The 120927-nt window shown below is 37.9% G+C and overlaps 9 protein-coding genes and 1 pseudogene across 11 annotated transcripts; 5 read left to right on the top strand and 5 right to left on the bottom strand.

Moving 5' to 3' along the window:
* Positions 1–1586: 1586 nt before the first annotated feature.
* LOC145479835 (protein ERGIC-53-like) lies at positions 1587–13016 on the bottom strand. The gene is made up of 14 exons (XM_081458295.1): positions 12735–13016; positions 12566–12622; positions 9762–9859; positions 8893–9000; positions 8536–8597; positions 8033–8132; positions 7061–7184; positions 6699–6757; positions 6170–6258; positions 6035–6080; positions 5379–5449; positions 4336–4515; positions 3568–3706; positions 1587–3009 (listed from the first exon to the last, which is right to left on the bottom strand). The coding sequence occupies exons 1-14, from the start codon at positions 12904–12906 to the stop codon at positions 2845–2847; spliced, it is 1470 nt and encodes a 489-aa protein (XP_081314421.1). The 5' UTR covers positions 12907–13016; the 3' UTR covers positions 1587–2844.
* Positions 13017–15851: 2835 nt separating this feature from the next.
* Positions 15852–23586, bottom strand: LOC145479831 (ropporin-1-like protein). Its single transcript, XM_081458291.1, has 6 exons — positions 23368–23586; positions 22201–22321; positions 19507–19598; positions 18836–18905; positions 17528–17703; positions 15852–17131 (listed from the first exon to the last, which is right to left on the bottom strand). The coding sequence occupies exons 1-6, from the start codon at positions 23499–23501 to the stop codon at positions 17050–17052; spliced, it is 675 nt and encodes a 224-aa protein (XP_081314417.1). The 5' UTR covers positions 23502–23586; the 3' UTR covers positions 15852–17049.
* A 52-nt stretch (positions 23587–23638) lies between these two features.
* On the top strand, positions 23639–32639 carry LOC145479830 (tetratricopeptide repeat protein 23-like). Its single transcript, XM_081458290.1, has 10 exons — positions 23639–23904; positions 24472–24630; positions 25501–25692; positions 26424–26589; positions 27355–27526; positions 27945–28102; positions 30098–30263; positions 30807–30998; positions 31405–31487; positions 32123–32639. Exons 1-10 carry the CDS (start codon positions 23805–23807, stop codon positions 32241–32243), a joined length of 1509 nt encoding a protein of 502 aa, XP_081314416.1. The 5' UTR covers positions 23639–23804; the 3' UTR covers positions 32244–32639.
* Positions 32640–37370: 4731 nt separating this feature from the next.
* Positions 37371–39969, bottom strand: LOC145474115 (uncharacterized; annotated as a pseudogene).
* A 2023-nt stretch (positions 39970–41992) lies between these two features.
* Positions 41993–47269, top strand: LOC145479828 (astacin-like metalloprotease toxin 3). Of its 2 annotated transcripts, XM_081458287.1 has the most exons (9): positions 41993–42206; positions 42709–42882; positions 43404–43530; positions 43744–43835; positions 43933–44016; positions 44386–44528; positions 45182–45290; positions 45938–46047; positions 46952–47269. In XM_081458287.1, the coding sequence occupies exons 1-8, from the start codon at positions 42140–42142 to the stop codon at positions 46045–46047; spliced, it is 906 nt and encodes a 301-aa protein (XP_081314413.1). In that variant the 5' UTR covers positions 41993–42139; the 3' UTR covers positions 46952–47269. The 2 variants fall into 2 exon arrangements, with proteins under 2 accessions (XP_081314413.1, XP_081314414.1); XM_081458288.1 differs by having other exon boundaries at positions 45938–47269.
* Positions 47270–47275: 6 nt separating this feature from the next.
* LOC145479829 (uncharacterized) lies at positions 47276–50614 on the bottom strand. Its single transcript, XM_081458289.1, has 2 exons — positions 50261–50614; positions 47276–48161 (listed from the first exon to the last, which is right to left on the bottom strand). The coding sequence occupies exons 1-2, from the start codon at positions 50489–50491 to the stop codon at positions 48012–48014; spliced, it is 381 nt and encodes a 126-aa protein (XP_081314415.1). The 5' UTR covers positions 50492–50614; the 3' UTR covers positions 47276–48011.
* Positions 50615–50664: 50 nt separating this feature from the next.
* On the top strand, positions 50665–59856 carry LOC145479827 (TELO2-interacting protein 2-like). Its single transcript, XM_081458286.1, has 15 exons — positions 50665–50778; positions 51599–51767; positions 52057–52190; positions 52805–52916; positions 53783–54036; positions 54380–54448; positions 55093–55146; positions 55272–55319; positions 55891–56010; positions 56595–56669; positions 57101–57166; positions 57486–57598; positions 58148–58236; positions 58619–58692; positions 59041–59856. Exons 1-15 carry the CDS (start codon positions 50683–50685, stop codon positions 59164–59166), a joined length of 1599 nt encoding a protein of 532 aa, XP_081314412.1. The 5' UTR covers positions 50665–50682; the 3' UTR covers positions 59167–59856.
* A 690-nt stretch (positions 59857–60546) lies between these two features.
* On the bottom strand, positions 60547–75020 carry LOC145474098 (transmembrane protease serine 9-like). The gene is made up of 18 exons (XM_081455108.1): positions 74873–75020; positions 74451–74558; positions 73882–73950; positions 72398–72590; positions 71757–71989; positions 71335–71646; positions 70017–70160; positions 68385–68495; positions 67448–67519; positions 66676–66871; positions 65922–65998; positions 65097–65328; positions 63433–63572; positions 62645–62761; positions 62176–62253; positions 61521–61713; positions 61191–61420; positions 60547–60968 (listed from the first exon to the last, which is right to left on the bottom strand). Exons 1-18 carry the CDS (start codon positions 74934–74936, stop codon positions 60649–60651), a joined length of 2889 nt encoding a protein of 962 aa, XP_081311234.1. The 5' UTR covers positions 74937–75020; the 3' UTR covers positions 60547–60648.
* Positions 75021–75928: 908 nt separating this feature from the next.
* Positions 75929–93423, top strand: LOC145479834 (endoplasmic reticulum aminopeptidase 1-like). The gene is made up of 18 exons (XM_081458294.1): positions 75929–77331; positions 80102–80255; positions 80635–80760; positions 80965–81085; positions 81664–81818; positions 82695–82943; positions 83240–83389; positions 84153–84304; positions 84645–84730; positions 89097–89227; positions 89701–89756; positions 90106–90274; positions 90771–90850; positions 91039–91164; positions 91412–91579; positions 92122–92262; positions 92627–92708; positions 93014–93423. The coding sequence occupies exons 1-18, from the start codon at positions 76697–76699 to the stop codon at positions 93167–93169; spliced, it is 2937 nt and encodes a 978-aa protein (XP_081314420.1). The 5' UTR covers positions 75929–76696; the 3' UTR covers positions 93170–93423.
* A 4085-nt stretch (positions 93424–97508) lies between these two features.
* LOC145479832 (endoplasmic reticulum aminopeptidase 1-like) lies at positions 97509–118264 on the top strand. Of its 2 annotated transcripts, none has more exons than XM_081458292.1 (18): positions 97509–98320; positions 102064–102217; positions 103035–103160; positions 104920–105040; positions 105684–105838; positions 108846–109094; positions 109568–109717; positions 109869–110035; positions 110244–110329; positions 111133–111263; positions 111751–111806; positions 111980–112148; positions 112719–112798; positions 113553–113675; positions 114142–114309; positions 114717–114857; positions 115043–115124; positions 115630–118264. In XM_081458292.1, exons 1-18 carry the CDS (start codon positions 97524–97526, stop codon positions 115834–115836), a joined length of 3162 nt encoding a protein of 1053 aa, XP_081314418.1. In that variant the 5' UTR covers positions 97509–97523; the 3' UTR covers positions 115837–118264. The 2 variants fall into 2 exon arrangements, with proteins under 2 accessions (XP_081314418.1, XP_081314419.1); XM_081458293.1 differs by lacking the exon at positions 105684–105838 and adding an exon at positions 107601–107755 and having other exon boundaries at positions 97538–98320.
* Positions 118265–120927: the final 2663 nt, after the last annotated feature.

Below are 120927 nucleotides of genomic sequence, written 5' to 3'. Positions count from 1 at the left end.
AAAATGGCTGGTGAAAATTCAGGAAAACTTGCCAGTAAGGGCTAATTTCGCAGTGTTTATTACTACCAATAAGTTTCACGACAAATAAAATAAATGAATTACTTCGAGTGTCAAATGTTTTAGCACTTTTGTGCTAATTGGGGACACTGTAAATAGATAACCAATATAAACTATAAAGAATCCCAAACTGGTAGTGGAAGACGCGCTGACCACAACGCGGTGGAGGAGTTGATCCCGGGACTACCAAGAACAAATCCAGATCACGTTAAGGTGGAGAATTCGAAACCGGGACGTCCAGATTTCAAATCCAGCGCCCTAAACCACTCGGCCACCCCTAAACCACTCGCTTTCCGCGCTTCAGGTTAGACTCGTCTCTGACGGAAAGTTAAAACGTATACAAAGAAAAACCTATCACCGCCTTCAGGCCAAGTGTTTTGATCTCTGGGACGATTACGCCTCCAAGGAAAAACCGCTCAACAGTTACTAAAGGCATGCAGCCATCTTAATGGACCAGTCCGTTCAGTTTAAGTGCTATCAGTCAATATATTTATACCTTCGTGTCGCGATAGATTTAAATGGCTCGATTTGAATAGGTTACGGTTCGGTTAGAAATAATTCATTGTTTGCTATTAGTCAATACATATACCGTACACATCGTTATAGTTTTAAATAGGTTAAGGTTCGGTTACGAATAATTTATTGTTCGCTAGTAGTCAACATATTTATAGCGTACACGTCGTTATAGTTTTAAATAGGTTGAGATTCGGTTAGGAATTATAATATACAATTGTAAATAGGTAAGATTAGGTTTATATAGACTTAGAAGTATTTATCGTAGTATCACGCAAATAGGTCTATTGATCATATTCAATAAATTGTTGCATTACAGTATGTTGAAGTGTTTTTTTTTTTGCCTCAGCTATTGCACCGGGCCGGTTTAATCGGGTTTCTTGCATGCTTAGAAGAAATTTGCATGTTCAGTATTCATTTCTGACAACGTGATGCAGGTCATTATATCGATCGGGAATAGTTTTGATCGCGCTACACCACTCATATTTTATAAATCGACTTACCTATTATGACTTATATCCTCATAGAATATACCGGGCGAATCGACTTCGAGTCCGGGCGAAACGACTTTTTGTTCGGGCGAACGGAATTTCGGGCGAAACGACCGTAACCCACCCCGCCTCCTTCCTAAAATCATGGCGAAACCGTTGTTGGTTGCCACGGCATCTCCCAAAACATAGGTTGTACTCATGACCATTTTGAGACTTAGAGCTCTAAAACCTCCTCCCGGCGACAGTTGCCAGTTCTTAATGATATGCTTCGACCAAATTCAGTTTTAAAAGATATGTTTTAAAAACGCCGGTTTTCGTTTGACAGAAAGGTCTAAACCTTTACTTCAAAATGGCCAAATATCATGGCGGAAGTCCAGCCTACCCTTGGGCTAGAGGCTTGTCATACGCAGATTTTATTGCCAGAATTTTACCAAATCTGGCAATAAAATAGATGCACATAAACAATCATGGAGTACTGAACACTTTCCACTGACAGAAGTGCAATACACAAAGAACCAACAAACATCAAGTCCAAAATTTATTTCAACGATAAAAGAGAATACAGATGCGAGTCATGAGCTGATAGAATATAGTTAAAATAACAAGAACGAAAGAACAAGAGAAGAAATTAAGCTTAGCGCAGATTGTGCTGGAATAACAAAGCTAAGAGTTGACTAGTTTTTTATACGTCTGTCCTGTTATTGATCATGAATCTCGTCATGACATTGTCAAAGTAGCTGTGGATCCACGACGCGATAGCCGAGTGGATCCGCAGACTGACGTTTGCTTTTTTACGATAACAAATTGTCAAAATGCCCGCTCTCACTCTTTGACGCATCGCATAAATTATAAATTCATTTGTCTGTCCGCTTACTGACAATGAAAATTAGCCCATGAGCGCGCGAGAATTTCTGCAGTTATCGTAAAACTGACAATGGTACGTATTATATAATACGATTGTATAGCTGTCCTCTAAAAATTATCTTATTATAACTTTCAAAGCCAATAAGAAATGAGCTTGAAATTTTTTTTAACAGACAGTTCACGTCGTACTCTCTCTTTTCCACTCAATTTGAAAACCAAAAATCTCGAAACAGTTTGGTTATTTTTTCATGACTGCCATGATCTTTTTGGGTCAGTGTTAATTTTATATTGCAAAAACTCTCCGTCTAAACATCTCCCTCGACCAATATATCCATCTCTGAGTTAATTAAGTATATTAAGGCGGTCATTTAGGTTTAATTCGAATAAAAGACGCGAGATTAATAATGAATTAATGATATAAATATACCATGTGGAATACTAAAGAAGTCCCATTCAATGTTGTTCAGAAAACGCTTTTCCTCCTATACACACACGACCACACCTTGATGCATACAACATGTACAAACGACGAGGTATCGTTGGTTTTGTAGCATTTAACAAGAAACTAGATAAAAGCTGCTAACAGCACGGTTTGTAATCAACACTCAGATGATAAGCTGTCAAATCTTTAAAAAGACTAACGTTTTAATATTACGGCTAAATTCCCTATTAAGGAATGTATTGATACCAATCAAAGCCTTAGAGCAGCTCAGTTGTCTTTTCAATATCGCTTGATGTACGTAGTACAAAAGTTTTTAAAACTTTTTAATGAATGTATAAGTTTATTTTAACTGCGCGGCGATCAATTCAAGCCCGCTAACAGCCCTGGGGCAATAATTTCAATTGATTCCAAACATCCCACAAGTGTCTGTGTTATGGAAACAGAGTAGCTTGTAGAAAGGTAATTCAAGATAGAATCCTAAAAGAACTTTTTTGCAGCAGCCTCCTTTTGATTCTTGTATCCAATGTAACCAATCAACATAAATAATTGAGCTACGATTAAAACCACGAAATATCCAGGACCTATACACTGGGGCATGGGAGGGGGTGGGGGACAGTCTTTCTTCTCTTGCCCTCCAATCATCTGGAAAAAAGTCAGAAGTAAAGAGTTAGTCATGAAAATTTTCGAAAAGTTTAGGTGGCAATGAACCCCATGATCATAACTTTTTTCAAACTTTGCCATAAGTTACATCTTATCCTGCTTACCAAAATTCGATAATAAAAGCTGGTTTCACCATGCCCTTTTTAAATTATAAGTACTTACAGCCAAAATTAAGGGTGTTTTAGCAGGTCATGCTACTGCTATGGTAACCTATTGTGTCACCAAAATGATACCGTGTTCAGCAATGATTGGGCAGTTTTTTGACACCATGATTGTAGCATAAACTGATAAAGAAAGGAAATAATGACCCATCAAAATCTACTTCTTGGAAGGTGCTGGAAACTGTTTTCAGCCACCTTAACGGGTTGCTTGCGTACAGCATGTAGCAGGTGCTTTCTGGGGACGGAAAAGGTTAATATGCTTCTTGAGTTCTTTTCCTTTGGGTTTTTGGTTTTTTCCTTTGGACTGTTACTCAAACTGCAAAGTTCAAGCAGAAAGTTGTCCAGACTTGAAAGAAAATCTTAGGATAAGCATTCTTACTTGTTGTTTAGTTGCCACAGTGTTGACTGAATGAGTCAGAGACTCAATAGCATTCTGCATGTCATTGAGTTTAGATGTCACACCAGCAGAGTCACCAACATCTCTTTTGTCCACATTACCTCCTTGATTCACTAAATTACTGTTAAGAAAAGATCAAACCACAATAATAAAGGCCTCAACTATATCTGCAATGTTACTCGGCTCCGTTATTTCACATTATTAACATTGACTAAGGCTGGGTTTTTCATATGAACTCTGCCGATGGTGACTCAACATTAATGAGTATAATTAAATAATGAGTCCTGATCCCCATTGATGATGGACCGGTTGACTAGAGATACGCAACTCCAGTCAGTTATCGGAAGAATCTTTCTGCTTTTTCGACTTTTGCACAGCAATTTTTATCAAGTTCAAAATAAGGAACATTTCAAGAAATGGCGTGGCAGGACTATCACCCGTTTTCTCAAACTAAAACAATATGTCTGTGATTCGTAATTTTCTACTAGGACAGCAATGGTAGTAAATAACCATGGTTTAATCTTCTTGGCTTCTTCATTCAGTATTTAATAATTGCTATTTTTGTTCACCAAAACTTGCTTAGAGTGCTGTCAGGTGACACTGTTGCGGCGTGTGGCTGCGTCAAGGAAGGTCTATTGCACATAATGTTTCATACAGTGTTGCATTTTATAAAAGACACGTGTAGTGATGAGTGCTTGCACAGGAACAAATGAAATAAAATTCACAGCATCATTGTAGAGTGGTTCTTACCTGATCTCCTGTAGTTTTGAACTCAGCTGTTGTTGCATGTTAATCAAAGTGTTCACTTCTTGTCGATTGATTGTTTGGTCGTGTTTAACCACCTGGCCAATTTGATTGTGATCTGAGGTCACCAGAGTGTACAATGTGTTTACTTGTACTGTTAACTCACCCACCTTGGTGTGAAGGTTGCTACAAGACATATCAAGACATAAGTTAAATACATGATTGGAATATCATTATATGTTCCTAAAGGATGCGTGGTTGTTTGGATTATACACATTGAAAAACAGCACCATACCGTAGAATTCCGAAAGTAACACCTCAATAATAACGGCTCCCTGAAAGTAACGTTAAGTTTTTCTTTTCCTATTGAACCCCGAAAGTCACATTCCCCCGAAAGTAGCGGCCCTCCTGAAAGTAGCGGCCCTTTGAAGAAGTCAATAAAAGAGAAAGTGTCTGTTCTTGCCCGCAGGTCATGCGGATGGAACAGCCTGACTGCAGGACTGAACATTTACTTGAAGACCTACATGTACCTGTGATTTTATTTCAAACTTGACTGAATTTTCCTTGAAAGTATGATTTATAAGCTGTACTTGTCTACAGTAGCAACAGAGTCAAATAATGTACTGTAGTAATCAGTTACGTAGCGCCATAATGCAACAATTATTACACTTTCGATTCGCCCCATAGTACCAACCGGTTTAGGGCTACCTTTTTTGTCTATACAGTCTACTTTGTTTATGTTCGATTTCTTCTGTTACACATCTGCTTTGTCTGAAAGGACTGTTACTGAACAAATTAACGTTTTTTAACCATCCGAAAGTAACGGCTACCCGTAAGTAACGGTTACCTGAAAGTAGCAGCCCCTTTTGCCTGCTAAATCCGAAAGTAATGGGGCCTGTTACTTTCGGAATTCTACGGTATAGGACATGTTTCTGCACTAAATAACAAATTTGTCTTGTTTTATAGCCCACTGGTTGCAGGTAAATTGAGATGATAGGGAAGTTAACTGTCAAAACACTTGTTTCATGCTTATTTCAGTTCAACCTCACCTGATCATCTGGTGAATTGCATTTTGACCTTCATAAACCAGACGAACGTCTCGCTCGTAAACATTCTCATACTGAAAACAAAAACTGACAATCAGTGTGCAGACAATGGCTTTTACTCCAAAATGTAAATGGGAATAGAAAAACCTTAGCAGAGTTCATAACTGATTCATTAACTTGATAGGTACATTTTGTTTTGAAGGAGAAAAGGAAAACACTGCTAGCAAATAAACAAAAAAAACAGATAACATTGCCTCAGTGATAATTTCTTCTGGCTATGACCCTTGACATGACGATCTATAGAGTCACGAGGATTACAAGCAGGGCTCGAAAAAAGTGCTGTCCGGTCGTTTTCATTCTTTTCATTCTCACTTGCTCAATGGGCAAGGACCCAGAAAAGTCATCTGCCAACTAAGTAAAAAAAATGTAAACTAAGACTTGCCCAGGGCAAGCAAAATTTGAGAGTTACTTGTCTGAAGGGCAAGATGGATTTTAAGTTTTTTTGCTAGCCCTGTAAAACAAGAATTTTAAGAATTTGAGATGCTTTTAACTTGTGCAGTTAGCAGTTTTTCGGTCAATAACAATAACTGCTCACACAAAGCATCTTATATTATTTCAGCATTTCTGGAGTTCAATCAAACAAGCAACACTTGTGTCACCTCTGTTTCAGGACTCTTTACTTTGTCAGGGTGGGCAGTCTTGTACCTGTAAGAAAAAGACAAAGTGACTTCAATAAGCTCGCAATGTTATTATCCACAATAAAATATTAATCATTTTAGATAATGTGTTCTTACTCTTCTCTTTGTTGTTCTAGTTTCTTTTGATATTCTTCATACTGCTCTGCAAGTTTCTTCTGCTCTTCTTCACTCATTCCAGTTTCAGTCTGAAAAAAATTAAAAAAAAAATTAAAAAATTAATAAATAAATAATTATAATAGTACTTAGTAATAATAACAATAACAATAACAACAACAACAACAACAACAACAATAATAATAATAATAATAATAATAATAATAGTAATAGCAATACTAATAATAAAATGTGCAACAAAACAGTGAACTCCTACAGGGCTCAGACATAGTTCTACAATACAATTCAAGCTTTGTTCCAAACTGTTTTGTTTTTATTAGGTTTCTGGAATCAATGTGACAGGTGAACTCATATCAGAAAAGAAAGGTACTGAAGCTCACACAGATTTTGTCAAATATCTCAGGCAGGTTGATGTGACAAAACACAAAACTGAATTGCCATGGAAACTTGCTGTGTGATTTGATGGTGTTTAAGGTGTATAAGTCACAGTTGTTAGTGGTCGCTATATTACCTGTGAGTCCTTGGGTGGTGTGAGTGAGTGAGTAATGAATGATAACACATCATGATCATCTGCCGACAAAAAATACATTCATTTGTCAACTATAACAAGTATGGCAACGTCATGATTACAGTACTCCACCCCACCCCTGCCAGTCTCCTCTAACAATTTGAACCATAGCATGACCTAAGATTATCCAGTTCTATGTCATTAAATGTTTCTAGTGAGAAGTCATACTTGTTTCAACAATCATTCATATATCAAGCAAAAACAGTTTTCAATGTGTGATATTTGACTGAACATTTACCAGACACAGACAGACATTAAATGGAGACTGCAATAGAATGTATCTCCATTACTTGTGGTTTACTTACCAGCTAAGCCACCTGTCGCTGCCGACACACCAAAGAAGCCATTTTTATTCAAGGTAATGTTTTCCAGTCGAGTGCAAAGCTCAAAGTCTTCTGCTCTTGTGCTCATGCCCATATGAACCCATAACTAAAACGTAATCAGCACACAGGTGAAAAAGTACCAACTACAAATAGAGCTTTTTAAGCTGAAAACATCTACTGCAGGGATTCTCCTAATGTAAAGGTGAAATAATTACTACATACCCTGATGGTGTTTAAAAGATATTTTAGCTGAAAACTTCCACTGTTCAGCAACACTGCAGGGATTTCTATTGCTTTGACTTGATAACTGACTGATCAAAACATGTAATTTGAGGAAACTGCCTCTCTCACTGCCTCTCAAGAAGTATGTACAGTATATGTAAAATAAATCCCTAAATTGCTACTTGTGATCAACACATGAAAAATTTTGCAACGTCTCATAAGTATATGGACCAGCTTCTTATTTTATATAGTAAATGGTTTGAACCCAGGAGTATCAGTAGTTTGTATAGTGTGATCGTTTGGGTGGGTGTAGTTCTGAAAAGAACTGTTGTTGGTGACTAACATTTCGACAATGCGAGCGGAAGTCATCTTCAGAGTCAAGTGAATAGTGTTTGTCAGTCAATGATGTTAGAAGTCTGGTCCATTGAACATGATTGGTCAGTATAGCCGTGATGGTATTGGCTGAAAGACTCATGTAAAGTCAATACCATCATGGCTATACTAACCAATCACGTTCAACGGACCAGACTTATAACATCATCAACTGACAAACACTGTTCACTTGACTCTGAAGGTGACTTCCACTCAGGTTGTCGAAACGTCAGTCACCAACAACAGTTCTTTTCAGAACTACACTCACCTGGATGATCACACTATACGAACTCCTTATTTTACACTTATTTTTAATTACTACAATTGAACAGTGCCAGCAATAACAGTTACTGTACTTACTGTGAGGACATTTTCATAATAGCGAAGTTTTAGTCTAACTGGGTTGGGACGATTTCGGAAATCTCGTAAGCAACCACCACGCTGGAGATCTTGTCCATCTCTAAGAAACAATAAATTGTTGTCAGCGATTATTGTAAATGTACTGTATTATTGCTGGCTTTGACTCGCTGAAGTACAAAAAAAGTTAAAAAAAAAAAGACGCTCTGAAATAATAATTACACTATGACAGAGTTGTGATGACATGGTACATGTAGGCTAGTACTGATACACACATATAAGATATTAAAGACTGGGTCAGCAATGTTGGTTGACTTGCTTGTAATAACAGGAAATTAATAGATATTTACGAAAAACAAATAATGTTAGGATAGATATTTCCACACCATGTAAAAGATGATGTAAAGATTTGCTTAAAAAAACTAAAAAAATATGAACAATTTGGGTAATTAATTAAAACTTGGTACTTTCAAAATAAAGTACAAAATAATGGAATTTGCACATACTTGTTATGGTCATAAATCTGATTTCCATCATTTAGCATCACTGAAATAAATGGATTGTTTCCCTGAAAAATAAAAAAAACAAGAACAGAATTTACAAGCAAGGTTTGTTCAACTTTGTTACATCCAGAGGTTTGTTACACTAGACTAGTTTACACTATATTTCAAGCTTGTGTACTAAGTCTAGTAATAAAAGCAAGCTACGCTTTTTAATGTGAAATACACAGCCTGCCATGGAGCTGTGTGATAAACATATCCATAGCTGTTGCCCACCAGTAACCTTGGTTGACAACTTCTCATTATCTTTCTTATTTTGATATGACTAAATAATTCATGTAAACATCACACCAAGTGACCTACCTGTTGATCATTATCAAATGAGTCACAGAAAACACCAAGACCTTTCCATGTGTTACTATTTCCAAATGCTGGGCCCTCTACACCTGCAGTCTCTGTATACCAAATTGCCTGAGTCACAACAACAAAAAATCAATGTTACCTTAAATAAGCAAGGTAACACATATAAGTATTGTCAAATACATAATGTATAAGAGATAGTACTGACTACAATATAGATAGAGTTACAGTGGACTGTTCGTAAGGAAAGTTCAGACATGTAGCAGAAATGTGCAATCAAAAATAATATTATTGTTAATGGTATTTAAGATTATCTAGTGTTTGTATTTGTTTTAAATTTTACTAATTTAAAACAATTATTCACCTCCATGTCAGTGAAAGTGGTGGATGGGCAACCACTCACTGTGTCACAACATTAAATAATACTAATACTAAAAAAAATAAAATAAGGCCAAATGATAGGCTAAAGGATTTTCTTCTTAAAGGAAGCACTGAATGTATATTTTTAAACTTTTGCTCAGAGGCTATTACAAACTAACTAAAATAACCATTGATAAGCCACAGTACAGGACGGTGTAGTTCTGGTTTTGTACATGATGGGAGGTGAATGATTCGGTAAAAAAAGTATCTCGCAGAACTTTAGCCGGTCCATCTTTTGTGATACTGTCTTTGACTCTCAATTTCTATTATTTTATTTCATTCCTTTTAATTGCACGGCTAGGAAAGTTTTTGAGCTGGCAGCTGAACAGATTTTCACCTTGCCATCCATCCAGTCTGGAATTTATACTTCTCACTCACCCATACATGCAACATCATAACAAGTTAACTGACCTGTTGATAAATACTGTAAAACTGTAACAATATTATCTTACCACACCATCTCCGCCTAATCTTCCTCTGCCAGTTACTTTAATGGCTATCTCTGCTTCCCACCAATCATGGGGGAAAGTACTTTTTGTCCATACATAGCCTGATGAGAGAAAACAATATTTTATAATGTCTTGGTGATAATAAATGTCAGAAAAAAAATCCACGTCATTCATCTGAAAGATTCACATGCCACTAATCACTGACATAAATGAATCAGACTGACCAATGTCTTGCTTTTGTTGTTGAGGATCACAGCAAAGTCCTAAGGATAGGCCATAGTCGTATTCTCCGTATTGGACTGGAATTACTTGCAACTGAGGATAATGTGGGAAGTCTTTTCCAATGCAATTGACATTAATCTCTTTTTAATGATATTCCCCTACATGAGCCTCCATTGCAAGCTAATTCCAGTCCAATACAGAGAGTACAAATATGGCCTATTGTCTGGTGGCAAATGCTACCGGAGTCTTTTTACATCAAACAGTAAATCAGATTACTAACCCAAAACAAATTTTCATTCTTGTCAGGCCACAGTCATGGTCTGACAAGAAAACAAACAAAATCAAACTCGTTCCCAGAGTCTTCTCCCTTCCTCCCTTAATAATAATGGCTACTTGGTTACTAAACTTTGTCATATTGACAGGAAGAATAATTTACTGGGTTCAAAAGGCAAGTTTTATTTGGGAGCTAACTGACTTATGTGGGGGCTAATCAACTTTAGATTGGTGGCTAATCGACTTCTGTTTGGGGACTAACAGGCTAGGGGCTAATTGACTTGGGGACTAAATGACCTAAGTTCTGTGGATGAATTTGTCTCTGGTATTTATCTCTTACTGTAGGCCAAGTTCAGACGCCAACCTTTTCATGAGCTGAGTCTAACACGTTGAATTAAGTACATGAAAAATTTGGCACCTGAATCAGTTAAGAACAGCTATTTGAAATTGGAATGGCTCAGCCATTCTTCCCGCCTAGCTCAGCCAGGAATCTCCGCTTTGGAACGGCTTTGATTCAGATATCAAACTTTCATGTGCCGAACGTAACACATAAATCATTAGAACATATCTTACAACCATTTTTGCGGTATAAATAAAGTCTTTACTTAGTTTACGCTTACCTGAAAATCGCTGACATTTCAATATGATTTAGTTCAAACTAAATAAATTTTGATGAATTAAGTTTGACGTCTGAATCAACAGGTGTACTTTTGATAATTTGGGTTGGTCCAAATTCAAATATTTAAGTTTGGCTCATGAAAAGTTCAGCATCTGAACTGGGCCTTACTGCCAGTACAGTAAAACATAAATATATGTTATTTGCCGGCTGGGAGGTCTGTATGGTGAACAACTGTGACTGAGATCTTGAAAATGCTGCCCTCTGCCTGCGGCCTCGGGCAGCATTTTCAAGCCCAAGGTCACAGTTTTTCACCATACGGACTGACCATAAGCCGGCAAATGACATGTTTAGTTTTTTTGCTGCAGTAAATTGGTTTTACAGATTACAAATGGGTTTGTTTACGCAACTCTTGTCATTGAATCGGCTTGCGCGCCATCTACTAACGATTTGTAAAAAATCTCGGCAACGAGCGAGTAATCAGATAGTAGACAAAAAAAGATGTATTAAAAAACAGATTTTTTTCGAACTACTTTGTGTTAGTTGCATTTATTTCACCAGTTAAGTTCTCCAAAACTGTTTTTGTGGTGTGAAATTTCGTGCAAAGTTTGAAGTTTTACTACAAAAACAATTTCTGTCAGTCGCTGCTTTTAAAATCACTTCGTCACTTTTCTACCATAAATTGAATAGCAGAAAGCGAGGAAATTTGTTAAGTGTATTCCACAGAAATTCTTCTAAATACAGCAACGATCAGGGAGGTAAACTCGACTGAAATTGACTCAAATTTTACGGCGAGAGAAACACAGGATTACGTGCCATTATAGCACCAAGCTACAAACAACCAAGCAAACTCTCACAACTTCAAAACACTCAATTGAATTTACTTACAGTGACTTTCCTTGCCATTTTAAAGTGAACAGAGATAAACTTGCGTTGACTAATCGTCGATGGATGTGTAAAAAAGGCAAAAGATTGATGATTACCGCTAACTTTTAGGAGCGAAATTTAGGCAGTGGGAAAAAAATCTGGCCCATGGGCCGTATCATAAAAAGCTGGACCGGTCGCGTGCGTATGATTAGCCAATCAAATTCGAGGATTTAGGATTCTGGCCCGCTCAGATGCTTGAGAAAAAAATAATACATAAATATTAACTATAACTAAACTGTCCTTTAACTATAAAATTTTGTTTCTATAGACAGTCAAGGTTTGCTTTCAGTAGTACATAAGCAGTGCATGCAGACGCAGTAAGATGTTGATAATTAGCACCTTTTGTTAGGAAAACAAAGGCACTAATAAAAGCACCTTACCGTGCTTATGTATGTTGCTTAGTCCATATGCAAACCAGCATTTATGCAAATCTAGAAAGAGTAAATTGCAGATAGAGGCTTCTGCTTCCCGAAAACAAAGCTGTGTACAAGTTTCACCGTGATCTTCTCTAACTATTAAAATACGTCATAACTTAACCACACTAACGGGGAATATTGTTGTTCACAAATACATCTACAGTTTCAGTCAACATCCTCAACAGATTTCCGTTTCAACATGAGAGACACGAAGATTCGATAATTTAGCGTATATTAAACGTCTTTGCAAGCAGCTGTGACAACATATAAGTCTAAAAGCTTACATTTATTAATCAAGAAACATAAGTCGGCTACTGCTTGCTCAGTAAAATAGAGATATGAAATAAACCAACCTTTTTTATTCGTCATTGAAGGAGTCAATCTAATTTGTTCATCACTAGGTATAGCGCCTAAAGAGAAATCATAAAAAAAGTAATTCACCCAAAAATCCATTAAAAAATTCCACGTACACGTGTACTGTTGAAGTCTAAGAATTCACTTGACAAAACAATGGATACTTACTTCCACCGTGATTCCAAAACGGAATTGCTCCATCTTTATTCACTAGATGTGGCCCTTTAAAACTATGTTTATATTGGAATTTAACATGACGCTCACTGGGTACTGAAGCTAAAGATATACTAGATAAAAACAATAAGGATATTACGCCATACAAAGCTTCTACGGAAGCCATTTTGAAAATTGACTTAGAAATTTGGCGCGTGAGGCATTCTGGGTATTTATTGATTTATACGGATATTTGTCAAATTCTGATTGGTTTTCCCTGTCGTTGCAAAAGGCGGGACTTTTCAAAACGACGAGGGCAAGCGTGATAATTACTAGCGCTAGCGGGATACGATACGATGCGATACGATACTTTATTTAACGCGGAGTTACGCTTAGCTAATCAGCTAGTTTACAAGTAATCCACGGCTCTAGTATATTCTAAAAATATATATAATTTCAAAACATACAAAACATTTGTATGGGTTATTGAGCAAGTGTGAGGTCAAGACGGCTGGATATTGGCCAAGTTCTTTTTTTGCGTGTGTCGAGGTCCATAAACTTGCAAAGAAAGGACGAGGCCAATATCCAACCATCTTGGCCGAACAAGCTTGGTCAATAAAGGATTTATTATATGGCTTTCGGGGACATTTTCTTGCGGGACACGGCGGGTAGTCCCGAACGGGCAAGATAGCTCCATCTTGCCCGCTCGGGTAGCCAATCACAGCGCATGATTTGATTCATCTTGCCCGCTCACGGCGCTGGCCATATAATAACTAAGAATATGACTTCAGGGTAGGTTCACTGATAAATCCAGAATAGTGCTCAGCAATAATGGTGCGGTAATAACAATTTTTTCTTCTCAATGTCGTTTCATATGGACTTTAATACAGGTCTGTTTCTTAAATTCAATCGCATCCTCAAGGACCAATCATAAGCTTACAAATGCACATTACTATTGTTCTTTAAGTTTGAATTTTGTAACGATCATGCTGCTGATGTATATAAACCCTAGCGATGCTACAGTGTATGTGGAATTTAACTGATGAGTGGACCAACTCTTTGTTGGTCTACGAAACAGAACTGTATTTATGTCCATATGAAACGACATTGAGTAGAAAAACATTGTAATTTCTAAGAATATATATAATTTCTTTCCGGGATATACCTTCTCTGCTCTACTCTGACCGACCTTGACCGTTATGCTGGAAGGCAGAAATCCTACCCATCAGGGAAGACTTTAAGGATCTACGACACAGTTTGGGTATCTTGAAACGTTTAGCCTAAATTTTTCAATTCTTCGTCTGTAATCCGTGTTGATTTATTCTCCCCTGTACCATCCTCGGTCCTTTATGGTTTATTATTATTTCTTTGGTGTTTTTCTATCTTAGTAAACTACTATTTTCAGGTTTCTGTCAATTCAACTGACCGCGAGAGCTCACTTTCATGTGTTCAACCATTATTGTTATGGAACATACAATAACATCGACAAATAGTGAAAAACACACATCATTTGGCGTCATGTAGGGGGGAACACAACCCTGCGGTTTGCATGGGAAGTGACTTTGATTTCCGTGAGCTTTAAAAGACGCACTTGTCACCAGCACTGCCCCGCACTGGAAGCGGACAAGTACTGAAGTATGGGCAGGTCAAATTTGAACCCGTGACACTGAGAAAGTCAGTGCCGGGTCGGACAAGACTACTCTCTGTTTTCTAATTCCCCATAATTCACTCTGTTTGCCCCCAATACTTTGCATAAACTATTGTTGTGAAATGCTCTTGGGAATATGCAGACCTCCCAAGAGCAATTTGAAAGTAATAATTTATGGAAATTTCCGGGGGCAAACAGAGTGAATTATGGGGAACTGGGAAATAGAGAATTGGCAGATGCACAAATGAAAGGAGCAAAATGAACCATACACAAAGACTTAACCGCCATAGATACACATGCAAAGCATGTATCCCTTTTTTACGTGGCCAGAGTAACTCAAAATGTCGTGACTGAGATAGAATTCCTTTAAAATGAGAAAACAAATGATCGGTAAGGTGTTGAGGTTGATATTATCGATGATAATGTTTGTAACACTGGTAAACACACCGCTAAATTGGAACTGACTATTTTACGTTATCGGTTATCTTTCTAAACGATACATTAAAACCATTTTACATATCAGAAGCATTGTTTGCATTGTTTTTTTTAGCACATTTTATGCTTTTTATAGAACTTTGTTTTAGTGTGTTAGCTTCTTTTTATATGTAAAGCGCTTTTGAATATTTCATAGTATTAGCGCTATATAAACGTGTAATTATTATTATTATTACTTGTTTACCTGGGTCAGCCACACGGAAAGATAAATTCAAAGCAATAACTTGCCTATAAAGGTACAGAAGGCTCGTTGCTTCAAAAGCAACGCATCAATCAGCCTCATCTGCGGGCGGTGCGGTAGAGACCTTCATTCCCAAGTTTCCACGTAGTGCAGTACTAATCGACTGCGTTGACCCATGGTAGACTCAGATGGACGGAGCTGTAGCTACGTAGTACTACAGGGACCGCGGATGGGCAAGGTCTGGTAGGGCTACAGCCCTGTACCAATTGCTTTTTAGGGTTTCTTTTAGGGCTCGAGATGGCTGGATGACTTGGATAATCCATGCATTTTACCACATGAAAGTAACAAAACGGCGGAGCGGTGATCCTTAGTGTTTGTTTGTCTCAGCCAGATTTTTTAGCCCTACCACTTTAAAATGGTCTTCCCAGTGTGGGCCCTGAAATATATCACATGTTTAATATCATACCTCTGGGGTCATCTACTGATGTTATATATATTGTAAGTCATATATTTACCAGGGACGGCGGAGCCGGGGGCAAAAAATACATAAAATAATAATTTTACAAATGTCTCCGGACCCCCTACAAGTTAGTGCCTCTGGCGCTCGCTTGAAAGCCCCCCCCCCCCCCTCCCCGATTCAAATGCGCTCCACCATCCCTGTTTACTTTTCTTAGGAGTAGATCATTAATTCATGGGAATAGCCGTAGTATGGTGCTTAGGCGCTCTCCATTGTTTCTGCTTTAATTGAGTTGATATACTTGATGTGAAGAAACGTGTAATAAAGAGTGTACAGTCATAAAGTTTTCCCAGATAACCAGAGTTACCTCGGAAAAATGCGTGGCTACCTTCGGTTTTCTTTGTGGATTCCAATAGCCCTTGCTTAGATCTGCTTTTTCCACATTATCGTAATCTGACAAAAAGACCTTTGTATTTTCTAGGCACCGTCTTGAACCGTCCTTAATTTAAAATATACTTTTTTTGTCAATCAAACAACGCACAGAATTCAAACTAACAATAAAGCTCTTTTGAAACCAACTTCTCACAGATGTAAGCTTTAAGACTTAACCATGTTTTGCTATAAATCACACAAGTGGCGAATACTTAATACTCAGCCAGAGACTGCGGCTCGCGTTTCGCCCACTCGTCATTGCGTGCTTTACTCAACAGAACAGGTGATGCCACGCGTTTGCAGTGTCGAGCTTTGCGCGAACAAGTTCTTGCCGAATTAAATCAACGAAATAACAAAGTTAAGTCAAATAAGGGCACTCGCGCTTTCAGTTAGAACGGGAATTTTCAACTGGTTTCTTATTCTTAATGGTTTGAACCCAGGCGTATCAGTAGTTCGTATGGTGTGATCGTCTGGGTAAGGGTAGTTCTGAAAAGAACTCTTGTTGGTGACTGACGTTTCGATAACCTGAGCGGAAAACATCTCCGGGTGTTAGTGTGGTCCGTGGAAAGTGATTGGTCAGTTTGAAAAACACCATCAGCTGACAAATAGCTTTCACTTGACTCTGAAGATGACTTCCACTTGGTTGTCGAAGCGTCAGTCACTTTATTTTTGAATCACCAAAAGTTAGGTTGATTAATAATCAAAGATAAACATACTACAGACCAGAAATACTGTATTTGTTTCTTGATTACAAGGATATATGTACAAGTCATTTTTACAGATTTCTATAAGCTTCCGCTTGAGAAAGTTTCTACCAGGAAGTAGCTAATAACTGAATATCTCTGTTTTATCACCAGGCGGGTTTTGGACTTCACTTTTGTATCTACATATTCCGTTTTTTTTTTTAGCGAGAATACATTGGACGGTAACAAATAGCTGCTATTCCTTCTAATGTGTGTACTTGTAGGAAAGACAATCAGTGTATGGCTTGAACATAAAACATATTTCAGAATTCTCCAGTGAAATGAAACAGACAATTCCTGTTGAACATGATTAGGACGAACAGAGGGATATTCCAGGTGTGATACAAACCAAAACATTTTCATGCCATTTTTTCTCATGAGCCTTCATTTGGTGACAATGGCGGACAACTGTCACTCATAAAGTTCCGTGGGGAAACTTGGCCATCTTGTTTTTCGCTGAAAGAAAAAGTGAAAAACAGTCTAAATGATTTTAAATAGCGCAGTTATCTGCCTAGAGGGATATAATGACTGTGTGTAATCTGTGCACTCATCTGGCTGCCTTCCAAAAAACCTAAAAAACTAACACAGAGGTGAATCAGTGACAATAACTACCCCTTCAAAAAATTTTAACTAGCAAATCCTTGAGATACCACATTTGTGTATAACTTGTAATTTCTAGTACAAGTACTAAGCGGAACAGACAGTTTTGTTGTACTGTTGAAGTAAATAGATATTTTCTCCTCAAGAGAAAAAATTTAGACATTCACTGTATTGTTTGTTCTGGTGTTTGTAGTTAGCTCCTGGTCATATTGTTTATCATGCACTGTGCTCAGTGGCAGAAACACTACTCACACATCATAGTTGAGATGTTCAATGACAGTGTCAACATGTTCCTTAGCTATCTCTCCATCAATCTCTGCCAGGTATGTATACAGCTCCTTAAACAGCGAGAATGGAATTCGTGCAGGACCTCCTTCTAGATCAGTCGTTAAAATCTCACAAACTGTTTTCATTGCCAATGTAAGATTCTGAAAGAAAGAACAGTTGAGGATAATAGCTGAGAGAGCATAATATAATATCTGTCTTGCTAAATTCCTAATATTTTTGTCTCTTCCTCTAACCCACATTTGCAGAACATCCTAGGCTCAAATTTTTCCATCTACATACAACCTTTTCCTTTTTCTTCTTTTCTTTTGCATTTTAAAGTTAAGTGGACATGTCCTCTTTCTATTTGTCAAGAAATGTTTGGCATGACCCACTACTCTTCTCAAAGAGTAATGTAAAAGTGTTGTGTATGAGAAGTGAAGATGGTCATCTTGATAGAAGGATGACACTGCACTCAGTCACAGTTCATAGAACATTAACTCATGATCAATACCTGTTTGAACTTTACCAATTTTGAATTCTGAACTCACCCCTTTTGCCTTAGTACAATGTACATGTTTTGTCCTTGTGCATGATTTCACATGATTTTCTTTTAGCCAAGTGTAACCCAGAATGTGCTTGCACATATGCTTGAACTTGCTGTCATCATTTTCCAGATTTTTCATCTTGTTGTAATTTCTTGCCATGTTTAGGATTGACCTTGCCACTGTTACTGGAGTTTTGGGTCTAGCCTCTTCACCATAAATTCAATTTTTATTTTAGTTTCAGATTATGTGGTTGTTCATTAAATACTGTTAAATTGTTTGCTTTGGAGTTTGAGCCTACAATTTGTCAGATATAATTCCCAACATACCACCAACCAAAAGGTATCGCATTATTCACATCTCTGTGGTGCTATGCTTTATTATCAGAATGAAATATTGTGAGGCAAGTATGCTTTAAGATTATTCCCTTATCCATCAGGTAGAGTATTTATCAAAATATACTCAAGATGGAATCTACACTCATCAGTTATGTTTCCTTTCTGGGAGGAAAGGCCAAACACAGGGCTTTCTGTTAGCACCAAGATCCAATGAAAATTGCTGTATAGAAGCCCTGTATGTGACAGTTACTCAAGATTTTTTCAAGATATGTATCTGACTTTGAATAAGAAAGAATTGCTCTTCTTCTGAGAAAACCCTGTTAAAATGTTCCACATATAATTAAAACCACAAAAAATTAAAGATTCACTGTTTTATAGATCTATGCTTGATGATTGTGCATATAATTGTTCACCTCACTGATTGCACTGCAAGCAAGAGCAAGAAAATGAAGCCACTTGAGCTCTTCAGCAAAACTTCCCATCCTAGAAAAATAATTGAAACCGTGAATTATTACATTTTACATTAAGTACCACAGTAAGATAAGCCAGCTAGACAATTCAGTGGCAGAGCAAAACTTATTTTGTTAAATTTTATTACTATACATCCATCTTTTTTGTTATTTGGCATATGTGACTAATCAATGATCAATGCCATGGATGAGTATTTGATGCGTAATTGATTCTCAGTAATCAACTGATTAGTCATTGATTATTGGTGATGATCAATGAGTAACTGATGTTTAACTGATGACCAAAAATTTTGTGTCCATTTGATTACTTGTCGATGGATTGATTATTCATTGATGATACTGATTATGACTAATGGATGACTGAACATTCAGTGGCCTATCAATAATTATCATTCGATTACTCATTGATCAGCAACAATAATCAATGACTTATCAACTCATCACCCATACAATCATGTAGATTACCCATGGATTACTCATTCAATTCACTGATGTCATCAATTACCGGTAGTTACCTCTGGTATCTGTCATGTTCAACAGTTTAAATTTCCATTAGTTAAACGAAAAATAATAAAACTCAAAGTACATGTCATATTGTAGTATGGTTTTATTACCGCAGAAGTTCATCCAAAGTATCTTTAGGAAGTGACAAATGTTTCCATTTCTCTTCTAAGGAAGACAACTCTATGATAGGCTTTCCACCCAACTGAAAAATATATAAACTTCAATTACGTTTCTTACATAAACAAGTTATCAAAAAAAAAAAACAAAACAAAAAAAAACTGAATGCCGATGAGTACAATAGTGCAAATTAACTCGATCTTCTCTTCATGTTGGAGAACTAGCAGCTAACATGTACATGTACTACTTTTGATAACACTAACACGCCAAAATAAATAAATTGAAGGGGTGCATGGAAAAAGACCCTAAGTGATATCTGATAGACTGTGAGATTCTCTGGGCAAATTCCTTTTTACCTCCTTGAACAGAAAAGGAGAATTTGACATGAGATTAAGAGTCACTTAGGGCCTTTTTCCATGCACCCCTTCAATTGATAAAACGTGTAGCCAGGCCATGGCCAGATTTATTTATTTATTTGCCTACGAGAGTCAGTCACGTGGTCTTGTGTCCCACGGCGCACTAATCTGAGTCAGCCATTTCTGTTGTAAGCGTGGGCTCTATTTTCCCCTGATTTTAGTTTTAAAGGTAAGTCGTTTTTCATTTTGAGCTTGGTCTTGAGTTCTGCATCTTATCATTTCTTTTACGTGTCGAAAATCTAGCTTCGTAATTAAGTACAAATAACGAAACCCATTTTATTGTTGTTTCACTTTCAGGTGTTTATGCAAGTCGACAAATTGAGACAACGGGAGTAAAGTTCCTCGTGTAAGCTAGGACAGACTTGGCATGTGTCCAGTGCAAGTTCTTCAGGAGCCTTTGTACTTTAAAAAGCCAATATTCATTGCTTTGAACCATCAGAAGTTTAAAATGTCTCCATCGGTTACCACAAATTCAAAGACAGTACCACTTGAGTTTGAAAACAATATAAATCACAGACGCCTCCTCAAGACTTTCGGCAACAAGAGGGTATTATATTTCATCGCTTTACATTTGGATGGAATTAGTGGAATTACTTGTTTACAACTGTAAGTCACGGAAGAGGTCATTCAACGATGAGTTGACTGTAAAACTGTTGATTTGCGGAATATATTTTTACCCTTTTGAGTAGGTACGCTTCTTCACGTGACCACAAATTCAAAGACAGTACCACTTGAGTTTGAAAACAATATAAATCACAGACGTCTTCTCAAGACTTTCGGAAACAAGAGGGTATTATATTTCATCACTTTACATTTGGATGGAATTAGTAGAATTACTTGTTTACAAATGTAAGTCACGGAAGAGGTCATTCAACAATCAATTGACTGTAAAGCTGTCGATTTGAGAAATATATTTTTACCTTTTTGAGTGAGTACGCTTCTTTGCCTCAGTTTGAATATGAACTGTGACCTTTTCTCTTTGTCCAAATTAGATATTCAAAAGTGAAATAAATTACCATATTAGAGTTGATTTGCATTTGTTTACTGTAGTTAGAAATCATAATAATACAATCACATTGTCCGAAAAGTAAGCTTATTACATTTGGAGATTTAGAGAATGATTTCTTGGCTATTTTTTTTAAATTAACATTGTTGACCATAAATTAATGTGATGTATGGATTTGTTTTATTTAAATAATTATTTGTTTAGCCATATATACAATCCGTTTTGTTTAAAACTGGATCATTGCATAATACAATTTGAGTTTTCAATGGCTTCTTAGCCGTAATACTAGTATATCATTCAGGAATTATGCCATGCTCTACAAATACATGGTAAGTTTACATGTATATTTCAATTTTGATAAACAATTATTGGATGAGGTTTTTGTGACATCCAGAATAATCAAGGTCAAGGTAAGTGTTATCAGCCGAAGCCAAAGGCTGAGGCTGATAACACTAACTGAGACCTTGATTATTTTGGTTATTACAAAAACCAAATCTCATAATTGTTTTATTAGACATTGTTTTAAAGAAAATAATGACAAATGCATTATCACACCAAACACAGTTTATTTTCAACAAGCCATGTTCTTACACAAATTTGACACTGCTCCTGGAAATCATGCATTGCGGCACAACCTATGGATTATTCCCTAACCCACTAGCAGATTATTGAATAATCTGTAGGTTGTACTGTTTCCCAGAATTAACTGTAGGCTTTTAGCATATGAGAAAACAGATTGTGACTACAGTGTATAATAAAAACAATTATTGCACTCGTGCTTGTTGGATATGAAATGATTATAGTCAACTCAATGTTGCATGCCTCATTGGCTATCTATCGTCTCATATCCAACCTGCACTCATGGAATAACCGTTAATTATTTGTGGGCTTCATGAAAAGATTTAGGCTTTCTCGGGAATCCACTCAATTTAGAGCTGTTGTGGTTATGCTTTGATATGGTGTGAGCTTGTACTTTGTGGTACAATACAGCAGTATCTCATTTACCATATCATAACCTTTGGTACAATAAAACTACGGTGTATAGTTGGAATCTCCACATGAGCACACTTTGTGATTCTCTGTAGTAGCACCTTATTCTCTAAAATACCTCATATTTTCACCTTCTACTATCGATCACTGACCTTTCGAGTTGAAAATCTTAGTAGTGTCTTTCATTTTTTTTTTCATGATAATTCAGTTTTATCCTAATTAAAGGTATAACTTGTAAACCACACATGTACGCACTGCGGACCTATTATTGATACCTGTTTGTGCAACACTGCTAGTAATCCTTGAGTAAGAGGTTTTTCCATGGGCTGCCCTAACTGAAACTCAAGGCGATCTTTAACTGGGGGTGTCTCACCTTTGGAGAGAGCATCAAAGTACCTACAATTCCAAATCAAGACAGCAGAGGTCAATACTGCACATCACCATTTGACTTTAAAATCATGAATTTGTACCCTTTCAAGAAATATTCAGACCCACTCCCAAAGTTTCCAAAGAAAAGCAAGAAGTTACCAGTAAACAGGAATTTCCAGAGGGCAGAGACTTACATGTAAATCCAAAAACCTTCTGTTGGAGCGTATGGATAACAGTAGCCTGTTCCAGGCTCTCGGTCAGTGAGATGATTGAAAAAGGAAGTTGGTGAAAGAAACAATCTGCCTCTTCCTTTTTCTCTCCCAGATTCCCCTCCTGTTTCTTTATTGACCATCCTCACTTACCGAGATTAAAAGGCCTGGCAGAATACTGGTTTCTAGCATTAAGTAACCAGCAGTATCAGGGTTCAAAAAAGCCCCAATTTTCAAGTTTGCCTGAAATTAATCCTACTATGGTGCAATAGCCATTAGCCTGTGTTGTGTATAGACATATTATATTTCCTTTCAAACAGAAAAAGACAGCCCAGTAAACAAAACCAGCCTGCTTGACCTGACAAGCAACATTTTAACCATTGTCTGGCCACTACACCTTCCAGGGTACGCGATGCAAGTTTGGAACGTGTGGCTGGCCTATAGAAAACTAAGCTTCACAGACTTTGGAGTTCTGGTAGAATCGCTATCCTTATAGGCATCAACCTACCTGTCTGCTTCAGAGATTTTAATAGCATTCGATATAAATTTGTTTAAAAAGATATCATACCGAGGATGTATGTTTTGTCCATATCCTCCTAGATGATTCAGTTATTTATAATTTCCATGCCCAGAGACTGGAAATAAGCGAGATCATCGATCATTTACACCATGCACAAGGTTTAACCTTACATTATTGACTCAAGTCTTAGAAGATGAATGAACTGACACCTCAAGCAATATCGGCAAGAGTCGAGGGACTGTTTTAAAACCATCTCTGTAAGGTTATTATTCCAAATCAAGACAAGACAGAACGACAATCGAGATAAACACTTGCAAGAAAACAAGACTGAAGGACTGACTTACGCGTAGGCCCACTGCAAAACATCCTTCGGTTGTGTACGAATTGCAGCCTTAGTGAACTGTTTAAGAATGTCAGGTAATTCGGGAGGAATATTGATTTGCTGCGAACAATAAATCGGCTCCTCTGGTTGAGGCATAACTCTGGGTTTCAAACAAAATTTGGTGAACTTTCTTTCACCAACTGTTGCACGTCAAAATGGCGGGTGCTAGTTACTATGACGACGACGAGCCGTGTTCCCAGAATGCAATTCGCGAACAGAAAACATTGGAAAAATGGCGCGGTTGTGTTTTTCTGTGACAATGTATTAGGCCTTGTAATAAGTAGATTTTCGTGGAGGCAGAACAATTTTGAATTTATCTTGGTGGTCACTATCTTCTGTTTGAATTTTGGGAAGATTTAGATGCGTTTCAAAGTATGACAGACGATCTTGGTCATCTTGATGGAACTTGAGGTGCCTTCAGCTGCTGTTCATGCAGAAAGTGACGCGAGTCTTAGCAGGACCGACACACCAAGTGATAGCGAAGAGCTCGATCTTTCAGGTTTGGTTGTTATTTTATCCTTTTTCTTCAATATTATATTTTTAATAAAGAAAGAAAACTAGGCATTTTCAGTAGTAAATTATGCAATGCAGTTTTAATTTGATCAGAACATTCTTGAATGTGATTGGTTCTTAACATGCACATTAAATATTTTCACGAGTGATCACACAAATGGGAGAACGAGCGGTTTTTGGTTGATTACGAGCTGCTGTAATCGGACAGTAAACTAAAAAGGTTTTCTGTGAGTAACTTTCACATATCATGTTCTGCTTATATCACAACATCCATTTCAAGTTGCACACTTTCCACCCCCCCCCCCCACTCCCACTGTTATGATATTCTTTGACTCCAGTTATTGTACTTTTCCACAAATTTTGTTGTCAAGGTAGAACTGAATAATTTTAGTTAATCTTTTATCTGTTTATTAGCTTAATGCTGGCTGCTTTTACTGAACAAATTTTATGTCCCTTGAAATTTTCAGCTGCCCTACATGGAAGATATGAGCTGTATATAGCTGAGTATATCTTGTTTATAGCTAACAATAACAAATTGCTGACTTTCAAACAGGATGGCAGAAAAATGTCATTCCAGGGGTTATCCATATTCCATCTGCATCAGGCAGCAGACCCAAACAAATGGGAATTTCAGTGAAAAGATACTCTTCTTCAGATGATTCTGATCATGGAGAACATGAAAATGCCAACATGTCTGCAGATTATATTCAAGGTTTGTAGTTATAGTGTTGACAACTGACTCCTGTTTGGCAAGTACAAATTATTCATAGATCGCTTATCTCTAAGCCATGGCTGTGGTCTAAGAAAAATTTTGAAAAATTTCCCAACCATGAAATCCTGGGTGTCCAGCATTTAAGCTTTTATGAAAAAAAGTGAGTATTTCCACTCACCCAAAGTCAAAATTTAGTTGCCTGTGGCACCCGGGCACTTCTAGAGCACAGCCCTACTCCAAGTTGAGTGTTCTTTGTGAGTTGTCTCTGAAAAATATTAACGTGGTGGTTTTGAATACAAAGTGGTATCAAGAGACTTTCAAAGGTAGCTGTGTGATAAAATGAAAATCAGATTACTTTGTCTGCACTGAAATTAAACCAGTCTGATCACAGTTTTTCCCAGGCACCATCTTGAATTAGAAACCAGTCTGTCTCGATCTGTTACTTTGTAACTTGATCTGTTACACTGTTACTTAACTAAAGTTTTACTTTACTTTACTTTGCTTTGTGCAAGGTGTAGTATGTGTTACTAAAGGGAAGCTGTATTTGTCTTTTTCTGAAGCGCAAAGCTGTATTTTAGTGCCAAATTTGTTGGATGCCCTAAAAGATAAAAATATGCAAAGGAGAACTCACCAAGTAAATTATGTTTTGAGAAATTTTCCTGTGAAATGGAAAGTAAAACATAGTGTAAGTTTAATTATTATCTAAATATTAAAAAAATATATATTAACCAAAATGGTGAGTGATTAGTGGTTTGCACTTGCCTCATATAAGTGTTTCCTGTCAGTAATAAACATATAGGGACTGATCCTTATGATCCCTGGGAACAAACTTCACCCTTACCAAGTATGTAATGTGTTCACTTTAATCAGGTTTAGCTCCACCTGAGGTATTGTTAAAAAACTACCGGAGACAAGCAAAGCAATTTGCCACAATGGGAGATGAGAGAGCTGTGTATGATCGTGTTCGTTGTGTAGCTTTGACTAGAATTGTGTACGGAGATAATCACTGGAAGTTGGCAAAAGCTTACTCCAAGCTGTCCCAAGCATATCTTGAACAAAGAGGTGTGTACAGACAAAGTAAATTACAGGACAATTAGGTAGAATCTTGTTAATTCAACCAGTATTAAATGAACAGCTGGTGACTAAAATCTGGCTGGAGTTATTTTGAGGTTACATGCAAAGGGCACTTAAAGGAGCTGTATCATATTATAAGGCATTTTTTGATGATTGTACAAAATTGATTGTAAATAAATAGGGTGAAGCCTAGTTTCATAATGTTACACTTTTGGTTCATTTCATTGCTCAAAGTATCCCGAAAAGATGTTACTTTCTTGTACATTCTAAAGTGTAAATTCTGTAATGCATATAGCAGTACTTTATTACTCCTAAAGGCTAAAAAAAGTGTTTATAAAACATAGTTTAACAGCGCTTTGACATCTATTTAAATAGATTCCAGGTAATTGATCACAGATGATGTCAAAATGTGTTAAGAACAAAATAGTGGAACACGAGTTGATAGCTGAGTTGGCACTGATTTTCTAACCACTTTTTGACGTCTTCTTTGACCGATTACTTAATATGAAGGGAGCCAATTATATGTTAAATGACATCATCTATGCATCCATCCTCCAATTGATCATAATTAAGAACCAATCAAAATGCAAAAGGAATGTGGTGTATTATTTAATGTACATTGTACATAGAAAATAATTTCAAAAACGTTGAATGTACATGATGACAGAAGTAATGAAAGGGGGATTAAATCCCTTTCTACATTTTCTACATATTATCAGGTTTGGCTCAACAAGCCCTACTTCATGCTGGGAATGCCCGTGATGTATTGCTTGCAGCAGATGCTGCCAAACAACAAGGGAGACAGGTTTATGATAAATCTGATGTGTTACCTGTCATGGAGTTAATTTATCTCATTATGGGACAGGCGCATGTTGCCATGAAGAAGTAAGTAAGAATTAAAAAGGTTTTTTAGTTGTTAGAGTCCAATCTTGTGACGTTTTTACATCCTATCAGGGGAACAGGGATGGCATAGTGGTTAGTGAGAGTACTTCCCTCCCATTGATGTCGCCCAGATTCCAATCCTTGACGTAGGTTTAGTTTGTAGTTGGTTCTCGCCTTGCTCTGAGGGTCTTCCTCCTGGTTCTCTGGTTTTCCTCCCTCCACAAAAACTGGCACTTCTAAAATTGTTCCAACTCAATCTGGAAACAGTGGGCAAAGAGTCTCTCCATGGGATGTGCCACTGCAAATTCCTGTTAATTTTTTTATTTATCTATTAATACACCGATTCTTCTTCCCCTGACCATTTGTTTGACTGGTTGTATATTCAACACTGTTCTAAATGTGATACAGTTGGAGGTGTATTGTCTAATGTTTAGTGTGCTTGACTCCTGTTTGAGTAGTCTGGGGAGAGCTCTGGTTGGGTTCATTGTGTTGCATTCTTAGGCAACACACAGTGCCTCTCTCCACCCTGGTATATTAATGGTTACCAGGGTAACCTGGTAATGAAGTAGCATCCCATCCAAAGAGGATTGGAAATACAACCTTTCTAGACTGTTCTTCTACTACATGTTGGTATTGACTGAAACACTGACAGCTGCTCTCAACAGTTAATCCTCTTGATTTAACCTACCCCTCAAGGCATCTGATTTTACAATTCATGGAGCTTACAAAATATAACTTTACTAGTCAGACTCTGTCCATCCTTCACAGCACCCAGAAAGCAGAGCACAGTTTAAAGAAAGCAGAACTAGTATCAAGAGAAAGAGAGGAACTGGGGTTTAAGTATCAAGACCCAGACAGAAGGCTTCAAATATTGATGTCTCTTGGTCGTGTCAGCCTTAAGGCACATAAACCAGGGTATGCTCTGGAGTCTTTTGAAAAGGTATTATTTGACTGTAATTAATTAGTTGATGCATTTTGTAATGATAACTGATTTAAATAAAATTTGAAACACATGAAGAACAGACAGCTCCAGAAATGAACTTGCTTATGCTGATTATTTTGTTTGGTCCCAGACCTCCAATGTTACAGTGTGTGTAAATTTCTAGTGAACAGCAAGTTATGGTTGTGGCATTCAAGACCTCCTTCCTGACTTAAGTGCTGTTGGATTTGGTCTCAATAGTCCTGAGTTCAATTCCTTGACTATGTTTTGTAAATAGCCAACTGGACAACCTTGCAACACAGAATACACAACTACGATTAATTATCCGCCATATATATATATCTCCCTTTTTTGGAGCAAAAAATTTATAAAGCCACTGGCGACATTTTGTCATCATTTGTTTACTGTATATTTGCAGGCACTGGAAGTTGCTCAGAAACATTATGGAGAAGACAGCAAAGAACTGATTCCCATTTATCAATGTCTTGCACGAGCAGAAAGCAGTCAAGGTGATGCATCCAGTCATGAAAGGGCAACAAAACTTTTTTTGCAGGCTCATGACATCAGTAAATTAAGGTAAATCATCAGCATCTCAGAAATAAAGACTTTGAAATTGTTTTCTTATTTTGTGTATTACTGCTTAGAAATGATAAATTAAGCTTAAGAACTCCAGTCTACTGTGATTCACAGTGAAACCTTAGAGAAAACTACGTTCATTGTCTACAATCATGGTCAAAAGTCTTGGGACAAATTTGCACTTGTGGCGCTTTTTCGCACGCGCCAAACAAACAGTCACACGTGAATTGAACTACACTTGCTCAGCCCCTCCCCCACCCCACCTACAATGTTGAACATTTCTCCAGGGTTTCAACATTGTATGGGGTGGGGGGGGGGGGGGGGGCAGAAACGAATTTTGAAAAGGATAAAAGTGCTTTTTCAAACTCCGTTTTTAAAAAACAGATAATTCATGCAATGATGCAAGTGTCCCAAGGAATTTTGTCCACCATTGTAGTTTCTAATGTAATGGGGGTCATTAGTGCAGAGTGCACTATTGGGATGGTTTAGGGGGCTGCTGTTTGCTAAGCTAGTAACACAATGAGGTGTAAACTTTAATGTTTGTTTAATTAATTAATTTCAGTTAATTAATTAACATTGTGATAAGGAGGTGGGGTAGGTACCTCTGTTTACTATGTAAAACATATCATACTTACGTTACTTTGTGACAACGTCACAAACCTATATATGTTTTCGCAAATCTCTTGCTATCCTAGTGGTGCTATTCTCTTAAGAACAAAATCAATTTTCTTGAAACGCATGCGCAGATAACTTAGCCTTCAGTGTCTAGTTCTGGCCCTCTCTCTGTCACGCAACGCCACTGTAGCGTTGCTTGACAGAGAGAGGGCCAGAACTGAACTATTTTGACCAGGGACAGCAGCTGTATTTCAGGTAACGTCAGTTCTCCCTTTTCTAGTGCAAATAACGCTACTGTGACTGCGTATCATCTGGAATCACCCTTAGCTCGATTCAAGAAATGTCGTCAGCTGTTTTATGTATTGCGTGTTTGCCAGGGTTCAAATAAAGAATGCTTCTGCCTAGCGGCTCGTCTATTTCAACTTCTATGAAGGGAGCAAAAAGTTTATATTCAGCCGAAACTTTCCCGCGTTAGTTACATGTAAAACTAATAAATTTGTGACACAAGAACTTCGCAAATATTGCCGCAGACTCCGTGGCACTTAATGAAACCGCCAATTAATATCATCAGTCTCTGAGGTGACTCTCTCACCGATGTAGAATATAATTTCGATCTCTACCTTCAATACTACTCGTTGAAACGCTCCTAGTCTGCTCCTCTGTTGTATTAATCGATAGCATTGTATTTTAGTTTGACGTGAATAAGAACGAACTATTCCGTGACTGGACGTGACTACTTGATAATTAGATTAGTTCTTGTTTTTCTGTGAAATGAAAATTTCCGTTTGGAGTAAAACAAAATCGTCCCTCTTCGATTTTTCATGAGATATTTAGCGTTATTCCATTTATCTCCAGCAGTAAGTAAAAAAATACACATCCTTCTTATATTTTTGAAGAAACAAGGGTATCATGTTACATAGCTCGGCGAGGAAAACAAAAGTATCAAGTTACATACGTTGGAGTGAAAAATAGAATTGTCATATTTGGCACTTCTGCATATTATTGAATTTAAAAGGACTGAAACTCAGCGTAAAACATCACAATAAAATTCAAAGCCGTCTTGACAAACGGTAATTGTAAGTTATTTTTGGGCCTTGAAAGAAAATACAAACATGAAACTTATACAATGCTAAGATTACGTCTTATCAAGTTTTTGTCTGCTCATATTCTGCAAGGGGAAAAGGTCTAGTTGACTACCAAGGGAGAGATCGGCATGGGTAAGGACATATGTGACTACTGCATCAGAGCCGTAATTACACTCTGCACTATCTGAGATTGTCTCACTAGTTTTTATTTTTCGACCAGGATGGAGGACCCACATGAAAAGCAGCATGTGGCTTCCTCTCTAATTTTCGCAATTTATTTTATTTTGTGTGGCAGATTTGGAGAAGATTCAGTGGAAGTTGCTGACTCTTCATTTGTTGTGGCCTCTGGTTACATCACTGACAATGACAATGGTCACAAAGCAAAGAAATACCTTGAAGATGCCATTACTTTATACATGAAACACAAAGGACCTTACCACAACTCAACTATCAAGGCTCAGGTTTGTTTACCAGAACTTTACTCTGTTATTATTGAAACTCTAACCTTAGTGTCCTGCCATCAGTGTTTACTATTACAGGGGATAGAGAGAGCTTTTAAATTGTTGAATAGATCGGTTAAAAAACCCAGGAAAGTAAGTAAGTAAGTAAGTAACTTTATTTAATGAGGGTAAAAACACTTTACAGTCATTGACCGATAAACTCGTGGCCCTCCCAAAACCCAATTTGTCTTTGGAATCTATACGTGATATATGTATTAACCCAAATCAGAAGCATATCATATACAGTCTTTTTTTTCCTCCACTCTCTAATCTTCCCTTCCCTGCTCTTTTTTTCGCTAGGATTCATTTGCACCAAGTAACTTAAATGCACGTACTCCAAGTTTTTGTAGGTCATTTTGTGCAAAGGAACGCATTTTTCATTGACACGGTTTTCACAAATGCAATCATATATGTTTTTCTTGAATGGCAAAGAAATAATAAAGAAATAACATAATTATATATTAAATATGAAATAAATTGTTTCCTAATTCTCAACCCACTCAGGATGAATTGAGCCGTCTGTTAGTCCGTGATGGTGGTCTTGAAGACGCTGTGTCCCTTCAGAGATCAGTGGCAGAAGCTAAAGTAGTGTTGTATGGTGACCCAAGTGAGCAGGCGGCTGCTTCATATCAGATGCTGGGAAGCATTAGACTTAAACAAGGACGTACACAACAAGCTTTGAAATGGCTGACCAAGGTAATTCATTACACCATGTTTGGCTGCATTGTTGTTCATTACTAAGGCTAACATCAGGGTTTTCAATGGAGTGGGATTCTGGGAATTATAATTCTTATTGAAAAGTTTGTGACCACCTGTTTCCCCAGCAGATGTCTTTTGCATCTAATACATTTTCATACTTCAGTTTCCATTGGTGGATCAGTGTAGCCATTCTGATGCTGAATAATCAACGAGATCATAACTCATAAAGTTTCCCGTGATCCCTAGGTTTGAATCTTTTGAAAGTTTCCTCAAATGCCTTGTTGTGAAGGCAGCTAATGACATACCTTTTGAGAACCCGTGTGTCTTATGTTAAAACTTTTCTTTTCCAAGTCGGTTTTTCATGTTAATGTGAGATTTAGAAATGCTTTTGTTCACTCTTTAGGGCTATAACATGTTGAGTTCCACACTAGGAAATAATCATAAGAGGACTAAAGAAATGGCAGATGCCATCAGCCGTGTGAAGATGTAAGTAGATAGATAGATAGATAGATAGATAGTAAATTTACCGTCATTGACCAGTAAATATGATTGACGTAAAATAGCGAGGGAAGCTGCATTTTTCACAATCTGCAAGGGAAATACAATGGTTATCCATTTGTATACCGTTACAAGAGGAATTAAGGACTGGAAAAAAAGGTTAAGGTGTTACAGGCGGTAAGATGTTGATAATTAGCGCCCTTTGTTTGAAACCAAACAAAAGGCACTTCGTTTAGCATGTTTAAACAGCACCTTTCTACGTCTGCGTATGTTTCTTATGCGTAAACTTATTCACAGTGTACAGGGCGATTTTGAACAGTAGTTACGTATTTGCTTGAGGGAACTTAAGCACGCGCGTTTTTTAGACACGGACGGTAGCCGGAAGTGAGCTACTTTCACTTTTAACTTGTCCTCACACAACCATATTCACATTGCTAAGTATCTTTTCTTCATTAGAAATGAGTAGTATCAAAAATCTGGGAGACCATACGGTCCTAGCAAGCGAAATCTTCTCTTCCGGTTGCCGTCCACGTCTCAAAAACGCGCGTGCTCAAGTTCCCTATTATTGTGTACGTTGTTACCCACAAATTTAATTCATCGGAATGTTATGTTTTATTTTGTAGGTCGCCCGATGCTCAAAAATACCTAAGCTCAGAAGAGAAATTGAAGAAGAGACCAAGATTTACCCAGGTGGTTGGGAGATCTAAACCCCTGGGGTGTTCTACAACATCCGTCGGGGATTGACTTAATTTGTAAAGCGCTGAACGCTATTTATAAGGAAATTCTGGCATCGAGACAATTAAGTCTGACTAATTACTAATTTACAAATAAAATTGGCATGGTTCCCATTCACATTTAAAAGTCTCTTCGTAGCAGAGAGGTGTAAATAAATAAGATTCATAAACTAAGTAAAATTACTCAATGTCATTATGGTTTGCTGTAAATGTAATAAAAGTATTAATATTTCGTATTTTAATGCTACAATTATAAACGGTATCCTGTTAGCAGCACAAGTTATGTTTGCATCACGGTACTGAAAATAAACAACAACAACAACATATTTATTGATTCACGATATGATGTATTCCTATCAGTAACAATCTCGTTCCCAGAGCCCACGTGTCTTTTGGTCAGCGCCAAGACGCTGACCAAAAGACACGTAGGCTCTGGGAACGAGATTGGCTATGTAATTCTACTACTCGTTAGCAATCCTCTTCATAGACATTAGGAAAAAGCAAATAAGCGGCCAGCATTTGGTTAACAACCGCACACTACTAGGCTACTCACTATCTACTAAAGAATAGATAGTAGCGTAGCCAATCGGAGAACGGCATTCGTGATAGAACCGGTAGTAGATTTATACGAAAACTTGATAGAAACTCGGAGTAAATGACTTCTATTACATGCAAGAAAAAGAAGGAAACTCGTTTATTTTGATGATCAAAATGTGTGGGTGTTTGCTAAGTTTTCTTTAACGCTATCCAAAGTTGATAACTTTGTAAACGAAGATCAAATCTCCGGTTACGTCTTCTCGTGTGTACAGCATATTTAGGCATGCCCAGGAGCCCTGGTTTACTGAAGGTATTTCAGCGCTTACATGTGGGACCAGTGTCGGTCGCCGGACTCAGGATGACAACATTTGTATGGGTTCAGACCTACTTTGGTTCGGTCGCATGTCTCTTTTACGGAAAATGAAATTGAACCAATCAGAGAACATCGGCATAAGCTCCTGGAGAACATTTATTTCTGGTTTCGTTCATAATCGTAGCTATGACAAAATTCTGGAAGATGATTGATCACGTAATCGATGCGTGATCACGTGGGTGTCCAATTACAGGTTTCCAATTACAACTTTTTGTATTTAGATACCTGTAATTGAATACCTACACCATTTGCACGTCAATTACGCGCTCTTTAATGGCTTCGTCAGTGTTTTCTACAGTTTTTAAAACTTTCGAAAAGTGCTTCTGACTTTTTCGCTCAACGAAGTTCTCAAAAGACATTTAATTTCGTAATTTCAAATCGACCTCGCGCTTCACGCTCGTCCGATTTTAAAATTACTCGCCTGATTACTCCCTTAACCAAAACTATAACAAAATTCTCGAACGTGATTGGCTATCAGCAGCCCGATTTGAACATTAATTAGACAGTGTACGCGTCATGCTTGTAATTGGACAGTACGCGTCATTTTGCGCGCGCTGTTGCGGTACACTTTGTTGAGTAAACTGCTGTGTTTTTCAGCATTCATAACGACGTTTAATCGTTCAGCGATCAATCGATGGTTTGTTCGTTTCTCGAATTTTGTCATAGTTTTGATTAATTGGTAACAGGACATCGTGTCGTCCAATTCAGTCTGTAATCATACTGGTGATTAACAAATCGGACTCCCGCTTCGCGCTCGTGCGATTTTGTTAATCACTCGCATGATTACAGACCGAATTGGACTCCACTCAGTCCTATTACCATTATGAATTGTACTCCACTCGGTCCGATTGTTCTTCAGTAATTAGCACTTCGTATCTAGTAGCAGAGATTCTCGCGCGTTAATATCCTTCCCAAAGAAATATTTATTCCTCAGAGCATAAAGATTAACTTATGACGTAGGGTTCATAAAAGAACTTCCATACCCTGATCTTGCTCTCTCGGATGGCTGGTACAACTCGAGCCGAAAGCGAAGCTTTTGTATGCCATGTCAATAACGAAATGACATGGCTACCTCAGATCCGGCATCCAAAATCTCCTTATTTTGCAGCATACGTTTACTGTGACTCATATATAGTACTTTCATGTTGTCTCTATTTTTGTCAAATTTATGTTGTATCAGGGTTCCATTTACTGTGCTAAATTGGATGTCCCTGAATACATATTGTAAAAAAAATAAAAACTTGGCTTAAACTGAAACTGTTTAGCTGCTTCAGTGGGTAATTGAGTCATTTGGCCAATCATGTAAAGATAACCCTTACCAAGAGTAAACAAAAAACATTGTTGATTTTTTATAGTGGCTAGTGGGCCCCTTGACGAGAAAGAGAAAGTTGTTCCCTCTGCAAAATAGACCAGGGATTCAGTAAAGTGTCTTCACAACGTAATTTAATTTTCCGTGATATTCAAAACAGTCCTTTTCGTTACCGACAGCTGCATGTTATTTCTTTCTTGTTTTTCAACTTTCAGACAATATGCTAAAACGTTTGAATGCTGGAAGCAAATTGGCCCATCGTTATTCAGTGACCCTGCTGTCTTTTCATAAAACAATTCATTGTTATTTTGTAGAATCTTGCAACCTGGTGGATTGTTTGCGAAAATAGCATTAAAATTAGCAAATACAAGTCAAGGACAATTTAATTACTTTATTGTTAAAGAGATTTAAGGCTTCCGCTATGGAAAACAGTGTCCTGACTTGACAAAAGACAAGGCACTGGAGTATTTCAGTTGCGTAAGGACTATTTGCATTTTGTAATTAATGTAAGGATAATAAAATCTGTGTCTTAACTCGTCCTTCCCTATTCCACTTGCGGTATTTCATGTTAAACCAAACACAAAACAAACTTTACCGTCATATATAATTTCTTACAAACAAGTATCACCGCAGTTGACGTTTCAAAGGTCTTTTTACAACAAAAAAGAACGGCGAAGGTTGTTTATAAATCAATTCGCGAAGAAGAGGTAAACAATTGAAACCTTCCCATGAGGTTTGGTTGCTTTGGAAAAAACGTGAAAGGATCCATACTTAGCGCTATTGTTCAAGGTGATAAAGCCAGAAGGGATCCGAAGAGCTCTTACACTCTCTACTTTGATGTTGTGTTGGCTGTGCTTATGACCAAAATTCCGTGTTGCTTTGTACTCAAGCAGGTTTTCGAGGTCGGCTATCCAAGTGATAAACTGATGGGATTTCGTGCGTGGTGTTCAGTTCAGCAAAACTGGAATCAAAAGACCATAATTTTGTCATTGTGAAGTTGGTTGCTATCCGAACTAGAACTGACAACAAGCTTGTACGGAGAAGATGGCGGGATGAGTTCACAAGCATTGTTTAACTGGACACTTCGTAACGGTGCGATGAAGTCAAAATATAGCCGAACCTCAACTTATTTTCGGAACAGAGACAAACCGGATTTTAACAAATCAAAAGTTTACTTCGCGGACAATTTGACAACTGTACACGAAGTTGATAATTACAGTATTTACAAGAAGGCGAACTTTCGCTTCAAACTGCCAGAAATTGACGTGCATAAATACAGACCACTTGTTTGCAGAGATCCTAACGCCAAACCTTCGGCAAGGAAAAAGTACACTGACATGTTTGTAAGTGACACCGTGAAACTTCCTCTTATCAAGTTAAAAACTACGAAAAATGATGCCAAGAAAGCTACTCCAAAGAACAGAGAACTAACAGAGCCTAGTGAGCCACAATTTCCGAAAGCAAGTAGGAAAGCTTCAGACAAGTTTCAAGTCGGTAAAACACTACATTTCAGATATAGCGACTTTATGCTGAGAAAGATGGATGGAAGTGCATCTTCAAAAGACAAAATATTCTTTGTAAAGTAATTATCCACTTATCGACCACGATGTACAAGTAGTAACTCAGTTCGGTACCTCAGTATCGGCAAAGAGTTCAAACCGAACAGACTGTAGCTTAACTCGCACCTGTGGAGATCACAGTAAAAAGGCTAGAAGCTGTGTAATATAAACAGCTAAATTTTATTTGAATTTTTAATATCTCTGGGTTTGCTCTAATAATAAATTTGACAGTTTGTGTTCAAAAAGCGTGCAAAAGCAACCAGGTAGCAACCTGTTCAAATTATCATTAAGCTCTGTTTGGGATTTTATTACATCTGTGAAAAAGACGCATCTAAACAGCCAAGAATTCGTCATTTACGATGAAACGTTTCTGATTGCTGCCAAATTTACACCTGGTCATCATTCCCAGGGGACTGAAAAACGTGTGAACTGCCATTTCGCAGCGACCCGACCAAGGTTCCTGTAGGAGGTGGGGGGGGGGGGGGGGTGTAGTTTGCGTGCATGCGTTCCCTCCTTCTTTTCCCCTTTTTCACACGGAAATGTGACGTTTGCAGATGGGCGTTGTTCCAGTACACTGATGATTGCTTTTTTAATTTCACATAAATCACGGTTGATTAATAGCCGTTATCAAGGTTCGCTTTTTCTACTTTTTCAATTTTCATTTCAAGAACATATGATGCAAATCGTGCTGATTTAAGTTAGCCAATGAGAAAAGCGGACAACGAAATATCTGTAAGGCGATCCATGATCTTAAATTTGTCAGAACAAATGCAGTCCTAGATCCACTTCTAACAAGAGACTATGATCTAGCCTCTTGCTTCTAATGATGAATGTTTCTGATTCACGGAATAAAATTGCTCTAAAATTGCTGTGCTAGTCTGGAAATCAATCCCTTCTTCAGTTAAGAAACTAAGCACATCTAAATTAAGGGCGAGAGGAATGCTCCCCTTGAAATCTTAGTGCTCTTCAAATTGGTACCGTTTTTTCACAATTCGTCGTGCGCGAGATATTTAAGGTCGTAATTAATGTTTCTATAATGTGTCTAGTGACTGAATCGAGTGAGTCTTGTGCTGGGTCAGTAGAGCTAGATCCCTTCCATTCCAAGTTACTACTAACTGAAGGCTTATTTCTCAAATGTTGTGTCCTTGAACATTTTCTTCTCACCTTCTCTCCCACTTGTTGTTATCCGTTTCCTTCACATGACTTTGAAACTTTCTTCGCTTCATATAATTTCCAGCTTTTCTCCATTCAGTATTTTCGCCAACTAAATGAAATTACTGAAATGCAAGGGTCCTGAGCTGGTAGATTGTTAATGGATAAAATCAATCTATCGTTCCTTTTTGCGACTGCAGAATATTCTCACTTTGTTTGGTTTACATCGATCTGAACTTCACGTATTTGTCCGGTTTTAGTCGTTTCACCATCCCTCTTCTTTAACTCGACCCCTTTAACTTTTCGTTTTTCTTCGCGGTTTCTGCGGCTGCGAGGCTTCTCTTTGAAGTCGCTTGATCCGAAAGGATCTTTGAGGAACTGTTTGAAAGCAGAACGAAACCTGTTGGTTCGTAGATAATAGATGAGCGGGTTGACAGCACTTGAGATGTACAGGCAGTACCATGCACTGAACCCAAACCAAATGCTCCGCCTGGTTTTCACTCTGCAGACCCGTCACGGCATACACGATGGAAGGGACATAGCATAGAAAGTACGTTGCTATGGTAATAGCTATAGTTGTGATAGCTTTGATATCACACTTCAGGCGAGCCTCAGCTTGAAGAGGAGGTAGATTCATCTCTGCTCTCTAAGAAAAAAAAACGAAAAGAGAGATTCTCGTTCCTCACAAAAAGGTGTGTGGCATGCAAAGTCCCATTTCTAAGCCCAAATTTGATCGAGATCCCATTTCCCAACCTATTGTTTTGCCCAAATACCAAGCCCATTCCCATTTTTTTCTGTTTCCCAGTCCCAGTGATCCAAATCCCATTTCCCAGGCAGAAAAATAGTTAGAGTTCCATTTTACTCCTGTGAAACTCTTGAAACTTTAGGCTTTGCAATGACTAAACTGTGCTTATTATTTCTTAATTACGCACTAGTCCATGATTTATACTGTTGAACATTACTGTATATAAGAGGCGATGTTTAATTCCTAAACATTTCAAAGGAACGTTTTTAGCATCAATATCGATGTTGTGACTTTTACAAATGCACTTCAGAAATGGTCATGTGGCGATCTTTGCCCACACTCTGCACGCTGTGTAGAATGACAGATATCCAATATAATTCTCACTGCACATCGCTCTCGCCGGTTTATACTGAGGCCTGGATCATTGTTTATGTCGGTGTCGTTTGATTTTTTTTCCTCAAGAAGCTTTTTCCATGTTATGATTATACCGCGCCTTTTCAGTGGTTGTACAAGCCCCTGGCATCTACCCAAGGCTAAGCTAAGTGAGCTTAATACGTTTGCTATAATCCTACTGAGTCCTATTGAGAAGAAGGAAAAACTGCCGAGAAAACACTGCTGGGTGAAGAACTCAATCGGGTCTTTACCATTTTGCAAATTTTCATGTGCCTCCAGTTTAGAATTAGAAAGTTACGTATGACATCTTGGTTTAGTACAAAACCTGTCATGTTCACTTCATCAATCGACTTACATGTAAAACAGGCATTTATAAGGTGACATGGAAGTAAATTCAAATTACGTTTACTATTATCACTTAGATACCCACGAGGAATGCTGTTAAAATTCTATTATAAACTAAGATGCTTAGTAGAAAATAACCGACTTTCTTTTCGCTTATTAACGAATTCGTAACCAGACTGTCGTAAGCCATAAAATAATGGCTTAGATAGACAAAATAACAATTATTCCCACAGCCGGAAGCAAGGCCGGCAACAAAAATGGATTACAAACTCGCAATTCCATTTTTGCTCCGAAACAAAAATATAAGATGCAACTTTCCATATTTTGAAAGCTGCATCTTTTCTTTCTTAGAATCTGATTTGAGTTGTTATAAGGCCCAAAGGCCATTATACATTGACACCATAGTGCTTTTTTCGAAACAACCCTCCTCTGAAGTCAGACGGATGCTTACACGCTGGTGACTAATTTCAAAATGTATTAGATAGCATTTTGACTGAATGTATAATGATGGCCCTTCCTATACCAGCGCCGAAATTCACGTTACTATCGAAAACATTGTGCTTTTTTTAGTTTATGATGTACCACAATTATGGTGTGGCTTTTGAGAATCATGTTTACCTTCTTTTTCTTCTTCCTCATTTTATGGCACGAGCTGTTAGGAAACCCAAACTCCGCAACAAACAATAAATAATGCCACTAACGCTGCAGCAAAATTCTTTCCTTGTTGAAAGATCTCCTCTCTGTATTCATTAACGTGAGAATCATCAAGATTGATATCGAGTAACGGGATGGCAAACAAGAATAACATCAACAAATTGACAAGCCAGATGATACAAACGCAAACTAAGGCTTTCTTCTTCGTCTTCCATGTAAAGTACTTGAGATCAAACGAAATGGCCAGGTACACATTTGCTACCATAGCTAGAACCGAAGTTAGGTTCAAAGTTATGAAGGCTCGGTTAATGAAGGTTGTAATCAGTGCTAAAGTTTTTCCTCTGAACCAGCTGACCTCTGAGATGGACATCATATGGAACGGCAAGTTCGTGGCAGCGTTGAGTAGATCTACCGCAGCCAGGTTACCGACCAAAATTTTCGGAACCGTTCGGAACGATATAACCGCGCAAGAACTCCCAGAATGAAACCATTACCGAACACAGAACACGCTGTTAGAACGCAAGTTAATAAGTTCATGATAACCTTGGTAAAAAGGGGTTTTGTTCGATACATTTTGAGATTGTACCACGAGAGTCAAACTGAACGGAATCATTTGAAATCTGAATATCAATATATCATTCGGCGATGGCGCCTCCAGCTGGTGTGCATTAGTGAAAGTGGAAGCTTTCTTCATAATAAATTCATCATATGCCGATCTTCAACTTCTCACAGGTTAATGAACTATTTCCTGTACTTTTGCGTGTAGACTCGACAGCTCAAAGGCACAACACTCTCATTACTTTGGAAAGCTAAGACGTCAAGGTATTCTTCGCTCTCTTCATTACTTGCGCCACGGTACTTCATGAGAAGTTATACCGCTCTCATTTGTCCAGTTACCACAGTTCACCGTGGAATCCACAGAGAATCTAGAAGGCTATAAATAACTCGCTGAAATCGCTTCAAATCAGCAGACACCGAATCGATCGTAAAAACTTCCCATACAAAGTCTTGTAATTTTGCCATGATGATATAGGCAATATCCTCATTAGAGAGGCTATTGATGACGCTATCTCCCGCATTTTCTCGGTTGTTTGTGCAACCAGTCAGTTTGTCTGTATAATAAAAAGAGAATTACTCAGTGGCTATAAGATATGAATTTTATTTTCTCGTGTTGAAAACAACAATTTACCCCCTTGCTGCGCTCGTTCGTAAAATACTGTTTTTACCACTCCAAAATAAAATTCATCTTCGCCCCACCGTGTAATATCCTCTATTTACATGTATGTACCCGTCTACACCTTCCGTTTAAATGCAAATTTTGTCGTAGAAAACAGCATGGACTATTGACCAAGAGTGTTCGGTCAAGATGGTTGGATGTTGGTGTTATAATATTTTTGTTTTGTTTTGCGTGTGTATATATAGATAGAGACGTGGTATAAACAGTATCTTGTGGGAAAACAGAAGGTAACCCTGAGCGGACAAGATGGCGCTATCTTGCCCACTCGGGTAGCCAATCTCAGCACAAGATTTGCCTCATCTTACAAGCTCGCGAAACCAGCCATATAATAAGTGACGTCATCTCTGACTTAGAGCTTCTCAGCGTAATTCAGTTACTTGCATTTGGAAAATGAGGTTCTTTCAGTGCTTTCGGACACATTTCCCGTAGTTGAAACGACGGCCTTATTTAAAACCTTATTAAACATGTTAAACGTTAATACGTAGATATCTGCTAATTATCCATTTCATCTTTCCTCTTTTTGTAATGATCTTTGCAACCAATTCAAGAGTATGGAACCTCGGTTATGCACGTATCTTTAGTGGAATAAAACTAAAAAATACATATTTTCTGCTTTCAGGTTTGATAGGAAAAAAGAACCGGAAAAGGCGTTTGGCTTCTAATAATGAAGGTCAATAAGAGTCGACATTGCATGAAGAAATCCCTCGCACGCACAGTAGCTTCAGTCGGATTCAGGGAGCTTGCTGGTACGAAAAGTACACGGAATTAAATGCCGAGACATATTACAAAATAAACCTTTTTCTACCTTGCAATAAAAATCCTGTTTGCCAGCCATTACATTGATTGGAACAATCTTACCAAAAAGGATATACACGGGAATTTTGTCCAAAGGACAATTTTAATCAAGTTGAAAAATACTTTAACATAACTTCGTCTCATTCAGATGCACGAGGTTTATTTTCACATGTTTTGTTGAATTGAATTTTTCGTTGAATTTCTGTTTTGTTTGCTATCTTTGTTTAGAAAAGATTCAACAGTTTAATGAGTATGAAACCCTATATAGATAACAATAAAAAAGCAAACTAAGCTTTTAGGATTTCATATATACCGGTGACGGTTGCAATGTTTGATGAGATATTTCCTATGCTAACAATGTTAGTTCATCCGTCACTCTGCAAACTCAAAGTGTTATTACAACAGCAGAAACCACAGAAGAAATAACTCCTAAAAACATGTATGTTTAGACAAGGCAAACAACATATAAACTGTTTAGATGAGGCGAGTTCATAATTAATATTTCAAACCTTAATATAAAATGTAAAATTGTGTCTTATGTCTTACCTAGAGACTATTATGTATTGAAAAGACTCACACACATATTTTATTTCAAAAGTTGTTCCATCTGAGATATAATTTAATTTTGCCAAAGAATTCGGATAGATTGGAATATTGAAATACTGCAGAAAGCTGTGTTTTCACATTCTTCAGCTGTGGAAACAAAAAGCGGCATAAAAGTTGTATTCTAAAGTTAACCATCAATGTTATTCCTTTTCTGCGGAAACTGCAATACAGTGTGAGGCAAAATATAAAGCCTTTAGCAGAATGCAATTAGTTCTGGTACTTGTGTTCCTCGCGGCTCCTTGTCTGTCACGTAAACCCAGTCCTGAAGGTGAGAATAAACAAGTTGTAATAAATTTCTTCTGCGCCTGAAATACGCTTCCTAAGTTTTAAAACGTTTTTGCGGAATTTTTCGATGATATTTTTTTGGTAGTTTTCTATTACAAACGAGAGCTAAAGCCCGAAGGTTAAGATCCTTAGTTGCTCGGCTTGTAACTTTTTTTTCAGTTTGTTGCGATTCAAATTGTAGGAAACACACGCCAACCCCAAATACAAGCTGAACTCCCCCAAAACTAAATGAGTATCCCACCCACCCACCCACAGGCACAAATGCCAAATACCTTTCTCTGTCAGGAAAAAGACAGGAAGCCGCCCAAATCCCTCGGAAATGATAACCTTCCATGCATTAATAACCTTTCCTTAATAACATTTCCCACAAAGATATAGTAAATATTTATGTTGCACATGCAAGACTTTTCTGAGTAAACCTTATGAAAGAGGGAAATATCGTACTGAAACCTTAATAGTAAGCAACACTTACAATTCCTCAAAAGAGAACCTTGGAGCCAACAACCCAAACTTATATGAAGGTGACATGTTACTGACGCCAAAACAGAGAGCTGCAGCGGAGGCAGGCCAGGACGTGGATCAAGTCGTCAGCCGGGGTTCAGCTAGAAGGGGTCGGTGGCGTGACGGAGTGTTTGTTTATTCTATCACCAACAGCTTGAGTGAGTATCGTCAGTAGAAGCTAGTCTTTTTGACAACGCACATTGGCTTGATATCAGCTCAGAAAGATGATACTGAACCTTTTCAGCACAGAAAACGTGCAGTAGCAGCTGCGGCAAAGGCCAGATAAAGGTCGGTAAAGGCCCGATGAATAGGTCCGCATAATGACCCTCAACAGTCCATAACTACCACAGAGTCAAAAACTGTATGGGCATGGTTGTTTCACTCCAGTAATCCTTATTAATGTTCCTCTTGACAAACCTAAGTTCAGTTTGTTACTGAACGTGATCTAAACTCAACCATGACTGGTCTCCTCTAAACAGCCTGTTCATCACACCCATTCCTTAGAGTGGACGAAACAACTCACTGCTTCTATAACTGTTGTCCTTTATCCTTGTAATATTTGCCGTTACTCATATCCTGCTGGTAACTGTATCATTTACAACATTATTGAAATTAGACAAAGGACTTTTGTTTATTAAATTAACACAAAAGTTTAAAGTTTAAACGCGTTCTATTTCAGGACGATATTCCCGCGCCATGGACGCGATACGTAAAGGGATCAACATGTGGGCCTCAACAACATGCATCAAGTTCAGAGAAAGAAGACAGAATGAGAGAAGTTACGCTTATTTCCAAATGGGGCAAGGGTAAGCAAAAAGTGCATACTGCCTTCTGAGTACTTAACTAAGACAAAGTTATTTTCCGGTGTTAGAATTAGCGTAAAGATATCTTTTACTCTGCAGTTCACTTGCCCTACTGCTTTTTGTCATCTTTGCTAATTGTGGGCTACCAAGGACCATGATCTATATCGTATAATGACCTTCTATTTTGTTTCTACACATATTTATAAATCTTTGCAGGTGTTCTTCATGGATTGGACAAACTGGAAATCCTCAGAACATAAATTTGGCCGGTGGTTGTTGGACTCCAGGGATTGTAGCACATGAGATTGGTAAGGTATAAAGTTCATATGTAACGCTTATAGTGAGGGAAAAGATACTTTGAACTTATGTTACTTTTCAAAAGCTACATCTTGTTTATTTTGGTAGGTCACGCTCTCGGGTTGTACCATGAGCAGTCAAGACCAGACAGGGATGATTATGTCGTCATTTACAGACAGAACGTTATACCCAGTAAGACAGTCACACCTCCTTCTAGCATTCACTTAACTTTGAACCTGTCTATTGTTATCGTTATTCCTTTCTCTCTTACAGGACAAAGCCGGCTTCAACTCTCCTACCAGGTCCCTCTTTGATCCTAATATCCCTGTTATGATTTTATTTCGATGTGGAAAAAATGAAATTCGCAAACATGAGTTAATTAATAGTAATTTCATCTGCCACAGCTTATAACTTCAACTTTTTTTGTTAAACGTTGCTAAGTAAGAAGTGTTGGCTCTAATCTTAAGAAAATTGGGATTTTTTGGCGATACGCATTATACTCTTTAAATATCGAATGAACTCAGTTACTTTTGCTGAAGTTTTCATTTTTTTTTATTTCAGATCAATTGTTCAACTTCAATAAATATCCCAGGTCAACAATTGACTCGCTGGGTACACCATATGACTATGACAGCATCATGCACTATGCGCCCAAAGAATTCAGCCGCAACAACAGATATACAATCCAGCCAAGAAGGCAAGGGGTATGGGCACTAACCTCTGGCTCATGTTAATCGTGTTTATGATCAATTGGAGGACAGACGCATTGATGACTTCATTGACATATTTTGTGGTTTCTTTATTATATAAAACAAATAGATTCCATGTTGCCGTGTGTCTGTTCAGTAACAGAAAACAGAAGACGTCAAAATGTGGTAAGAACATCAATGACACACTCGGCTATCGCCTCGTGTGCCACGTTTCTGTGATCTGTTACTGAACAGACGTACGGCAACATGGAATCTATTTGTTAAATTGATGTAATAAGTCGAATTATTCTAGTATTTTATTGGCACGTATTTTATTATCAATTGGAGGACAGATGCATAGATAACGTCATTAACATTTTTTGGTTTCTTTATGATATTTTTTGGTTTCTTTATTGTAATTTTTGGCTTCTTTATATTTATGATCAATTACTCAACAGACGTTCGGCAACATGGATCAATTTGATTGATTGGCACTGGCTACAGCCACATAAAAAGAACAACAATCATCTGCATTTACTTTTTTACCAACTATTTCAACTTTATGTCATAATGATTCTGTGGTAATACCTCTTACTAACTGGTATTCACATCTACTGTTTGATGATTTGAATCTTTGTGAAACTGATTTTTTTTCCCTCCTCAATCAGGTCAGAATCGGTAACCGAAGCTATTTGAGTAAAATAGATATTAAACAAGTAAATATGATGTACAGATGTAATGGAGGAGGGGGCGGGAATCCGGCCCCACCCCCACCAGGTAAGAAAATCAAGACAGACACTAATATAGCCAGTTGTCAGTGATATGGAAGCTTCCACAATCTCTTTGAATGACAGTCCGTCTGCAGAAGTAGTTGTTTTGATTGTTTATACCTGGAATTATTCCCTTCATTTAAACTCTATTATATTTCAGATAACGCCATAGCAACAAAAGACTTGAAGAGTTTTAAAACAAAAACACTGATTCCGCAAGTCCTTGTCTTTTAGGACGTCTACAGTGGAAATTCTTTTCCAGTCTTGAAAGAGGCTAAAACACTGTAAAAAACCAAACGCCATTTATAGGAAGTCATTCTTTCATTCCTTCTTATTAGCAATTTTTTTTTAAATTCTTATTTTGTAATTCTTATTTATTGTTTATTTATACACGACCCCACAAGCTGCAAGCTTAATTACTTATCGTGTTTAAATAAAGGTTACTTACTTACTTACTTACCCCTTTAAATCGCTTACTAAGGAGGTACTCGCATTCGTAGAGAAAAGACATAGGTTCTTCTTAAATGTTGCGCTCGTCAGAAGTTCGGGTTCAGGGAAAATGCGTACTGAAACACAGGGTTGTTTTCTCTTCTCTGAGTGCACCCGGCGTATTTTGTCTTATATCTAGGAAAACGTGTTGATCATGTTTTTCAGGAAACTGCGAGGATACTGGCCGTTACTGCGATTACCATGTTCCTAAAGGCCATTGCAAGACAATGGAAATTGTCAGAGAAAAATGCAGGAAAAGCTGTCGACTTTGCTAGGTAGAATTTGGCTTCCAGTCACTGCTGATTAAGGAACTTTTAAGCAAATATTAGCTGCTTGGGTGAACCCAATGACTGCCAAACCTAACAGTGCCCGGGTTGAAGGAGCGCAGTCCTTGAATCACTAGTTATTTACATGATAGAATATGCTTTTTTTATAATCTGCTGATAATTAGGAAAACGTTTTGCAAAGCAGGCCTGGATGGGAAGAATGGAATGGGTTGAGCCCTTTAGGCCAGGAAGAAACGCAATCGGCCCTTCCCGCCATTGACACGTTTTGTGAAATATTTTCACTTTCCCTGAATCACAGCAAAAACGTTTGCAACGTACAAAAGCCACTAAAACGCAAAAAAAAAAAAAAAACTGCACCAGATCGCGGAAAAATAGCAAAGTTCGCAAAAAGAAATAAGACCCGAGAAGCCCGAGCTACTGGGCTGTTCTGGGATCTTGTGAAAGAGAATTCGAAGTTAAAGTGGTGGGATGGGATTTGTAAACAAAGGTGCCAAATGTTTCACCCTCTAATGGCGCCTGAGGCATGCTCTCACGTAAACTGAAAAGGTAGATTGAAAAATGAGGCACTCTGATCGGTTACCTATCCCCCTTATGACTCTAATAGCTTTGGGAGACATCAGACGCTTTCGCAGCAGCACGAGGGATAGAAAAACGTCAAAAACCAAACAAATAGCAATCAGAAGACACGAATTGCGTTATCTGTTTTTCCGTTATGACGGCTCGTTATTTTAACTAAACGCTAAGCGTTTGTCCACAACACAGTGAGTTTAAGATAAATGAGAAGTGTAGCTATCTTTCCGATTGTATGGCGCCACTCCCACGAGCTCGTTCGTTTTTGTTCACTAGCAATTCACTCAAATCCTAACGTTAATTTTCTTTTGTTTGTTTTCAGTTTGTGAAAACGATTCCCGAAACATTGCTCAAGCGTGCATCTTAAAAATAAAAGTCAACATAGAAAAATGAAAAGTATTGTATTGTCTTTATCTTCCATTTCCAGTTTTTTGATTTCTCAAAGTTGTACCGGCCTCTAGGTTGTGCGGAGAAGAAATCATACAGTCCTGTATGGTTCTATTCCACCCCAATCTCTTTTAATCTGACCACTGTGTGTTTTCCGGCCTTGACGTTTCACTCTATAGCAAAACTTGGACAATAAATCTCCCCCCGTCAAATTCAGTAAAGTTATGGGACATTTTTGATCTGGTATAGGTATGAATTTTTTTAGCATGCTAGTTTTTGGCTCACTGATCATGAACGTACGTGAAATTATTTTTCAGCAGTGATTTCGTGCATGAATTTTTTTGGTACAAGTATACATGCAGGATACTTAATTGTCAAAATCACCCCCTTCACCCTGAATAAGTCAAATGGGCCACCTTTACTGTTGAACAATGAAAGGGCAATTACACCAATTTGGCACAACACCGAAACAACAGATCACGACATTTACCCAAGCTACACTGAAATTCCAGAAAGAAACGTGAGTAGGTATTAGAACACCTTCCCGCAAGTTTTACATTCCAGACAAATCAACAATTCTCCAACGAAGGCAGCAGAAGGTTGTTTTAATGAGGTTTTTATAAGATCAACTCTATTATTTTAGGCCAGTTTCAAAACAGTTTTTTTAAAAGATAATCTATTTATCTTCTTGATCCATTTCAATTTCAGCGGTTGATGAATTCAATTATTGTACAAACTAGCGAGATTTATTCTTGTTTGTGCATTAGTTGCATTTAAATGTTAATCTTCCTATAGAGGGAAAATTGTACTTCAAAACCCTGTCACATTTTGTTTTTATTAAGCCCATTTAAAGTATGTTTCCTTAACAGCATGAAAGTACAAATGAACCAAAACTGTACATAATTTTTTCAGATCTTTTGTCAGCTTTGCGCTCTGCTTCAGTGTCTTTTGAAGAGTTTTAGCATTTCCGGATGCATATCAATTGTAATCCAGCTTTATTTGATTTGCTCTTTGATGAAGTCTTTTGCATTAGAAGCTCCTTTTGCTCCCAGTTCCCAAGCAGTCTGTGGTGCTTGTTCTAATCCACTGAACACCCTCTGTACTCCACTGTTCCAGGAATTTCTTATTTTTGTTTGAGTTGGCATCTGTGGAGAGATAAAATAACATGATGTTTTCAAAAATTGATAAGTGTACACCTCCCATCTAAGGGCAAAACAATATTAAAATAAACAAAAACTCATATAAATACCATCTGATAATATATGCCAGTAAAGCTTTAATTCACTCTAAGTTAAAACACAAAAAGAGCTTTAGGTAATTCTGGTGAACAGAAATTACTCAGAATATTTTCATTCAACCTCTTTACTAGGCTCTATTACCAGCCACTGCTTCGAGAAATGAGACCACGCTCCTCACCCCCCCTCCCCCCAAAAAGTCTCTTCTCAGGGAGGCATGTGAACCTGAGAGAGCGGCAGAAATTGAGCCTTCCCCTTTACCTGGAGAATAAAACGGGTCGAGTCTACATACAAGCCAAGTGGCTTATCAAACCACTGCTTATCCCTGGTTTCTGTATTATATAGCGACTTGGAGTATTTCTACTGCCCCCTTGATGGGATGCTAGTACATCACAGAGTTACCCCCATCATTAATTCGCCAGCTCCCACACCTGGGCGGGGAGAGGCACTGTGAAAGTGAAGTGTCTCGCCCAAGAACACAACACAGGGTGTACAGCACAGAACACTCACTACGACATTAATTTTTCACAACTTTCTAATAACATCACAATCAATAAAGGTGTTGTGATAAAATAGTTATTAAATGGGTTAGGCCTTGCTAGACTGGATTTTGCTGTGACATAAGCACAAGCATAAGCATAATGGAGTGAGAATGTTTTTTTAAAAATAATACTAGTGAGCAGCACTTCAGCAACAGATCTTGTCAACTTGCTTTATTTTCTCCGACCGGTTTCGTCTGATCATACAGACTTCATCAGGGAGTTTGAACAAGATACATAAAGGAACTTATTTTATACCTATTCTTTAGAGTACAAATCACGTTCCGACTAGGGTGTGAACAGCAAAAAACACCTACAAAAATGCGTGCAGGATATGACTAAAATCCTGCGAATGTGCAATGTTTAATTTTGGGGCTCACGGATTTAACGTTAAATCCGTGAGCCCCAAAATTATACATTGCACATTCGCAGGATTTTAGTCATATCCTGCACGCAATTTTGTAGGTGTTTTTTGCGGTTCACACCCTAGTCGGAACGTGATTTGTACTCTAAAGAATAGGTATAAAATAAGTTCCTTTATGTATCTTGTTCAAACTCCCTGATGAAGTCTGTATGATCAGACGAAACCGGTCGGAGAAAATAAAGCAAGTTGACAAGATCTGTTGCTGAAGTGCTGCTCACTAGTATTATTTTAAAAAAAATTACTCAGAATATTTTCATTCAACCTCTTTACTAGGCTCTATTACCAGCCACTGCTTCGAGAAATGAGACCACGCTCCTCACCCCCCCTCCCCCCAAAAAGTCTCTTCTCAGGGAGGCATGTGAACCTGAGAGAGCGGCAGAAATTGAGCCTTCCCCTTTACCTGGAGAATAAAACGGGTCGAGTCTACATACAAGCCAAGTGGCTTATCAAACCACTGCTTATCCCTGGTTTCTGTATTATATAGCAACTTGGAGTATTTCTACTGCCCCCTTGATGGGATGCTAGTACATCACAGAGTTACCCCCATCATTAATTCGCCAGCTCCCACACCTGAGCGGGGAGAGGCACTGTGAAAGTGAAGTGTCTCGCCCAAGAACACAACACAGGGTGTACAGCACAGAACACTCACTACGACATTAATTTTTCACAACTTTCTAATAACATCACAATCAATAAAGGTGTTGTGATAAAATAGTTATTAAATGGGTTAGGCCTTGCTAGACTGGATTTTGCTGCGACATAAGCACAAGCATAAGCATAATGGAGTGAGAATGCCTACAGCACCAGCATAAGCATGTAGGCATGCACAGAATGGATAATTGTCTTATTTTCGGTTCCATACTTCCTTGACGCTGTCAAACAAGATGGTGTACTTTTGCTTATACTTATACTTACAGTAGCATGTTCTCACTTGACATAAGTTCTGAGTTACCTCCTGGAATTTTGTTTGAAAAATGGAAGGGATGTTAAGCTTATATGTTAATCACTACTAGCTAGTACGGGGGAAAATCGCCAATAACACTTACCTCTGGTAGATTGACGGGAATATTCTCACGAGTTTTACTGTTCAGGAACGAAATGTGTTTGATAGCGTTATCTTGTGAGCTTAGCACTTCTGATAAACCATACAACGCAAAACCTCCGATGGTCAACTTGCCTGCGACTTTCACCAGCGTTACCGCCATGTTTTTCGGAATGCAATATTTTGACGGAGGGGAGAGGTGTTGAATGATGAAACACAAATGTGCTATTTGCATTTCATTATAGACCAGAATGCCATTATACTTTCTTGAAAATGATTTAAAAGGTATTCTTTTTAATCCTATCTTACCAAGTAAAAGTTTCGTGGTGAAAATCGGATTTTTGGGACGACTTTCAAATTTAACCCTACTCCTCCCAACACGGGGTAACTCAGCTCCTTAGTGGCCAAGCCTTACAGTATAAAAACATGTCGGACAAAATGACTCAAAACGAGTTTTCTCAAATGTTGAGGACGTTTTTACCTGGAGACAAATTTAGAGAAGTAACAATGCTCCTGAAAAAGGTACGTATCTCAATTTTGTTTTCCGTTTAGTCTCATGTCCCATATAGTTTGTAATATATGCTGTGGTATGCATTTCATGGGTCTCATGATATGCACTTGGGTTGTCAGACAGACAGACAGACAGACAGACGGACAGACAACCTATCTTTAAGCTTCTTAAAGCTTATGGGATTGTACTTAAGAAATTAACTTGAATGAAATTAAAACATCTTACAAAGTGTACACATGATAAATAAGTACAGTTCATCTAAAATTCTATTAACATGAGGTTTTACAAACTGAAAGTGGATAAATTAACTAATTCTGCTATTAAACTATGTATACATCTCTCTTGTCTAGTCACCCCATATCCGCCTTTTTTGTGCCCTTATTGCGCCTTGTTTACTGTTGTGTGGAGACCATTCCTTTAAATATTTCCACACCCTGCTCCCTGTTGACGAGTCACTCAACATGGCCAGTTGCCAACTCCCCTCAGTCCCCAATGCAGCATACTTCTCCAAAGATGTTTTTCCAGTCTGAACATAAAACAGTTTTCATCAACATCAAAAATAAATCCACAGAATTCAGAGGCAATGATCATTCAACAATGACAACACTGTAAATGTCTTACATAAATTCCAGCTTGTTTAGTTTATATGTAAAAGCCAACCAGAGTACTTGATACACATTCTAGGAAATCTCCCAGGCTGGTCAACACAATCGCTAGTACACTGTAAATTTGGTTCACTTCTTGTAAAAAAACATGTTTTTAGGTGGATACTGTACATTTATAGGATTGGACTCTTGTGGCACATGTAAATTTGTCTTATATCATTACCAGGGTAATCTGGAGCTGCTTTTGGATAAGACATACAGGGAATGGTTGAACAGGCAAAGTTATATGATGTCAAATGTTGGCCAAGATAATGATTCTCATGTCAAGGAGAAAATTGCTGCAATTATTGAGAAGTTAGTTCAGTGCGTGGAACCAACCATCTCAGGTGAAGGGGGTAAGTTAGTAAATAGCTTTTAATTTTGATTCAATGTTGTTACATTACAAGCTGTCATTTGAATAATTTAAGTTTTCATTGTGAGTGGTGACTTTATACAGTAGTGGTAAGCCTTTTCTACCAATTGCAAGGGCATTAATCAAAACATTAGCTTTCCAAATGTAATACTTCTGGAGAACAAATTCTTTTACCTTCAGTGCTCCTTAGAGAAGAAATAGTTGATAAATTATTGAATATTTAAAATATATATATATATATTCACCCAACAAATAACTGGTATTATTCTTAGGTTGGGACAGAGAAAAGATGATGAAGTATCAAACACAATCTTCTGCTGTTATGTTGATTTGTCAAGTTTTGTTGTCCACATTATTCTGTGATGATAGTCAAAAGGAAACAGGCAGTGGAGTGACTTTGGATTCAGTAAGAAAATTTTATTTTCCTGGAATGTTTGGTTGTAGTGCCAAACAGTATATTAATATAATGTGTAGTTCTAGAAAATACCCATACCTCTCCCATGGTTTTTTCCAAGAACCCCCCCTCCAGAAATTCCAATTGAGCTTCTTACAGTTCTTTAAATTTTGGTACAGAATCCCCACCCCTAGGAAATTCCAATCTCTTCTGTGAGGTTAGTATGGATATTTTCTGGAACTGCACAATACAAACTCACTAAGAAGAATTCCCCTTGGAAATGTAAATGTTTATTTCATTTAAAACTTATTAAGTTGCTCTCATTTTTTTGTTATTCCTATGAGATTAATACTGATTGTACAATCAGAGTTTTGGCAGCTGTAACTGGCTAGCCTCCTTCAGAAATTAAGAAAATAAAAGTCAGTATAGGAGACTGATTCCCTCGTGAAGTCTTCTTTGTCATAACACTCTCTCCTTAGCTATGACCTTGGTGCTTTCTCAGTTGACATCATTGTGACGTTCCATAGCATGAGAGCAACTTTTAATTTCAAGGATTAGTATTTAGAGATGAAATTTTCAGAAACACACTTTATTTAGCTTGTTTAGAATTCATTGTGGTCCCACAGACTTGTAGGAAGTGTATCATGAAAAAGGTCAGCTGCTGTTTGGTGACGTTATGTGCTGCACACACAACGTCACAGCTGTGGACAAGTACAACATCAAAGACTGCAGCGTATGGTTAGTGCTTGTTTTCTTATTCATATATCTTAACACCTCACCAATCAAGCTAGACTAAATGGACTTGTTTGTCAATTGATAAGTATTCTACATTGTTCCCAAAAGAAACAGTTATTTAATAATTAAATGTAAAAAAAGGTAAAGGTAAAGTCTGCATGTGAACCAAGTGGCCCATCAGGCCGGAGCTTATCCCAGTTTCTGTAGCATGAAGCGACTAGGAGTATTTCTACTTCCCCCTGGATGGGATGCTAGTCCATCGCAGGGTTACCCCCAGCATTAAGTTTGCCGGTACCCATTTATACACCTGGGTGGAGAGAGGCACTTTTTACCTGGGTGGAGGACTAGCAGTCCATCCAGGGGTGAGTCAAAATACTTCTAGTTGCTCCATGCTACAGAAACCGGGACCAGCTCCAGCTGCACGGGCCATTTGGTCTGATGCAGACTTAATCTTTACTTGTACATGACTTGAGTTGTAAATCTACATGATGGCTAACATCTTCTTCATGATTGTGTATTTAAACATACAATTGTTGGTTTGGTTGAAATGTTCATAAATTTTTCTCAAACTTGTTAATAATTCATCAAGTAAAAACAAAGAAAAACTGTGAAGGAGGTTTGGATACCCGGTCTTAATTTGCATAAATTTTGACAATTTTACTGCTCTGTTTACTCCTTAGTTTTTGTTTTGATTGAGAAGATATATCAAACACTCGAGACAGCGTTTCATTGACTATCCAAACATCTCAAATTTCATCAAAAATACTCAACTCTCTTCTAGGTGTTTGGATATCCTGATGAAACACTGTCTCTTGTGTTTGATATATTACGTAACATATCAGCTTAATATACCTATGATCTTGTCTCAGAATTACTGTCACTGATATGCACTCACTGCCAGTGCTCATCAATACCAGAACTGCTCTGTGGATGTGTTGAGGTAGAATCTGGTGTCTTGATGGAAGAAAACAAATTTGAAGACAGCCGGACATTTAACAGAGTGTTTCCTCTAGGATTGTTCAGACATGTACTTGACTATTTAAGACCACAGCTTCTAAAAGATACTTGGAAGAAATCTCCACTTGCTTGTCATGTGTTAGTGTGGTGTACAATGCAAGTTAAGGTAAATTGTATTAATTTAAAAACAAATAAAGAGTTTTCAAAGAAAGCAGATTTTATATGTTCAATAGTGGTTAAATGATCCATTTATATTGTATGTGTAATAAGGCACCTGTCATTTACAGCAATTAACATAATACTTACCTGGAGTTTTTCTCAGTTGAAGTTCTTTAGTCAATTTAATGTACAAATATAACCTCTGGTATCTTACTTGGATTTTTTTTACACTGTATCATGTGTATGTGTGAAAATAAGCAAGGGTTTTTGTTTGGAGAGGGAAGTAAATGGAAAAAAAGTCAAACTTTTTATTTTTTTTTGCCTGTAACTACTGTTTTTGTTGTTGACAGCATCCTTACATTGGAGAACACTTTTTTAAACTGATGTCTCCTTTGCTACTTCTCATAGATGATTATGAGGTACACCGCATTCTTGATGTTCAACTGTAGAACTACTGTATAAAAAAAAAAAGTTATGCTTTTTGTTAGCTTTCTATCTTGTTGCATATATTATTTAAAATTATAGTTATGAGTTACCTGTATTGAACAGTTTTGATCTCTAGCCACTGTTTTACATGTTTGGCACCAATAACCACTTTGATAACAGTGTATAAATATTTGTTATTATTATTATTATTATTATTATTATTATTGTTGTTGTTGCTGTTGTTATTATTATAATTATTATTAATAATAATCTCCTGACCCTCCACATTGCTTGAAGTATTCCTCCAAATCTGAACAGAATTACAATTATTATACTATTGGATGAAACATAGTGCCCATGAAAATTTAAATTCTGAACATTTACTCTTATATTATTGCTAATGTATTGCAGTTACACTGTAGGTGTGCTGTTGCACTTTTGCAATGTGTATCCTAAATAATTTAGATGTTCATGTACCATTAGCCATTGTATGAGGTGCTGTTTGTCAATATATGCTAATATATGTAATGTATGGTAAGCTCTTTGAATTGTTGTGAGTTGTTTAAGACTCACAACAATTAAAAAGCTGACATAAATTTCCTTTTTTTTATTTATTTGTCTTCTTTCCAACAAACAGATGGAGAGCAAAACGTTGGGGTTTAAGTGTTTGAAACACGTTGTTGATAACATGGTATTTTGAATTTTTAAGTAAACTTAATTTGCTTTGACATAGTTCTAAATTCTTTATACTTTAATTAGTAGTGACAATCTTTGAGTACTTTTTTCTGATGTTATTGTAATTGATATTCTTTTTAGAATTCAGCGGAGTTGCAGTGGTATGGAAGAGCTGCTGTTCTTTTTGAGGTAAACTTAATTTAGATATGGCTTGTGGATGTGCAAAAAAATTGAAAGTTCTGAAAAAAGAGTATAGTAATTTATTTATACAGTCGAACCTTCTGTAAGTGACCACCCAAAATGTCAAGCCTAGGTGGTTGCTTACGGGAGGTGGTCGCTTACGAGAGTTTTGAATTTTGCAACTAACATATGCAAAAATGAATTTTTGAATTCAGATAATAACTACATGTATGCACCCTAGCTCCCAGAAACTGTCCAACCAGTGCACAGAGGGTTGTAGTTCTACCTCTGTTGCGAGAACTTGACTTTACGAATAGCTTTTGTTCTCTCTCGAAATCAAGTAATACCTGTGATAATTATGATACCATTGTTTCCTCATTACCTATAGACTGCGAACAGTTTCTCTTTTGCCAGAAAATCCGTGGGGAAGAACGCAAGAAGAACGCAAGATAAGTGAGCAGTCGTAATCGTGGGAGCGTGATCTGCGAAGTCCCTACGCATTTTCTATGAAAAGAGAGACTATTCGCAGTCTACATTGCTTGTAATGAACTGAAGCATTATTTGTAACGCCATTTACCAGGCTGCCCAACGTCACGTGTACACTAGTGACCCGTTCCTGGTCCGTGTTCTTCATCCATGCTTGCTAAGCATCCTGACTGTTGTAGAACCTTCTCCACAGAAATCCACGTTTGGAAGGAAGGTGAAATTCTCCGTTATTTTCTTTGCTCACTTTATTTACAGCCTTGCATTGTTTCAACAATTAAATTTTCGTGTGTGTTTCTACTGAAAAAGCACTAATCGATTTTTTTTTTCGTTGAAAAAGAGATGGTATTGACCCCTTTGACGTGTGATTCCAGGCTTCCCCATGCTAGCATAAGACATTTTTCGTCATTAGAGATGGCTTCCCCTCTTAGCCTTTGGGGCCTTAAGGAAACGATGGCTCTGGAAACTCGCGACTTGATTGGTGTTGTTTCGGACTAAACTGAAAAATCTCCTCGTAAGCCAGTTTGAAATTTCGTAAGGGTCTTTGGGCCCTTTGATAGAGCGGTCTTAGTTGAATATCAACTAGTGATATTTTTGAGATAGATACCAGGGTTCTACTGAACGTCTTAGTCGGAGGATCATTTGTCTTTAGAGCCACCTTCTCCTCGTGTTTGGTACGAGGGACAGCAGGCTCTGGAGATGATCAAAACGTTGTTTGGTTATTGGTTGTGTACAATCTCTGAATGGGAACATTGTTGTGTTTTTCTTTCTCAGCGTAACGTGTTGATTTTTTTTTTGCAGACAACCAAGTGCGACAGCGTGTTTCAGATTATTCTCTCATCCATGGAGTTTGAAAGTAAAATTGCAATGAGAAGGGTCAGTTATGATTGTTTGAAACTTGGCAAATTTTGCTTGCGGCAACTCTAGGATATCTTCCTGGGTGATTGTTGGCAAATATTGAGGCAGGCGCGGTAACGTGAGGGTAACCTGGGAGAGGTTGACTTGATATCTTCAAGTAAGCCCTGTGGTAAAGCAATGCTAACCTGATACTGGGTGATTTTTGTAGGTATCCAAACTTGTACTAAGGGGAAGGGTGTCGGGCAAATCCTGGAATGTTCCAGTGGTGACTTAGTAGGTAAATTTACCAGCCGATTTTGGCGGTAAAACATTACCAAGCGCCATGTCGCTTAATGTAACAGTCCTTGTAAAAGCCAAACGTTCTTTTCACAAAAGCTATATTTTTCTTGCCCTCTTCCAGATCTTAGTCCAAGTGCCATTTTTTTTTACCTTTACCTTCTTTCCTTCAGGCGTATGCAAGCCATCTGAAAGATTTTATTGAGCACATGGGCATCACAATACTTCGTCACTTTAAGGTACACTAGCTATTTGATGTAGGAACCCGCCAACCTTTTTCTCATCGTTGAGGGCCCAGTTTGTTATATTTGGACGAGCCAGCAAGCGATCTTTGATTCTTGTCAACGTGGGCTGTAGCAGAAGGGAGGATGCCGCACTGTGAATCGCGGAGTGTTTGGGTGATGTAGTGTCGCAGTTTTACATTTGAATATGAACGGTTATTATTGGTTATTTCGACAATACATGCACGAGGTTTTTCTGAAAAGAGAAATGCCTGTAGCGAGGGCGAACAGAGAGAGGCTACTGATAAACTTTAGTACATTTTGCGTTATTTTCTAGCGGCTTTTAAGAGTTCTGGTCTCGTTCTTGGAAGTGAGTGATTATCCTGATGAAGAGACGCGACTGAACATCTTGGACTCGTTAAACGCCGCAATGCTACAAGCATGGCCGAGGTACGAACCTTAGTTTCAAGTGTCTCATTTCCTGATGAATTTATAGCTGTATTTTGCCGTCCCTTTTTTGAACTTGCTGTATATTATGAACTTGTTATTGTGACTGGAGTAAAGTCCATCGATGAGCCATAATACACGTTTGCTACTACAACATTTCCTAGCTTCATTGAAATTAGTTTTAAAAGGTTTTTTGTGAAGAGACATTTTTTGCAAATGTTGTATAAAATTTTCGTCGTAGGCCCACGGTTTGTGCAGAATAAATCGTAATCATGACCGCCATATTGGTGTTCTCAAACAATAGGAAATGTTTGTATATTACATTATAAGAAAACATCTCATTGACGTTTCCAAAAGGAGAGAAACGTCACTGTTTTGGAACACCATCTTGGCCGTCCTGACGTCATTTCAAAACGCTTTAAAGTGTCTCCAAGAGGCTGCCCTCCTTTGGATAACCACTGTAATGTTGTCAAGCATGCGTAGTAGGAACTCGGCAGATGATTTACCCGCATGTCACAATATACCCCATCTGACCAATGATTTGTTTTGTAGGATTCCTAATCACAGTTCAACAATCCTCAAGTGTCTTCTAAAGTTGCTTGTTGATGTGACGGACTCTTCTGCTCATCTAACAACTGGAGGTTTGTTCGCTTAATTAGTACAATAGCTGGTAGACTCCCTCAGAAATGTCCTCTTTGAGAATGTAGCCATACATACATGACAGGGCGGTTGTGGTGGAAGAATCTACTATGCATCTAATTTCCGGTGCGCCTGTGAACTTTTGGCGGGAACAGGCTGCGCCGGGGGTCCTCCGTGGATCATGTTGCTACCGGAAAATCTTGTTATGTATTTGGTTATGGTGCAGAGTCTTAGACCCTGAAGTTTTCGTAAGTGTGTGGCAGGCAAGAATGTTGAAGTAGACGGGTGTTGCTCTCTCACCCTTCAGCTTTTGTTTGGCATCTCATATTTACAGGAAGGATTTCAATGTCTAAAGCCGTTTTCGTTCATTTTCATACGTTTCAGCTTATCAGCAGTTGAAAAGTAAAACAGCAGAGTGCTTGCTTACACTGTTGAGGTGTTGTGGCAAAGTCGTTGAGGTATGTCGCGCAAACAACAACGGAGACAACCTTTTTGCTCATATATTAGCAACGTGAAGATAAGTACAGGAGTTACTTTTTAACTTAGAACCCGAATTTCTTTCCTTCCTCTTCTGTGTGTAAGTGAAGTTCATTGTTACGGGTTATGTTGAGAATAATGTTGTCTCACTGAATGTTGGAGTTATCCTGAAGGTCGAAAGTGTTATATGCCATATGTTTATATTCCGGATTTGAGTGCACATTTCTGCTCAAAATACGGCTTTATTTGATTCATAACTTTTCCCATTCTAAATTGTTAAGTTTAGAGCAATGTTCTGAGTCCATCCCTATGTTTTTATTTTTTCGCAGGACCAGTTGAAAGAGTTAAAAGGTGTAGGACACAAAGAAGTTGAAGCCTGCGCGGAGAAAGTACTGAAAGCAAATAACAGAGAAACGGGGGTGCCAGTTTCCCTTCAAGAAAACGAGATCACGTGACAGCTTGTGTGTGGTGAATATCGAAAGATAGCAAACATGCATACTTACGACACCAGTGCGTGTGGCTCTCTGTGACTCACAGGAAGGTTTGTGACCTCTCACGTTACCAGAAGAACCTCTCTGTATTCATTATGGACCTTGCTGTGTGGACCACCTCCCCCTAGATTCAGCAAGGTTTAAGCAATTCATTCGCGTCCAGAATTTAACTCTATAACTTAATTTGTTAGGCCTCTTTTGCCTGAGATGTTTCGCTGGAACGTTTCTTGTAAAAACACTTCGTCCTTATTGCAAGATAAATCCTGTTCTGTTAGATCTAGTTTTGTTTCAAGCAGAACGATTTCCGTTTCAGAGATCTAAGAAACTCCTCTGAAGGAATGGAGATAGCTTAACTTTGCGTCGTTGAGAAGAAGGCGAAAAGTATCAGAATTTGTTGTGTATTGGCCTTGTTCAAAAAAAAGTAACGTAATCGTCGTAACAGGCTCGACGCAACACAACAAAAAAATAATCGGCCACAATAGTGACTTCGTGGATCCGCTTTTATGAAAGTATCTTGGGTTAAAATTGCAACAGATCTTACTTGTAAATTACGTTGTGTCGAATAATTTTATAACTGGTACAATATTTCTGAGCAGCCTTGTAGCTTAGCGGTATGTTTTTATACAGTGAATAAAAATTACTCTTACTGTGTTAGATGTGTGCAATGGCTAATGATACTGAAGCGTTGCAATAGACATTTTGGTACTGTAGCTGCTAAAAGGCTAAAGCTGTATTATTTCAGATGTCTGGTAGGTTTACACGTGTTTTAAGCTTTTCTATTAAGAAAACCTTTCCCTTCTTTTAGTAAAGAAAAGATGTAATTGCTACATTCATGATAGCAATAACGGGAGGACTTCAAGAATCAATCAACATTTCTCCGTATGCTTGTCAATAACTGAGTGCAAAGCGCAAAAACAGTCGGTTGAAATTCTGCGTGCATCCGATCCAAGAAAAATCCCAGGGGATAAGGAAAAAAGTACTTCCATGCATCAATGTACTCTTTAAACTCTTTAAACTTCTTCAATTTCGATCAGCGCATACGTTTGTTTCTGACTTCAGCCAGACTCATTTTCATGTGTTTTAATGTGCATTGTAGAATTGATCTTCAAAAATAGCCTTGGTAAATGCTTCAACGAGATTTGAATCGATCGATAATCTGCGTTCGCGTTACTGATGCAGTGCCCATTTTAAACTCGCAGAAAATAGAAGAAATGAGCACGAGAGCTGGGGTTCTTGTTTTAGAATTCAGTCCCTTTTTTTAACAAAACTAAACAATATAAGCAATATGTCCCAGAAAGCCCGTAATGGAGATTGTAGGTCCACTGAGGTACGCTACATGGATTTAACTCAAGTCAAAAAATACCATTCATGTTATTTATCAGTTGAGGTTTATTTACTTTTGACAATGGCGTAGACACAGGATTGCCTGGTGATGAGATAGTTGTTTCAGTTCGAGGCCATCTTTTCATGAACCCAATCCAACATATATCTGACTTTGGCATAAACACCAAAGTACTGTGGGCGCGCACATCCTTTGCCCCAGCTTGTGGCGCCTTCGACGTGCCACTTGCCGCCATATTTGCACACCAGAGGGCCCCCACTATCCCCTTGACACGCATCAACACCTCCCTCATCATGACCTGCGCACAGCATTGAGGCGTGAATTCTGCCATAGCTTTTAGAGCAGCGCTCATTAGATACCAGTGGTACTTCAGCCTGCATCAGTTCACTTGGTGAAGATCCTCCTGACGACAGACGTCCCCAACCTTAAAACGACAATAAATTAAAAATACAATTTTAAATATCGAGAAAGTTCCCGGTTGACACAGTAAGAACTGCAGTTAATTGAGACTTAAACGAAAAAACATCCGTCATCGAACCAATTGAAGTTGTAAGCCAGCACTGTACGTCCATTTTCCGAATGAGGTAAGGTTCTTATTCGGAAATTTACTGCTGAAACCCTAGTCCTGAAATCTCATCCTGAATACCTGTAATCCAGCATTTCTTGCTCTCGTCATCAATTGGTAGATCCACTGATGTGTCTGGCAGGCAAGCGATACCAACAGCACTGTTGAGTTGTGCTGGGCTGCTGAGCTTCAACAGAGCTATGTCGTGACTCAAGCCGTATGGTTTCTTGTAACTGTAATGCATGATAATTTTTTCAATTTCAAAGTCTTGTGCTGTGGGATCATTTCCTCTTTTCTTATGGGCTCCCATTCTGTGGAAGTTGGAAAATTAATCATTTAAAAAATAAGTCACTTAAGAGTTTGAAATGAGTCTCTACAGTCATAGCTATAAGCTTGTAAGACCAAACTTACCTAACCCTTAGATCTTGCGGTCTCTTTCTATATACACAGTGTGATGCAGTAAGGACCCACTGTTCAGCTATCAAGGTTCCGCCACAGAAACTCGAACCTCGTGGAGATCTCAACATTGCTTGCCAGGGCCAATCACCGGGACGAGCCTTGGTACCACCAACAATTCTGGTCTGCGGTTTTACGCCACACGAGCCTGCGTTTAAAAACAAAGTGGTTATCTTACTCTACTCTTCAAAGCGAGAGCATCATTAACAAAGAATGTAGTTTTGGAATTTTTTTTTTTCAGATTTCTAGAAATTTTAGTTGGGGAAATTGTTTCATATAGGGACTGATCCAATCTTCTGTTCTGTTCTGTTTTGTTCTGTTATCTTAATGTTATCCTGATATCGAGTATGAAATATTCCAAAATGATGACCAAGTTTAAACCTTGATAGTGATCCCTGTAACGTATGTCATTGGTTGGTATTTCAGCGCGAAAATTTAAACTCAAGAAAGAATGATCGATCCAAGACATTTCACTGATGTTCATGGATTTATGGGGACTGGACGAGAATCAATATCAGACTTCTAACGAGTTGGAGAAGGACTGATTTTTGCGTAGCAAGTCTTCTGTTTACTAGGTTGGTGGGGGGGGGGGGAGGGGAAGTACTCTTACCTGGAGGTGGGGGTGGTACTGGTGGTCGTGATGGCTTTGGCGGCTCCGGTGGCTTTTGCGTGACGGGAGGTCTGGGACCTGAAATATACGAAAAGTAAATGCCAGCAGATGTAAGACTCATTTCAACTTGTGCTCTTTTTAAACCCGTTTTGATAACGTCAATCGAAATATTCAAATGTGCACGATGAGAAGAGTATGTGCATGTAGGGCACAGGCCTGACCTGCTCAGTAAATGACAAATCAAAGTCGTTATTTAGTGGCGCAGCGTTTCCCGCTTTTGTCACGGGTTACAGATTCTTCCGTAAAATTTTGATTGATATCATTCTTTGCTCTGGCTGAAATAGTGTTTGAAGCCTGTACATGCAGACTTCCTTTTCTCAAGAATACTAAGTCTGAAATACTGAGACTGACTGACACCTTCTGAGAGGAAGAGCTAAGTTGTAGTTTTAATTGATAATTGCATTCTTACCTCCACATGAACCACAGCTCTTTTCACATTTATATTTGATGAAGGAATTTGTTTCACAAAGATTGCCCGGTCTGTTGACATAATCTTTACAGTTAGGAAATTTGTCGTAGCAGAGAGCTGTTGACGAGACATGTGTTAAAAAATGTTAGTTGACAGTTGAAGTGTTATTTTGTAACTGTAGGAGGATATCTAGGGAAACAGGGATGGCCCAGTTGTGAGATGCGCTCGCCCCCCTCCAGTTCCATTCCGGCCCTGTTTCATATGTGGGTTGAGTTTGTTGCTGGTTCTCGCCTTACTCTGAAGGTTTCTTCCTGGTTCTCCTGTTTTCCTCCCTCCACAAAAGCCAACATCTCCAAATTCCAATTTTACCAGGATAGAAGACCCACATGAAAACCAGCGAAGGTTGGTGTGGCTTCCTTTCTAAATATTGTAACTTTTTTTTTATTTATTTAATGTAGGTTTCTGTGAGATTGGTAGGATTTCTTTTCTCATTTTTTAAGTCAATGGCGATTTTCAGCGCAATGTAAATTTCTGTGTTATGTCAGTCAGTGTGTTTGGTTTTTAATGATGCTCGTTATCAGCGAGGAAACATATTTCGCTCCCTCAATTTACTCACTTTTGAAAAAGTGACAAGCTTCTGTTTGCAACACGGAAAAAGGCCTCCAAAGATCATTTTAACTTTTGTTTTGAATCAATTTTTAAACAATCATTTATGAAGGCCACTAAGAAAGTCCTTACTGGACATAAACTGAGTATTTTCTCTATTACACATTTATGTAGCTTCTTACCGTTAATCTCTGCCACAAAAATTGCAAAAACGACAATTAGCTTCATGTTTACGCTTCCACAAACACCCAAGGCCTCCCTTGCGATTGCAGAAAAAAGTTGACCAAACCTTTTAAGACATTGTAAAACAATTATTCTGCAACTGAAGAAATATTTTTAAGTATTCTAGAGACATGGTGAAAAAAAAAAGTCATTAGGTGAAATAAAAATTTTTTGTCATATTTGCATTTATTCCTAACGCGAAACAAAGCTAACGAAAAAGCAAGCAGCGTTGTTGTATTCAAAGTACGGAAATTTCAAGTGCAGCTAAAGAAATGAGATGTATTTCAGCTTTGCAGCTTAGCAGCTGTGTGAGTACAAACAGATTTCACTTTTAGTTCATGTTTAATATGGAGAGATACACCTCTGCAGTGCAGCTGCTTTTTGGAAAGCTGTGTTTATCTACGTTTTCACAGCTACCTAAATGTTAGGACAAATATGTACATTTTAGTGTTAACTATGAAAAGGAAAAAGTCGCATCATATGAGGAAAGATAGAACTATGCGCCAGTGCTAAGTAGACATGAACATTTCGTTCACGAAAAGACGTTAGTGATTGTCATTCAGAAGGTTAGAGAGATGAAAATTGTGGAAAAAACTTGGTAACTTTGTATACAGAATAAACCTAGAAACGACTATAACGAATACACCAGTTATTAGTTGTTCATCAAGGGTAACTGAGCCATTTGTGTTATCGTGAAAGGATCTTTGTAATGGTGTAAAACACCAGCAATCTATACACTTAAAGCTGATACTGATTCTGCGTTAGTAAATCGTTAAACCACGTGAGAAAGCTATTTTTCGCCAAGCTCAATATACAGTCTGTATCGTCAGTACGCAGATATTTATCTACAGACACACTCGTACGGCCCACTTCTAGTGTCAACATCTGAACGGGGAACCTGTGAAAATGATCCAGTGAAAAATGGGTTTAACAGATAATGAGTGTGCTGATAAATCAGCCAGACTAGTGGAAAATGAACTTCAAGTAGAAAATAGAGTACTTTCCCTTGTTATTAGTTATCAGTCCTCATTCTCATAAAAATAGAGAGCGTCACAACACAATTCTATACTGCAAGTAAGTCACTTTTCATCCGCTAAGCATTATTTTTCGGGGTGTATTTGTTCTGGAGATGGTGCTTGTCCGCTCCGATCGAGGAGTGCTTTATCTCAGGCCAGCCAAGGTTATATAAAAAAATACTAACCAGGTTCCAGGTTCCAGTGGAAATCGGCAATGTAGTTTGCGTAACTTGTTTCATGTCCGGGTAGTTTACTCATTGGGGTAAAATACCGCCAGCTCACGGATTAAATTCATCCTTCGAGACTCGGGAAACGGTAACTTTAGTTAAGCGAGAGGAACTAAAACAAGAAAATTGACTCCCTCTCGCCTTGAGTAATTAGTCTGCCTCCGGAGAGGATGACCAAAGTTTAGGAGATTGGCTAAATAAGTAAGTCAGCTCATCGTTCGGAGTATCCAGTTTTATTTTGTTTCTTAACGTTACACAGTTTCAGTCAGAAACATGCGATGATAACTGGTTTAAAACCTTTTCATGTTTCTATTCACCCATTTCACCAGATATCTTAATTTGGCATAAACACCAAATTTCCCTGCGTCTGCGCATCCATACCCCCAGCTAGTAGCACCTTCCAGGTACCACTTTCCTCCAAATTCACAGACCAGGGGACCCCCACTATCACCCTGACAGGCGTCTACACCCCCCTGATCCAAGCCAGCACAAAGCATAGAGTCGTGGATTAATCCGGGGTAACTGCGTTGACAGCGTTGCTTAGATACCAGTGGCACAGAGGCTTGCATGAGGACAGTTGGTGAAGGACCTCCTGATGATAGACGGCCCCAGCCTGCGGATTAACATGTGCAGGAAAGAAAAGCTTAAATTTTTAGCTTGATCTTGATACTTAAATGATCACATTGCTTGTAATTTTATGCTAGATTGTGTTCCCAGTGTGTTCTCAGTCAGTCAGTCAGTCAGTCAGTCAGTTAGTTAGTCAGTCAGTCAGTCAGTTAGTCAGTCAGTCAATCAGTTAGTCAGTCGTTCGGTCGTTCGGTCGGTAGGGTGCGAAAATGAACATAAATAGGATCATTGCAGACTTGATATACTTAAAGTTCCTCTTTGTTTAGCGAAAGACAATTTCATCTTTTTGGACGCTACAGAAGAAATTTCGAAGATATATTCTTAGTAGCATATTAACTGAATAGAAGTGAACGACGTATAATTCAGAATCAGGTGGATGGTATCATGTGATGTCGAGGTTCAAATGTCATCTTTACCCGTAATCCAACACTTCTTGTTCAAATCATCAATCGGTAGATTTGGCAGAGATCCTTCATCTGGTAGACATCAGTGCTAGTCCCACATAGCGATTCAGAGTGGCCGGTTTCCCCAATTTCAGTAACGCGATATCATGGCTTAAACCAACTGGCCTTTTATAACTTTCATGCATGATGATTGTTTCGATGCTGAAGTCTTGAGCATGACTGTCTTTGCCGCGCTTTCTGTGGGCTCCCATTCTACATGTACAGAGAAAACAGCATACGAATTAGGAAATCATAACAACTGATATTTCTCAAGTTACTCATCTGCTTCTCAAGAAAAGTTGTTCAACAACCAAATTACACGAAAGCAGGTCTGATTGAACGCATAATTGGGTTGATCGTGTACGTGCTTGTTAGTTAAAACCCATTCTGATCGTCTCCAGGTATTCGCATTTAGTGGCCAAGGCTTCGCTTCAAATGACATAGTTTCTTTCCCGGGAGGGGGTAGTCCCATATGAAAAGGACGGGGGTGCTAGTCGTACTTTGTAGGGGTTAAAAAGGCGGTTTTGGTAACTCTTAGGGTGTTCAGCCTCAGAAGGTCCACAGCAGGAGATAATGTGTTGTTTTAGAATTGGTACTTCTTAGGGGTGAAATCAATTTCAAGTCACGACCACAAAACAGGATCTCGATACCTCTTAAGGGTTCTTTTCAAAATTTCTGACGAGCAGCCCAGTCCTTTTTATATGGGACTCTCCTCCGGTTTCTTTTCGCTTTCTTCGCCACTTTTTCTCTATAATTTAGTTTACGTGATCTTTAATTTAGTTTTAGTTATATTGTGTAGGAAATATTTACAAAGCCTAAGAGACTATAAGAGAGCGCTCAAACCAAGAAAGAATTCCCTGGACATATGATATTTTATGCGTCCAACTTACCTCACGCTTAATCTAGACGGTTGATTTTTGTATTTATCAACACAATGTGATGCTGTGACTACCCATTGTGGAGCTATTAAAGTTCCACCACAGAAACCAAATGAACCGCGCAGCAACATAGCTTGCCAGGGCCAGTCACCGGCAGAAGCCTGGGTTCCACCAACGATGCGGGTCTTCGGCCTGTCGCCACAAGAACCTAAGAGTAACAAAGTAGAACTTTGTACAAGCAAAGCAATACTGTGCAAGTAGCACAACGATAAACATGTTTATGAGATTAAATGCAATTTAAAAAAATCGAACCCAATCGTTACACAAATCTGGACAGCCTTTCCGCTTTCTGTTTAAAGAAATAGTGGTTACCAGTTGACGCCTGGACCCTCAGGGTGAATTGATTTGTAACCTATTGGCAACCTTGCCTTCCTCTTGTATTTCTGATATTTCTGTGAATGTTTACTATATATATTATTACTATGATTTCCAAAATATTGAAGAATTTTCAGTATCTATTTTGCGTCCCCAATTTTCCCAGGCTACCAGGCATTGCCACGTCAATAAAGTTATTTCTATCTCAAATACGGAAAACAGCATTTTTGTCCTTTCTTTTTAAAGTTTTAGTTATGTTTGTCGCTGTTGTGTTGTTATTGACGTTGTAGATGAGCCCTAAAATAGTGTTCTGCACTGCGGCTCTACCTGGCGAAGTTAAATGAATTTTCTGTTTGAAAAAAAAAAAAATTGTTACTACCGGTATATAAACTGGCAAAACCTGCTTTACCTGACGGTGGGCGAGGTCTTGATGTTGTCACAGGTGGGCGTGGTCCTTCAGTGATTGGCGGGCTTGTTGTAACTTTAAAGTTTAAAATATGTCAATTTTAAAATAATTTCGGATATGTATAAGGAAAAATGCATTGATCTAGAAGATGTCTATCAAATATTATTTAAGTATTCAGTAAAGAGCGGGAGATGTATTACCAGTTCATTGCGTACGAACGTTTTGACGTTTCGGAATAGTCAGCGACTTGCAGCTGTGTCGTCCGTCTGTCACTCTTTCCCAGCATCAGTCACCGAATTTAATATTACTTGTTTCTACCATTGAACTAAATGGCTGTTCTCCATATTTTAATTCCGGGCGATGACAAAGTTAATCTGTTTCTTCATAAATAGGGATACTTATTACAAGCAAACTAGCCCAGGATGAAAAGGACTGTTATGATTCCCTGAGTACCAGTGGTCCAGACTTTGCTACAGAGATGGCTAAGATGGGCCGCTCGATCACGAATTTAGCAATTACTCGCTTTGACCACAAGACTGGTGTACGAGCATTAGACGAAGGACGTGGACTTAATTCATTATAGTTATCAGTTATAATTAACAAATTGACGTGAGTTTTCCATACGTCTGTCCTGTTATTGATCATGAATTTCGTCATAACGTTGTCAGAGTAGCTGTGGATCCACGAGGCGATAGCCGATTGGATCCGCAGACTACTTTGACAATGTTATGACAAAATTCATTGTCAGTAACAGGACAGACCCATGAAAAAATGACGTCAATTTGTTTTTTACGATAAAAAATTGTCAATTTGTCCGCTCTGGTTGACGCATCGCATAAATTATAAATTCATGTGTCTGTTCTCTTATTGACAATGAAAATAAGCCAATGAACGCGCGAAAATTTCTGCAGGTATCGTAAAAATCCTTTTTACCCCTCACCTCCACACAGACCACAACTCTTTTTACAGTTGTCTTTGACGTATTGCCATGTTGTACACTGGCCGATTGACGCATGCCACTCACAGTGGAGGACCTTATCTTCGCACAAGACTGGTGACAGCAAACATAACTCAGAAAGTCAATGATGTTGAAAAGAACCAGTTATTTAAACCACAGCACAAAAAAAGGAACATCTGACACAGATGTAGAGTGATAGCTTAGTAAAATGCATGAGTCTGCTGAGCGTTTTGCATTCCTTTCCAATCACACACCTTTTTCCTTTGGGTTATCGATTTTCCCCAACTTGCGCCAACAAACAAACATGGGAGGAGAAATTTGTACATCTAGACTGTTAAATGTAAGCTTAACAATCGAAAAGGTCACCCGAGTAGTTTTATTTTTTTGATTTTCAGTCTTAACTGTAAGCTACTCAGTGTAGATCACAGTCAGTCATGGATATATGTCAGTAAGCCAAAATCCTTGCAGTCCTTAATTCAAGATCTAAATTTACAATTTGCTTCTTAGCAACAAATATCGAATAGATAGCTTAAGCTTAGCAATGCTATCTGCATGGAAGTTTTGCAAAACAATGCACTCAGGTATAGAGGGGCTTAAAGTTTGGAGTCAGCCTTCTCTCGAGGAAAAGATTGCTTGAAAAGTGACGAAGATTGCTTGAAAAGTGCTATCTTCTTTACTTTCTTCCTTTACATCCAGTTTCACAGTTTAAGAACTTTCTTAAGAGCAGCTTGCGCTAACGGTCACCTATACCTATGCAGGATAGAAAAATTCGATTTTCTGAAACTTTGTCAGGAAGAAGGTTTTTACTAACTTTTTTCAAAACTGTACCGTTGAGGTTGCTTGGATTTTTATTTTCTTGCAGACGGCCTTACGTACTTGGCCCGAAAAGAGCAAAACTTGACCCCAAAATTACACTTTTTGTGAGCACTAGCAAGACAAAATAATAAGCGTGGCTGGAAAAGCTAACCCATGGTGCTAAGATATAATCTTTTAGCAGTTATTTAACGTTGTCAGATAAGCATGAAATTCAAACCTAAATTTTTAGCAAATTTTTAAAATTATACGCTTCGATGATGTTGCGTCACGTCAAAATTTAGGTCAATTTCGTGGACGAGAAAGTCAATCTGGTACATGGATTTCCCTGCCCAAACTAAGTTCTTATCGCAAATCTAGATTGGGTAAATAAAACCAAAAAAAATGAGAGCGTCTCAATTAAATTTCATGCTTATCTGACAACTTTAAATAACTGCTAAAAGATGATATTTTAGAACCATGGGTTAGCTTTTCCAGTTACGCTTATTATTTTATCTTGCTAGCGCTCACAAAAAGTGTAATTTTGGGGTCAAGTTTTGCTCTTTTCGGTGAAAAATACGTAAGGCCGTCTCCACAAGAAAATAAAAATCCAAACAACCTCAAAGGTAGAGTTTTGAAATAAGTTAGTAAAAACCTTCTTCCTGACAAAGTTTCAGAAAATCGAATTTTTCTATCCTGCATAGGTACAGGTGACCGTTAGAGAAATCTTCTCTTAAGGTGTGTCTCTAGTTTAGCAATTAAATTTCCTGTGAAGAGAAACAAATCGAAATTACAAACGCAAAAAGTAAGAATTGTTCATACCTTTAACATCAGTTATTACCAAAGCAGTCAGGAACAGAATTAAATAGACAAACAAATTCATAGCTGTGACTTGGTGTGAATCGAATTTCTGACGATACGTGATGAGAGTGATATTCCTTTCATCACCAGTGGTGAGCGCAGAAACTAAATACGTGAAAAACACTTTACACCTGGTAAAACACGCCTATCTCTTTTTGATATCAGTTGGATAAAAAAGATAGATGTCTAGACAGATCTGTCTGAGAGCGATGTCTAAGAGCGATATTCGTAGTCAGAATGGTGTGCTTAAAAGTTTGGGATCCTGGCACATATGTAAACAGCTACGGTCCTTTAGCCAAGCATAGCTGTGCAGATGCATTGAGACAGTACTTGAAGGTTTTTGAGCCCAAGGAGACCACTCTTCAACCAAGTAGCACGTTAAGTGTTTTTTTCAGTCCCAAAGATATAAATGTAATAGGAATATCCAGACTATAAACAGGCTGTTTTTTTTAATCGGGAACGCTCGTACGAGTTAACCACAAAAACCACTAAAAAGTGTAAAAAAGTACTGACTTTCATGCTTTTGTTTCCCGATTTTTAAAAACTAAAATTTGTAGTTAAATTTGGAGTAAATCATGTGTAACATTAAGGCGTTAAACAGTCTTCACTGACTGTTTGTTAATTTCAGTGGCTACCAAACGTAAGGCGTAGTCACTAATGTCATCGTAACCCTAATCTTCGGGTTGTTTCTGTGGGACCAAAGGAAATAAAGCTTGTTGTTGTTGTCTGGCAATCGGAAAGAATTCTAAACAACATATACGACTGTGCGTGTTTTTAATATATTTGAGCGCGCTAGATTTTTTGCGCAGTTTTTGTCCTGCTATGAAAAAATTAAGAAAAAGAACATTCGCAGGCTTCATTCAATCTTTCTGTGCGACAGAGTCTCTAGAATACCTTGAAGAAGACCGTTTCGCTTTAAAGAAAGTTTCCATTACACGAAATGACGGTCGCCTTGTGGTGCTAAAAATTCGGATGACTGGAAAATTCACTGAGGTAAAGTCATATCAACTCTCGCTGCCAGAAGCCACGATATTTTAGTCGAAACAATCAAAACTCAGTAATCTACTCTTAGTCAAAAACTCCAAATCGCTAAAGGTAGTTATTTTTTTGTTAGTGGTAACCAAAAGGATTGCGGCCTGTAGGGACAGGAGTAGGGTTTTACACTTCCATTCTCACACGCAAAAAAGTGATTACTCAGTGGCCCTAAGCTCAAAACATATTTTATTACTTTTCAAAATCAAGTTCATTACATGATCATGACTCGAGGCTTAATATCTGCCCATCTTGCCTCTCACCCATGACCTCAGGTATCTTATGTTGGCGTAGACACCGTACTTGCCGCGGGCCGCACAACCATGACCCCAGCTAGTGGCTCCTTCAAGATACCACTTGCCTCCGAACTCACACACTAGAGGTCCCCCACTGTCGCCTTGACAGGAGTCTACTCCCCCCTGATCATATCCTGCGCACAGCATGGAGTCATGGATCTGCCTTGGATATCCACGCAGACAGCGTTGCTTGGAAACCAGTGGTACTGATGCTTGCATGAGGACTCTGGGTGATGAGCCGCCGGAGGAGAGGGTGCCCCATCCTGCAGTCAACAAGATGCACAAAGAAATAAATGAATCTAGTCCCAGATAGTTTAAATAAACAACCCGATAAACAGCCGGGGGTGTGTGTAGTTAAAACAGCACTATCCACCTGTAATCCAGCATTTCTTGGACATATTATCGATAGGCAAGCTTGGTGTTGAATCGTCAGGCAGACATGCAAGTCCCACGTAGTTATTGATTTGAGCTGGCTTGCTGAGCTTCAACAGAGCTATATCGTTACTTAGACCGTATGGTCTTTTGTAACTCTCGTGCATAATAATTCGTTGGACTGAAAAATCTTGAGCAGTTTTGTCATTTCCTCTTTTGCTATGAGCTCCCATTCTGTAAAAAAAGTTAAAATTTACAACCACATTTAATAAAATATCGACTTAAACGTCCTGACAGCCTCAACAAAATAGGTTTACCACCAGTCCGTAAATATACCTGTTTGGAATTATTCTTGGAATAAAGTCTCCTGAACAGTTCTTTTCACGTGGGCATTTCAGGGCATTCACATAGAGGTCAGAAGGTGTTGCACTTTACTGATAACGTCACGGAGACCTGACGTAGTTAATTTAGCTTTCGACCTAAAAACAATCATTTAATATAATAGCTGCCCCATCAAAATGAAACAAACTGTACTGAGTATTTAGATGAACTTACGTCTTTTTTCGCTATCTCCACCCTCAGAATCAATAATCGCCACATTATGGAACAAGAAAAGGCTCTAATTTTTAAGGGGATTCTTACCGCACTCTAAGACTTCTTGGACTTTTCCCAGAAACACAATGTGACGCAGTTAGAACCCATTGCGGATCAACTAAGGTGCCACCACAGAAACCGAATCCACTTGGTGTACGAAGCATGGCTTGCCAGGGCCAACTACCGGGAGAAGCCTGGGTACCACCAACGATGCGAGTGTTAGGTCGCGATCCACATTTTCCTATAGAAAAGCAGTAATAAGATTATTGATGTAATTTTACATTTCCGCTCTTTACTGATAATGTCTTAAGCTAAAACTGAGTTATTTTGTGGATACATGTGCTTCTCCTGTTGTTCCGAAATAGCTGACAACATCTGTACATGCATATTGTGAAGCATGAGTGATTTATCCTAACAGGGGCGGATCCAGGATTTTTCAAGGGGGTGGAGCTAATACTTTGGGATGCAGAATCGATAGAGCATGCCCCCAAAATGTTGTAATTTGAGAATTGAAACCTAATTTAAAACTGTTACACCAGAAATACAAGCAATGCTGCAAAGTAGAGATTACGATGGGGTACCTTTCCAGAATTTCACCTATATTTCTGCCAAAATATTCACAATCTGTTTCATGTTTTCTTTTTCCCGCCCCTGTTTAAGGATGAATCGAAGCTGAACAAACTACAAAGCGAACACTCGGCGAGCAAATAGATTTCATTGCAGAGACATTATAGAACTTTTCCCAGGGAAAGTTTGAACGGAAGACTTTATCCTGGCTCTTTACATGTCTGGGGCCCCGTTTATTCGATGCGTGGTTTCATTTGAAACCGCATCTTTTTCGATGCGTTTACGCCTTCCGTTTACACGGCGACTATGAAATAATTAATGCTCCCGCATCTTTTTGAAAACGCTGTCGAAAGTGGGCGCTTTCAGAACAATACGGTTTCGTGTGCTGTGTGAACGTGGGTAGCCATCTCTTTTTGAAAACGGCTTCTATTTGGCGCGAAAAAAACCAGGAGAATCTTGGCGGGAAGAGTTTCTGTTTTTTTCCGTCGCAACTTTATTTTCTGGGCTAGCTTTTGAGGCTTCAAGGTATAATCGACTCCAGAACCCTAGTAACAAAACACTTTAATTCGGTTTCGAAATGATGTTACCGTGTCGATTAATATGAAACTATGTCCGTGTTAACGCAGCTGAAAGAACTCTCGGTAGTAAAGTAGAGAAATCCACATTAGGTCAAGCTAAAGCAACAACAATAATTCAAAAACACTATTCTAGCGTGTTTTAACAATGGAGTGATATTTCTTTATTACCAACTAAGTTACTCGGCTGCGAATACGGCAAAAGAGAGACGCTGTATTCGCAGGCTGCTAAGTTAAAAGATGTATGAAATAATTTTCTTTTTGAGATCCTGTCTTGTTTTTTGTGATTTAAAGGCGGTAAAAACGATAAATTTCTTAAACTCACTTTTAAACCCACACTTAAACTAACGAACGTTAAATTATTTCAACTCAAAGTTTGCATTGGTTTACCTGAGGAAGGAGGGTGAGGAGGTTGATTTGTATTCACAGGTGGGCGTGGTCGTTCTGTTGGTGGAGGTCCTACAAATAAAACATCGACATTTTCGTTGAATAGTTGTCATTATGGATAGTAGTGACAAAACACGTTAGCAGTAGAAATCCTCTCTGTCTTGTTTCCTTCCCTTACGCGCAACTAACCGATGTTCACAAGAGGTACTGATATTGAAACAGAGAGGTGGCGGGCATAACAGCAGCAAAACACAGCGGCACTGAATAGAGATTAAAGAAGCAATCGCAGGGTCGTAGCGAGAAAAAACAATTATGACTAAGACAATGTCCATGGTCAAATTCTCTTCCTAGGTACTGATTTAGGGTGTTTATGATGACTGTAAACAACAAAAACGAAAAAAAAAAAATGACTGAGGCAAGTGGCTCAGTTTCCCTAGCTAAGGCCCTAAATCGGAATGAATAAACTGATAAGTTGGGAGAGTTTAAAAGTTCGTAATTTTGGATCCACTTTGTTCATTCTTAACTGCGATTTTTAATCTACCAAGTTCACTAGATGTAGTTATTTTTCTTACCTCCACACAAGCCGCAACTCTTCTGGCATCGTTTTCTCACATAGGAGTTGTTGTCACAGTTGTATTTGTTTGCGTATCGTCCGCAACGACTTGAAATATCGCGACAGGCTTAAAAGGAGATATCTTAGAATGAGTTTTAAACTTTATCACTTTGTAGTTAAAGTATGTGAGAAATTACCGAACATTGCTCAAGCTAAAATTGAAAAGGTAACTATTTAAATGAACTTCGCTTTTTTACTGGACTTCCTTGAAAATCTCGACCCAGTCCATTTGACTTTTATCAAGTCTTCACTATCCAGCTCAAAAGGGAACTAACTGACTCCAAGACTGTAACTGCGGTTTTACAGAGCCTGATGTCTTATTTTAGTGGCAGTACCGTTCAATCTTAGGAGATAAACATTATCAAATAACTTTGTTCTCACCGCCGTCGATTTCATTCACCAGTACTCCCACCAACAAGGCCGCAAAAACAACGAACAGCTTCATGTCGACTTGGAATCAGAGTTTCTGCAAAGTGGCTGAATTTTGTGAAACAAATTTGCCTTTTCTATAACTAAAAAGCAAAAATACCAGCAACTGCTTAAACACGAAAAAATAGCTCTTGGAAAAAAACAAATGCCGGCTCTTATTGGAATGGTAAATATTTGATTAAACGTTTTGATTTCTAAATCGAGACAGTGTTTGATGTGCTCTGGAGCGGTTTAAAGTGTTGTATCAGCCAAAAAAAAAGCCAACATCTCGAGAGATTTTAAAACTTATACGGGTTTGAGTATGCTCTGTATCTTTCTTAATGACTCACCGATATAGATGCCACCGGGTAAGAGGAAAGAGAATGACACGAACCAACTTTGTATGACCACTATATTTTGCTTTCAAGGTGCTGAAGTGCTGATTAAATTCAGCTTTCAGCTGCTGTACGTTTTAATTTTGAAAACTAACACCGAAACTTTGCAGTTGGCTTTAACTAAACTGCACAATGAAAAATATCCCATTCTATTTACAATACAAACCTTACAGATTATGTGTATTCATTTTATTTAATATGAAACATCATTGCAGTTGTCACACACAACTTAGACAGATGCGGAAATAAAACCAAAAAAACAACAAAAAGAGAAGAAACAGGCTTGAACGGGATCCAAATTGAAGTTTTAAAGATGTACCTACATGTAATGACAAAACAGAATTTGTTCAGAAAAAGCAAGCTCCAAGAATTACCCGGAAATTGAGTTGCCTCAAATAGGGATAAGAAATTGATGTAAAAAACGTCTTTTGACATATTGAGGCAGATGGAGAGAGCTCCTGGAAAATGAGACTCTGTTTAGGCGTCTGCAATTAAATATTAATATTTTATTCATTTCGTAAATTAGCATGTAACTCGTCTCCCGACGCCTTCAAGGAGTTTTCAATTGAATAATTGAGGGAAACTAGAGTTAGGTGATGAGAAGGAGGATATAGCGGAGACTCAGGCATCTCACTTTCTCCTCTTCTTCCTTCCCATAATCAACTCCGAGAGTCTCTCTCGACTCCCCTTTTGGACACAAGAAATAATAGCCCTTTTCACGGTTAATTTTTCTCATTGGCATTACAATGTAATCCAACGTGGATGCGAGGCAATTTCGGGCTAAAACTACAAAATAGCCCGAAATTACCTCACGTACATGCTAGATTTTATTGTAATGCAAATGAGCAAACGGCTACTGGGGACGAGTCTACTCCTGCTTTGTAAAGAGTCTGGTCACGACTTGAACGCGGGTTCTGGGAACCAGATTGGGGTGATCATCGAGCTAGAGAAGCGAAAAGGGCTATGGGGACGAGAGGTAGCCGACAGCTCCCCGCCTCTTAACAATAACACCAGTTGCATAATCAGCAGTAACTCAATCGCGTGCGTATGAGCTAGCAATGCCAGTGATAGGATCACCCAAAAGCTGACCTTTTACTATCTCCAAATATTCCGAATCACACAAAAATTTTGTTCTCTATCTCTTAGACTTCATTGATAGCTGCTCTAATAAGGAAGTATTGTCACAAAAGAAAAAAAGTAAACCTTTAATAGCGTGACGTTCAACCTTCAATACATGCATTTAATATAATACGCAAAGCAACTATCAGCGCCAAACTGACCAAACCGACCGGCGGACTTCCCTAAAAAAGTCTAATTACTCATCGGTCTGTGTCTATTATCCGTGACGAGGCGACCATACCAGTTGTGTGTTGAGTGCTTTGATTAACATCCACTGTGCAATATGGCTGACCAGAACAATCATTCCGACACGGAAAGCCATGAATTTGACGACCAAGTCAACGTTTCCCTTCTTGCCGAGACAAACAGCCGCAGCAAGACAGTATTCCCGTGCTTTCCACTCAACCGGAAGACTACCATCTTCGGCGTCGTAGCTGTTCTGCTGTTGGTTTTGGTTGTGCTTCTCGCTGTGTTCTTGCGTTCTTCCTCTGTAGAATCCAAACAAGAAAAGAAAGCGCAAGTCGAACAATCATTACGACTACCGAGACACTTATCGCCGATCGAATATCATGTCTATTTACATCCCGATCTGACAACGTTTAAGTTTTCGGGAAAGGTCGAGGTTCTTCTTTGGTGCAATGAAGCTTCTAACAATGTTACACTCCATGTTGGAAAGAAGATCAATTACACTGACGTTCAAGTAGCATTTATTCCAGACTCAAATCACACGGAAATTAAACAGGCCTTGCAAGTGAAGCAGATATCTCGACTAACAGGTGAAATGATCTGCATCGAGCTTGACAGCGAACTGCAAAGCGACAGTCATTACTTTCTGGTAATCGAGTTCGATTCAGAGTTAAGTAAGGGCCTAGCTGGATTCTACGTGAGTAAATATACATCACCATCAGGTGAAACAAGGTGAGAGATGTTTTCTTTCTACAGTAGCTTACAGTTTGTGTTTAACAATGGCATCAAAACGGTATACTCATTGACTTCCTGCATGGCCTCGTATCTGCCACGTTTACTGGAGATTTTACGAAATGGAGCTAAAACTTTCTTTCTTTAAATATCACAAGTTTTCATATAAAGCATGATCCAGTATCCTTATCTTGTTTATTCGAAGTTTCAGAGCTCTGATTCGAAAATGACTTAGAACGTTTACACAACTCAGAAAATTTGCATATACCGTGTCTCTCGTTTGTTTTCGCTCTTTGAGCGTCACGCAATCATTCACCCAGAACAATCTCGATCTCCGCCTCATTCTCCTCCCCTGAAACATCTAGAAAGGAAACGATTTGTTTGGCCAGATTCTTGGACGAAGATTTTCAATAATTTAACGCCGGTTTCCTCGTAAGCCAGCTTTAAAGGTCCTGGAGTTTGTTGGTGATTTGAACGTTTTTAGAAGAAATCATCCGCGTCAAACAAGATTTTAAAACCAGCCAGCAAGAAGAACTCACTCGAAACACCTAAATTCCGTCTGAGGAGTGACTGGCCTTAGTTGCTAACCAGCAAGAATTGAAATCGGCTGCGAAACAGATATCTCAACTAGATCTCAGTTCTGTCTCGCGCCCTGGATATGCAATCAAGAGAATCATATTCTCTCATAATACAAGCTAATACATCGTACAAGGCTACAATTATTATTATTTTTTTTCTGTAAGACTTCGTGGTTATTAATATATTAAAATTCAGCCTAAAACAATAGACCTCAGTACGAGGCTTCGGGGAATAACTGCAGAGTTTGTGGGGTTTATTTCCCGGAGCCTCGTGCTGAATTTTAATATATCGAAATTGGTCTATTTTAACCTTATTCAATCACCAAAATAAACCATTCAAGGTACTAAATAATTACAAGAAAGACGAAGCCTTGCAACAAGTACGATCAAGAGTAAAATTAATGTCAGTAAAAAATCAAAGAAATCGGGGGCACGGTGAAAAAAATCAATTTGCTTAAACTTCGTCCGTTTGTAGGCATAGGTCACTGGTTGAAGGATATCAGGTTAGTTCTTGGAAATATTCAATATAAAGGCAGAAATTCGCGAAGAACGGTCATTATACTGGAAACTTAGATTTTGCTTCGCGAGAAAGGGAAATTTTACACTTTTTGGCTTCTCGTTACACAAACGTTAAAATCGCTGTGAATCGTTCTAAAGTTTATTGGGATATACTGAACCTTCCTCGGTCAAGTCCTGTGATTATTTCAAACCGTATGCGCAGTTCATCATGAGCAAATCGAGGCCGGAATAATTAAATACATTTTCAGCATATGAGTAAAGAGTCTAAAATACGCCCAATTAATCTAGTAGGTCAAAAAGCTGACCGGTAAGGCTTCAAATCTTTTGATATTTTAGCCAGAGATAGTTCTGTGATTGATTTCTTATTTGTGGGATCTAGAAGACAAATTGCTCGAAAAGTTTCATAAAAACACTCTTCGGTCGTCATCCGTCGAGCCCTCATCGGTCGTCACGAACGTGCGACTCGACTTCACTGCAAGTTGAAATCAGTTGATTCGAACGAAGTCCTAGTTTAAAATTTCTAAGAGAGATGAATGCTTCAGTCATTAACTTACTTTATTATATCTCTCAGTTAATACGCGCGCTGTGATTGGTCAATTTAGCGGGCCGTATTCTCCTGTACGGCCCGCTAAAATTTAAAGCTGTTTTTGTTGCCGAAATGTTCGTGATTTATTGCCAAGTGTTCTTAACTTTTTTAGCAAGTAAAAGTGAAAAACTTTCTTTTACTACTAACATTGTGTATTGAAACCTGCTAACGACTGAGTCATCTAACAATGATTTCAAATTGAGTCGTTTTGCTTTCGAGGTGCGTCAGAAATTTGACGCCGTTCCGCGTGAATAGAAATCGTTCCCGAGCCCGTCAGACAAACAGTAGAGATATAATAAATATCTTACTAACCTCGTTTTCTCGGTCCGTACTGTAAGTTACGGATCCTCGTTTTCCCCTTCGATTTATGGCCCAAGCGCGAAGCGCGCGGGCCATAAATCGATGGGGAAAAACTCGGTCCGTAACTTACAGTACGGCCCTCGAACTCGGTTGGTAAGAGGTATGTAGGAATTAAAATACCTCAAAAAGCGCCTTGTTACAGACATAACAACAACAACAACATTCTTTATTTCTCACAACGTACATTAATAGATAAAATTTCAGCTTTTCTATGTTTACAATATACCTTTCCAGTTGATAAATATTACAGTTAGAGTATGGGGGTCAAGTAAACCATTCGGTTTTCTAGTTGGTCTCCATATTTACAAAATTAGTTAACTTTCGATATAGGTGAGGAACCAGAAAGGACAGGAGAAAATAATAAAGTAATAGACATAATAAACCTACATATGAACAACCCAAATTACAATTACAGTGAAAAAAGTTTGTGCAAGTTTCTTTGATGTTCATGAGAAAGATTCACATGATCCCACAAAAATTAAAACGTTTCTCAGGAAAGCTGTGTCTCAAGTCTCTTTTGTCAAATTATCAGAAGATTTAAAGCACTGCCTAAATCAAAATCAAAATTTGATATTTGATTGTCATCAAATAGCAGCACTAAGCTCACTGGAGATGTCACGGTTTGTCAGGTCAGGCATGGAGACAGGCACTCCACTGATCATAGACATTTGCAGATACTTGTGTCATTAGTCGCTAAAAATATCTGGTGTTTTCCCTCTTGTTCTAGATACCTTGCTACCACTCAGTTTGAACCAACTGATGCGAGAAACGCCTTCCCTTGCTTTGATGAACCTAACATGAAAGCAAAGTTTTCCATTGTCATAACACGAGAGAAACGTCATGTAGCGCTATCAAACATGCCACTGGAGAGCACTGAAGGGGTGAGACTTCTGAAAGATACTTCATTATGTTACTGCAATTAGAAAAAATCAAATTGTCACAAAGATTACTTACATCAAAAGCTTTTTAATTGTTAAATTTTGTTATATCAGTGACTGTGTTTGTAGGTATGCTTAACAATTATTTCACCAGATAGCTAGATAGCCAACGAGGTGTGTGTTGCCGACTTGGCTATAATCATCTCATATCCAACAAACGCGGTTGGAATAATTGCTTCTACTAAAAACGCCCCCAAACCGTTATAAAAAAATAATTGTTAAATATATCCCGATGGCTAAGCCAATGAAAACTCTTGAATTGCATTACCCCATGATCCTGTTTTTAAGACTATCAGTTATGCTGCTTGAATTTTTGTTTCAGTGTAATGATTCAGTGAAACTCTGTACAGACCACTTCAAACAAAGCGTAAAGATGAGTACCTATCTTGTGGCATTCATTGTCTGCGATTTCAAAAGCATAACAAATAAGACACAGAAAGGTGTCGAGGTAAAGTTAAAACATTATTTTGTTTCTGTATGTAGATAATTATTCTGAAATAAAATGAAAAATAGTGAAAAAAAAGTCACTGGCTTAAACTTCGTTAAGAATCCATGATGACTTAATATCGAGTTAAGAGACGCATCATAGAAGTATCAGATTGGAATATGTTCAGTTAGATAATTTTTTCCCTGATAAAATGTTTGCTTCTAGGTGCGTGTTTGGGCACCTCCTGAACAGATTAATCAAGGTCAGTTTGCTCTGGATGTTGCGGTAAAAGTTCTGCAGTTTTATGAAGACACCTTCCAGGTTGACTATCCGCTTCCAAAGCAAGGTATATACAACCAGTCCTTGTGAAGACAGTCATCATAACAATGTCAAAAAGTTCATTTCAAGATACTCTATGTATTTTAAATCTTCTCGTCTTTTTAGTAAATCACAAACTGGAAGAACTACCTAAGGCTATTTGGGCGAGATGCATTAAAAGGAATGTTCCAAAAACAGCAAAACTTTACTACTTTCCTTTAAAGAAATATTTACAAACGTAATGAATAAAAACGGGAACTGGTAAAAGTTATCCACAATAACTAAAGAGGCCAATCTAACTCAGTGAGTAGCAAAAATGAATATTTAGACTTGAAGGTCGTTACAATCTAATATCATCACCGTCTTGGGGCCGAGGAGAGAATTTAAAACGTCTTAATTAGTCACTTTTACACTGTTCTGCTCCTAGCATGTATTATTGATAGTTTTAGAGGTAAACCATATTCGAAGGGGCCGATAGATAGCGATAGAAATAGCGCTATATAAATTAAGTATTATTATTATTATTATTATTATTATTATTATTATATGAAGAGCTATTTGAAATTCAAAGCTAAATATCATATTTAATGGCTTCCTATGTAACAGATCTCGTAGCCATCCCCGACTTTGCTGCCGGAGCTATGGAAAACTGGGGTTTGATCACCTATCGCTTGACTGCTTTGTTGTATGACAAGAACAAATCTTCAGATTCTAACAAGGAGTGGGTTGCTGTGGTTGTTGCCCACGAGCTTGCTCATCAGGTTTGTGTTTTGTTTGAAAAGGAACAAATTTTTTCTAAATTTACTGTTCTTGTAGGCAGCTTGCCGAGGGAAATTCTTGTATCTGACACCCAATATTATAAACGCGTTACTTATACTAGCCGAAGAGGGGTCATTCGTCTTCCGAACTGGTAATCTAATCTAAAATCTAATAATCCCTTATGGGAGACATTTGTCAAGTACTTTCATCGCTTAGGGATTGTAATTTGCTGAGTAAGGCTATGTTCACACTCAATACCCAAGCACGGTCTCAGAATACGATTCTCGCTAAGCACCAATGTGAACACACCCTTTTTCCGAGTACTCACACCAGAATTCAGGCACAGTGCCCGTGCCTGGGTACATGGTCTTAACCTTGTACCCGGGCACTACATGGTACTTGGTACTTTGTGGGGAGCAGGGATGGCGCAGTGGTGAGAGCGCTCTCCTCCCACCAATGTGTCCCGGGTTCGATTCCCGGACCTGGCGTCATATGTGGGCTGAGTTTGTTGTTGGTTCTCTTCCTTGCTCCGAGAGGTTTTTCTCCGGGTACTCCGGTTTTCCCCTCTCCTCGAAAAAACCAACATTTCCAAATTCCAATTCGATCTGGATTATCGTCAAGTACTTTATCATGAGCCTCTGGCTCGGGTGATTGCGCAAGCATTCCTTGTGTTTGACATTAAAATTTACATTTACATTTTACATTTGCATTTACATTTTTTACTTGGAGTATTTAGTGTCTAAACGCACTATTTTGTGCCGGCGCCCAGGCACCAGTGCTCGGGCAACAAGTGTGAACACAGCCTAACTGATGCAATATATGCCTAAGACTATTTACACATTCCTGGGTTCATTGTTTTCTTTTTTGTTAATTTACAGTGGTTTGGGAACTTAGTTACAATGGAGTGGTGGAATGATCTTTGGCTAAATGAAGGATTTGCCAGCTTCATGGAAAATGTTGGTGTAAATTACATCTACCCTGAGTGGAAAATGCTGGATCAGTCTCTTCTTGGCGCAAACCAAAACGCCATGACTATGGACCAGCTTGCTAACTCTCATCCCATCATGGCGGACGTGAAGGACCCAGCACAGATCAATTCTTTGTTTGATTCAATTTCTTATGATAAGGTAAGTGACAAGGGTTTGGTCGTTCTTTTATTTTTAGTACTTCGGACGTTTACTACTTTCATTTTGTTATAGCATTTATTATATTCCTTTGCATTGAAATCGAATCTGTTATGTTTTGGTCTTCTTTTTGCAACGACTTATTAATTTATAATTACATGAATTAACTTACTTTTTCAATTTGTCTCATATTATTCTAAATTTTGCTTTTAAATCATAATTTCATGGTTTGGTGCCTTATCAAAGATTCCGATTTATGGAGTGATAGCCGATTTCACTTTTCTACTTCTTACATGTAGGGTGCAGCCATTATCAGGATGTTGGAGGATGTTCTTGGAAGAAATGTTTTCTTCCAGGGATTGCAGCATTACCTTCAGATGTACAGCTTTAGTAATGCAAATACGGAAGATCTTTGGCAGTGCCTCACACAGGAAGCCAAGAAACGAAAGGTACAGTCATGGTATTTTTTTTTACATATTATAATATTTATACACTTTCCCCTAAGGTTTTCCATCTTTTACAAGCATGATTCCTTTAGTCATACAAACCACAGAAGACCGTAAAAGACAACATATAGGATTAGCGGGTGGGTTGTTGCGATTAAATCTGTCAATGCGTCGTCTTTAAACTAGTAAATAGCCCTACCTTTCTGTGGCTCGAAGAGGTTCTGATGCTCAATCTGAGCCTGTTGATTGTCCACGCCCATATGAAACGAAAACTAGACCTTGTCAATCCGGCTATCTATCGCCAAGGAAATTATAGAATACTCACCTTTTACTATAAGGCCAACGTACTGTGGTTTTCGATTAACATTTGGAAACTAATTTCTGAGCATTATTTTCCTTGTTTCCTGTTATCCTTCTTAATATATATTGCTGAACAGGCAGGTTTCTCTGCGCTTGCCTCTCTGTGCATGCTTGTCGACTGTTGTGTAACGAACTGCGTTGATTTAAGGTGAAGATCGGTAATATCAAAACTGACTCAACTGAATGAAAGTTGGTTTTTTTTCGCGTTTCGGGCAGAGTGTGGACGTTTCGAAGATCATTGCCAAATTCAAATCCAGTAGATAACGCGAATTCATCGTGTAATAGACTCGTCAAATTTACTACATTTAGATTAAATAACAATAAAATAAAGCCAGTGACAAGTTGATCAACATTATTGTTGTAAATTGTTATTCTGTCATGTTTACCAAACCCGTGCGTTGTTTAGGTTGGACTCGATGTCACAGAGATGATGACGACATGGACAGATCAAATGGGCTTCCCTGTGATGACAGTTGAGAAAGATGGCAATGACCCAAAGATAGTTCATGTAACACAGCAACGCTTTCTTGTTCATCCCGACACAAATACACAAGCTAAGTAAGTGCGACAGTTCCTCTGCCATTATCTGTCCTTTTAGACACTGACGATTTCTATACATTGACTGACACTGGGTGACCCATGCCGTCGGGTCCACAAAACCGTAATTTAAAACATGAAGTCAATACACTGAATTTAATGTCAAGTTTCACCCAATTTACCGGTTTCAGAAACCCGAAAAAGGGCCGTTATTTGAATAGAATTATGACTGTCTTTTGAAATGCCCAACCACTGATTTTTTAGATGTCAATTAACAGATCTCGTATGCATTTTGTGGCGCCAAAGAATCGAAGATTTTTTTCTTCAGTAACTGACAATCCTCTGTTTTTTAACTCCCCAGATTTACCTGGGTAGTTCCTCTAACTTACATGACGGAAGAATCCGATAACAGAACTATGCAGCTGATAAAGAAGAAAAGTGAACAAGGTTTGTGGTGAAACACTGACTCTCGTGGTGTATCTTCTAAATCAAAACTAAAGCAACAGGCAACAGGGAGATGAATCGAAATCGTAAAAATCCATACAATTATTAGAAACGAAATCATCAAGTAGTTAAAAAGATACCAGTATTATGCAATAGCGTGTGGCAACTAGTAGAACAAAATTGTTAATAGTATTATCATTTAGAAGAAATATGAGTAATGCATATTTAATAGTGTTTTCTCAGTAAACTAGAAATAAAAGAAGTTACTGTAATAACTATAAAAGGAGTTACTCGTGTCTAAATAATATTATATACAACAGAGGGAGGGGAAAAAGTACCGTAATGTAAGTGGTGCAAGTATATCTACGTAAATAGTATATAGATGTTGTAATTGTAACTGCGGTGTAAATACCGCAAAGTAAGGAATGTAACGTAATGTTTGTAGGGTATTTCGTGTGCCTATGTTAATGTAGGTAATGTAAGTATTACATTTGGAAGTTAGTAGTGTTTTCAATTAAGTAGTTTGCATTGTGAGTAGTTTTGTCTGTGAGTGTGGCCATCGATAAAAAGTTTTCTCTACTGAATAGTCGGTAACAAAATTAAATTGTTCACCGCAGTAAAAAGAACAAAACAAGAAAAGAAACGATATCTAATCAATCACTGATCACGGTTACGATTTGCTACTTTTAACTTGATGACTTAAGTATTAAATGAGTTTGAGAAAATAATCAAATCTCATGATTCCAAGATCAAGCAGTTTAAGTGAAAATATAGCTTTAGTGTTTAATCCCTCAAGACCTGGCTTCTTATATTTCTTCTGAAGTGGCTTATACGGTGTCCGTCAGGGTTGTCCCCTTTCAGGCATACTCTTTGTTATTGCTATGGAGCTTCTTGCCCAAAGTATAAAACGGTCAAAAGACATCAAGGGCATACATATCCAGGGAAATGAAGAGGTTTAGCTCACGAAATATGCTGACGACACAACTGCCCTTCTTGCTGATGTCCAGTCAGTTTCTACTTTATTTGACTTACTTTCACTGTTTGAAAAGTGCTCTGGCCTAAAAACAAATCAGGCAAAATCAGAAATGCTATGGCTTGGCTCCATGCGCCATAGGAAAGACGCAATTTGCAATCTCCAAATTAGCGATGATCCTGTTTACGAGCTCGGTGTGTATTTTACTTACAATATTGAATTGTCTCATAAGAAAAATTTATTTGAAAAATTAGGGTCCCTAAAGAAAACCTTAAGTGTCTGGTCCCGAAGAGACTTATCTATATACGGTAGAATAAATATTGTTAAAACGTTAGCCCTCTCCAAACTTGTATTCATCTCCAGTGTTATGGAGACTCCTAAAAACTTTGCAACAGAGGTCAATAAAATAGTGTTCGATTTTATCTGGAAACAAAAACCCGCCAAAATAAAAAAGACAACCCTCATCAAGAAGAAATCGGATGGGGGTCTTGGCATAAAAGATTTTGTTCTTTTCAATAAGGCTTTGAAGCTAAAAATATTGAAGATCCGATACCAGGATTCATTATAAAAGAGACAAAAAACGTTCACTGGTAAAATTGTTTAAAGTTGTGAGCTTTCAACAGTCAGTCTGCTGTCTTCGGCGGACAAAAATGAAGTGATAAAATAGACCTAAAAGTTTTTGAATATAACAAGCGAATGGCATTTGTAAATGGAATACGTGTGAAAGAATGTGAGAATGCTAAAAGTGTAAAATTAGTGTTTGTTTAAAAGAATGTTATATTGTCCCGGCAGAGGGCACGAATTGTTGTCGGCCTCGGCCGTTTTCGCTGTGTGCCAGGATTCCAGCGTCTTTCTAATGCGGCTGTTGCCTTTGTCAATTATCTCAGCATTGTTAAAGTCGATGGTATGATCAAAGGTCCAGGCATGTTTCGCTACATTGGAGCCTTTAGCACATTGTTTAGTATTTCTGATATGTTCTTTTCGCCTTGTACTAAACGATCTTTTTGTCTCGCCGATGTAACTCCAGGGACAAGACCCACAAGGGATTTTGTAAACAACATTGCACTGGTCGTCGACCCGAGGTCGAAACTTGGGAACAGGGAACTCTTGTTGTAGTGTTTTGATTGGTTTGTTGGTTACTCGAATATCATGACTTTTGAGAATTCTACAAGGAGGCTCGGTAATACCTTTGATGTAGGGAAGGGCCGCGAAGCTCTGACTTTTCGTTGGGTCAGCCCAACTGAAGAACACCCCAGCTAGTTCTTCAGGTGAAGGTGTTGGAGGAGTCGAAGATTTCTTTCTTATGATATCAGCAGTGACTTTTTGTGGGTAGCCATTAGATTAAAACGGCTGTGCTCCGATTCAGATGCACCGTGGAAGTATATTCCAAAATCGTTTCTCTCTACTGTAGCTCTTTCAATGTAATTTGATTATGACTACACCTTTCTTGATCTTAATGGCCATCTTCCTGAATTTTACAAACAAATTATTCATCGTTGGCAAGAAATCGTGTCTAAGACACCTCACAGCAAGACCGAGATACTGTCTCAGACAATCTGGAACAACAAATTCATTACGATTGACAAAAAAATGGTATATCTGCCTCGTTGGCACCGAGCAGGTGTGAAGCAAATTTCAGACCTTTTTGTCGGGCATGAAAATTGCTTCCTGCCTTTCCTTTCCTTGCGCAATAAATGCATGCTAAATTGCAACTTTTTACAATATTATAGTCTTTTATCTGCGATCCCTCAAAGTTGGAAGAAGCCTCCTTCACGTTAATTCTGGCGACTCTACTACACCCCCGCCGCCAATCTGTACTATAACGTGCAAGATGTCATACGACAAACTGTTAACCTTAGAAAATCTTCCTCCTCCCACTTCAGAAAAAAACTCTTATCATACGGCATCGCAAAAGAGAATCTAAATAAAATTTATCTTCTGCCGTTCACAGCCACAAAAGAAGTTAAACTGGCAATGTTCTAGCACAAAATTATACACAACATTTTAGCCACGAACAGTATATTATACAAAATGAACAAGGTTGCCTCCCCATCCTGCCCTTTCTGTCCCTCTGATAATCAAAACATACGTCATTTGTTTATTAGCTGCCCGCAAGCGTCTTCCTTTTGGTATAAGTTCCAAAGTTGGTATTCTACCGCAAGTAACGCGAGTTTACTTCTTTCCGAGCCAGAGGTATTATTTGGAATTACGCGTCCCTGTACTCACCGTTTGACCCTCAAACACCTCAAAATGCAAGGCAAATACTTTCTTTATATCAACGCTCTAAAAACTACTGCGTTCGTTTTCAGGGACTTCATCTCATTAGTGCAGGATAAAATCAAGATAGAAAAATATATTGCTGCCACGTCGAATGGTGAAAGGGAATTTCAACAGAAGTGGAAATTCCTTCTCACCATTTAAGCCCTTAGTAATTTGTTGCGAGGTCTTTTTTTTATTTTTTTAGTTTGTTGGTTGTTTTTTTTTTTTGCTATAATTAAGTAATTGCATTGTATTGCAACTCCTTAAGTAACGTAATGTGTAAGTCATAATAAGTAATTATTGCGTATTGTAAGTAAGTAAGGTAATGCCAAGTATTGTAAATAGGTGTTTTTTTTTATGTATTATAAGTAACGTTTGTAAGACAGTAAAAGCATTTGAAATAATAATAATTAATAAGAATAATAATAAGTATAATAATAATGATAATAACAATAATGTAGTGTATTGTAAGTAGGTTAAGTATTGTGTCATGTTGTAAGTTGAGTAAGGCAATGTAAGTAATTATGTGTTTAGCAATAATAATAATAAAAAAAAAATGAAAAAAAAAAAAAAAAAAAGAAACGATATCCAATCAACCACTGATCACGGTTACGATTTGCTACTTTTAACTTGATGACTTAAGTATTAAGTGAGTTTGAGAAAATAATCAAATCTTATGATTCCAAGATCAAGCAGTTTAAGTAAAAATATGGCTTTAGTGTTTAATCCCTCAACACCTGGCTACTTATGTTTCTTCTGAAGTGGGTTATACTTTGTAGAATCATGTTTCTGTTTATCTTTGTTTCTGGCTGGCAAGATAGGTTACAGGGAAAGAAAACTCAAATAAACGTTGTTACAGCAGTGTTCATGTTGTGACATAAACCGTTCCGAAAAGTCTGAAAATTACCTGATTTTTTAGATTTATGTGGGAACTAATGCTAATTATTATTAATGACAATGATAATGATAATGATAATGATAATGATAATAATTAAAATATTTAAACAGGGAGCCCACATTAAAAGCTAAAATATCAGAAGTTAAAATTTTAAAAGTTAAAATTTAAAATACGTATATACATCGACGAAGGCGAGCAAGTGCAAATACTTTATCTCTTGATATTTGTTTTTATTTTAGTTAAATTACCTGCGGGAACTAAAGAAAATTCATGGTTCAAGATGAACGTCGGGCAAACTGGATTCTACCGTGTGAACTATCAGATAGAGAACTGGCAGAAACTAGTTCGTCAGCTAGATACTTCTCACCAGGTAACAGTTATTGTGTTGTTAAGTAATCTGTTGAGTGGAGTTTGTTATTGTTTTCATCCTTGCTCAAGGGTTTTCGTTAGGTTCTCTCTCCAAATTCTACTGAATTCAATCTCGAAGCACGTACACCTGGTAACGAGTCCTTGAGATCCTTAACCCCTTAGCATATAGGATTTTTAGGGAACAATGTGACAGAAGTTAACCGTCACACTGATTTATGCATCTGGATTGGCACTGTGAGAGTAAACTGCCTTGTCACACAATGATCCCAGACCACGTGACCCTGAGCCTAGCGCAATAATCACTAAGCCGCCCCTCCCACACATAGTCTTTCTGTTTAGGATGTGAAGAAATGAATACATGGGATAATAAGGGTGATACTTCTCTTACATTGCGCATTTGTGTTCATCTAACATGCTTCTTTTTTGATAAAAACTAATCAGTGAATACTGAATTGTTTTTGTGTTTCCGTTTAGACATTAACAGCAGCGGATCGCGCAGGCTTGCTGGATGATGCTCTAAACCTTGCTCGGTAATTAAACTAAATACGCTAGTTCTCAAGTTTTCAAACTGACAAACACCGCTGTTCTGATTTTTGGAAGGATCAATAGAGACTGTGAAATCTACTTATTATATGTTCCCTAACAGTTGTCCGATAGGTGTAGCTAACCTTTTTTAGCTGAACTAGCACTCTTCGGTTTGAAGTTTACGATGTCGAGATTACTTACTAAGAAGCAAGTCATTTGTCATACGCCCAGCTCTTTAAGTTACATGACTAATTATATTACATTGTTATTTCCATGGGTGGCATTTTGTTTGCTGTAATGCTCAGGTTTAACTCTGTGAATTTTAATACTGGCTGTTGTTTGATTTACTCATAGGAGCGGCATGTTGTCTGATGAAGTGGCTCTGAGTCTCACTCCATATCTTAAACAAGAAAGAGAATACGTTCCATGGATGTCGGCGCTTAACAACATGGCTTATTTTGCTACTCAGTTTTCCACTTACGATTCAGTGAATGGATCAACAAAATATTATTCAACGTACAAGGTAATATACTTGGAGACCTTACTTGCCACCTGACATAAATTAGATAGGTGAAGGTAAAACACTTGTATGGAGAAATGCATAATACCTCACAGTGCAGATAAAATTACTTCATCGTTTGTTATGCTGACTAGGTGTAGTTCGTAGCATGTAAGAAACGTGTCTTGTTAACAGATATTTGGCTGCATAGGAGAAATTGTCAGTAGTTTGCCAATGGGCCACATTCGTATTCTCGGTATTGGACTGGAACTAGCATGCAATGGAGGCTCCCGCGGGGGAATATCATTAAAAAGAGATTAATGTCAATAGCATTGGAAAAGATCTCCCCACATTAGCCTCACTTGCACGCTAGTTCCAGTCCAATACTGAGAAGTAATAATAATAGACGAACATGGTCTATTTAACTTGCATTTGTTTTACCCTAAACGATGTCTATTAGCAATATAACTGACGTCTGTATTACTAGTGACTGTCATGTGTTTTTTGTTTTTGTTTTCAGAAATACATCTTGTATTTGCTTAGAGACATAGCTAGTGAGCTAGGCTGGGATGAAACTAAAAGTGATCCTCATTTGACGAGGCAAGTGTTGTCATTAGCTAAACTGTCATTGGCCATATTGCGAGCAATTATGTATTAACGTTTTTAAAAATGTGTCACAAGAAAAATCAGAAATTCGAAACATATTGTTGCATCAGATAGTGAACACAAAGACCTACAGATCTTTAGGTTTTTAAGGTATTTTACTTTTTTGTTTACTGTCCTTATAGATATCTTCGCGTTGCTGTGCTGGGTAAGGTCGCGAGCTATGAAGATGTCCTTCATGAGAGTGAAAAACGGCAGTACACAGACAGAGCTTTGGATCTATTTAATGATTGGCTTTATAGCGGAAAATCGTGAGTTTCTTTGGGTCTCCTTTAGATTTATAAGCGTCAACCCTAATGTTTATTAAAAAATGCCCGAATGCGTAGCTGATTTTACCATTCCAATTGTTTTCGAAGCAGTTTGTTTGTAAATATGATTGAGACATAAATCCACACCCTCCCCTCCACCCCCACCCCCGCCCGAACCAGCTCGTTACGTAGCATTACCACAAACATAGTTCAGTTCTTCACAAAATGACTGCGAAAACATCTTTTTCAGAATCACACCCAACTTGCGTAGCACTGTTTACTCCATCGGCATAAAGGACGCAAATGATTCCACATGGATGGAAGTTTTCAAAAGATTTCAAACCGAGACTGTTCCGTCGGAAAAGAGGAAATTAATGTACGCACTCACATACAGTCGAAGGCCAGAAATTCTAGAGAGGTAAAGTATTGCGACAAAGACTGCTTGAATTATTTTTCCTTTGACAAGAATGGATCGTTGTCTTCGTCAGAGGTTGAATTCTCAGTGACCGGAAGATATGTAACCAAAATATTGGAAACAGTGTAGAACGACCCCTAGCCTGAAATGTCAATCATCTCCCCACCCCCCGCCCCTCCCCCCTCAGCCTTATCCCGGGGCGATTAGGCTGAAGGCGTGAGATGAATTACATTTCAGGCTAAACGACCCCCAATCAATTGCTGAAAACGGTGGCTTAAATTGAAAGTTAGGCGTAAGAACGGGAAGAGTGGGTGATGGGAGACATAGATGGGGATTGGATGTAATCTGGCATAGCAATGGCCGAAATGAGGTTGATGGTGGTTGGAGGTCGAGTTATAGAGATGGGTTTGCCAGATAGGTATGGTTTAAATCGCTGGTTGATATACAACTAAAATTATTTCTGTATGTTGTTGTGAGGGTTTTAGCAAACCATAACGCACGTTCTAAGAGGAACTTAGTTCTTCAAAATTTTTGCCTTATTTTAGACTCCTAGGATTCTCACTCGACGAAAGCAAGATTCGTTCCCAGGATTCCGTGTCTATTATTGACTCGATAGCCTCCAATCCAGCTGGAAGGCTTATAGCTTGGCAGTTTCTACAGGATAACTACAATAAACTGTATGACAGGTAAAGGCTTCCCTCAACGTCTGGGTATAAAAAATAAATGGAAGAAGACTCATTCTTTAGAAAGGGAATTCCAAGCGGCGATTTCGAAGTTATTAATTACCAGCGCTGAACTATAGTACATTTTGAAGTGGATTCTGGGTTCTATTTAAGGCACAGACAGACAGCTAAGTAGCGGTGCGCTGCCTGCACCATTGAATTCTCTGTATCCTGTACAAAATGATCTGGGGCTTCTGTGCGACGCCTTAGGTGCGTATGTAGAGCAAAATTTAGATGGCGTCGAGGCGTCATTTAGAAGTTCACATTCATGTTTCGACTAGTCATTAGTCAGGGTCATCAACTGCGGTTCTTTCTTCTTTCCTTGTAGATATGGCGAGGGGTCTTTTGAGTTCAGTCGTTTGATCATTGCTAACACTGCACATTTCAACACAGAGGACAGGAAAATTCAAGTATGACAACAATTATTTGATTTTATCAATAATATGATTACATGCAAATGTTTTGTTGTCCGATGCAAAGAGTTTTGTATTCAATTTTACAGGGTTGGGAAGGTATGGTGCATGACTAGGTTTGTAGGTGCATAAATAGGGTTGTATCTAAAACCTCTGTAAATCATGCATGTGACGTGCAAATTATTTTGTTGTTTTTCTAAAAGAAGTTACAGCTGCCGATAACTATGTGTCCTTATTTCTTTCCAGGCTTTTCCAGCGTTCAATTGAAATGAATTATTATTATAATTGTCTTTTGCTTTTAGGTGAGCAAGTTTTTTGACAAAGTAAAACAAGGATCCGGTGAACGGGCAGTACGACAAAGTTTGGAAAGTATAGAGGCCAATATAAAATGGATAAACAACCATGGTCCAGCAGTGTATAATTGGTTTAAGCGGTTCCTTGACAACAAGGAGAACTGATGGTATAGAGTCTTACTGAAGGATGCTCCTGTTCTGTCCAGTGGAACATTGATATTGTATAGCGATTGTGTTAACATCGTGATAAGTCATACCAAAAACGATAATGTTTGAACAGCAATGATGGTGTAGTAATGGAGATTCAAAGCACCATCTGCACTATTCTGTCTTACATCAGGTGTCGGCACTTCCTTAACCTATTTAACGTAAGTGACTTTTTTCTTTCCTAAGCTTAGTTGGAGGGGGGTGGGAAGGGGGGGGGGGTTGGTGGAGGGGTACAAAGTGCATCCTTGAACATTTGAAACAAACGCAACATTTCAAACTTCTGGTATGACCGAGCATTCAGCGATGTTTATTTTAGTGGCAATAATGTGCCAGTTATCACAAGATAAAATGCTGAAATGACGTCACATATTTTTAAGACGTCTCCCATCTTAGACTTCACCTTTTTTTAAAGAAAAAAGAAATTTCAGAAAATCTCCAAAACTAAGTTCACAACAAAATACACATTTCACGGATATTTCTTTTTTTGCCCCATATCAGATTGGATTTGATTTGTAGACTATCAATCAAGCAGTCAAATCTTCTGTTCCTTTTCAGAATTGTATTTAGATTTCCGCGGTTTTACCACTGTCTGTACGCAAGTGCAAATTTGTATTTAAAAACTGAGAAACAGAAGTAAGAGGCTTATTTATGTGTAATATGTAACTCTATATAGTCAAGTCCAAAACAGTAAGTTTAAGTTTAAGTTTAATGTAACTTTCCCACATATACGCCAAGAAAACAAAGCAAAAAGATGGCGGGATAGTAACAGGGGGAAACTTGTTCATCAAATCGGACTTATATAATGAGAACAGATTGCGTTAAAAATGAAGACCTTTTACCAATATGTGATATCCTTTGCCGCTGTACACAAAGCATCTCGAACTGTTGTGAGATAACTCATAACACCATCTCATTGTAGCTTAAATTAAGGGAATCAGTGGTATTCATGGTGAGGCGCAGCGTATAAGATGCGTTCAGCTTTGAAGCTGGAGATCTAATCATACCTGTGGGAAAGCTTGGAGTAGTTCAGAAAGATTTTTTACAGATCATGCGCAGTTGTGGAGGCAGTGAATTGGAAATAATAAATGTTAATAACGCTTTGTTACCTTTTAATTAATCTTTTATAACTCCTGGTGTGACCTGTTTTATGTTTGAACGCGATCATTAAAACCCTAAATTTATTATCAACTAAAATAGTTATTCACAACTCTGAAGAAAGAAAGTTTCTGAGTTAAGTTGAAAAGACAATTTTGGATGAGTTACACCTGTGTTTGAGTGTTCCTTCTCAGTATCCCCCTATGTCTTGCTTCATGGGGGCTAAATGAGCTTTCTCTCAAAAGGCAAAGCCTGTTTCCTGTTATCAGATTGTAAAGGAGTTTCAGGAATTAGAGGGTCTAAAGTAGGATTCGCAACATCCTCTTCCTTTGGACGCGTCAATCAGATCCCGCCACGTTCCAAAGTACTGTAAAATGTTTTTCCCTGATGAGATACCGGTTTGTCGGGTTAAAATATGACTTGCCTTTTAGAATTTTTTTATGGATTCCGTAGAAAATGGACAAACTTGCGACAGCAGTCGGACTGCAAATTGATTTGCTGATAAAGATCAGAAATTCGGACGGTCTTTGAAAGAGTGGACATAAAAGCAAGAATAGAAATGTTGAGAGTTACCATGTGTTGGTTGTGTTGTTAACCTAATCTTGACCGTCTTACATCTCATTTCCCGCGGGAAAAAACAGTTCCGTGTCCAGCCACGAAAAAAAACAACTTCCCGCGTTCCGCCAACCCATTGCAATCCCGCATCCCGCCTTCAAATTTCCTTCCATCCCGCGTCCCGCCAACCTTACATAAGACTCTCTCGATTTAGTGCAGTGTGCATGCATTTTATCCCTAATTGACTCCTTCTGTTTTCTGTTTTAAATAACAAAAGAAGAGAATAAATTAGGAATAAGAAAGCATGTCCAACACAATAATTCTTGAAACTGCGATCTGTCTTATTAGAATAGACATTTCTTGTAGCTTCCAATAATTGATTACCTAGAAGAGTTAAACAATTCTAGTCTGAAGGGGCCGATCGTCTGTGTGTTTTTGGCCCGAGCGTACAGCTTGAGGCCCGAAGGGAATTCGGGGCGTCAATTGCTTATTTTTATTTGGCGCTGAACATCTTGAACGTGTGAATTACGGATACATTATGTATGAAAAGAACACGGCTAGTAAGCGAAAAAAAAAAAAAAGAAAGAAAAATGGGGTGGGCTTGGATATTAAGTTGCGGACACTAGCCAGACAAAGCTGGGGTTATTGACCCTTATAATATCTTTCTATGACATAACGTCAGATTTGAAACCCCCATGCAGCTAATATCGACACTTTGACTGTTAACGAGGCTATTTTAAAAACGGCACGGTCGTCCTTAGACTACTACCAATATGGGAGTTGAAAATACATCATCACATTTTATACTTTTGCCACTTGTGTTATTCATCGACTTCAATGATATCGGCTAAAGCCTATATCAAAGTAACCAACGTGGTAGGCGCCTAGACACAGCGAAAGTTTGTCCGGATGTTGTGCGCCCACCTTTGTCTTTGTGATCTTTCATTTGATCAAAAAGGCTCTGTTTTCCATATATAAATGTGTAAACTCAGTTTAGATTTCCCAAGAATTTGATTAACTAATTGAATTGACAAGCACCATTAGAGTCTTGACGTCAGACAAGAAGTTGATTTTAAAGAGTGTCCAAGACGTTACCAAACACTTTAGTTTGCATGGTTGATAGGGTAACCCTTTGTTCAGGCGAATTCAGATTAACATAAATGATTAGCCTCTATGGAAACCGGTCACCTAAGCTTAAATTTAGTAATTAACAAGGTTGCTATTTAAATTACAGATATCTTCAACTAAGATCGAATGGGAGTATCTAATTTGTCTGGCAAAAACTCGACCAAGAGAGAACGGTTTTTGAAAAACATTAAGAAGACAACTTTGTCGTCAGGACTCTCTGATATTCACTGAAATAAAAAATAAAAACTATATTGGTGCGGGTCGGTCATAATGTTGAAGTTCTCTTTTATATCTCAATAATTGTATGAACATCCTCCTCTCAGCTACTATTGTGTTTGCTATTTACTGCCTGGCTTGATTAGCAAACGGGAGAGTTTTCAAAGCGCTTGGTCATTGCTGCCATAATGGTTGCTTGAAACATTTCTTTTAATACTTGATCGTGTGTAAACAAGAAAAATATTGGCTATAAGAAATATTTGGTCATGAGAATATTCCCTCAATTACGTGCCTGCTATTTCCAATTATGCCCTATTTGAGTTTGAGTCCAGAACATCTTCACTTTGTTGTTCATACACGATTTTATCAAAGTATAATTAATTAAAAGATCGGAGATCGACAAGATCGGAAAGTGCTGTAAGCGGAACCTACAGATTATTTAAGTTATAAATAATAAATTGTTTATTTTTGTTCACTCTAAATGACGCAAGCTGCTGGTTGAATTTTCAAATAATTTTTTTTCAGTAGACATTTGTCGCACTTTTGACTAATTTGCTAAAATATTAAAGCTTGAAAACACATCTTTTGTTCAAATGACTATATATACCAGACTAAAAACTGTAAAACTTACTATAGAACCGAAAGTTTTCGGCTTATTGCAATCATAGGGGTTTAACAAATACCAGGTCAATTTGAAATAAGCTTTCGAAAATAGAATGCCTCTTTGTCTCTATGGTTCCTAACCTTGGGAATTTTCTTATTTTACCAGATTAAAATAGCAGAATCATATGACCGATACAATATATCTGCAATACAAGCAACTTCCTCGTACGAAATATTATCTTCAGTTGAGTTCTTTTTCCGCATAATCAGTTGTCAGTTCCCGTCATTCGAGAAGGCCAATGTGTGTAATTTACTGCGTGGGAGAGCTCCGAGCGAAGTCGACAACAAAAAGTGGAAATAAAATTTTTTCCATTCATATCGATAGAAAAACAACGCAGAGAATTTTATTCAAACCTTTCAGATTTGGCAGAACTCACTGTTGAGTAATATCATCCAAATGACGATAACAATTATCATATCTGCATCTGCCCGGCAGATATTCTCATCTATCGCCAATAATTTGACTTGCTATCAGTGGTTGATAAATTCTTTGAAAAACCATACTTAGTTTTAAGCCTACCCTTTAAAAATGGCACTAATTTGCCTCGCAAGATTTTTCTCTCTGCCGGGTTTGTAAGTTCTGAAAGTACTGTATTTGTTCAGTTTTCACGCGGGATCACGGATCACGTCACGCGCTAACAAGATACGGAGGCGGATGCAGCTGCGTGCGCCTGCTGTCAACTCATTTACCATTCAAATGCAAATATCATACCGGAATATGGAATCAGATCATCGGGAAGAATCTGACTCCTCAAGCGTGGAATTTGAAGACCACATCAATATTTCCCTTCTTCCCGACAAAAAACGTTACAGAAAGAACAGATTCGGAGGCCCAAACTTTGCACTTAAATTGAGGGAAATGTTTGGAGGGAAAACGACGATTTTTGGCGTCGTAACGGCTTTGTTGTTGATTTCGGTGTTGCTCCTTCTTGTCTTGGCTCGGCCATCTTCTTCTCATGAAACTGTAAACAGTGACAGTAGGAAGATTTCTCGGCATGATTTTGGACAGGCGAGGGACGCTGCTTTAGCGAAAAAAGAAGTGAATGCTCAAGAGTCGAACTCATTACGACTACCGAGACACATATCACCGATCGAATATCTTGTGTATTTGCATCCTAATCTGACAACTTTTCAGGTCTCGGGGAAGGTTGACGTTCTTCTCTATTGTAATGAAGCGGCCAACAATATTACCCTCCATGTTGGAAATAACATTAGTTACTTCAACGTGGCGGTAGGAGAAGTTCCAGATTTGAACAACCCGGATAGCAACGTAGTTCCAATAGAAGTGACGGGTATTTCTCGACTACATGGTGAAATGCTATCTATCACCCTGGGCTCTGAGCTTCAAGGAGGCAAATTTTACTTTCTTATCATCGAGTTCAATTCCGAGTTAAGCAGGGGACTTTCTGGATTCTACTTGAGCAAATATACGACAAAATCAGGTGAAGAAAGGTAAGATTTTTCCTGCACTGTCTCATAACAATGTTTTATTTTCGACGAGGTCAATTTTTTTTTGAGAATAAGCTTATGGTCTCTCTACAATTTTATTTGCGGTATGATTTTGAGCGGGGTCTTTGTTCAGACTCAAGATAAGCACGGGAAATAATTTCTTTTTCATTTAATAAGTATTTGCTTGTTGTAAGTGTTTTTAAGGGGGCTTTTGCAGGACAGAAATTATTTTTTTGTGTTGTTTGCATAGAGAGAGGACTCGTGTAAATTTCTTGTTCCTACTTACCAGTTTATTTTTGCTCGCCGTTACAAAGTCTTGTGAAAGTACACCCTTGTTTTAAGGAATGGTGTGTATTTTGTGGAGTAGTTTTGGCATCTAATGTGTTGAGTTTTCGTTAGTGAATTACATTTTAATATTTGCTCTGTTGCTGGCAAGATTATAGCAAGTAATGGAAGTTGACAAAAGAAGAAATTTATCAACAAAATTTATGTATAAACCAATTATGAAAGCGCGCGTATGCAAATGATTGAGCTTAATTACTTCTACAGAATATCCAGAAGTCGCAATTAAACTTAACAAAATTACAGCAGTTTTTGAGGTTATATATGTTACATGAATACCAGAAACGGAGTGATCTTGGTGGAATTTAATCCGGACTAGGAGTATCTAATTTATGCAAATTATTTCATGGGCAAATAGAATGAATTTGATATGTAATATTATTGTATGGCTGTGTCTCACAAGGACTGGGAACTACCGAATTCACGAATTTGATTGGCTGAAATCGATATTGACCGCAGTCTAGATTTTCCCATCTAGACCGGCATCTAGACCGGCATCTAGACCGGTTTCATTTTGCATTGAAAAAGTAGCAAACCAAAATACAAAAATGTTCACTGTTTTCTTTTATTTTCTTCTCAATCATTTATGGAAGTGCCAAAAAGCCTGATGACAAAAAAAAAGTAAAGAGGACAAGCAAATTTCGACAGGTTTAAGTTCCGCTCATCTCCGTTTGCAAGCAAAATGTCAACAAACCAGTTACATTAAAGTGCCACTAACCCCCCAAATTTTTTTTCGCTAATATTAATATCCTTTTTCTCCTGATTACCAATGTGAAAAAATTATCGTTGCAGCTATTTTCGTTAATTTTCTATGAATTTTTAAAGTTTGTAAATTTGCCCTTTTCCATGTTCACGACCGAGGAATAGTGGAGAATGGGACAAGTTGGCTTCGACGTCACTTCGGAAATAACAATATTTTGTTTTTGAGAAGAATGTATGCGAACATGTGATAGTGTGTGTCAAAATCGTTGTAGAATGCAAGGAAGATATGTTGTTGGAGGCTGTAGTAATACAGGATGTGTAGAATAGAGTATTCCTCTTCATTCAATACCTCTATCTTGATGAAACTCTACCAGAAATGAGAAAAAGACCAAAGAAGTGGGCTGATCTGTGCGAAGCTAAAACCGGGGAGCCATTGAGGATTTCTTCGTTCTTGGGTTCGCTGCTACTGTAAAAACCTAGAGATTTTCATGACCTGTATATTCTTCTCTATCTCTAGTGGGAAGCTTGAAGTTGTCAAGGTACTGCATAAGACATGAATTTGGGATAAGCTGGAAGCCATCTGACTATTTTGAGCGCAAACGATCCTCCGAGTCCCAGACGAAACTATAGGTGATGAAATTACATGCTAAATTAAATGCATCACGTTTTGAAATAGAGACTTGTCTAAACGAATAGTAAACGAAACCTACGTTCTACAACGACGCGAAGAAGATTGTTGAGGCTTTGAACTGGTGAACTAGCTATGTATTTGTGGATTTTAATAAAAACACACGCATGCCGGAGGTTGCCTGTAATCTGGCCGTGTTTCTCAATGGCCATTCCGAATACAGAGTTGTTTTGCTCTTTGAGCTTCGTCTTTGAGGAACGAAATACATCTAAATTACAAACTTAGAATGGATCAAGCATTTATAAATATATGAGGAAAGTGAAACAAACCATTAAGATTCAATTCTATAGCTACCGACGGAGATTGTTCTGCTGAAAGAAGAATGCGCTTGTCAGTCAACTGAAACGCAAACTAATAAGTCGAGGACTCCCAGGTTATTAGCGTGTGTAAAATGGACATTTCATTCAAAATAACAGTGAAGTAGAAATGTATTGATTTAACTGAAAGTATTCTGAACCTCTTTTCAAGATCTTGTCGAAGGATTTTCCATGATTTCATTAGTACGGAATATGCAAATTTGCATAGCTTGTGGTCGTACACAGTAACTGAATATGCATATACTACGGTCAGTCGATAACAATGAAGCGAAAAGTTACCTCACCTTCGAATATTGTTTGCCGGCATCTCTGCTTATCTCTTATGTTAAAACTATTTTCAATCATTGATCTGGAGAAGTTGGCAGGAGTGGAGTACGACTACATCGCATTTTAACTTGTATTTCGGGGGAAATTAATATTTGAATGTAAAAGTATTTTGACACTCCGAAATTTGCACGTTCCGTAAAGTCAAATTACCAACTCTTCGTGTTGATTGACATCTTTAAAACTCTTTAAGAGCTGTAAGCTAACTCCTCAGTCATTGTTTGTACCTTTATAAACCAAATGGACTGGCAAATTGTCGATCCCAACCTAAACATAATTATACAACGCGGCGATCACGACTGGCGACCGGCACTTCGAAATGGAAAAAAATATGTCCTTCGCAGCCGTCCAAATCGTAGCTAGACTCCGAATTGTAATGCTAGATGATATAGTTCTTTCACTTAAAGTTCTTGTCCAGTTTCAATAAAATATGAATCACAAATAACTGGGAGATGTTTTAAGTGCCCTTGAAGCTCAGTCAAAAGTCTCTTGAGTGTTTTAGACCGGTTCCTGAAGTGACGTCACTAGTAGCCTGACCCAGATCCCACTTTGCACGGTCGTGAACATAGAAATTACGTGTTAAAACGCCTGTAGAAACGCACAGATTTTTTCAGTCGAGATAATTTTTTCGCTGAAGTAATCAGGGAAACTAGTAGATTTTATTAAAGGAAAAAAATTTGGGGGGGTTAGTGGCACTTTAAATGAATTAAAGTTTTCTTCTTTGCCATATAATAAAGATCTTATTACCTGAGCTAAGTCGGTCTGTATGGGAGAATCTTGACCTCAGTTGTGTGTACAGACCTCACTGCATTCGGTCTGTTCTCACGACCTCGGTCGAGATTCTCCCATACAGACCTCCTGCTCGGTTAATAAGAGCTAAGTAATTGGACTGAGTGGAGAACAATTCAGGGAGTAATCACGTGAGTAATTTCAAAATCAGATGAACGCGAAGTGCGAGACCGATTTGAAATTACATGTATGAGCATGATAACTTCCTGAATTGTATGACACAAGGTCCAATTACTAAGTAATCGTACCTATAACAAATTTCAGAATTGAAAATGTCTTTTGAGAACTTCTTTTGAGCAAAAATGTCTGTAGGGCTTTTCATAAATTTGGAAAACTGTAGGAAACAGTTCGAAGGAAGCCATTAAAGCACATAATTGACATGCGAATGACGTGGGTATCCAATTACAGGTATCCAATTCAAACTGGATACCTGCAATTGAACACCCACGTGATCACGTGCTGCTTACGTGACAAATAAGCACAGGGAGCCAATAACGATCGAGAATTCTGTTATACATGTAGTTACGATTAATTGCTTAATTAATTGGATATTAATTTCCTTGTTGTGTGGTTTGCTTTATTAGATATCTTGCTACCACTCATTTTGAACCAACTGATGCCAGAAATGCCTTTCCTTGTTTTGATGAACCTAACATGAAAGCAAAGTTCTCTATTGTCATAACACGAGAGAAACGGCATGTGGCATTGGCAAACATGCCAGTTCAGCACACTGAAGGGGTAAGAGTTGTTGCCATTTATCGTTTAGTCTCCCATGCACTCCACTGTACAATACTGGTGAAATGGGATTATGTGTATGAAAGCTACCCGTGGTCGCGGGTCTTCCAATACCAGCAATCAAGACGCGATCATCAGTCAGGCTATATGTCAGTCAACACTTTGTTGACACATACATGTAGGTTGTCACCGGGTTGATGGTTGGTCAATAGTTGGTCAACAGAATCTTATTTTTTCACAGACACACCGTAAAGTGTTGATCGATACTATGCGTGATCACATGTCCAGCATGTAGGTCAACACTTGGCTGACTTATCGATCGTTACCTTATCATCATCATCATCATCATTTATTTGCCATGTAAATAATAACAAAAGATATTGACAATACTCAAAAAGCAGCAAGGAGATCTCCAAAAGAAACTTAGGCTTATTACTAACAGTCAATGTATGGTTGGCTGTTAGTAATGTGTTGGTCATCTGTTGGTCATATATCCCCACATATAGTAAGGTATATTGTTCTCCATTATCTCCTCAAATGGTGTGCAACACACACAGCACAAGACATGCTAAAATAAATGTACATAAATTTATGTAAATGGACCTTTGTCACTGTATTTTAGATTTTGATGAGGTCAAGTAATATAAAAAACGATTTTCATCACCTGGCCAACATCAAAATCTAAAAATGCCACGATAAAGTTACATGTAGGTCATTCTATAAAACTATGCTCTACATTATCAATGTCCAGTACACTGGAACCACATTGCTATGTGCTATTAATGATTGTTGATGTTTTGGTTGATTTCTTTTATCCTAGTGTGGTGATGCTTCTGAGCTTTGCACCGACCACTTTCAAAAAAGTGTTAACATGAGCACCTATCTTGTGGCATTTGTTGTCTGTGACTTTACAAACATATCAGATGTTACTTCACGTGGTGTTAAGGTAATTTTTAACACAGTACAGGTCTGATGAATTAAATACAAGTTTACCCTAAATTTAAGTGTCTTGTCTTGGATGACATCACCCTTGTCCTGAGGGACAAGATTCTAGTCTTTGGAAACTACATGTATGTTTTTTTTTGTAATGATTAGATATTACATGTACTCTTGCACTATAGCAACATTGCAGTTTTGGTGAGAACTTTTAGCTCACATTCTGTGTGCATTCTTCATTGTTACATATACATCATCAAGAAGCTATTAATTTAGCAATTGTTAATACCAGTTTGTCAACTGACCGTCATCATCGAACGGTTCTGGTGTTCTTTAAGTAAAACACTTCTGACAGTGATCTCAGATGATGAAACTTTAAATGGAGGGGAATCTCCCCATTGTAGGGTACAAACTACACTTTATAGGGACTGCAGAAATCTTTTACCAGGGCTCGAAATTAACTTTTTCGTTTGGGAGCCACGTGGCAACTAACAGAAAGATTTTGGCCGCCAGATCATAAATTTTGGTTGCCAACTTATTTTATATATAACTTACACAACAACACGATTTTATATGTTACTTCACATGCAAGAAAAGTCACAATTGAAGAGCGAAAACAATTAAAAACAACACGAGTAACACTTAATTATAAAGCTACTGTTGTTCTCAGGTGATATGTCTCTGGTCCGAAGGTGATGGTTGTCTCCATAGTCATTTTAAATGAAGCGAAGCATGAAACGTTTTAAGTCCGTGGTTTTCATTGTGAGACAAACACGGGACCTTGCGTATTTTCCCTTTGCTACTTCTTCAAAATGCCGTTCTTTATTTTCGACTTGCTTTCCTCGACGCCTTTCGCTGCAACAAACAACGCCATGATTGAATCTTCATTTCCGGCACGTAAAAACTTGCGTAATTCCTTCAACTGATTGGTATCTGCCACCATTTTCGCGGTCAATAAAACGCACATGGTGTTGAAGTGCGTCTGTGATCCCAGTTTTGGAAGAAACCGCTGAAACAATGGGGCGTGCCGTGAATGCAGTATCGACGTGTCGAAATACATTCAATTTTTTCTATTATCTTGTAATATTCAGGCATTATTTTACTGGGGACGGAAAGGTGAGTTGTATACTAGCTACCATATCCGATTGATTTCCTAATATAAAAATTTAAAAACAAAAGTTGTGTCGTGGTTTTCTTTAGTTATCGGACAAAACGCGAGTCGCCAGCTGGCGACCAGTTCTGCAAACTTAGTCGCCAGTGCTCAATTTTTGGTCGCATTGGCGACCAGTGAGTTGCAATTTATAGCCCTGTTTACCTGCAGTCATTGCAAAGATTATGATTGATCAATGTAATGGGAGCAGGGATGGCGTAGTGGCGAGAACGCTTGCATCCCAAGCATTTATCAATACATAAATTGACTTATGTATTTTTATTTTATTTTATTCTTTCTTGAAGATATTAGCTCAATAGAGCTACTCTGATAATTTGAGTTGAAATGAAGTGTATGTATGTATGTATGTATCCCACCAATGTGGTTCGGGTTTGATTCTGGCCCAGTTCGTTATGTGGGTTGAGTTTGTTGTTGGTTCTCTCCTTGCTCTGCTCGAGGGTTTTTCTCTGGGTTATCAGATTTTCCTCCCTCCACAAAAACCAACATCTCCATACAAATTCCAATTTGAGCAGGATAGAGGACCTGCATGAGGCTAAGGCTGATGTGGCTTTCTCTCTAATTATTGTATTTTTCTTCCTTTTTTCATGGCTGTTTTTAGGTCAGTGTTTGGGCACCTACTGAACAAATTGAGCAAGGACAGTTTGCTTTAGAGGTTGGGGTTAAGGTTCTATCATACTATGAAACAATCTTCAATGTTGACTATCCACTTCCAAAGCAAGGTATGTTCACAAATGTACAAAAGTATTGTTACTCTTAAAACCTAGAAGAGCATAGAGCCCCTTATTTTCTCTGTTACAGTAACAATCACTGGCACATATTTTGATAAACTAAAAACATTCCAATCTCATTTGTAGAGTGAACCTAACTAAAACAGGGTTTCCACTCTCAGTTGTCTGAGCCAATTTGAGTACATTATAACCATTTATTTTACTTCTGTATACCCACTATCATTAAAATATCCCTTTTATATACTTAACATTTCTCTAATTATGGTTATTCTCTTTTACAAAACTGACTGTCATGTACAGAATAGCAAATTCCTTCTCTATCAGTACTTTTGTCATGTACTGTGCAATGAATATTGTGGTCAATTTAATTTATTGCTATTGACATTACACAATAAGTACTAAATGGCCCATGAGATAAAGAACAGCCATTTTACACATATTCAGCTTAATGCTGTAGATTTGAGAAATTAGCCATCTGGAGTGTATTTATCAATAAATTCTCTAATTTTTCATAATTGGTCAATGTACATGTACGTCAGTAAGGAGTGACAAATAAGGGTTGGGGCTGAAAGAGAAAGGCATGTTTTTTTTTGCCAATAATGTTACTGTTATCTAATGGCTTCGTGTATAATAGATCTTATAGCCATCCCTGACTTTGCTGCCGGAGCTATGGAAAACTGGGGTTTGATCACCTATCGTTTGACCTCTTTGTTGTATGACGAGAACAAATCCTCTGACTCTAACAAGCAGTGGGTTGCTGTGGTTGTTGCCCACGAGCTTGCTCATCAGGTTTGTTTATCAGATATGTGACTTGTACAATGTGAAGTCAGTTATTTTCTGGGAAATTATCTGTTCTACTTTCTTGCCTCTGGTGCTGGCTTTTTCAATCTTCTGTACCATACATGTACATGTGCATAATTTTATTACAATGTTGTGGGTTAGATTTGTTTTATTTTGTTTTGGATTTTTATTTAATTAATTGTTTTTACTTTAAGTAGTTGTGTGAATTGATTTTTGTTCATTGTGTCATGTCCGCAGTAACTGCTGTCCAACTACATAAAGCTTATAACCACTGTTGACTATTTGTTTGTTGCTCAAAGCATTATTATGAAGTTTTATTACATTTATTTTGTCTTTTCCTGCACATCCTTTTACTTTAAACGTAAACGTTTTTGCACAAGATTAAATTTCTTTTTTATAAATTTGAATACACGGCAAATTTTAACCTAAAATACTAATAATAAACTTTCAATAATAATTTAACTATTCTGAATTTGTTGTTGAATGCATTTTAAAAACTGATAATTTTGATATAAATTTATTTGACACTGACACGACAATTATGTTTCCACTATTAAAACTAATAATTAAATAATAATATGACTAAACTATATTTTTTAGATCTGAGCATTTGCGACTAATTTTTTATTTGTTTTTAAACAAAGAAGCAAGACACTGATGTCATAATTATGCAAGTTCGACTGTGATGGGAATACAATAGCAGTGATAACTTATTATGTCTTCCCAGGCTTATAAAAGATAGAATTATAGTTGCCAGTCAGTTAGAATGCTGATCAAGTGTTAAATTAAAATTGTTTTTTATTATTAATTTTAAAAGCTAGCACTAAACTACAAGAAAGTTTTATTTTATTTAATAACACTTGAAAAACAGGTACATGTAGAAAACCTGAAAATAAACTTGAATAACAGTTACATTCAGGAATTCAATAAAATTAATGGTGATCAAGCCCTAGTAATAATGTAACGAGGAAATAAAGATGTTGTTAGCAGATGACGTTTTCTGTCGGGATCAGCCCTAGTGACTATCAAACTTGTGTAAATAAATAATACCATTAACTTAAGTTTAAGCAACAATGTTAAAATATCACTGGCTTATGCCATTAATGTTGAAAATCAACCTCTTAAGTACTAACTGAGCATGAGGGCTGTATTGAGGAATATTGGCCTAAAGTCTGTCCCAGACTGAGTGCAGCGAGTTCCATATGTACTGAAACAACAGAGAGCCGATATTCCCCAGTAGGGCTTGATCAAGCTAGGTTAGTAAGTAGTTTATTATATGGCACTTTTATTTGGATTAATGTCAGCTTTGGAAAAAAATTCAAGGTTTATGACTGTTTTCATGGAAACAGTCTGTGTGGCAAAATCTTGACAAGAAAGAACCAATTGGAAATGTTGGTTTACGACTACCTTGCCATATAGTTAACATACATCTGTATTAATATTGTGTCAAAGGTGAGTGAAGTTATAAATTTCTAAAATAATCACACTGAAGTAGAAACATTGTCCACATTTAGTGTGTACACTTTGTGTGAACATGGTGAATTAATGTCAGAATAGTCCCTTAATGAATCTCTTTTACATGTAATATCTTAATTATAGTAAATCAAATGTCTTATTAATAAATAAATCAAATTTGTCTGATAAATGTACGTGAGATTACAATAAAAAAACTGATAATAAAAAATGATACTAATAAATTTAATGATTGTAGTCTAAACTTTTGACCTTACTGTGATGATATTGTATGCAGACTTCATTGCTGTTCCTGACTTTCCAACTGGAGCAATGGAAAACTGGGGTCTAATTACATTCCGTTTGACCTCAATCCTGTATGACCCCAGCAAGTCATCACACAGCAACAAACAATGGGTCGCAGTGGTTGTGGCTCATGAGTTGGCACACCAGGTTATATCATTCTCTAAAAAATGTTGTGCAACTTGACTACTAATTGTGGTCACATTTTTACTTGCTGAATTGTTTGACTTTTTTTGAGTAATGCCTTTTAACATGTACAGTACTTTAAAATATGTGCTGTTTGTACCTGGCTTAACATAACAGTTTGTGAAAGAAATATGATTAGAAAAGGTATAACGTTTTGGTGACATTGTGTCGCCATTATCAAAGTTACAAAATAACATGTCAATTTCCACTGTTAACACAATCAAGATAATGAACATTGGTTGTGAACAACAAGAACTACATATAAGCCGGTGAGAGAATCCTGAGATCTTGTAATATTTTTCGAGTCTCTGTAGTCCTCAGTGATGGCAGAGAAAACCTCCTTACTGAGTTAAACTATTCTTGAAGACCAATAATTATTAATCAATAAAACCTTGAATAAGTTATAAGCCTAAACAATGTATTGTTACTTATAACTTTCAAGTAGGTATGAAACTGCTGTACACATTTGCAATACAGCAGCGCTTAATTTCTTATGATCGATGAAAAAAGAGTTAAATGTAGAAAATGCTGATGTCAGCTAATTAGACAAAACGTTCAGCATAGCTGTAGTCAGCTAAGGTATTGAATTTTGGTTGTTTTCTTCTGAGGAGCATTTTGTAAGGCAGACCTTGTAGCTAAGCTTTTCTGGACATTTTTTTAAGGTGTTAATTGTTGATTTAGATATGCTGTTTCTATATTGTACTTTTTGTGAAGGTGTCAGAGATGTTTGCCAGCAATAAAGATAATTGTGCACTCAATGTCACTGAAATGTCATACTTTTAGGAGAAGTCATGTTTCCTTTGAAATGTAAAACAGCAGCGGCAAAAATTAAATTATAAGTTTTTGTGTTAATAAAATTTGGAACAGTCAAATTACTATAAATAGTACATGTGACTTTATTATTTGTTTGTTAAGATATATGTGGTGCATACAGTGTAAATTTTTGTCGAGTCAAGTATTTTTGTTGTAATTGCTGTAATTGTGCTTGTTTATTGATAAAGTATACATGTATATCACTCTCTTGGTGATATTATAAACGTTCTTCAATTTACAGTGGTTTGGTAACTTAGTTACAATGGAGTGGTGGAATGATCTTTGGCTAAATGAAGGATTTGCCAGCTTTATGGAAAATGTTGGAGTAGACCATATCCACCCTGAATGGAAAATGATGGATCAGTTCTTTCTTGACAAATTCCAAGTTTCAACTGCTTTGGACCAGCTCACTAACTCTCACCCCATCATGGCTGAAGTGAAGGACCCTGCACAGATTAATTCTTTATTTGATTCAATTTCTTATGACAAGGTGAGTGAAAATCCACAGTCACATTACTGATTTACATGAACCGTGCAGCTGTGCAAATCTGAAAAGTGTGATCCCCAGAATAACTTGCAGAATGTTATTTTGTAGTGAGGGAGAGCCAATCAAATGATAGATGAATAATGTACAAACTCTAAATTAAGAGAACTATCTGGCTCTGGTTTGACCTGCCAGCTGATGTTTTATATTTATAACTGAAATATCATTTCAGTGTTCATATTTGTGGATAGCTCTCTTTAGCTTTTAAGGTTCAAACTCCAAGAAAAAAGTTTTTGTTGTACTTTCAATTGGTTTCTCATCGCTAGCAAGAGAGAAATATGAAAAAAACAGGTACATTCAGTGTACATTATTGCTGCATGAATGTGACTCCTTTAAATTCAAACAATTTACGTGTCTATATTGTGTTGATATTCATGTTGAGTTCTCAGTGTATTTTGTGGACGACCTTTCATGTATAGGGTGCAGCCATTATCAGGATGTTGGAGGATGTTCTTGGAAGAGATGTTTTTTTCCAGGGATTGCAACATTACCTTCAGACGTACAAGTTTAGTAATGCAGAGACAAATGATCTCTGGCGATGCCTTACAGAACAAATACAAAGTGGACAGGTGAATTTAAATGAACAATGATAGGTTGATTTATTGTGTCCCTTGCTACTCTGCAATATCAGCTCATAGTGCCTTAAGGCAACTATTTGAGGTAAATTCAACTGTATTACAAATATTTTTTGTCTGACAAAATGCACTTTGGCTTTGACAGCATGGTGGGAGTGGACTTGATGTCACAGAAATGATGACGACATGGACAAGTCAAATGGGCTTCCCTGTGATGACAGTTAAGAAAGATGGCAATGACCCAAAGATAGTTCATGTAACGCAGAAACACTTTCTTGTTCACGGTGACATGCAGTCCCCTTCAGTTGATGAGTAAGTCTGCTGTACAGTGTGCTATTTGTTGCATCTGTTTAACATTGCACCAGGTGAACTGGCATAATCTATGACTATTATAATGCAAATGGTAGGAACAACAGATTAACCTGAAACATTGTAGGTAATCAAATACAATAGTTAATATGGCCCAACTTAAATTTCGTTCCAAATTTTACTGGCTGACGTGGTTTGTCTATTTCTGCAGATTGCTTTGGGTAGTTCCCTTAACGTATGTGACTGAGGTTTCAGAGCAGAGACATGCTGTACTAATAAAACACCGATCTGAACAGAGTAAGAACTTGGACTTATTTTATTTAATTCTATTAATTATTTTCTGATGGATTTGCACACAAAATGATAAAACACAACACGTACAGTAACTAACAGTAATTTAAGTTACAGGTACAATAGTGGCAAAAGGAACCCTTAACTATAATTAAAAGCTTATGCAAATTAGGCCTGATTGTATCTTTATCTTTTTTGATTGACATTGCTTGAAGTATTAGCTAGATGTAATTAAAAAATAATATAATATTATTGAGTATTATAAATAAGCCAAAATTGATTTTTACGTGTACTAGTAGTTTCCAAAGATTGATATAAAAGTTTAAGCAAGTGATAAAATTACTGCATAGTAAATTTTGGGCCCTTTTACTCATTCTTTCCCAGAATAACCTGTGACTCCCAAAAACAACTTCCAGTAGTCATGTAGTCACAAGAAAATAATAATGTAGACCGTTATTTTATCTTTTGTAATAATTATGTACTTAATAGGTTTTTTACTTTAAATTAATCAATTAAAAAAAATCATCAATGTTCTTTCATGTATTTGCCGCTATAGAAGTTGCATAGAATGAAATCTTGTGGATGTCGTTCTAATAATTCTTAAGATTCTTCATGGATGCCGAGAAACTGGTATTTGATTTTAAGTTCTTTGGGAGACTCTTCCATACAATGCTCGCCCAATAGGTAATAGAATTATGAAGAGCTTTAGATTTGAGGCTGCGAGCAAACACAAATTTGAAATTTCATATCAGTACATGCTTGCCCACTATAACTGAATTTTTATACTAATACACTTTCCTCTTTGGTAGTTCGTTTACCTCATGCAATTAGTGGTAATTCATGGATCAAAATGAATGCTGGACAAAGTGGATTCTACCGCGTGAACTATGAGAGTGAAAACTGGAACAAACTAATTCATCAGCTGAACACACATCATCAGGTAAACTCGATAAACTGGAATGAGCCAGTGTACGTAATATTCTCCTTAACTGTGCTATTGGAAAGTACTATTTAAAACTTGTAGAGTACCTATTCGAAACGCTTTTCAGTTTTATCGTAATCAGGTTACTTACAGTAGCTATTTATCTTTTTATTTATTTATTCCATTGGCTTTTTATTCATATATTTACATGTATTTCATATTTTTCCCTCAGGGGTCTGTTTATTTAATGTGCTTAGGTCGGTGTTGAAACCTCTTAGATAAGCTGTTGAGGTTATGGGGCAAAATTTGATTAAAAAAATGAATATTTTAAAACAAGTAGAACAGTTACTGCAATTTTAGGGTTCTTTGAGTTTTTTTGTGACATAGCATTTCCAGTTTAGCGTTACAGTCTTCTCTTTAGGAAGTATCTGCCATATATCTGCCGATAATTTTCCCAGAGTGTTGTGATACAAACTGATCAATGAATAATTCTGATTGTATTCAGAGACTGAGTGGTGCAGATCGTGCAGGTTTGCTTGATGATGCTTTCAATCTTGCTCGGTGAGTGGCAGTTTGTCAACATCAGCACATTCTTTTAATTTGACTTGCGAGGCAACTTCACCTCAATTCATTGGCAGGCTTGCTTCGTATTGTTTCCCGTTAATTATGGAAACCTAAAGGAACAGTGCATTTAATCTGACTACACTGTGATATTTGATGTAACGTCTTTTTAGGAGCGGCATGTTGTCAGATGAAGTGGCCCTGAGTCTCACGCCATATCTTAAACAAGAAAGAGAATACGTTCCATGGATGTCGGCGCTTAACAACATGGCTTATTTTGCAACTCAGTTTTCCACTTACGACACTCTGAATGGATCAACAGAATATTATCCCAAATATAAGGTAAGATAAAGTTGATCCACCATGGTCATTCAAAGCATTCACCATAACGATTTCAAAGTAAACTTTACGTAGACGGAAAAATTGAATTTTAAGTAGATGGATAAATTGAAATTTACGTAATATATCAAACACGAGAGACAGCTTTTCATAGGGATATCCAAACACCGAGAAGAGAGTTAAACATACAACGCGCAGTGGAGTAAGGTAACTAAGGATCAAACGGAGAAATAACATCGTCAAAATCTATGCTAATTAAGACCGGCTATCCAAACCTCCATTGTTATGGGGTTTGAGAAGAAGATGGAAAAATTGAATTCTATGACGATGGAAAAATTGAATTCTACGCAGATGGAAAAATGGAATTTTACGTACATGTACTACAGTAGTTGGAAAAATTGAATTTTACGTCGATGGAAAAATTGTGAGCGGACCTAAAATGATCCAAAAGCTTGGAAACAAATTACAAGTGATACAAAAAACGACTCTGCAAATACTATTCTCTAATTCCCTTCTTCACCTTTTATTTTTCATGCGTTATTTGTTCGTTTCCTTGTATTCGTTTCTTTCCAGAGATACATCTTACATCTTGTCAAAGACGTAGCTAATGAGTTGGGCTGGGTAGAAGCCGTTACTGACCCACATTTGAAGAGGTGATTGTTTTTTTGTCATGTAAACACGTAGTTGTAATTGGGTTCAAGGATTTTGACTTATCATCAGACCATCAAGACCATCAAGAGCACTATGTTGGGGTATTGATCATACTTAGCTTCTCTCATAAGGAACGCATCGGATTGAACTGAGGATCCTTTTTCAAAGGTGCCGCCAGGAGCAACTGATGATGGCAGTCTGCTACGTCATGTAAACACGTAGTTGTAATTAGGTTCAAGGATTTTGACTTATAATCAGACCATCAAGACCATCAAGAGCACTATGTTGGGGCAGTGATCATTCTTAGCTTCTCTCATAAGGAACGCATCGGATTGAACTGAAGATCCTTTTTCAAAGGTGCCGCCAGGAGCAACTGATGATGGCAGTCTGCTACGTCAGCAAACGATAGGGCCATCTTTGTTGGCCACCTTTTTTGGCCTACTTCTTTGGCCAACGTTTTTGGCAAATTTCTTTGGCCAACTTCTTCTTCTCTTTAGGCTTTGGGTCTAAAGAGTGTGTTGTCTGAAGTGGTACTTGTTTTACATTTTTTTCATTCTTGACTTGCACATCTAAGACTCATTGGTTAAGACAAAACAAGCTAATGGTCACAAGTTAACCAGTCCCGTTCCATGGCAAAACTCAAAAACGTGTTTTGCAGATGTCCATGGCAGAAGTTTTGTGTAAAGATTACAACAAGAATTTTCTCCGTGTTGAGAAGATTCATTGTACATGACTTTGTTTGCGCTACTCTTGTAGATATCTTCGCGGAACTGTGTTGCACTTGGCCACCGAATATGAAGATGTTCTTCCTCGGGAGGAGCGAACAAACACACCTTTAGCTTTGGATTTGTTTGATGGCTGGCTTGGTCACGGAGCATCGTGAGTATTCTCGCCTCCTATTTGTTCACCGTAGAAACAAGCTTTTTTTTCAGCCCGTTTAAATCAGTATTCTGTCCAGTTGATCGCAAGTTTTTTCCCACTAGCAATTACCAAACATTCTGCACTTCAGTAATAGAAAGCAGTCAATGAGTGTAATGAGAATCAAACGAAGAAAGAGAACATTCAACTTCGGAGAATTCGTATTGGGTGTGCAGATTGCTAGCATGTTCTTAATTGCGTTAGAGACTTTTTGTTGGAAAACTGATTTGCTGTGCGAGCGAAAAAATAATATCACTAAGTTTACTGTCAGTCTGCTTTCAAGTATTAACAGCTGATGTGTTGTGAGCTAGCCCTTCTAATAAAGAACTGAAAAGACATGACACCCCCATCAAGTGATTATGTCATCATTTCATCGCAAATTGATAATCTCTTAACGTCTTAGAAGATATATGTTTTTTAATTCCAGGATCACACCCAACTTACGAAACATAGTTTACTCCACGGGGGTTAAGTATGCAGATGAAGCAACTTGGGACGAAGTTTTCGGAAAATTCGAATCTGAGGCTGTTCCGTCGGAAAAAAGGAAATTAATGTACGCACTCACAAACAGCCGCAACAAAGAAATTTTAAGCAGGTAAAAAGAAACGTTTGTTCTACTTTTCGATAAGAATGGTTTAATACAGTTAACAACATGACACAAAAGTTGGGATGTTTAAGTTTAATTTGCAGCTTGATTCAAACTATGTTCCAGTCATTCTGGAAGATGGGGGCAGTGTGGCCCAGTGGTTAGGGCGCCTGACCGACCATAAGCTGGGGTTGTTTCACGGTGATCCCGTCTTCAACTCTTCGGCCTCCTGCCAGTCTAGATTTTTAGCCATGTTATGCTCATTTACATTATTTGTTTTAGTGTTTGTTTCCTTTGGCCGAGAAATGTTCACTGAAGGAGTGGTCAATTAGGACATTCATTCATTATTATTTTTTTAACATGATCAGCAAATTCATTAACCGCTTTTTTTTTGCATTCCTCTTTAATTCTGTTAGGCTGCTTACATATTCGCTGAAAAAAACCAAGATTCGCTCTCAGGACACGGTAGCTGTCATTAATTCCGTAGCTCATAATCCAGAGGGGCGCCTATTAGCGTGGAAGTTTGTGCAAGATAACTATGAAAAGCTGTATCACAGGTATCCATATTCTGTTATCAATATTCTTTATTTTGTGTTGTGTCAGAAGTGTCTCTTGTAAGATCCTCGGTATGGGGTTAGGTGTGGAATGCGCGCGTGTTTTCTTAGTTTGGGGTTGGGTGCGGAATGCGCGCGTGGCGAGGAAGGTGTGTTAACAAACTTCAATTGCGTTTTTTTTCCTGTAGATATGGTACGGGCTCGTTTGATTTTAGTCGCTTGATCAAGGCCACCACCGCTCATTTCAACACAGAGGAAATGAAAACCCAAGTTAGTATTGAGTTTTGACTTACAAAGTTACCTAACTAGCTGGGAAAATTTGGTTGCTATTGGGCAATCGAAAACCATTTCTTGAAGAAATTTGTATCGCGATCGAAGCTCTCACTCCTTTTCCTAAGTCATTTCGCTTCGAAGCTACCCAACTTGGAAGGGATGTTTTTCTGAATAGACGAAATTTCATTTATTAACCAGCGTCCATGTTTGCTTGCCAGCATAGCGCATGTGACTAAGCTTGGCAAGCGTGCCTTAATGATGTGATCACCTCTTGTGAGATTATTATAGCGGAATAATCTGAGTGTCCAGAATGCTTGGTTATTATACTCAGCTCTGGAATTTACAAGCGATATCGATGATAAAGAGCGTACATCGTCCCTACTCTCTAAGCCCATGAGTAGCTACTATTTTATGGTCCCTTGCATCAGCGCTGACCAGCAAGGTGGAACCGTGGGCTTAACTGCAGTCGACTGACATACGTTGATTTATTTTGATTTTTTAGGTGAAGAAATTTTTTGAGAGTAAACCTGTTGGATCTGGCAAACTGGCTGTAAAACAAAGCCTTGAAAGTATAGACGCCAATATAAAATGGATTCGTGACCATAGCGCTACAGTCGTTAGTTGGCTTGATAGTTTCCCGTCAGTCACAGCAAGAAGGCACTTTCAGGCAACATATTATGACGAGATCTACAAATATGGCCGTCCTTAATTCCATTACGTATTTTAATTTCATGCCACTCAGGACTGCAGTGATACAGTGACTCTTGACGAAAGTTTGGTTTGTTTTCTGAATTATGTTGATTTATGAACTTCACATGAAGTGGCTTGGAAAGAGACGTTGAACTTTTGAAAGTGCACACTTGAACAAAAAGGTTGGAAAAGCGTAAGTGTGAGAGAAAATAACGGAAACATTTCATACTTTTATTGGCCTTTCATTGAAAAGAGAAGAAATAGACTCAGTTAAACTCGTTGTGGGTATTTCATAAACCAAGACAGTGTTCAATTGACAATGTTGTAGTGTCCGTGTTTCACTGCAGTGAAATGAATCCCTTGGTAATACGTTTATATTAAACGCATTATTAAGGGAATGAACCTTTGTGAAAGGCAAGGTCACACACTGCAGGCTCTTAGGGACGGACCAATATTTTTTTTAAATAGAGGGGGGGGGGGGGGGGGTTGGGCAATTTCTTTAAAAAAAATCCTGCACAGCTAAAACCGCCGGAAAAAAACATCGTGCAAGGAGAGCTATAGAGAAAAGACAGAACAAAACAAAAAACACGAGCAAATGCTTTCAACTATACGGTCCTATTTTTGATGTTAAAAAGTTCTTGCACAAGATATTGCCCACCAAACAAATCATGCACAACCTTAAGGCGAGAAAAAAATTTCATGCTCCAGAAAATTGTCTACCTGTCCCCTCCAAAATACAATGGTCCGTCCCTTATGTTGCGATATCTGAGAGAAGGCTCGTGGTTTGCATGAGTTATGAGAATGTAGACCATGAAAACATGGGTTGTTTTTGTTGCATGAAATTAAAATACGTAACATTCCTGGTCAAGTTAAATTGTCTTATATCCAGGATATATATGTATTCATTCAGTGAAATAATGATTACAATGTGAATTTTTGCGTTCAACTCCTAAAAATATAATATATTTGGTCTTCAAACCTTTAAAATCTAATTTGGAAACTCGGGCTGGGTAATTTACAAGGTATGATTATTTTTTTCCCGTCAGACATGCCAAACTATTGCTTAACATTTTAAATTGGTAAACGTGAAAATGAATTATTTGTATTTTTTGTAATGGGAATGGTGGACTCCAAAAAAACGTATTTTTTTCTTAATTTTATTCCTTTAGATATTGGGTGTAAGGGCAGTAAGGGTTAGCGCGAACATTATTTGACATCACATAAGAGACACACCTTTATGATTTGAGCGACGGTAGAGTGAGTGTCTCAAGCTAAACATTAGAGAAAAGAAATGAATAAACAAACAAACGGTCACAAAATCGAAATTGGCCAGACTTTGGGTTTTGCATTTCGTTGGCTTGATAGGCCTCAGTGTTGCCGAACGGTTCACATTGCAGCAACACTTCTCACTCTAAATCAATACGCTTTTCCATCAATACCCAATTACAAACGATTTCTTTCTAAGCTGAATGCATGAGTACGTGTGGACGGGATTTATTATTTCATATCAGGATCTGATTCCTCCACATTCTAGTTACATGTGGAGTGTTTTAATGCCTGGAGATAACCGGAGACAATGGTTGTGCTTTTAGAATGAAATGTTGGTCTTGCTTTATTAAGGATGATTGAAGGCCCAACGAGTGTCTCGGCAATCTTGTTCTGTAGTGGCATCACAGGTATTACAAAGGAGGGTTCTTTTTGCAGTATTTATAATATTTTTGTTTCGTTTGGAACGGATCGGAAAAGAAAGAATTGAATAATTTTGCACCACTAGCATTTGAATAGACATGGTCTGTACCACATGCTGAGGACTTATATTTCGAGTGTCGTGACTGAAACATGTCTGTATATACCAAAGGGGTTACGCCGTCACACAATTCAAAGCTAAGCTTTTACAAATTATTTTTGTGCTGAAGTAACACCGTCTTCTCTTATTTCCTACGTTCATTCTGAATGCTTTTTAGGAAGAGGAGTTTTATTTCATGTCACATTTTCTGGTTCAAAAAGGTGCCTGATAAAGGACATTTAATTGTTGGTGTACAGTATTGGATTTCGCGACATTTATTTTGAAATAATTCTTTTAGAGCTTGTAATAAAGGGTGCGTTTCTTTGGCATGGTCCGGATTAGAATTAATCATCCAACATCACTCAGATCATGGTGCTTCAAAGGAGCCGATAAATTCACTCTGGGTAAACTGGTTCCATTGATGCACCATGATTCGAGTGATCCTGATCATCCCAAGGAAACGTACTGTAATCTGCATGCGCGATAATCACTCAATGAAAAGTGTTCTTAAGTCCTTTTGCTGGGTATCCTTTGGTGTAACCATAGTGTCTGGGGTATGACTGTAATAGCAACATTATGTTTGTACTAGTAGTATTTTGTTGTAAAGGTAATCTCCAGTTGACCTGGTTGCATAACACTAGAAATAAATGACTGCACTGAAGTGTGTTCTTCTGTTTCTTGTTCTAATGTTCAACTCTCCATTTTACCCTTGAATTTCGCTCACCGATCGCTCGAAAAGCATGAAAAATGTTAGCAGACTCGGGACAGACTTGGTACAGACTCGGGACGAACTCGGGACAGACTCAGAACAGACTCGGGACAGACTCGGGACAGACTCAGGACTCCGGTTAGGCAAATATTGACATAGGATTCACTACAAACAGACATTTCCAAATATGGTCACCATTCTTTCAACATGACAGAGGAGCAGAACCTTCGATAGATACTGTCCCGAAGTTGTACGGTACACAAAAGACTCTCGATGTTGTGAACAATTTCCGGGTTTCATGACAAAACGAAACGAAAATAATACAAAATAGTTTCTCTCTCGATCCTCGTGTTGTTTGCGTTGTGTTCGGGTCTCTCACAATACTTGTCTCTTATTACAATTTCACTTGTAAATCATCTTTAATCATCTAAGCACTAAATATGACATCCGGTTGTAACGCTACGCAGTCACGACAGTTCCGGTCAATACGAGCAGATGAGTATGCTTTTCCAAAAGATTAGAGATGCATCAAGATGGTCTCTAAAGCTTGTCACGTGAACGAGATTTCGAACAGCGATTGGTTCATGGTTTGCCTTGGGTGACGTCATTGAATTGAGCACGATCCCGGACTCAACGGCGATTAGCAAGTTTGCTTGGTGTATTTGTACAGGTAATCGTATGAATGCGAGTGCAATGCAGGATTTACCCTACGAGTGATATTTGAAAATTTTCCCAAAATTGCATGAGTCTTTAGGCTCTTGCAATTTAAAAGAATTTTCAAATATCACTCGTAGTGTAAACACTGAATTGCACTCGAATTCATACAATTACCTATACAAATAGAGATAGGTGCATGAATATAGATCTTGACATAAATATATGAATGCAAGTGTATAACCGTCAATCTTGTAATTAAGTGTAGAAACGCCAATGCCGTGTTCACACTGCGATTTTCTGAAATCGTTTTTATTAACAACGGATTTTGGAACGTCTGTTATGTAAGAGATAATAAACAATTATTGGATGAGGTTTTTGTGATCTCTAGAATAATCAAGGTCGAGGAAGGGGTTATCAGCCGAAGCCTAAGGCTGAGGCTGAAAACCGTTACCGAGGCCTTGATTATTCTGGATATCACAAAAACCGAATCTAATAATTGTCTCATTATACAATGAACGAAAAAAAAAAAATGGAAGTCATGTTTTTGCTTCTTCACTGTCCGCAATCAATGCAAAGCGTACGAACTTGACATGATTACCCTTAAAAATCATGCGCTGCGGTCATACAAGACATAATTACCCGTGACCTTGAGTGTCCTTGACATGATTATTGTATGATGTCATATATATGTTAACGTTAGCAAATAGCTTCAGGGCTCCTATTGATAGCAGAGATGCTTTGTAAGCTCCCTGAAGGGACTATCCTGAAATTTTTACCTTTAGATTTTTAGTTTTAAATAAAGTTATCTATCTATCTAATCTGCAGCTAGACGACGTCATAGGCGCTGATTTCGAAAATTTACTGTACGCTTTCGGCCGATCAGAAAAGAGATAGTGAGTTCATGTATAATAAACAATTATTGGATGAGGTTTTTGTGATATCCGGAATAATCAAGGTCGAGGTAAGTGTTATCAGCAGAAGCCGGAGGCTGAGGCTGATAACACTAACCGAGACCTTGATTATTTTGGATATCACAAAAACCGAATCTCATAATTGTTTTATTATACTGTTTTAAAGAAAATAACGACAAACGCAATATCGCACCGAACACAGTTTATTTTCGACAAGCCATGTTCTTACGTGAATTTGACATTGCTCTTGCAAATCATGCATTGCGCGCGCAACCTACAGATTATTCACTCATCTGCTAGCAGATTAACCCTTTGCGTACCAAGTGGCCATATGTGGCCACCTAAATACAGGCCCCATTCGGGCGTCCTTGAAAGAGGGATTTTAGGGGCTGGAAACTAATGCTACATTTTGGTTTAGACTACACAAAGTAGTTCTTCAGTTTTTTCGAAAATTTCTTCAATCGAGCGGGTTTTTAGCGAATTTTGCGAGTTTTCTTTTAGTTAAACGTTTTGAGCGAGGTGATTTAAAAATGGCGGCTCTTCGAGATGATGCTACACTAGATTTTAGCGTTCAAAACGATGTTGAAATTCAATTTATCGACGAAGAAGACTTCCCACTTGCTAATTTAAACGAGCACCGAGCCACCAAGCTGAAGTTGTCTGCCAATTCACTGCCAATTCGCCATCTGCCAATTCGACCGGCTGAAACTGTCTGCCAATTCGATTTAAAATTCAGTAGTGAAAATTAGAACATAAAATCATTTAAATATCTTTACCAATTGCTCAAAAACAATTTCTAGCTGCATTCAAAGCTATTAATTTGCGCCAAACGCTCACGTAAATTTGTAAAAAGATGATGTAAATATCCTTTGTTCAGAAGTGAATAACTCGTTGCGTGACTTTTCAATTGACACCAACGTGGTATCGTTTTAAAGCTTACCGTCTTATTAGTCCATCTCAACGGCTTCTACACCCATCTCAACGCAATTACTATCAAAAAATTGCACCCGAACATCGTGCTTTCATAACATACACACTTGTACTGGC

This window comes from Orbicella franksi, chromosome 2 (assembly GCF_964199315.1).
Source record: "Orbicella franksi chromosome 2, jaOrbFran1.1, whole genome shotgun sequence".
Lineage (NCBI taxonomy): Eukaryota > Metazoa > Cnidaria > Anthozoa > Scleractinia > Merulinidae > Orbicella > Orbicella franksi.
This window is presented reverse-complemented; position numbering and strand designations above follow the sequence as displayed.

Coding starts and splice junctions, on each gene's coding strand:
- LOC145479835 (XM_081458295.1), bottom strand. CDS start 12,906: ATGGCTTCCGTAGAAGCTTTGTATGGCGTAATATCCTTATTGTTTTTA. Junction 12,623..12,734: donor GTTTTGGAATCACGGTGGAA/GTAAGTATCCAT, acceptor ATTTCTCTTTAG/GCGCTATACCTAGTGATGAA. Junction 9,860..12,565: donor TTCAATGACGAATAAAAAAG/GTTGGTTTATTT, acceptor TTCTCTCATCAG/GCTATGTATGGACAAAAAGT.
- LOC145479831 (XM_081458291.1), bottom strand. CDS start 23,501: ATGCCTCAACCAGAGGAGCCGATTTATTGTTCGCAGCAAATCAATATT. Junction 18,906..19,506: donor ACTTTGGATGAACTTCTGCG/GTAATAAAACCA, acceptor TTATTTTTCTAG/GATGGGAAGTTTTGCTGAAG. Junction 17,132..17,527: donor GAACATCTCAACTATGATGT/GTGAGTAGTGTT, acceptor TTTTTCTTTCAG/CGAAAAACAAGATGGCCAAG.
- LOC145479830 (XM_081458290.1), top strand. CDS start 23,805: ATGGAACTTGAGGTGCCTTCAGCTGCTGTTCATGCAGAAAGTGACGCG. Junction 25,693..26,423: donor AGCATATCTTGAACAAAGAG/GTGTGTACAGAC, acceptor ACATATTATCAG/GTTTGGCTCAACAAGCCCTA. Junction 26,590..27,354: donor GCGCATGTTGCCATGAAGAA/GTAAGTAAGAAT, acceptor CATCCTTCACAG/CACCCAGAAAGCAGAGCACA.
- LOC145479828 (XM_081458287.1), top strand. CDS start 42,140: ATGCAATTAGTTCTGGTACTTGTGTTCCTCGCGGCTCCTTGTCTGTCA. Junction 42,883..43,403: donor TTCTATCACCAACAGCTTGA/GTGAGTATCGTC, acceptor GTTCTATTTCAG/GACGATATTCCCGCGCCATG. Junction 43,531..43,743: donor TATTTCCAAATGGGGCAAGG/GTAAGCAAAAAG, acceptor AAATCTTTGCAG/GTGTTCTTCATGGATTGGAC.
- LOC145479829 (XM_081458289.1), bottom strand. CDS start 50,491: ATGCAAATAGCACATTTGTGTTTCATCATTCAACACCTCTCCCCTCCG. Junction 48,162..50,260: donor TTCCCGTCAATCTACCAGAG/GTAAGTGTTATT, acceptor ATCTCTCCACAG/ATGCCAACTCAAACAAAAAT.
- LOC145479827 (XM_081458286.1), top strand. CDS start 50,683: ATGTCGGACAAAATGACTCAAAACGAGTTTTCTCAAATGTTGAGGACG. Junction 55,147..55,271: donor AACACGTTGTTGATAACATG/GTATTTTGAATT, acceptor TATTCTTTTTAG/AATTCAGCGGAGTTGCAGTG. Junction 57,599..58,147: donor ATGCTACAAGCATGGCCGAG/GTACGAACCTTA, acceptor TTTGTTTTGTAG/GATTCCTAATCACAGTTCAA.
- LOC145474098 (XM_081455108.1), bottom strand. CDS start 74,936: ATGAAGCTGTTCGTTGTTTTTGCGGCCTTGTTGGTGGGAGTACTGGTG. Junction 73,951..74,450: donor GAGTTGCGGCTTGTGTGGAG/GTAAGAAAAATA, acceptor TTTTATTTGTAG/GACCTCCACCAACAGAACGA. Junction 66,872..67,447: donor AAGACCTCGCCCACCGTCAG/GTAAAGCAGGTT, acceptor TGTTACTCTTAG/GTTCTTGTGGCGACAGGCCG.
- LOC145479834 (XM_081458294.1), top strand. CDS start 76,697: ATGGCTGACCAGAACAATCATTCCGACACGGAAAGCCATGAATTTGAC. Junction 84,305..84,644: donor GACACAAATACACAAGCTAA/GTAAGTGCGACA, acceptor TTAACTCCCCAG/ATTTACCTGGGTAGTTCCTC. Junction 89,757..90,105: donor GATGCTCTAAACCTTGCTCG/GTAATTAAACTA, acceptor ATTTACTCATAG/GAGCGGCATGTTGTCTGATG.
- LOC145479832 (XM_081458292.1), top strand. CDS start 97,524: ATGCAGCTGCGTGCGCCTGCTGTCAACTCATTTACCATTCAAATGCAA. Junction 109,095..109,567: donor ATTCAATTTCTTATGACAAG/GTGAGTGAAAAT, acceptor TTTCATGTATAG/GGTGCAGCCATTATCAGGAT. Junction 110,330..111,132: donor AAAACACCGATCTGAACAGA/GTAAGAACTTGG, acceptor CCTCTTTGGTAG/TTCGTTTACCTCATGCAATT.